The sequence below is a fragment of the Grampus griseus genome (assembly GCF_964374135.1).
Source record: "Grampus griseus genome assembly, chromosome: 5".
Classification (NCBI taxonomy): Eukaryota; Metazoa; Chordata; class Mammalia; order Artiodactyla; family Delphinidae; genus Grampus; species Grampus griseus.
The window spans coordinates 10,955,438-11,097,150 of NC_138998.1; the positions used below are offsets into that span (position 1 = coordinate 10,955,438).

Below are 141,713 nucleotides of genomic sequence, written 5' to 3' on the forward strand. Positions count from 1 at the left end.
GAGGCCAAGAAAAAATAGTTAGGATTAAACTCAATAATCCTAACTACTAAATCATTTTGTGGTTTCCTTAAATTTAGCAAATGCACCCACCTTTTCTTTAGTGGAAATGCTGGCCCTGCATCTTTAAAACTCCTGAAATATTAAAGATGACGTGTAGTGATTTGAGTTGACCATACCATAAGGTAAAGTCCCAGAAGTGGAATTGCTCCATCTAAGAATATATGCATTTATAATTTTGATAAATATTTCCAGATTGGTTTCTGTGAGGCTTATATCATGGAATATATATTTACCTTCCCACCAACAAAATATATGAGTTAGGCAGACAGTTCTTGAACACTGTCAGATGACAAATTCTCTGTGGACAGTATGTCTACATATTCTTTGACACATCTCCCATTGGGAAGTGGGGTCTGTGTCCCCTCCCTCTGAATATGGATGGGCTGTTGAAAGCATTGACAAATAGTTGTGTTAGAAGTGATACTATGATTTCTGAGGCTCTGTCATAAAAGGCCATGGAGCTTCTGCCTGTTCTATTGGGATGCTCTCTCTGTGGAAACCAGACACCATGGAAAAAATCTGATCACTCTGAGACCAAGTTGGAGAGGCCATGAATAGGCACTCTGATCAATAGCCCAGCAGAATGCCCAGCTACAGAAAGGACAAATTGCTGGCCAAGTGCATGAGGGCGGCACCTTGGACATCCAGAACAGTGGAGCCATTAGATGACCACAGCCCCAGCTGACGTCCAAGACTCCGACTACATCAGAGACCCCAGCTTCATCAGAGACCCCTGAGAGACAACCATCAACCAAGGCTGTCCTGAATTCCTGACCCACAAAATTGTGAGCAACCATGTAATCCTGCAATCCCTCTCCTGGGCATATATCTGGAGAAAGCCATAATTTGAAAAGATACATGCACCCCAGTGTTCATTGCAGCACTATTTACAATAGCCAAGACATGGAAGCAATGTAAATGTCCCTCAACAGATGAATGGATAAAGAAGATGTGGTACACACCTCACGCCAGTCAGAATGGCCATCATTAAAAAGTCTACGAATAACAAATGCTGGAGAGAGTGTGGAGAGAAGGGAACACACTTACACTGTCAGTGGGAATGTAAGTTGGTGCCACCACCGTGGAAAACAGTATGGAGGTTCCTCAGAAAACTAAAAATAGAATTACCATGTAATCCAGCAATCCCACTCCTGGCATATACCCAGACAAAACTATAATTCAGAAAAATACATGCACCCTATGTTCATAGCAGCACTATGCACAGTAGCCAAGACATGGAAACAACCTAAATATCCATCAACAGATGAATGGATAAAGAAGATGTGATGTATATATACAATGGAATACTATGCAGCCATAAAAGAGAATGAAATGATGCCATTTGCAATAACATGGATGACTTAGAGATTATCTTACTAAGTGAAGTAATTCAGAAAGAGAAAGACAAATACCCTATGATATCACTTATATGTGGACTCTAAAATATGACACAGATGAACGTATTTATAAAGCAGAAACAGACTTATAGACATAGAAAACAGACTTGTGGTTGCCAAGGGGGAAGGGGGTAGGGGAGGGATGGATTGGGAGTTTGGGGTTTAGCAGGTGCAAACTATTATATAGAGAATGGATAAACAACAAGGTCCTACTGTATAGCACATGGAACTATATTCAATATCCTGTGATAAACCATATTGGAGAGGAATATGAAAAAGAATGTGTATATATATATATATATATATATATATGCATAACTGAGTCACTTTGCTGTACAGCAATAGTTAACACAACATTGTAAAACAACGATAATTCAATAAAAAATAAATTAAAAAAAAGATGTGGTACATACATACAATGGAATACTACTCAGCCATAAAAAAGAATGAAATAATGTCATTTGCAGCAACATGGATGGACTTAGAGATATCGTACTAAGTGAAGTACGCCAGACAAAGACAAATATCATATGATATCACTTACATGTAGAAGTTAAAAGAAATAATACAAATAAACACCATCTCTATGCTAAAAAAGAAATTGTGAGCAAGCATAAAAGGATTGTTCTAAGCATTTAAGTATTGGGTAGTTTGCTATGTAGCAATATTAACTTGGACTCTCTCTACGGTGGTTCTTAAACTTTATTTTCAGCCTCCCCAGAAAACCTTTTATATTCCTGTCCCAGAGGTTGACCGGGGGTAGATGTAGTTTCTAGATCACTGGCTCAACTCCAGTCCTCTCCAGCCAAAGAAAACACAGGAGAAAGTGACTAAGAATGGTATCATTATAGACGCAAACGGAATGAACACTAAGTTAAATTTTTTTTTTTTCTTTTTTTGCAGTACGTGGGCCTCTCACTGTTGTGGCCTCTCCCGTTGCGGAGCACAGGCTCCAGACGCTCAGGCTCAGCGGCCATGGCTCACGGGCCCAGCCGCTCCGCGGCATGTGGGATCTTCCCGGACCGGGGCACGAATCCGAGTCCCCTGCATTGGCAGGCGGACTCCCAACCACTGTGCCACCAGGGAAGCCCCTAAGTTAAGTTTTAACAAGTTAGTTAGGTAGTTGCAATCCTCAGCTGTTATCGAGGAGGTAGTACAAGGATGCGTGAGAGATCTCGGTGTGAGAATTCAGGAAAGATGCTACTTCATCTCTCTGAGTCTCGATCTCTTTATCTGTATTGATAATACTTAGCTCATGGAGTTCTTGAAACAATAATAGTAATTTCCTACATTAAATAACATGAAGTGGGAAGAATGCATAGTACTGGTTGTCTCAACACACAGTAGTTAGTTGAGACAGGATGCAGAAGAGTTTTTTGTAAGTGCTGCGCGTCTGGGCTGTGTGTCCCTCCAGGCAGGGCAGCACCAGGTTTATTATGGGAGCCTCTCCCTGCAATAATACTTCTATAAAACCGATATTTATAGCCTCTTCAACGGTTACCCTGCTCCCATCTTTGCTCTGGAATAGTCTATTCCCCATCTCACAGAGTGATCTAAGTTACTTCTCTGCCCCTAATGGCGCCCGTTTCATCCAGGGTAATGAGAATTGCTGGTGTAGGAAATGGGTGAGAAGAGACTTTGTCTGTTCATTTGCTGCAGCATCTTCAGAATTTAGAACAGTACCTAAAATAAAGTAGTTGCTCAATAATACTGTTGAGTGAGTGCTGAATGAATTTATTGAGTGCTGCCTTTGAAGTGCTTTACAAGTATTAATTCATTTAATCCTCAATGAGTGCTGTGAATTGGGTACAATAATTATCCCATTTTACAGCTGAGGAACCTGAGACACAGAGAGTCAGGGTAACCAGCTGAAGGTCAAACAGCTGGGATGAGCCAGGAACCCAGAGCTCATGTGTTTAACCCAGGTTACATACACTGCCTCTTGACAGGACCAGAGGCCCCAGCAGAAGAGTCAGTGTGCTCCAGGCTGCCAGGTGGGGGAACTTTTTAGCAGAAAAGAACAGAGAGGAAGATCCCAGTTTTTTCCTACTGCGAGTGGGCTTGGGGACTGAAGGAAGAGTGGGTCAGGCAGCAGGAGACACAGGTTCATTGCTTTTCTCCCACTTCCAGGGGGTGCAAAATTGCAGCCGTTCAAACTCTCTAAGTCTCGATTGTTCTGTCTGTGAAATGGGCCTGAAGCCAGGCGTCTAGAAGTATGGAACCAGGTGGGGTGCAGCCAGCTCATTCTGTGCTGAGCAGGCACTGCTGGCCCCCAGGTCACGCACCCTTGGGCCACCTCTGACTTCAGTGGCAGCTGTGGTGGAGATTTCCGGAGAGCCTGGACCCACCACCCTAGCGACCTGCCCCTCAAGTGTGTATACCGTGTCTTCCCACGTTCTAACGCAGGGCTTTCTCTAATGCTAAAGGGAATCCTTCGGACCTTCTAGTAAGCTTGGCCTGAAGTTGATGCCTTGGGAGTCGCCCTCAACCAACAGGGAACAGGTAATTGTCCTGGCCTCTCATCTTTTAGGGGGACGATTCCAGGAGGCACACTTCTCCTGCTTCTTGGGAGGTTTCAGGGGGTCCAGCCCCCCTAGCTCACAGCAGCAGCGATGGATCTAATGACACAGACTCATACCCGGCTCTCCCCACTCCTTCCCTCCTGCTTCCTGGACTCATATTCCAAATTATCCCCTACCTTCAAGTGCTGGTGTCTAAGGCTTTAACTAAGAGATCTGCCTTTCTCCAAAGTAGAAATATGGAAACCGTTCAGGGAGAACACAGTCCCGGGGGCCAGGAGTGTGGCTGGATCAGTGTCCTTGGGCTGTAAATATGCCCGGCAGCCTGAATGCTGGTCCAAGCTCTGCTTGGATAGATGGGGAAGCAGAGATCTTCGTCTTTCATCCAGCAATCAGCTCATTCATTCCAGCTTTTGAATGAGCTTTGCAGAGGGGCTGACATCTCTAGGTTTTGTGGTTAGAATCTGGGACCAGAGGCTAAACTTTGCTCAAAGTACAGCTTTTAGCTTTTGGATTCAGAAAAGACCTGCCCAGAAAACCCTGCCTGTGACCTGCTCAATGTAGATCAGAGAGATGAGCTCAGCAAGTGGTGGGTCACGTGGCCACGACATTTCTTCATCTCTGCCCACTGGGCCCAGCTCTTCTTCTTTCTTGGCTGCACCCAGCTCATCTTCCACCATAGCCAAACACAGTAGAAGGAAAACAGCCTTCAAAGAGCAAACCAAGGTGCACCTTCCTTTTTAAAAGGGACCCCTGAAGTTATTTCCGGGTGGTGGATTGTAGTTATGGGTGATATTTCTTTTTTCTTTAGGTTTACATTTTTTTTTTTAGATTTTCTGTTAATACCTTAGAGCATGTTTGTGTGCATTTGTGTGTGTGTGTTGTGTGTGCAACATATAAGGTTAAAAAATAAATTCAGTGCACAGATAATTTGTGAAATAAAGAAATGAATCATCAAAACAGCTGAATATAGAGGGTATATATATCTATATCTATCTATCTATATATAAAATCATATTCTTATTTAATTCCTCAGTTCTTTTTTTTTTTGCGGTACACAGGCCTCTCACTGTTGTGGCCTCTCCCGTTGCAGAGCACAGGCTCCGGATGCGCAGGCTCAGCGGCCATGGCTCACGGGACTAGCCGCTCCGCGGCATGTGGGATCTTCCGGACCAGGGCACGAACCTGCGTCCCCTGCATCGGCAGGCAGACTCTCAACCACTGCGCCACCAGGGAAGACCCCTCAGTTCTTTTTTTAATAGTTCAAATTGTGATAGCTTTATTTCTTCCCAAGTCTTATAAGATTTATTTCTTTTTCTTATTAAATTGCCTCAAATATGACATCTATAATGGTGTTGAATACAAGCAGTAACAGCAGACAATCTTGTTTCATTCCTATTCTTAGGAGAAAACTTTCAAATTTTCTATAAATATGATATCATTCTTCAATTAAGTCAAATTCCTGCAAACTTTGTCCAAATCTCTCTCCCAACCTCAACCCTCACCCCCTCCCAGAGCAGCTTTATAAAATAAGATTTAATCTCAGAAACCCAACTTTCTGCTGAAGAACAAAGTTAGAAACAGTCAAAAGTGAAACACCTGTGCAAAGGGGTAAAAATTGTTCCCGAGAACGAAGTTCATCAGGGCGCCCTGTAAATGTGGCTGGTGTGACTTTTACTCCACAGTATTTGAGTTTTAGGATAATATGATAGAAACCTATGTAGCACTTATTATATGCCAGGCATCATTCTAATGCTTTGCCTGTGTTAACTCATTCAAACTTTTCCGTCATCCTAGAAGATCAGGGCTCTTACTATCCTCATCTTAGTGATAAGAAAACTGAGACACAGATAGATTAAGAAATTGGCCCAATATATCCAGACAAAACTATAATTCAAAAAGATACATGCACCTCAATGTTCATAGCAGCACTATTCACAAAAGCTAAGACTTGGAAGCAATGTAAATGTCCATCAAGAGATGAATGGATAAAGAAGATGTGGTATATACATACAATGGAATACTACTCAGCCGTAAAAAAGAATGAAATAATGCCATTGCAGCAACGTGGATGGACCTAGAGATTATCATACTAAGTGAAGTCGGAGAAAGACAAATATCATATGATATCACTTACATGTGGAATCTAAAGTACGATACAAATGAACTTATCTATGAAACAGAAAGACTCACAGACATAGAGAACAGACATGCTTGCCAAGGTGGAGGGAGTGTAGGGGAGGGATGGATTGGGAGTTTGGGATTAGCAGATGCAAACTACTATATTACATTTTACAGAAAAATCTGAATGAAATTTTTGGCCAACCCAATATATAAAATAGATAAACAACAAGGACCTACTGTAGAGCACAGGGAACTATATTCAATATCCTGTAATAAACCATAATGGAAAAGAATATGAAAAAGAATATATATGTATAACTGAATCATTTTGCTGTATGGCAGAAATTAACACAACATTGTAAATCAACTATACTTCAGTAGAATTAAAAAAAATAAAGAAATTGGCCCAGAGACATACAGTTAGTAAGAGGCAGGGCCAGGATTTAAACCAGAACTTTAGGCCCCAGAATCCCTGCTCTTGATGACTACACTAAATTTCTTCTCTGTGCCTTTTTCTCTCAGTGTGATGGGGTTTTCCAAGGATTTACCTTTACCTGCCTCTACCTGGCTGGTAGGAAATTCAACCTCAGACATTATTGGGATTCTCTTCTCATCTCCACAGGGTCAAATAAGAATCCTCAGCCTGGAGCAGGAGGGGGTCCTGAGTCCAAGGTACCTCCACTTGGGCCACGGCTCCCTGGTTCCATAGTGGTGGCCACCACACGGCTGGTTCTCCTACCTGCACCCAGCAAACCAGAGAAGCAGCCCTCTGGGCTGCCCTGGGCTGCAGATTTGCCCTGGTCAGGCCTCCACCACAGGCCGCCATCTCCTGGGGCTCAGGGGGCACACAGGGATAGGCTCAGGACATTTCTGCCCCCATTCTCAACCCAGGTAATGGCCTCTGCTGCCTCTTCCCCAGACACCTAGCTGAATCCTCCTCAGTTGTGTTGAAACAGAGGATTTTCATTTAGTTCATGAGGTTGACTGGGGGAGGGACAAAGAATCTTAGTGCTGATTCCTCCCACCAGCGTGGGAATTGGGGAAGGACAGACTGATAGCAAATCTATGTTTATAAATCTTTTTCATCTTGCAAATTCCCAGGAACAAACATGTGAAGTAAGTAAATCAGGAGATGGGGCAGATTATGGACCAGAAGGTAGAAAAGCAAGAATCCCTTGAGGATGACGGTTAAAGATATCTGAACCCCACTCCAAGTTCACGGAATCAGATTTCCCTAGAAGATTCTATGTATACCAAAGTTTGCGATCCTTGCTGTGTCTGGACAATTTTTGCTTCACCCATGAACTGGCATCCTACTGTTGACCAAAGAAAGTTAAGTAATATATAAGGGCAGCCAGGATGGCCAGCGCAAACCTCCTGAATATGCCCCAGTTGCAAGGGGTGGCAATGGTGTGTATGTGTGTGTCAGGGGGAGTTGTTTCTGTTCACAGCTGAGCAGTCAGAGAGAAAGCAGGTTACCTGTAGATTAAAGTTTAAAAAAAAGCTTTTCAGGAAAATTATCTAAAAGTTGGGAATAAAGTAAAAAGAGGATTACCTGACATTTTAATGCCACGTTAGGGCATTTTCTAATAAGGGTGCCTCAGGGTCATCTGAATCCCAGGGAATAGAACTTTGACTTGGTATTTGAAATTTAATTAGATCCCATTTGTTTTACAGCTCTGAAAAGTCAGAGATTAAGTTGTATTAAACTGAGAAAGGACTTTTTTTTTCTTGTCCAGTGGAGAAGATAATCCCAAAGATTAAGGTTTTATTGTCTCGTAAGATGTTAATCAGCCTTGTATCTGACTTAGCACTCCTATTTCAGCTTGCCTTTATTCCACGGACTGTACAAACCAAGTTTCTCAAAGCCTCTTGGGACTGGCTTTGTCTTCCTGCTCGTTTCTGCATTAATGAATTGAATAAAACTGTGAATGTGCTTACTAGCTATTCACAGGAGAATTATGATAACCTTCAAATTTGCTTTCGGCAAAGCATATCGGGCATTTTTAGGTCTGAGGGGGAAGCTGAGGCAGTAAACGGGAAACTAGTCAAAGGCATAAGAGAAACGTTGAGGTGAGCAGTTCAGGATAAAGGCCATAACACAACAAGGCTGCCAAGTGTAATTCTGTTTGGGTACATCCCCACTGGGGTGGACCAGGATTGTTTTAAAACACCATTCTAGACCAGCCACACAGTGCTTCCCTGTTTGGAAGCTCAGAGCCAAGTTCTATGCTTAACTGCTATTCCTTTACTCAGCCAGTGGTTTTTGATGTATTTTCCTCCTTTCTTGCTTTTTTGTCACTTGGTCTGTCTCTTTTTGTTCTGTGTTTATTATTTAAGGTACCTTCTTATTATAAGCTGTTTAAATTCCTATTATAACTAAGCACAGAAAAATCAATCCACAGAAAAAAGGTCGATGCCTCAGTACCACACCCTGACCTATGCTGATGTGGTTGTTCACAATTATTAGGCTCTTTGTTTTTATTTTATTTTAGCTTTTGGTTAATATCTGTAATGTCCAATCATTAAAAGCTAGAGCTACATATCTTGCCTCCTGCTTGTCAAGAGGAAGAAAGGGCTAGTTATTTGTCTCATAGAAACAAGACATTCTTTGCATGAAAGAATGACTCTCCAGAGGCCAATGTGACAGTGTTCTAGGGTCAGGCTTTGGCTCACTACTTAGGTGAGTGAGGGTATCAAGAATCCTTCCAAATCAGGGCTTGAACACAGAATCTTTGAGAAGCAAGACTCAGTGGAATATTCCCAAAGTACACTAGGCTTGTTAAATTCTTATACCCTGTTTGTACAGTAATGGGAGTGTTTCTAAAAGTGTTTCTGGCAAATCCACCCATCTAGAACATCATGGATTTCACCAGAGAAATTCCATTTCCAGTGGTACTTATGCTAATTAACAAAATACCTGCTGTTGGTTGAAGATAGAGACAGCTGAAGCACTGGCTGTAGCCATCTCTAGTGTGTAACCTTTTGATTAAATTCTACTTGACCATCACATTAGGGCAATCCACTGCTCCTAGGGTGCAGTTGAAAATTACAATCCACATGCTATAATGTGGGAAAGTGTTTTAAAGAATTTACCAACCACATCACATCCAGGATATGGGAAATCTCACCGTGCTCTATCTGACTGGTGTAGGAATTAATCAGCCTTGATTAAAATTAAGTTTAATAATTTCCATAGCAGTAAATTTGAAAGAATAGTAAGTCGTCAATGCAAGTGCTTTTGAGAAGGCAAAACACTGCTCTACATAGATTAGGAAGATTAGAAAATACTTATATGCCATTTGCAAAAAAATTGGGGTTAAACTTATTTATTATTTTATATTTTTATTTTTGGAGCAGGGGCAATTTCATCACATTTATTCCAGCTGGCTGTCTCTTTCTTTTACATACATACACACAGCTTGGTTATGTATACCCCAAACTGTCAAAGAATGTCAGGGGTTAAACTTATTTTTAATGTGTATCTTGTCAGAAAGTTGATTTTTGGGCTAAGTCAGTTTTCTACAAAGGCAGAGTTTCCTGTAATAGTCAAAAGTTTACTTAATATAAACCTTAGAAAGACTAGTAACTTTGAGACCATTAGTTTGTGTTATAAGGAACTACATTTGTTAGAATATTTATTACAGAGAGCAGTGTTTATCACTTAAAACTGTAAACTATGTTTGTCACAAGAGGATGAATTTATGGCCAACCTTGGGATCATTGATGCCCTGACTATGACCTCTTGATCTTGTAATCAACTAGTCATTACATGAGAATTGAGCAATTTTTTTTGGAGCAAGGAATGCTATTTTTCCTTCTACAAATTCTATCCAATTAAATGTTAAACATGTGATTTTCCAGGTGAAGACACAAAGCCAATTCTCTCTTCCACAATGGGTTTGGACCTGTTTCCCCGAAACTTGATAAAGTTGTGTAACAGCATTACTGAACATTCTAAGTATAGATGTGAAAATGATATCATACAAATGACCAAAAAGCCCCAGCTTTGGCTGTACAAAAGTGAGTTATTTTTTATTGTTGTTGTTGGTTTATGTTTGGTTTCTCAATCCCTTCTTGTCTGCTCTTTGTCATGGGTGCATCAATCTTGTCTTTCCAAGGAACACAGATTTTGGGATTAGTCTTGGATTCCAAGAGGCCAGGGGAATGCTGTTCCTACTGTGGATACTCAGCCAGCATTTGGTGGTGATGACTGGGGCTCTTCATCTCTGCAGGGATCCAGTTTGCGGGTGAGGATGGAGGGAGATAGTTTTCAAACCCTGATGCCTTCCTGTCTGGCCCCAAATGAGAGGCCTTTATGTCTCTGTTTACAGGGGCTGGGAAGTAAAGAGCAAGACTGTGGTCCTAAGTATCTCCTCCAGCTTCCAGATCAAGAGGTGTTTGAGAGGGAGATGAGTCTGATGTTACCAATGGAAGCTAGTTTGTCCACTAATAAGCACATGCTCTTCTGATGGAGTCTCATATCGGCTCATGGAGTTGACAGTGACCCCTCTTCTTCATTGCTGCTAGCATCTTATCTCCCAAAGATCCCACAAGGATATTCTGAATCACAGATTACATTTATTGCATAATTTTCCTTCTCATCATTTCTCACCCACGAAGGGTGTGTGAAGGGTGGCTTACATCTGAGAATCTTCTACAGCCTGATTTTTACACAGTTCTGATTGAATACACCAAGCTACACATTTGTGACCAGCATGGCTTCCTTCATTCTATTAAGCATGAGTAAATGTCTTTAAGTTTTTAGAGCACTGAAATGTTTTAGGAACTCCTGAGCATAGGACAAGTCAAAATCTTCTCTTGCCAATGTACAAGTCCTTCTCCCTGGCTCCTTCATAATCCCTTCCCTTCCTGAAATCATTGTGAACTCTGTCTCTTAAGTAAACTTCCAGGCTTTTGCAGTGTCTGAATAGTATTAATTCCTTGGTTAAATCCCATTATCTCTGCCCCTTTCCCTCCCTATTTTCCTGGGATCATCCCTCATTTTCTGCCATCTGCCCTCCCAACAGTGAAGATGAAAATGGAGACACTCTTACTGATGCAGTTTTCAAATAAAAGGTCAGGGAGAATATAGTGAGAGTAGGGTGGGAGATGTGATCAGTTACCCAAGAAAATGGCTATTAATTGCTTATGTCCCTTGGGCAAATTACATCACCTTTTTGGACCTCAAGTTTTCTTTGCAAAATAATAAGGTTTGACTAGATGATGCACAAGATCCTTTCCAAGGCTAAATTCTGTGAATGTACAAACATTTTCTGCAGCTGGATGTTGTATTTGGTTTTGGATTCCTGGTAGCAGAAGAAAATAGGAATAGATGTTGAATTATATGGTGTTCGTTGTCTGACAAAAAAGGTGCAGGCTTGCATCTGCAGAGATGGAATAAAGCTCAAGTAAGAAAGTATAACATAGGATCCTGGAAAAAGTTTTACATGGGGTCTAGGTGAAAGTCATAGGGATTATTCTGAGTTAAAAATGATCAAAATTCATAATTGAGCTAGCTTAAGAGAGGTAGGTAATGTACTGACTTGAAAGAAAGAAAGAAAGAAAGAAAGAAAGAAAGAAAGAAAGAAAGAAAGAAAGAAAGAAAGAAAGAAAGAAAGAAAGAAAAGAAAGAAAGAAAGAAAGAAAGAAAGAAAGAAAGAAAGAAAGAAAGAAAGAAAGAAAGAAAGAAAGAAAGAAAGAAAGAAAGAAGAAGGAAGGAAGGAGAGAAGAGAAAGTGGAAAGGGCAGGTCCTTGAACGTCCTCAGGATTTCATTTTTGCTTTCCTCTGTGTTTTGGGAGCTGACTGTCTCTCAAAACAGAAGCCATGGCAACAGGCAACTTCAGCATTATATCTTTAAAGCTTCATAACCAGAGATGTTAGGAAAAATACCCAAGGGAGGATTTTGATTGGCTAGGCTTGGGTCACATGCTGATTCCCTGGCCAATCATTGCATGAGGACTGTGTTCGGTGGTACAGCTCTCACTGGAGCTGAGGGTAGATGGAAGTTTCCTGTAAAGAGAGTGGTCACCATTCCAGGTAGGCAGCTGTTTCATGTTGTCATGGTTGCTCTGTTTCCCCTTCTCCTCTAGGTTAGGTCCACTACAAACTTACCCTTCTTAAAAGACCACTATACCCTTGAAGCCTGTAGGCCTTTTAAAAAATTGTGACTGAGGGATCCCCTGGTGATACAGTGGTTAAGAATCCACCACCAATGCAGGGGACACGGGTTCGAGCCCTAGTCCAAGAAGATCCCACATGCCACGGAGCAACTAAGCCCGTGCGCCACAACTATTGAGCCTGCCCTCTAGAGCCCCCGAGCCACAACTACTAAGTCCACATGCCTAGAGCCTGTGCTGCACAACAAGAGAAGCCACCACCATGAGAAACCGTGCATGTCAACGAAGAGTAGCCCCTGCTTGCCACAACTCGAGAAAGCCCGCACACAGCAACGAACACACAACACAGCCAAAAATAAACAAACAAACAAACAAATTAATTAATTAATTTAAAAAAATTGTGACTGAGCTCCTAACTGAAATTTACCTGCCCAGTCTTCTCTGTGTTGAACCCTAGGTACTTTTCATGGTACAGAACAGCAACCTTGATAAGTTAATCTGTGCTACAAGTGGTGTTGTGAAAGCTGGACAGCCACATGTAAATCAATGAAGTTAGAACACTCCCTCACACCATACACAAAAATAAACTCAAAATGGTTTAAAGACCTAAATATAAGACATGACACCATAAAACTCCTAGAAGAGAACACAGGCAAAACATTCTCTGACACAGATTGTAACAATATTTTCTTAGAACAGTCTCCCAAAGTAAAAGATATAAAATAAAAAATAAATGGGACCTAATCAAACTTAAAAGTTTTTGTACAGCAAAGGAAACCATAAACAAAATGAAAAGACAACCTACAAGCTGGGAGAAAATATTTTCAAATGATCTTACCAACAAGGGCTTAATTTCCCAAATATACCAACATCTCATACAACTCAATACCAACAAACAAACAACCCAATAAAAAAATGGGCAGAAGACCTAAATAGACATTTCTCCAAAGAAGACATACAGATGGCCAACAGGCACATGAAAAGATGCTCAACATCACTAATCATTGGAGAAATGCAAATCAAAACTACAATGAGGTATCACCTCATCCCAGTCAGAATGGCCATCATGAAAAAGTCTACAAACAACAAATGTGGGAGAGAGTGTGGAGGAAAAGGGACTCTCTTACACTGTTAGTGGGAATGTAAATTGGTGCAGCCACTGTGGAGAACAGTATGAAAGTTCCTCAAAAAACTAAAAATAAAACTAACATATGATCTAGCAACCCGACTCCTGGGTATGTATAAGGGAAATATAAAAACTCGAATTCAAAAAGTTACATGCACCCCAACGTTCATAGCAGCACTTTTTACAATAGCCAAGACATGGAAGCAACCTAAGTGTCCATTGACAGGTGAATAGATAAAGAAGATGTGATATATATACAATGAAATATTACTCAGTCATATAAAAGAATGAAATAATGCCATTTGCAGCAACACGGATGGACTTAGAGATTATCATACTGACTGAAATAAGTCAGACAGAGAAAGATAAATATTATATCACTTATATGTTGACTCTAAAAAGTGATACAAATGAATTTATTTACAAAACAGAAACAGGCTCACATATATAGAAAACAATCTTATGGTTATCAAATGGGAGAGCAGGGGGAGGGATAAATTAGGAGTTTGGGATTAACAGATACACATCACTATACACAAAATAGATAGCCAACAAGGACCTACTATATAGTACAGGGAACTATATTCAATATCTTGTAATGACCTCTAATGGAAAAGAATCTGAAAAAAATATGTGTGTAACTGAATCACTTTTCTATGCATCTGAAACTAACACAATATTGTAAATCAACTAGTCTTCAATTTAAAAAATCTATGCTACAAACAAATTGGCACAGGTGATAAAGTCCACTTGATAAAGACCACCAAGGACACAGGATACAAAGTTAGGTTAACTTGCTGAGCAAGGCGGGGGGGGGGGGTTGAGGAATGCTGGAGTGCCTCACCGGACAAAGGAAGACACAGGCTGGTTATAGTATTAGGGAGAGGGGTGGGATTCAGGTAAAATTTCAACAAAGCAGTGCTGTACTGGCTCAAAGCAAGGCAGGGCCATGTATAAAGAGGCTGACACCAGGCCTGGCCTGAGATGACAATCCAGGGTCCTGTTTCCTTGGGAATGATCAAGTTAAGATAAATGTGGAATGTTGTGTGCAAAACCATTATCTGAAGCTCTGCACCTGGGTTGAAAACTGAGGCTATTTTTCTGTATTAAAAGAACTTAGATCCTTCAGGCAAGAATGAGGTACACGATGAGCTCAGTAGTGGATTTTGGCATAAATGTTTGCAAGAGCAAAAGGGAAGTGTTGTGAACTTTGATTTGAGGAATTTGGTTCCACTCATGGTGAGAACAGTCAGTGGGAGGGGGAGTCTGAGGTTTTAAGTGAGGAGATTTTTCTTTGAAGAATCTGGGAAGACGCCGTTGATGCCGTGCCCCAGTCCCCTCCGTGCACCTATGAGCTCACCTGTGGCAGGTGGACAGTTCCTGAGCATGCCCACAGCCTCCCATTCCGCCAGAGGGCTTTCTCCCTCACTAGGGGGGCTTCCTCATCCTGCCACCAGGGGCAGTCCTCACCCACTGAAGGGCGACATTTGGTGACTAAGGCCTCTCCCTGGAGCTGTTCTGAGGGTCATTCTCAGTTTCTCAGAGGGTCTCCAGAAGGACTTAACCCCAGTTGCCTGCAGAGGTAGCCTTCATGAAGGCACACTTTTGGCTTTATTCCTCAGGTCTTACTTTCCATATCCCCACACTGTTTCCTTGGATCACTTTCCAAATAAATTGCCTACACCCAAGTCCTCGTCTCAGGGAACTAAGATGGAAAGCTTTCTCCCTGCGGGAGAAGTGGGAAGATGGCTTGAAGGTCAAGGAGAGGATCCAGAGCCAAGCAGAGTGGGAAGTACTCTGAAGTAGCAGAAGAAATAAGGATCTTACTACCTAACCAGGGTCAGTGCTGGAGGGAGTTCAAGACATTGAGCCTCAAGTCATCTTGGGGTCTAAGCTGCTGCCCTTCGGAGTGGAGGGGAGCTTACAGAAAGGGAATGCTGTTGGGAAGGTGAGTCAGAGGGGAGAATGTGTGAATGGCTTCTGAACAGAAGAGGAAACGGGAGACTGAAAGCACGGGTTGGCATTCGATATCCAAGTGTCATCGTTTTTGCTGAAGAATTTTACATATGAGAGCGTGATTATCTTCCTGAGGGAATCAGAACATTTAGTCAGCACCTGCTGCCTCTTAGCTACTTGCGAGGTGACCCTACTTCCAAGTCGAAGGTGACTTTGCCCCTGTTGTCCGCACATCATGAATGATTAAGGGACAGTTGGTGAAACGTGAACTAGCCTATTACGTTGGAGGTTATCCTCTGTGTAGAAGGCTCTCTAGGTTTTATGTCACATTTAACAATCCTGGAAAAATACAGAAGCTTGAATTCAACTCTGTTAATGATAGACTGTCCTCTGACAATTTTTTTTTTCCTTCAGAAAACCTCATTTGACTCCATTTCCTCAAATACTTATGCCAAAAACTAAACAACATTCGATTCCAAGTTGCGTCTTCAGATTTAGATAACAGTGATGAACATGTTTACAAATGTGATGTGAATGTTAGCTGACACTCCTCCCCCATCCATCCTTCTCCTCCTTCCACTGTAATGGAGTTGAGCTGGGCACACGGCTGCCTAGTTGAAAATCAAATCTCAAGCCCTCCCTGCTACAGGGTGTGGCTGTGAGACTCAGCTCTGCCCAGCAGAATGTGGGTGGAAGGCATGTGAACAACTTCTGCTTCACTTCGTTTAGGAGAAAGTCTCTGGGTTTAGCTTGTTCACGCTTCCTGCTTGCTACCCTGGTGCTACTTACAGAAGCCTCAGATGCCACATGTTGAATACAGCGTGTCTGCATTAGCCTGGGTCCCTGAATGACTGTGTGGAGGAAAGCTGCTTACTGACCTGGAATGCCCACCTTGGACTGAACTATCTCAGAGGGAAATGACCATCTTTGTTCTTAAACTCATATTATTGTTAGGTCTCATGCTATGGCAGCTTGATTCTTATGCTCTATCATGCATACACTTCTATAAATACTTCTATATTTCCTCTGACTCCATCCTGGTCTCTAATCTGGTTGGTGTGGGCTTGTTTAGAGCTTCCAAGATGATTACAGACACTTGAGTTTTACCCTGACTGAGTAAAGATTATCATTGTAGGGAGTGTTTGTCATTGTTCAGTTCATTAATTCATTCATCCATCCATCCAATCATTTCACATGCTGCTTTGAGACCTAATATGTATGACTCTTTGCTAGGGGATATGAATGACACAAAGATGAATGGTAAGCACACCCTGCTCTCAAGGAGCTTATAGTTTAGAGACTTTAGGTGGAGAGTAAATCAATGAAATAGGAATAATTATGATAAATTTTTCTTCTAGAAAATTCCAATTAAAATTAAAAAGGCTAGTTTCATTTATATTACTTTATTATTATTATTACTATTTTTTGAGAATGCTCTCCCTGGCTAGTTTTTGTATTCATTTTTGAGACCAGTGTTGACAGAATGAAGGACCATTTTTATCTAATGGCAAGAAAACATAAGGGGTGTGTCAGTCCCCATAAACACAGTGTTTGCTCCTCCCCTCAGCCCCCTTCATTTCCCCAAGAAGAGTATTAAACACTGGAAAGGCTGAAGTGTCATTGTGCCCTTGGGCCTTCCTGCACTCTAGGGAATTCATGAGGCTTAAGCAGCTTCTTAAGGAATGAAGGGAAGAAGGAGAAATTGAAAAGACCAGACCGAAAGTTTTGGCCAGGTAAGATGAAATTCCCCTTCCCGGGGATAGTTTTATATAAGTGGGAACTCTAGCTGGTTTCCATCTATTTTTGCAAATGCACTGCTTTTCTTTCATTTCCAGGCAGAGAGAGACAGAGATACATAGACAGACAGAGGAGAAACAGATAGAGACTGGGAGACCTCAGATAGCAAAGAGATGGAGAGAAATAGACATGGGGATAAAGACACAGAGAAAAAAACCCAAATAATATCTATTAGATATACAGAGAAAGAATAACCTCTAAAATGAAAACTATGTTAAAAAGGGGTCTGTAACTCTCTGAACTTTTATTGAGTAGGAAGATGTGAAATATTTTGAGATTGCACCTGGAATTTACCATCTCTGTGGACAGGGAAAGTGATTTATCGGGACTCACGTGAGTTCCATGAATTATTTCACCGGTGCAAATCTTTGAGAGACTTTTAAAATGAAGCTTAGCATTAGAATGGTAAGGCCAAAAGGAGAAGAAAACACTTAAAGAGTTAATGAACACACAAGTTTAGGAGAGATAGAAAACTCAGGTAAAAAATGACTCCCACCCAGAGCATTCCCAGGGGCAATAGGGGAATTTTGAATTAGAAACAGGAGTTGTTTTCTTCTGTCTAGCTTGCCAGGATTCATATAATTTGACTACCATTTTCCCTTTACATTTGACTACTATACACAATTTTGATAAATAAATGATTATTTAGATTTTTTAAAAAATTGAAGTATAGTTGATTTACAATGTCATGTTAGTTTCAGGTATACAGCACAGCCTGAAGACAAAATGACTCCTTTAAAAAAGATCACAGGGTGGATAAAGAAATAAATAAATATTCTTTTTCAGATTCTGTTCCCTTGTAGGTTATTACAAAATATTGTGCTAACAGTAGGTCCTGTTGTTTATCTATTTTACATAGAGTAGTGTGTATATGTTAATCCCAACGTCCTAATTTATCCCTCCCTCCCCCTTTCCCTTCAGTAACCATAAGTTTGTTTTCTTTGTCTGTGAGTCTCTTTTTGTTTTTATTTTTTTAAATTTTTTTTGGAAATTGTTTATTTTAAAATTACCTTCCCAAAAAACCATGAAACACGTGGATGTTATTTTATGGCTTTTCATTGAAAACACACTGCACTGTAAATGGAGTTTCAAAGTTAGAGAAAGAATTGATCAAAATCTAAGGACAATATTATGTAAGGAAAATGTTAAAAATGGATAAGAAAAAGTTTCATTTGGTGAGGTTAATCTAAAGGATGCATAACCATGTCATGCTAGACAGATAAAAAAAAGTAGTGATCTTGCGCTTTTACTCAACTAAGGTACTTACCAAAACCTTAGGTTTTATACAGGTGTCAAACTCCCACCTGGAAAGGGATAGTTTTCTATACTACACCTAATTTTACCTTAAATAACTGAAGCCCGAGGCAACAGTTGTTTAAAAGAACTAACAGGCAAATAATGACTACATAATTCAGTACATTAAAATAAAACTAGGACAGTAATAGTTGTATATTTTGTATATTCAAAAATATACAACTGGGGAAAATAACCACTGTACACAGTTTGGAGGTTGTTAAAGTGACCACTTAGAAGGTTGAACAGTGCAAGACATGCTTCTCCAGTTACAAGCTCAAAACAGGAGTGCAAACGAAATTAAAGCTTTTGTTTAAAGTTGCAGGATAAAGAAAGCTTGAAATTAATAATAAAATGCTTCCCTCGGGTCATCCCCCGGAAATGAAGTGATCAAAATGCTTTTTCATAGTGTAATTTTCTTCAGTGAACTTTCTTTCAATGGCAAAACTGCATCCCACAGGTTGGGTTTCCCACTCACACCACTGGTCATGACCACATTTGATCAATGAGCCTACACAGTGGTGAGTAAGGAAGAATACTAGTTGCCAGAAGTCTAACATCAATGTAAAGAATTTGGAGTTCTGCCTTAGCCAGTGTACCTGAACCCTGCAGAGAATAGATAAAGCAATGGGCTTTAATACTCTCTTATTCTTGTAAAACTGGAGGACAAATGGACATACAAATACCACCCCGCCCCCAGAGGCAAGCTGTTGTGGTGGAAGATGTTAAGCACTTAAATGAACTAAGATGCTGCTCTAAAAATTGGAGAAGTGTAGAGGTTCAAGATCAATACCAGTGCAAGAGCTTTTTAAGTGAGTTGACTAGGCAGTGCTTGCATCCATCCATGCAAATGTAGGACATGGCCCCAAAAGAGAACTGAAAAGATGTATATAACAACTGGGTAAGTCCCTTGCCAGTAGTTTATAAAAATATATAGTCAATACTGTAGAGGTCCCTTCTACAGCCAATACTATGGAAGTCCATTTTAGTTACCCATTACTTCAATACCAAAAAGCATTTACTACTTTTCAGACATTCCAGACAAAGGTCACTTATAACAAAAAGTCAACTTTTTTTAAAAAAACAAGATACTGTCCATTTAAAAAGTAGGTCTTTTCTTTCAAGTGAACAGGACATTTTATGTATTAAACTTAACTTCTAGTCTGTCAAGACTGGTTTAAGATCCTTATGTAATGTGCATATATGCAGAAACAAATAAACTTGCTTTAAACATTATCTGCACAGAAATAAAATTAACTTCTCAAAACCTGATAGGATAGGTCTGGTTAGTACAAATCTATTGCAAAATAAAAGGATTCTGTGCATCAGTTCAACCAGGAGAAGCAGGAAAAGACTGTCCCAACCATGAGAGTTCAAGTTTACGTTGTGTTCTGAAAGCCTAGAGCTAAGGGACACCATGTTGCTCACAGTGTCCTGATATGCAGAACTGCTCAAGCTACGAAGTCAGGGCTTCCTCTGGAGCTAGAAGCACATTCTGGTTTCTATTTCGGAGATGTTTAGATTTCCTAAGAAGAGTCTATGGCTTCTGTGGCCTTTTTTCATTTCCAAGGAGACTCTTCATTCTGCCCAGACCCTGAGGAGTCTCCTACTGCACTTTCCATTACTTCTCACAGTTTGCTTTCCAGCTCTGCCAACCGTGTGTTCTGTTCACCTATGATCTGGGTCTGCTCTACTGTTCACCTAAAATCTGGGTCTGCTCTAGCAGTTTCTGGTCCTGGTCTTGAAGCTGTTTCTGCTGTTCTTGCTCTTTGGTGCGAAGCTCAGAAATTTCACGCCTGAGAACAGTCACCCCAGCACCATTTGTCTTAACCTGCTGCTGGAGTTTGGTAACCTCTTGTCTTGAAGGGTTTTGCTTGGAGAAGAGTTGCATTGTTGTCAGGGCTACAGAAGGTCCTGGAACTGGAGGAGAGCCCATGAGCCTTCCAGATACATCTGATCCTGGTAATTTCCTCTTTAGAACTGGAACAATCTTTTCATCAAAGTATTCTGTTGCCATGGAGGAAATATCCCTTATCTCTTGAAGTACTTCATGAGCTCGCTGAGGGGCTCTGGTAGAATGGACATATCTCAACACATGATAAATCTCATCAATCACCTTTCCTGGGATGAAGCAACAGAGATTGGAGTCCACATGCTTCATGAAAGTCACATTTAAGAGAGACAGCTTTGTTTCAACGGCAGCGAGGATGTCTGCATGAGGAGCTAATGAACGGTTTCTCCTTTCTGACTCTCTCCTTGGGAGTTGTGCTTTAACTTGTTTCTGACATGGATTATGGTACCTCTCCACTTTTAGAAATCTCTGATTCAACATTCTCTGGCAGACCAAGTCCATTCTTTTACAAACCAGGTGGAGCTGGCTAATTTCATCCTGGGACATAAAGCTGGGGATGTTTTCGATGGCTACGATGGACAGCGCCATGAGCATGCTGTTTTGAGGCAGCTGGTCCGGAGCCAGCGCCGAGGCTGGGGGCGCCTGGGACCCCGGCTGCAGGGACTGGGGCGGGCGGGGTCGGTGAGGGCAGTCGCTGGGTAGAGCCGATGGCGCAAGGGGAGCTGCAGTCGCCGTGGCCACCGCCTCCTTCCTCAGCCATCCGCTCCTCCGATGCCGCCGCCATCTTGGGGGTTTGATTCCTTCCTCTCTGTTTTTAAATAAGTTCATTTGTATCTTTTTTTTTTTTTTAAGATTCCACATATAAGTGATATCATATGATATTTGTCTTTCCGTGTCTGACTTACTTCACTTAGTATGATCATCTCTAGGTCCATCCATGTTGCCGCAAATGGTGGTGTTTCATTCTTTTTTATGGTGATTATTTAGAGTTTTTATGAAAAATTTCAAACATATAGCAAAATTTTAAAAATTCAAACGCAAACACCATTTTTTCCTATTACACAGCAATATTGTTAGTTACAAATTAGCTGGGCTATTAGGACTGTCAGTTACCACGAAATTAAAAATGATTCTACATGTCAAACTCAAATAGAAAATGTCATGCAATATATAAATTACTAACAGGCCTCTGGTGCAGAGAATACATATATACTTATCACCGAGATTCACCATTAACATTTTAATATAGTTATTTAACCACATATCCATCCCTCTACCCACCCATTAATCTATCTTTTTATTTATTTATTTATTATTTTTATTATTATTTTTGCGGTATGCGGGCCTCTCACTGTTGTGGCCTCTCCCGTTGCGGAGCACAGGCTTTGGACGCGCAGGCTCAGGGGCCATGGCTCAAGGGCCCAGCCGCTCCGCGGCATGTGGGATCTTCCCAGACCGCTTCCCAGACCGGGGCACGAAGCCGTGTCCCCTGCATTGGCAGGCGGACTCTCAATCACTGCGCCACCAGGGAAGCTCTAACCCATCTTTTAAAAATTCATTTTAAAGTAAATTATAGACATCAGTACACTATTCCCTAAATACTTCAGTATGCATATAATTTAATAGAGTTCAAGAAAATGTTTATTTTTATAAAGCACTTCAAGAACAGTTCTTATTAAATTGATCGGGATTAGATTTTGTGTGCAATTTTTAGATAACTGGGGCTATGTCTACATTTAAATTCGCTGAATAAACATAGGGATGGTGAAGACTACTAGGTGTGGGGTGAAAAAATTAAATATTGGCTGAGAATTATTCCACAAGATCTACAGGGGAAAAATCGATCACATTTTTATTCTCTTTTATATGGATCTTCAGAGGCTAAGAAACAAGCCCGGGGTATACAAAATAGAGAAGGATTCTTTTTTTGTTTTGGCCCCTGAGTGTGTAGCCCCCAGGCCATCAGAGAACTCTGTCTGGTAGTTTCTGACTCATAAGAATGGACACTGAGGGGACTTACCTGGTGGTCCAGGGACTATGACTCTCCATGCTCCCAATGCAGGGGGCACGGGTTCGATCCCTGGTGAGAGAACTAGATCCCACGTGCTGCAACTAAGAGCTTGCTTTGCCGCAACGAAGATCCCACGTGCCGCAACTAAGAACTGGTGCAACCAAATAAATAAGTAAATAAATAAATATATATAAAAAAAAGAAAGAATGGATACTGAAAGGTCTATGGATGTGTTTATTCTGCCACTGGCCAAGAGTGATGAGGCCCTGTGTACATGTTCTGCAGAAACAGCAGGTATGGCATATTACAGAGTCATTAGGAAGTGAAATGATGAATATTGTCTACCTGATACATTGGCCTAAAATATCCTGAGCCTGAAGACACAATGACTCCTTAAAAAAGATCATGTTTTGTCCAAATACTCCAACCTAAACTTGTTCCTTATGTTTGAGCAACTCACGATCTAAATGAGTCTTTGTGGCTGTGCATTTTGAAAGATCCACCGTTCCCACCACCTCTGTCCCCACCTTGGTCATGGGTTGCATTCCCAGATCAGTTCAGTCACGAGTTCTCAGAGGTCTTACACCAAGACCCCTTCAAATACTGTGCCCATGATCTGGTTTTACTCATTCTACAAAATTTGCCAAATGTTTACTTTTATGCTGTTTGTTCTGATTATATTTTTAATACAAATGAGTTAAAAAATATAATTGTCACTAAAATGTAAAAGTGAACCCAGGTGGTTTGGTCCTCCATGTATCAAAAAATAATGGCCTTGGGCTTTCCTGGTGGTGCAGTGGTTGAGAGTCTGCCTGCCGATGCAGGGGACACGGGTTCGTGCCCCGGTCCGGGAAGATCCCACATGCCGCGGAGTGGCTGGGCCTGTGAGCCATGGCCGCTGAGCCCGCGCGTCCGGAGCCTGTGCTCCGCAACAGGAGAGGCCACAGCAGTGAGAGGCCCGTGTACCACACACACACACACACACACACACACACACACACACACACAAAAAGCCTAGGGGGCACCAATCTACCCAAGAGTGCCTCTGAATCTGTGTATAGAACATTCTCTCTGAGTGAAACAGGGAGCCATTGGAAGGATTTGAGCAGAGGTGACTTAGGTTTTCAAAGGATTTCCCTGGATATATGTTGAGATTTGACTTCAGGGAGAGAGGTTAAAAGTGACACCCATGAAGGTTGCAGTAATCCAGAAAGAAAGATGACAGAGGCTCAACCCAGACTGTTTGCAGTAGGGCTGGAGAGAGGATCAGTTTCTGAATATGCAGCTTTAGAGGCAGAGCTGAGAGGATTTCCTGACAGTTTGGATTTGGGGTGGGCATATGGGGGAGGAGTTAATGAGGACTCCATGGTTTGGGGCTATGTTCCCAGGCTACAGGTGCATGAACTGGGAGAAATGAAGGAAGGGAGGAAGAGGAAAGGAAGGGAGAAAAAAAGGAAAGAGGCAAGATGGGAACTGTTCTAGGTGCTGAGTGTGTATAAGTGATGAAGACACAGTCTTAACAAATCCCAGTTACTTATTGAAATAAATGGACAAAGTTCAGAGAGGGAGCACAGAAGAGGGAGCGATTTGCCAGCAGGTTGGAGTCAGGGAGGTGACATTTGAGCTGGGTTTTGAAAGATGAATAAGAGACTGCCAGGTGTGTGTGTTTGCGTGCATGTGTGTGCACGTGTGCACGTGTATTGGGGCTGAGGAATGGTGTGCAGATTTCTAGGAAGAGGGAAGGAGTAAGTGAATATTCTGAATCTGCAGATTGTAATTAAGTAATCTTTAGAAAGTTCTGTAGCCTAGCCAATGCATCCCACAATCCGTAAAGAAATAGCTTTATCTTTCTGAGGGCTGGATAGGTTAGTGTTGCTGCATTTAGTGGGTTTTTTTCAGTTTGTCTTAAAAAATTTATTATAAACTATTTAAGATATTTAGAAAAGATACAAAGAACAGTTTAATGGCACTTAGTGATTTTAAGCTGAAGTCCTGGGGGCAAAAGGAAAACATTTAGCTCAAAGAGCATAGACAGCTAGTTTAAAAGAGCTTTTCTCATCTAGAAAAGCTAGATGCCACACTGCCACAAACTTGCTGTCACACTTGGTGCCCCACTCCTTTGATTTAGGGAGTCTTCTCTCATTGCTGTAAAAGTCTGCTATAATCCAAAATCTCACTTTCGTCATAGCATGGTTATTTCCTAGGCTTAATGAAACAAATATGCAGTCACAGCCCCTTGATTGAAGCAAAGCACCTCTCCTGGAATAAAAAAAATGCTGAGGTTTGGTTCTGTAAATGAGAAAGGACTAAATTTAGGGGATTTTGTTCCATACATTATTGCTTGACAATGGTGATGGTAACCTCTTAAATATTATGGCTTTTTACAAAGTTCTTCCTTTCCCATTAGCTTATGCCGATCTCACCGTAGCTCTGCCAAGTGGTGATGGCAAGTGGTCTCTATTTTATGTTGAGAAGAACTGAGCCTTAGAGAGTTCAAAAGACTACAGGAAGCCATGAGACAAGAATGTAGCAGGGGGCCTTCCCTGGTGGCGCAGTGGTTGGGAGTCCGCCTGCTGATGCAGGGGACACGGGTTTGTGCCCCGGTCTGGGGGGATCCCACATGAATTGAATCATTTAGAAGTTTGTTCAATCTTTTATATAATGATCAAAAAAGGAAAAGATCTATTAGTTGGCTTCAATGTACCCAACACTACAAACATTTCCCAGACAGAAGCTCCACCTTCTGCGTGTTCAGAGCCCGGTGAGGGAAATAAACAATCAAGCGGATGACAAGCAATATGGTTAATGGCATAGTTGAGGTATGAACCAGGCTTTATGGGAAACTACTTGAAAACTTCCCAACAACTGAGATTTTGTTCAGTTCCAAAATTTTAAACACCTTCCAAATTAATTGTGTGCTAGTTTTCTAATTAGGCCGTGATGGGAGTATCACGGCCAACAGCCCCATTTATTGCATTGTACAGAGCTCTGCTGAACTCCGGTATTGTAATCCTTAACCCTCCCTGGAGGAATGCTGCGTGATTCTGCATCTTATTATTTTTTTTCCAAGGCTGATGACACATTAATTGCCATTGAAGTGTTTGTCACATCCTCCCTCAAATAGTCTACAACGAAGTTTTATATGTATATCCAAGCTGTCATAAGACTTGTGAATGGATACAGGAAGCAAATGTTAATGTTTATACAATAGGTTAAAGGCTAACCTTTAGTTTTATTTCAACTGTCAAACAGGCTGTGTGGATTCTACTGTGATGTGTACAGAAGAATCTGTTCATGTCCCCCAGTTGTTTGTCTTCTGGAGCTTCCTCTTGCCCAGATGTGATACACTGCAGGACTGTCTTGTGAGAAAGCCAAAAATACAGTGCTTAAAATAACCGTGCTTAAGTAACTGGAAAAAAAATTAAAAGGGAACATATCTCTGGACTTCAGAGGATAAAGTATATTAGAAATCAAAGTGAAAAAAATGCGTTAACTTAACCTTGCACATTAGCATTGGGTCTTTCATCCAAATATTTTGAAGCTTTTGCTTACCTCTCAGTCATGTATATACAAACAAAACATTCTTTAATTGGTCTTCTCTTCCCTTTCCCCATGTAGTTGATAGTAGACACTTGATTTTCTCCACCTGGAGCTAGAAATGCTGTTGAAGGTAAATGGAGCAGATGTCTACCTGAGTGGGAACCATTGCATGCTGAATGTATAGAGGATGGGTTTTATTTTTATTTTTTTAACATCTTTATTGGAGTATAATAGCTTTACAATGGTGTGTTAGTTTCTGCTTTATAACAAAGTGTATCAGCTATACATATACATATACCACCATATTTCTTCCCTCTTGCGTCTCCCTCCCACCCCTTCCTATCCCACCCCTCTGGGTGGTCACAAAGCACTGAGCTGATCTCCCTGTGCTATGCGGCTGCTTCCCACTAGCTATCTATTTTACATTTCGTAGTGTATATATGTCCATGCCACTCTCTCACTTTGTCTCAGCATACCCTTCCCCCTCCCCATGTCCTTAAGTCCATTCTCTACGTCTGCGTCTCTATTCCTCTCCTGACCCTAGGTTCTTCAGAACCTGTTTTATTTTTAGATTCCATATATATGAGTTAGCGTATGATATTTATTTTTCCCTTTCTGACTTCACTCTGTATGACAGACTCTAGGTCCATCAACCTCGCTACAAATAACTCAATTTCGTTTCTTTTTATGGCTGAGTGATATTCCATTGTATATGTGTGTCACATCTTCTTTATCCATTCATCTGTCAATGGACACTTAGGTTGCTTCCACATACTGGCTATTGTAAATAGAGCTGCAATGAACATTGTGGTATATGACTCTTTTTGAATTATGGTTTTCTCAGGGTATATGCCCAGTAGTGGGATTGCTGGGTCATATGGTAGTTCTATGTTTAGTTTTTTAAGGAACCTCCATACTGTTCTCCATAGTGGCTGTAATAATTTACATTTCCACCAACAGTGCTAGAGGGTTCCCTTTTCTCCACACTCTCTCCAGCATTTATTGTTTGTAGATTTTTTGATGATGACCATTTTGACTGGTGTGAGGTGATACCTCATTGCAGTTTTGATTTGCATTTCTGTAATGATTAGTGATGTTGAGCATTCTTTAATGTGTTTGTTGGCAATCTGTATATTTTCTCTGGAGAAATGTCTATTTCAGTCTTCTGTCCATGTTTGGATTGGGTGGTTTGTTGTTGTTGTTGGTTATTTTTGGCGGTATGCAGGCCTCTCACTGTTGTGGCCTCTCCCATTGCAGAGCACAGGCTCCGGTCGTGTAGGCTCAGTGGCCATGGCTCACCGGCCTAGCCGCTGTGGGGCATGAGGGATCTTCCCGGACCGGGGCACAAACCCGTGTCCCTTGCATCGGCAGGCAGACTCTCAACGACTGCGCCACCAGGGAAGCCTGGGTTGTTTGTTTTTTTTGATATTGAACTGCACGAGCTGCTTGTAAATTTTGGAAATTAATCCTTTGTCAGTTGCTTCATTTGAAATGTTTTCTCCCATTCTGAGGGTTGTCTTTTCGTCTTGTTTATGGTTTCCTTTGCTGTGCAAAAGCTTTTAAGTTTCATTAGGTCTCATTTGTTTATTTTTGTTTTTGTTTCCATTTCTCTAAGAGGTGGGTCAAAAAGGATCTTGCTGTAATTTACGTCATGGAGTGTTCTGCCTATGTTTTCCTCAAAGAGTTTTATAGTGCCTGGCCTTACATTTAGGTCTTTAATCCATTTTGAGTTTATTTTTGTGTATGATGTTAGGGAGTGTTCTAATTTCATTCTTTTACATATAGCTGTCCAGTTTTACCAGCACCACTTACTGAAGAGGCTGTCTTTTCTCCATTGTATATTCTTGCCTCCTTTATCAAAAATAAAGTGACCATATGCGCATGGGTTTATCTCTGGACTTTCTATCAGGTTCCATTGATCTATATTTCTGTTTTTGTGCCAGTACCATACTGTCTTGATTACTGTAGATTTGTAGTATAGTCTGAAGTCCAGGAGCCTGATTGCTCCCACTCCAGTTTTCTTTCTCAAGATTGCTTTTGTGTTTCCATACAAATTGTGAAATTTTTTGTTGTAGTCTGTGAAAAATGCCACTGGTAGTTTGATAGGGATTGCATTGAATCTGTAGATTGCTTTGGGTAGTATAGTCATTTTCACAATGTTGATTCTTCCAATCCAAGAACATGGTTTATCTCTCCCTCTGTTTGTATCATTCTTAATTTCTTTTATCAGTGTCATAGTTTTCTTCATACAGGTCTTTTGTCTCCTTAGGTAGGTTTATTGCTAGTTATTTTATCCTTTTTGTTACAATGGTAAATGGGAGTGTTTCCTTAATTTCTCTTTCAGATTTTTCATCATTAGTGTATAGGAATAAATGAGATTTCTGTGCATTAATTTGTATCTTGCTACTTTACCAAATTCATTGATTAGATCTAGTAGTGTTCTGGTAGCATCTTTAGGATTCTCTATGTATAGTACCATGTCATCTGCAAACAGTAGTGGTTTTACTTCTTTTCTGATTTGGATTTCTTTTCCTTCTCTGATTGCTGTGGCTAAAACTTCGAAGACTATGTTGAATAATAATGGTGAGAGTGCACAAGCTTGTCTTGTTCCTAATCTTAGAGGAAATGGTTTCAGTTGTTTACCATTGAGAATGATGTTGGCTGTGGGTGTGCCATAAATGGTCTTTATTATGTTGAGGTAAGTTCCCTCTATGCCTACTTTCTGAAGGGTTTTTATTTTTACCATAAATGGGTGTTGAATTTTGTCAATAGCTTTTTCTGCATCTATTGAGATTATCATATTGTTTTTCTCCTTCAATTTGGTAAAAAGGTGTATCACATTGATTCATTTGCATATATTGAAGAATCTTGGCATTCTTGGGATAAACCCCATGTGATCATGGTGTATGATGTTTTAATGTGCTGTTGTATTCTGTTTGCTAGTATTTTGTTGAGGATTTTTGCATGTATGTTCCTCAGTGATATTGGCCTGTAGTATACTTTCTTTGTGATATCTTTGTCTGCTTTTGTTATCAGGGTGATAGTGGCCTCGTAGAATGAGTTTGGGAGTGTTCCTCCCTGTGCTATATTTTGGAAGAGTTTGAGAAGGATAGGTGTTAGCTCTTTTGTAAATGTTTGGTAGAATTCGCCTATGAAGCAATCTGGCACTGGGCTTTTGTTTATTGGAAGATTTTTAATCACCGTCTCAATTTCAGTGCCTGTGATTGGTCTGTTTATATTTTCTGTTTCTTCCTGCTTCAGTCTCGGAAGGTTGTGCTTTTCTAAGAATTTGTCCATTTCTTCCAGATTGTCCATTTTATTGGCATATAGTTGTCTGTAGTAATCTCTTATGATCCTTTTTATTTCTGCATTGTCAGCTGTTACTTCTCCTTTTTCTTTCTAGTTCTATTGATTTGAGTCTTCTCCCTTTTTTTCTTGATGAGTCTGGCTAATGGTGTATCAATTTTGTTTACCTTCTCAAAGAAGCAGCTTTTGGTTTTATTTCTCTTTGCTATTGTTTCTTTCATTTCTTTTTCATTTATTTCTGATCTGATCTTTACGATTTCTTTCCTTCTGATAACTTTGGTTTTTTTTGTTCTTCTTTCTCTAATTGCTTTAGGTGTAAGGTTAGGTTGTTTATTTGAGATGTTTCTTGTTTCTTGAGGTTGGATTGTACTGCTATGAACTTCCCTCTTAGAACTGCTTTTGCTGCATCCCATAGGTTTTTAGTTGTCCTGTTTTCATTGTCATTTGTTTCTATGTATTTTTTGATTTCCTCTTTGATTTCTTCAGTGATCTCTTGGTTATTTAGTAGTGTATTGTTTAGCTTCCATGTGTTTGTATTTTTTACAGACTTTTCCTTTAACTGATATCTAGTCTCATAGCATTGTGGTCAGAAAAGATACTTGATACAATTTCAATTTTCTTAAATTTACCGAGGCTTGATTTGTGACCCAAGATATGATCTATCTTGGCCAATGTTCCGTGAGCACATGAGAAGTGTATTCTGTTGTTTTCAGCTGGAATGTCTTATAAATATCAATTGAGTCCATCTCATTTAATGTATCATTTAAAGCTTGTGTTTCCTTATTTATTTTCATTTTGGATTATCTGTCCATTGGTGCAAGGGGGTGTTAAAGTCCTCTACTATAATTGTGTTACTGTCAATTTCCCCTTTTATGGCTGCTAGCATTTGCCTTATGTATTGAGGTGCTCCTATGTTGGGTGCATAAATATTCACAATTGTTATATCTTCTTCTTGGATTGATCCCTTGATCATTATGTAGTGTCCTTCTTTGTCTCTTGTAATAGTCTTTATTTTAAAGTGTATTTTGTCTGATATGAGAATTGCTACTCTAGCTTTCTTTTGATTTCCATTTGCATGGAATATCTTTTTCCATCCCCTCAATTTCTGTCTGTATGTGTCCCTAAGTCTGAAGTGGGTCTCTTGTAGACAGCATATATAGTGGTCTTGTTTTTGTATTCGTTCAGCCAGTCTACGTCTTTTGATTGGATCATCTAACCCATTTACATTTAAGGTAGTTATCAATATGTATATTCCTATTACCATTTTCTTAATTGTTTTGAGTTTGTTATTGTAGGTCTTTTCCTTCTTTTGCGTTTCCTGCCTAGAGCAGTTCCTTTAGCAGTTGTTGTAAAGCTGGTTTGGTGGTGTCAAATTCTCCTAGCTTTTGCTTGTCTGTAAATGTTTTAATTTCTCTGTCAAATCTGAATGAGAGCCTTGCTGTGTAGACTAACTTAACTGTAGTTTTTTCCCTTTCATCACTTTAAATATGTCCTGCTACTCCCTTCTGGTTTGCAGAGTTTCTGCTGAAAGATCAGCTGTTAACCTTATGGGGATTCCCTTGTATGCTATTGGTTATTTTTCACTTGCTGCTTTTAATATTTTTTCTTTGTATTTAATTTTTGATAGTTTGATTAATATGTGTCTTGGCATGTTTCTCTATGGATTTATCCTGTATGGGACTCTCTGCACTTCGTGGACTTGATTGACTATTTCCTTTCCCATATTAGGGAAGTTTTCAATTATAGTCTCTTCAAATATTTTCTCAGTCCCTTTCTTTTTCTCTTCTTCTTCTTGGACCCCTATAATTCGAATGTTGGTATATTACTGTTGTTTCAGAGGTCTCTGAAGCTGTCCTCAATCTTTTACATTCCTTATTCTTTTTTCTGCTCTGCAGTAGTTATTTCCACTATTTTATCTTCCAGGTCACTTATGTGTTCTTCTGCCTCAGTTATTCTGCTATTGATTCCTTCTAGAGAATTTTTAATTTCATTATTGTGTTGTTCATTATTGTTTGTTTGCTCTTTAGTTCTTCTAGGTCCTTGTTCAATGTTGCTTTTATTTTCTGCATTCTATTTCCAAGGTTTTGGATCATGTTCACTATCAGTACTCTGAATTCTTTTCCAGGTAGACTGCCTATTTCCTCTTTATTTGTTTGTTCTGTTGGGCTTTTACCTTGCTCCTTCTTCTGCTGTGTGTTTCTCTGTCTTCTCATTTTGCTTTACTTACTGTGTTTGGGGTCTCCTTTTTGCAGGCTGCAGGTTTGTAGTTCCCATTGTTTTTGGTGATTGCCTCCAGTGGGTAAAGTTCATTCAGTCGGTTGTGTAGGATTCCTGGTGGAGGGGACTGGTGCCTGTGTTCTGGCTGATGAGGCTGGATCTTCTCTTTCCAGTAGACAGGACCATGTCTGGTGGTGTGTTTTGGGGTGTCTGTGACCTTATTTTGATTTTAGGCAGTCTCTGTACTAATGGGTTGGGTTTTATTCCTATCTTGCTAGTTGTTTGGCATACGGTGTCTAGCACTGTAGCTTGCTGCTCATTGAGTGGAGCTGGGTCTTAGCATTGAGATGGAGATATCTGGGAGATTTTCGCCGTTTGATATTATGTGGAGCTGGGAGGTCTCTGGTGGACCAATGTGCTGAACTCGGCTCTCCCACCTCAGAGGCACAGACCTGACACCTGGCCGAAGTACCAAGACCCTGTCTGCCACGTGGCTCAGAAGAAAGGGGAGAAAAAAGAAAGAAAGAAAGAAAAATCAATAAATTAATTAAAGTTATTAAAATAAAAAAATTAAAAAGCAATAAAAAAAGGGGAAAAAAAAGAAAGAAAGAAGAGAGCAATGAAACCATAAACAGATCCACCAATGCTAAGAAGCATTAAAAACTATTGTAAAAAACAAAACAAAAGAAAACAAAAAAGGAACAGACAGAACCCTAGGACAAATAGTAAAAGCAAAGCTATATAGACAAAATCACACAAAGAAGCATACACATGCACACTCACCAAAAGAGAAAAAGGAAAAAAAAATCTATATAAAAAAAACGAGAGAGAGCAACCAAATCAATAAACAAATCTACCAATGGCAATAAACTCTAAATACTAAAGTAAGATAAACATAAAGCCAGAAAAAAATTGGATGCAGAAAGCAAACCCCAAGTCTATAGTTGCTCCCAAAGTTCACTGCTTCAAGTTTGGGATGATTTGTTGTCTATTCAGGTATTCCGGAGATGCCGGGTACATCTCGTTGATTGTGGAGATTGAATCCTCTGCTTCTGTGGCTGCTGGGAGAAATTTCCCTTTCTCTTCTTTGTTTGCACAGCTCCTGGGGTTCAGCTTTGGATTTGGCCCTGCCTCTGAGTGTAGGTCTCCTGAGGGTGTCTGTTCTTCACCCAGACAGGACGGAGTTAAAGTAGCAGCTGATTAGGGGGCTTTGGCTCACTCAGGCCAGGGGGAGGGAAGGGTATGGAGTGTAGGCAAGGCTGTGGCAGCAGAGGCCAGTATGACGTTGCACCAGATTGAGGCGGGCATTGTGTTCTCTTGGGGAAGTTGTCCCTGAATCACGGGACCCTGGCTGTGGCAGGCTGCACAGGCTCCCGGGAGGGGAGGTGACGGGCTGCACAGGCTCCTGAGAGGGGACAGTGACCTGTGCTTGCACACAGGCTTCTTGGTGGCTGCAGCAGCAGCCTTAGTGTCTCATGCCCATCTCTGGTGTATGCAGTGATAGCCGCGACTCATGCCTGTCTCTGGAGCTCGTTTAGGTGGTGCTCTGAATCCCCTCTCCTCGCGCACTCCGAAACACTGGTCTCTTGCCTCTTTGGCAGGTCCAGACTTTTCCCCGGACTCCCTCTCGGTTAGCTGTGGTGCACTAGCCCCCTTCAGGCTGTGTTCACGCAGCCAACTCCAGTCCTCTCCCTGGGATCCGACCTCTGAAGCCCGAGCCTCAGCTCCCAGCCCCTGTCCGCCCTGGCGGGTGAGCAGACAAGCCTCTCGGGCTGGTGAGTTCCAGTCGGCACCGATCCTCTGTGCGGGAATCTCTCTGCTTTGCCCTCCGCACCCCTGTTGCTGCGCTCTGCTCCGTGGCTCAGAAGCTTCCCCACCGCCACCCTCCATCTCTGACAGTGAAGGGGCTTCCTAGTGTGTGGAAACCTTTCCTCCTTCACAGCTCCCTCCCAGAGGTGCAGGTCCCATCCCTATCCTTTTGTCTGTTTATTCTTTTGCCCTACCTAGGTACGTGGGGAGTTTCTTGCCTTTTGGGAGGTATGAGGTCTTCTGCCAGCATTCAGTAGGTGTTCTGCAGGAGTTGTTCTATATGTAGATGTATTTCTGATATATTTGTGGGGAGCAATGTGATCTTCACGTCTTACTCCTCCGTCATCTTGAAGGTCTCTCCAAAGAATGTTTTTTTTTAAAATTTTTTAAATTAATTAATTAATTTATGGCTGTGTTGTCGTTTCTGTGCGAGGGCTTTCTCTAGTTGTGGCAAGCGGGGTCCACTCTTCATTGCCATGTGTGGGCCTCTCACTATCGCTGCCTCTTTTGTTCTCTGTGGAGCACAGGCTCCAGACGCACAGGCTCAGTAATTGTGGCTCACGGGCCCAGTTGCTCCGCGGTATGTGGGATCTTCCCAGACCAGGGCTCGAACTCGTGTCCCCTGCATTGGCAGGCAGATTCTCAACCACTGCGCCACCAGGGAAGCCCCAAAGAATGTTTTTTAAAATGTGGTTCCTTGGATCAGCTCAGCAGGTAAATTCTCAGGTCCCACCCCAGACCTACTGAATCATAACCTCTGGAGGTGGGCTTCAGAAGCTGGGTTTTGACAGGTCTTCTGGGTGATTCTGATGCAATGCTCAAGTCTGAGAGCCCCAGCATAGAACATTAGTGATGGCATCTTTCCATTTTCTTGTTGAATGGTCCACAGAGGAAGAACAGAAACCTTGGACACTGGTATACAAAGCAATGTTGGTCAAATTAAATGGAGTTAAAGAGGTTTATGGTTGAAGATGGAGAAACTCTGCCCAGGTCCCCTTTTCTATCCCTCCCTCTTAGTTCAGGCATTTCAGAAAAGCAAGGTCGCCATTAGATTCATCATACCTTAAGAGCTCATACAGCTTGCCTTGTGAGCACCAAAGCAGGCTTAACCAAGTCCTCTGCATGCCAAATGTAGGCTCTTGAAGCCTTGGATGGATTCTATTTGGGGTGCCTAATACCTCTCCTGTGCCCTTGCACATGCTGTCATTCTGCCTGGAACCCCCTTTCTCCTCTTGCTCACTTACAAATTTCTCCTCATCCTTTGAGTCCCAACTCCAACGTCATCTGCTCTGTGAAGCCTTCAACCAAGTGCAGAGGGGTGCTCCCCATTGTGCTCCGCAGGACCTTGTGTAGATTTCAATATTATTTTGCTCACCCCATGATTATGCAGCATATCTATGTCTTTCTCTCCACGAGAGCTCCAAGTCCTCTGAGGAAAAGAAATATTTCATTAATCTGTTATTTCTAGTGCCCGACATATTGTCTGGCAAGCAGTAGACACCCGATAAAAAGTTGCAAGAGTATTGGAATGTTTTATTCCTCCCTTCTCTCTCTCTCTGAATTATTATAATTCTGCTGAATATTTGCAAGTTGCTGACCTCAAGACCCTCTGGCCCATAATGTATTGTGTGTATTTATTAATAACAATGACATTCTCTTATGTGACTATAATACAATGATTGAAATCAGGAAATTTAACATTGATACAGAGTAATTATATAATATTCAGCCCATATTAAAATTTTACCTATTGTCTTAATGTCTTTTATAACATTTTTTCCCAAGCCAAGATCATACACTGCCTTGAGCTGTCATGTCTTGTTAGAGTGTTTGTCTCAGTTCTTCAATTTTTCTTTGTTTTTCATGAAATTCATATTTTTGAGGAGCACAGGCCTGTTGTTTTTTAGACTGTCCCCAAGTTTTGGTTTATATGATTATTTCCTCATTATTAGATTTAGGTCATGGATTTTGGGGAGGACTACCATATAAGTGATGTTGAGTTTCCTCATGCATAACATCAGGAGGTATACGGTGTTAGTTTATCCTATTATTGTTGATATTAATTTTGATCACTTGATTAAGCTGTGTCCATCATTTCTCCATTGTACTTTTCTTGCCTTTTGTAATTTATAAGTAATTTTTGAGGATATATTTTTAAACTGTGTTAAAACCCTGTTTCCCAACACACTTTTACCCAATGGTGTTAAAATCTCTTGGTGATTCTTCCCTGAATCAATTGTTACTATGGTGGCTGCAAAGTAATTTAACTGAACGAATTAATCTTAAAAAAAAGATCTTTCAGATAACTATTTGAGCAACATAGTTTGAGAGAAGTCTCTCTCTACCCCAAACCCACTAGAATTATTTCTAATATTAGATAGTAAAGAATCGGTATCCTGGGACTTCCCTGGTGGTCCAGTGGTTAAGACTCTGGGCTTCCACTGCAGGGGCCGTGGTTTCAATCCCTGGTCAGGGAACTAAGATCCTGAATGCTGTGTAGTGTGGCCAAAACAATTTTTTTTAATTAAAAAAAAATCAGTATCCAATGTAATCCCTACCTATTTTACAATTCATTTAATAACTTCATTTTTTCCCCTCCACAATGAGCCCTATACATGTTTAAATTCAACCCCCCTTCTACAGCTTAAGTTAGATTTAAACATCCTTATGAAATAGTATATGTAATGTAGATACTAAGTCAATCTATAGACCTTTTTCTCTTCATTGATATAGCACACATATGCACAGCTGTAAAATGTTTATAAACTTTTGACTTTCCCACTAGATTTCCATAAACAGCTCTAGTGCTTTATTTACAACTAATTAAAAATACTTCTCATTTCTTTCTTTTTGTTTTAACATCTTTATTGGAGTATAATTGCTTTACAATGGTGTGTTAGTTTCTGATTTATAACAAAGTGAATCAGCTATACATATACATATGTTCCCATATCTCTTCCCTCTTGCATCTCCCTCCCTCCCACCCTCCCTATCCCACCCCTCTAGGTGGTCACAAAGCACTGAGCTGATCTCCCTGTGCTATGCGGCTACTTCCCACTAGCTATCTATTTTACATTTGGTAGTATATATAAGTCTATGCCACTCTCTCACTTCGTCCCAGCATACCCTTCCCCCTCCCCATGTCCTCAAGTCTATTCTGTAGTAGGTCTGCGACTTCTCATTTCTTATGACTAATTGCATTAATACTAATAATTAGGACATAATGGAATATGAAAATGTAGATATACTACTTGAAGGTTTTATATTTCATCTAACTTTATTACCTAAGAGTTTAAAAAATTGAAGTATGGTATCATTGTAATAATAGCAATTATAATCATTATGCATGAATTTATTTTGGATCATTATTTCTGGCTCTTTCAAACTCTCTCTCTTTTTTTTCAGATATAATTTTTCTTGCAACAAGATGTGAATATTTTAATTTAAAATTAATAAATCACAATTCTGTATTGCTTTTAAGATTAAGATTATTCAAAAATGACACATTTCAGGATTAACCAAAGTACATTTCTATTATAATTTAGTTTATCCAAGTAGGTAAAGAATAAACCACACTGTAGCTCCTTAACCTAGGAGTCAGGTTTTAATGACAAAGTCCGTTGCCAGCAATGGACATGCAGGTAACCAAAAGAAGTTGTAAATACAAATCCCAAACTGCTTCTATAAACTGAAAAGACCTTTGTTGAGTCACAGGCATAAAAATGGGGCATTGGCACTGCATTCAGTGAATATGGCCTTTATGACTTATGTATGGAAGTACCTTCTAGAGTGGTCATGAGGATCACAGTCTTATATCATGTAGTTGGTTTTCTATTTCATTGGTAGCATCTTCTTTATCATAATCCATCCAGACAACTATTTACAAAGAATGTTCAAATATGGAACTCAAGAGACACTGTAGCTTTCCACCAGGAACAAACCAGCTTATTTCTGTAAAGTAATTTAGTACTAGCTGTAGAAGGCCAATATAATCCAGAGAAAAATGAAATCAAGAATCAAATTGAAAACAGAGACCATTAAGTGCTCTAGATACAAGTTTCACTAATTATCTTATTTTTGTGAAAACCTTCCTGCCTTACCAATTTTAAAAAACCAAAAAACCCACCAGCCATTTCTGTCCTTATAACTGTATCTTGACACAGATATGATGGAAATGATAGGAAATAAAACTCTATTAAGTTCTCCTAATGTACTCCAAAACATCTAAATTATTTTTATTCATGATTTGTACTATTGCAGGATGGCAAGTCAATTAGGAGCCAATGGTGGGAATAAAAAGCCAGAACCAAAGCACAGAGTTTTCTCTTTCATGTGGCTCTTGGCATGTCAGAAGGGGCAGTACTGCCTCCAAAATCCAAACAATTAAAATGATGAGAGAAGGGGAGAGGAGGGGAAGGGAGAAAAGAGGGCACCCTAATAATTAATCCTACAGGTCACAGACCTTTTTAAAATCTTTAAAATGTAAAATGTATTGCTATCAACAAGCACGTTGCATTATTTTTTCTTTCTCCAGTTTTTTACATATTATTCACTTATGTGAAAAAAATCTAAAGTAACATCTCAAATGACCCATGAATTTACCAAGAAGTACTTTGTCACTTAAGTTCTCACAGACAGTAAAAATGTTGGTAACGGAGGAGAAAGGGTCCTTCCTTTCCGTTTGGCGGCAGCCATCAGGTGAGCCGAGATGGGCGCTTACAAGTACATCCAGGAGCTGTGGAGGAAGAAGCTGTCGGACGTGATGCGCTTTCTGCTCAGGGTGCGCTGCTGGCAGTACCGCCAGCTCTCGGCGCTGCACCGGGCTCCGCGCCCCACCCGGCCCGACAAGGCGCGCAGGCTGGGCTACAAGGCCAAGCAAGGTTATGTGATATATCGGGTTCGCGTGCGCCGCGGTGGCCGCAAACGCCCGGTCCCGAAGGGCGCCACCTACTGCAAGCCTGTCCACCATGGCGTCAACCAGCTCAAACTTGCCCGGGGCCTTCAGTCTGTTGCCGAGGAGCGAGCGGGACGCCACTGTGGGGCCCTGAGGGTCCTGAATTCTTACTGGGTGGGTGAAGATTCTACGTACAAATTTTTTGAGGTTATCCTCATTGATCCCTTCCATAAGGCTATCAGAAGAAACCCTGACACCCAGTGGATCACCAAACGAGTCCACAAGCACAGGGAGATGCGAGGGCTGACGTCTGCAGGCAGGGAGAACCGCGGCCTCGGCAAGGGCCACAAGTTCCACCACACGATCGGTGGTTCTCGCCGCGCAGCCCGGAGAAGGCGCAATACTCTCCAGCTCCACCGCTACCGCTAATATAAGTAATGTTTGTAAAAGTCTTACCTAATAAACAGTTTAGGACATCCACGTCTGCTTAAAAGTGTTTTTTAATCTGTCTGTTAAAACTAGTTGTCTGCAGGTTGCTTCACTGAATGCATTGTCAAATTCTGAAAGTTAAAGTGCAATAATGTTTGAAGATTTTAAGTGATGGTGTGTCTTGTTTCTAATAAGGGAAATGCCTTTGTTTTTGCTTTATTAGGCAGTTGATATGTCCGTGTGTAAAGTGCTGTCTGGTAACAATAGGTGTAAAATTCTGTAAAAGAGGAGCGCAGAAACTAGCCGTGTAGATTTGTTGGTGCATGTGATGAAACCTACAGCTTTATTGGGGTGAGGCAGTGCTCTGCTGGTTTACTCTAAAGTGGCTGTTTTATGGAGTTTGGCAAGGACAAACTTTAAATTGGGTTTTCCTTGGGAATGTGAAGGATGTCGTGATCGTTTATCATGGTCATTATGCCGAGAAGTAAAGTCGACTAGGGCCCACGTTTTTAGACTTAATCTGCTATTCCATATATGTAACTGCTGCTGCCAAAAGGCGGAAAGTAAAGGAATGCCACGATTTTTTAAGATAATTGAATAAACCTGTTGCCAGATGTTTCTCTTACAAATTGAAACAAATCCTGGTTAGCCTAAATTAAATTGCCTTGGCCTCCATGGTACCACTGAAGCTCACATAAAAGGTGGGAGCTCCTGGTTCAATCCCGTGGCTCTGATCTGTAGAACACTTAACTTCATGCAAAATAGTCATGGTATTTACACTAGTGTATATTGAAACTGATGGAAATTGAACATTAGGTAAATGAGAAGGGAGTTTTTAACCCTAAGGCTTGTAAGCTAGTGATGCTAGGATTGGGAAATTGGTGTTCATCAGGTCCCTTTCAAGTGTGGGAGGATAGAAGGGGCTTGGATCAAAAATTTAAATGTTTTATGTGTAGTATTAGTTTGTGACCCATTATGAAATCTAAGCCACCTTGGGGAAAATAAGGTTGGTTTTATTTAAAAGTAACATTGCTAAGTCCAATCAGTGTTATCTTGGCTCATCACTTTATCCATTCCCATAAGGCTACTAAGAAGAGTCGTGTAGTTGGTGTCAATACAAGTTCAATTGGTTTCCGATTTTATGTGTGGTCTACAGTTATTTTTCTCATCCCTGCTCAAACTACCCCCAAGAGCCTCACCATTCCACAAACGTGCCAGGCCACCCACCGGTTGTGGTCGGGCATACCACCACATTCTGCTTGCATCATGACTTCCCCTAGACTGAGCTTCTGTTTCCCAGGGTGGAGTTGAGTGCATAGGAAATATGGAAGAGGAGTTGCCCCAGTTCTTTCCAGTTCGTGGTTTGCTATCTTAATAGGTAGTTTAATTTTTAAATCTAATTGCTGGATTTTCCTTGTATTTTCTTCAAGGGTCTTTTAAAAGGCCCACTTAAATGATTTCCGGAAAACATGTAGCAGGCTCAAAAAACCTTTTGGGACCCAAATTCCTTCCCACTCAGAAAATCTTAAACCATATTACTTTGTGTGTAGAGGTGGTTCGGCTATATATAATGATAGACTAAATGTCTATTAAACTAAAAAAAAATGTTGCTAATGGGTTGGGAACAATGTTTATAACAAATCTCTACAGTTTACTGGTCAGAAGCTGCATCTCTAAGGAACTGACATTTCTCTTTCATGAATGTAATCTTATCTAATTATTTTAGAGCTCACCAAGGTTCAAGCCTCTCACTTTGTCTCTGCTAGTTTCAAATATTTTTTACCTTTAAATGGAAAAAAAAAGTTAACTTTTAAATTCTGAAAATTCAGTGGTTATTATATTATTTACCATGGGAAGGGGGTGAGGAGTAGGGTGAGAAAGGGTTAATTAAAAAACAAACAAACTAGCTAAAATTACAACATATACAGAAACTTACTTCCAAAATGAAGGGGAAAAAGGAGGGAAGGGGAAAGTAGCGGCACAAAGTCCTGAAGCCAAATCTGAAGAGGACATAGAAAGAAAAACGAAACTGTTAGAAAATATAGTCAATGGGACTCTTTTACTGTTTCAATGATTTAGTTATAAATATAGATTATTAGTCTTCTCTCTATACATGTAACAAATGCCAAACAACTCACTATTATGAAATTATAAAAATTGACTCTTTCACATTTGTTAGAAAGGGTAAAAATCACATACTTTTCTTCCCTTCCTTCAGTTCAAATTCTGAACTGAAATGTTACATGTAACAATAGCTGATTCTAACTTCTATACAAAGTTAAACCATATTGAACTCCTTTGCCAATATAAGGAGCTATGTCATTTCTATCACACTTGCCTCCAATTTAGGTATAAGAAACATTTCTTAAAGCAACTCAAAAGGAGCAAGTCAGGGGAAAGAAAGTTATGAAGAAGAGAGAAGAGAAGACTAGCAGATAAAACACATACTCAGAAAAACTCAGATCTGCCATTCAAGTACTGAAAATACCCCAAAAGGGACAATGAATGGGATCTATTATAATAAAGTCAGCAAAATAAAATGCAAATCTCAAGCATGATAAATGGCCCTGATGGGCTTTCTGCTGAAGGGCATAAGGCTATGATTCAGTCCACAATTCCTTTTGGACCCTAAAGAAGGAATTCAATAGAAAGTTGTCACTCTGTTTTGCAATTTTTTCTTGCTTGTCTTCAGGAAACAGTAGCTTGTTTCTTCCCTCCATGTTATGCAGACCATTTCTTTAAACCCCAAAAGAATAATAATTTTCATATAGTAAAAGACTTCTTTTAGAAAATGGAAAAAGGAATATGAGGCCACAGCAATGATGTTAATGGTTACTCTTCAATGCTTCTTTAGCTGCCATGATCAGTGGTGTCAAGCTGGACTGGTTTGGCCAACTGGTTTGGCCAGTTTCAGGAAGGGATGTTGTAACAATTCTCTGGCTGAACTCCTTTTCTCCACATCCATCTCCAAACATGGATTTAAGAAATCCCGAAATATTGGGGAAAGTTTCTCTGGGTTTTGAAGTTCTGGGGTTCCATTAGTTACTATCAGGTACAAGGCCCTCAAAGGATTTTCACTGAGGTATGGAGGCTCTCCTTCTACCATCTCAATGACCATAATACCCAGAGACCAGATGTCTACTTTAGGGCCATAAGCTTTCCGTGTAACCACCTCTGGTGCCATACAGTATGGCGTTCCAACCATAGTACTTCGCTTGCTCTACTCAGGAGTGATCTGGGCACAGAAGCCAAAGTCAGTAAGTTTAACAGATCCTTCCATGCCCAAAGGCACATTGTCACTTTTGATGTCTCTATGGATCACTTGATTAGCATGTAAAAACTCCAATGCCTGTGAACACTCTCTGCATACAGCAGCAATCTGTGCTGCATCCATGCAGGTCTCTGTTACAACATCAGTAAGTGATCCCCCAGCGAGGTACTCCGTTACCACAAACAATTCATCTCCCACCAGGTAACTGTCTAAGAAGTTAACTATGTTGAGATTGTTTAATTCTTTCATCACCAGAATCTCATTAATGATCAATTCCTTCTTTGGCTGTTTCTGTAAATTAATCTGCTTAATAGCAACCACTTGTCCCAATGCCACATCAGTAGCAGTGAAAATTGTGCCAGAAACCCCTTGCCCAATTTTTTCATATCTTGTATACTTTTTCTTAGGGTCACCTATGCTTACAATAGTTCTTAATTGCTCCATAATCTCTTCATCTGTCATTTTGGCCTTCTTTGTCTGTTTGTCTGAAGTCTTGGCACCACTGTCAACATTAGAATCACCAACTCGTGCAGGAATAGGATCAGTTACAGACCGTGTATAAATTGACTTTGTATGATCTGGTCATGGGGCAATAACAGGAGGAGGAGTCTCTTCATCATCATCATCATCTTCTATTACTACTGCTGTTTCTGAACGCTTGGTATTCAGTGCTGGTGTTCCAGACGGAAAGCCATCTTTCTCAAGAGGAGTAAAGCTCAGATATTTCTGCTTCACTGTGTTGGAGTCATAGAACTTTAAGACATCCAGCACAGCCCGAGGATTCTTCTTTTGCTCTAGTTTTGTGATATTGGAGGTCTATCGAGCCCACTGTTCTGGCATGCCAGTGAATTCTCTAGTAACAGCATCAAAACCAACATGGATGGTGTGCTCAAAATCATATGGAGGAGAAATTCCTGGCCTTTCCTTCTCTTTCTTCTTACTTCATTTCTTTGTGCTTGAGAATATAGAGACGATTTTATTCCTGGGGTTTTTTTCCCTCTGGAACAGAGGTCAAAGGTTTCAAACTGTGATTGGCTGACACAGGGTCTTTGCCTCCAGTGCTAAAAATGGTACTGCTCATTTGCACAGGGTGGGGGGTCCTGGAGGCTTGTCTTCCAGTTCTCTGTTATCAGACATGATTCAGAATTATGATATGGCCCCAGGCGAGGAAAGGTCCCTGCCCCAGTGGGGAGCCTCCAGCCGAGCTCCCTGCGGGCTCAGGAACCTCCCACAAACTCTCACTCTCTTTACCCTCACACTGTCCTTAATCCATTAGAACCATGTATTCTTTAAGATTCACACTTTCGTTTATTTGCCATTAGATGAAAGTTTGTTGGGGAATGGAAAACTTATTCTTAAAGTATCTTCTTTCAAATTACTTGCAAGCCTCCTTAAGGAGACATTAATGGGAGGTTGATGTAGAAACTGAGGAACAGAGAATCCAATTATATCACATCATTTATTGGAAAGTCGCTGGATTAATGCCCTGGGGAAGGTTTGTAATATAGTGGGCAATATCGTAGGTGTCCCAAATCAGTGCCAAGCTCCCTATCATCACATCAACCTTGAGAGTTGAACTGGCTTGCTCAAGTACATGGAGTCAAAAGTCAAGGTGAAACCAGAATCAAGGCTTCCTTTGGAGTCAAGACTTCTCCCAGTATTTTCTGTTGCTGTAAAATAATATAACAGATGTGGTTATCTCACACCCTGAGTCACTGCCAAGGAGAAAATGAAGCATGCACAGTAGAAACATGTCTTAGGGAAGCAAGGTGGCTACACTTACACCTTCTGCAGAGAGGACTCAGCTGTTGGGTGGCTGCTATTTCTGGGCATTGTGATATCATTTCTACACAATATTCTGCTTAAAGTGCCTGAGACCGCGAAGTGATTTAGACACTGTGAGATTCTTGCTTAAGCTCTTTGATGAGTTTAAAGAGGGCTTGAACTCACATTTTTACCCCAAGGCAAATTGCTCACAGGTCTTCATTTTACACGAAGCAGACTCTGGGGAGCTGAGTGACAGTCTGGCCTTGGAGATTTTCATTGAAAGGTTTGAAGCACATGTTTGAAGTACAGCCATGCGATGGACCTGGAATCAGGTTACCTGGGACAGAACTTGACTGCATGATTGTGTAGACCTGGGACACTGCTTAAACCATTCTGGGACCCGACCTTTTCATTTCCATCAACAAAATGAACAGAGTAAGGCCTGCTTAGCTGGCTTTTCCTAGATTTGAGGTGAGGAACATGGAGATTAGCACAGTTACTTACAAAGTAGCAATCAACTGAAAACTGAACCAATCAAATAAAAAATATAAAGTACAATATACACAACAAAATAACTGCTTTATTAATACACAGTGCAAAGTATTAGTGTTCCTCTATCTCCACAGATTCTGAGTTTCAAATTAGGGGGAATATGTTTTCACTTTTGCATAGTGAATTTCTAAGAAGACTTATTTAACAAGCACTTAAAGAGTGCTTTTAAGTGCCAGGCATGGGTAAACTGTTTTACAATAATGGACTCATTTGATCCTTATCACAAGACTATGAGGTAGATGCTATTATTGCTCCTATTTTACAAATGGGGAAACTGAGAAGAGAAGCAACTTGCCCAAGTACCTGATCTGAGATTCAAACCTAAGCTGTCTGTCTCCAAGAATCCTTGCTTTTAACCCCACCGCACTCTGCTGAGGATGGCTGTGAGGTTAGTTAGATAGAAGATAAAGATGAGGTGTTCCCTGTTCCAGTTGGAACAGCTCATTCAATGTGGTTGTCATGTTGTTCTTATTTTTAAATATATGGGGTTTCTTAGAGTCAAAAATTAGGAATAGAATTGGGAGTGGATGATTTCCACGGAGGCCTTTGGAACGAAATCCAAGTCTAGGAGAGGGAAGTCTGGTGTTCTGCTTCTTCTGGGAACTTGTAAAATATTCTCAGGCTGGCCTGATTTTATCAGGCAGATGTACTTCTAAGACACTTGAATATTTCCTCATCCCACAGTGTTTATCAGGTCAACCAATGCTTGTATAAAAATACAAGCAAAATCATCCAGAAATGTTTATGTTCCACCAAATGAATTCAGTGTGTGAAACGGTGGTTCTACCCCATGCCCTATATGATTTTTCCTTTTATAGCCATATCTGGACAACTTTAAACAGATGAAGTCTGAGGTATATACTTAGGGCGTTTACAAAATTCTTCCTGAGTTGGGTCAGCAAGACCATAGTTCTTGCACAATTGAAAAAATATGGCAACATGTCCTTCTTTAGTTTTATAATTGGTCTGGGGAAGGACATAGTTCTGTGTGTGTGTGTTTTTTTAAATCAACTGTATTCGGGTATAATGAATATACAATATGATGCACTCATTTTAACTGTATGAAGACATAATTTTAATTATGAGGTATCTTTCTCTCTCTAGGTACATATCTAAAATGGAGACATAGAAGACATTTTGGGGGATCATCTTCCTTGCAGCTGGTTTTGACTTCATCAAGTCACAGAGAATTGGTAACGCGTTGGGTTCTTTAAGCCAAAAATGATGACCTTGCCAGGAATAGAGTGGTAGTGACAATATTAAAAGAAAATATTACAGGAGTTTCATACTTAACAAATGGGAAATGATTCTTTGAAGGAGAATTTAGAATCTGAAAGCTTTTAGTTAATAGTGGGCCCTTGATATTTTTCAAAGCTTAACCTCAAATGATGAAAACTAGATATTAAAAGATGCTATCCTTCTGAATGTGTTACCAAGCTCTCAAATGCTTTTGTAAATGTGGGTCTATTCTATTGACTCTGCATTTTGCTTTGTCTTCTCTGGCTGTGCTCTTCCACAGGGCAATTGTCATCGCAAGGTGAATAGTTTCCCCGAGTGCTAAGGACACTTCTGCAATTTTTTTTGCAGTCATTTTAACTTTGGGGACTTTTCAAGATGAAATCATCAAAAGAAGATTGTATGAGTAGCCTGAAGCTCCCACTGAGACAATATTGAGTTTTAAATGTTCAGAAGTGTTTACGCAGGCTGTTATTTGTTGGGAAAAAACATGAAGTCTCTAAATTTCTCTTCGGCTCTGACTCCTCTCATGTGAACAGAAGCTGTGACAGTGAATCTTCTCCTGCTTCAAACACCTTCTAAAATGACAAAAATCTAGTCGTTCAGAAAGTAACAATGTATGAAAATGTAATATATCTCTCAAGTTGCATGTGATGAAACCATATCTTTGCCTGAAATACATTCTATAGCTGTGAGGTTTCTCCTGATTGGAAAGAACAGGGAAACACTTCCTGGTCTGTGTTTGATCTCTTCTGAAAGAGCTTTCAAGGGGACAAAGCAGGTGGCCATCCCTGGAGCACTCACTGGACCCTCTCCTCTCAAGAGGATTGCATTTGGAGGGCCAAAGGGAAGGGAAGCTTAAAGGGCCTCAAGCTCATTGATTATCATCCTTTTCAATAATCCTGACTTCACTTGGCTTTATGATTGAGATTAGGCAAACTTCTCAGAAGTGGGATTTAGAATCTAGAAGTGACTGTCCCTTCAGGATTTACTGTCCCTGAAGTACAACAACCTTCTCCAGCCCTTTTCCACCTAAACTCTCATGTGGTCTTTGCCTTTCTGTAACATGGGCTTTCAATTTAATCTTCTTTATGGCAGTCCAGGGTATGGGCTAGATGTCAAGGGACCTGGTTTCTAATGCTGGCTCTTCAAACAGATTTACACAGTTACTTTGCCTTTCTAGGTCTTATTTTCCTTATCTGTGAGATAGGTGAATCGAACTCATTCTATACTTGCACTGTTCAATACAGTGGGCACTAGACATGTGTGACTATTTAAATTAAAATACATGAAAATTCAGCAAAACTTAAAATTTCATTTCTCTCAGTCACACTAGCTACAGTTCAAGTGCTAAACAGCCTAGTGGCTGCAGTATTGCACTGCGTAGTCTTTTGTTTTTGTTTTTGTGGTACGCGGGCCTCTCACTGTTGTGGCCTCTCCCGTTGCAGAGCACAGGCTCTGGACGCGCAGGCTCAGCGGCCATGGCTCACGGTCCCAGCCGCTCTGCAGCATGTGGGATCTTCCCGGACTGGGGCACGAACCCATGTCCCCTGCATTGGCAGGTGGACTCTCAACCACTGAGCCACCAGGGAAGCCCTGAGCATCTGTTTTAATACAGACGTGACTGGAACAGAACAGGTATGAGTTTTGTGTCTCAGAACTGGCCTCTATGGGGAGAGACAGACATGAATGAAGTAATCATGGAAATAGATATAAGATTACTGCTGAGATAAGTACATGAAGGTGTGGTAAATGGTAGCACATTCTGATCCAGACTGTGCAGTCAAGAAGGCTTCATTGAGGGAGTAAAGATGGGATGAAATAAAGCACGAGTAACAACCAGATTGTGAGGGAGGTCGAAGCAGGAAGAGACCAGCCTTCTCTACTGAGGTCCTGTGGGCATTTTAGAATGTGCCGAGGGTGGACAGGACTTGGGCATTCCAGGGCACACAGGAAATCAAGACATTCTCTACACAGACCTCTGTGAGAGGCACGCACAAGGTATTCCAGGTTAAGAAAAAGGAAAGGCTTAGAGTTAGAAGAACTCAGAGCTGGTTTGGACAAACAAGGATTCCAATTTAACAGGAGTGGAGGGAGAGATAAAAAGTATAAAGAATGGGAGTGAAGTCTGGATGGACAAGTTGGAGTCAACTTAATGCCAAGTTTAAGGGTCTTGTTTTTTCCTACTGAGTAATCAGTTTGCCTAGAAAATACTGAAAGTTTCTAGGCAAGGAAGAACATGTTAAAGCTACAGGTTTGGAAGATTACTGTGGAAGCCAGTGTCTGGATCAGAAAAAGGAGGGACTAGATGTTGAACAAAACATAATAAGAACCATATGCCAGGCTTTGTACTCAGCATTTTAATTTATTATTCCATTGACTCCCTATGACAGCCTTATAAGATAAATATATCAGTTTCACAAATGAGAAAATTGTCTTAAAGAAGTCAAATAAATTTGCCTTGCTGGTAAATTAAGCAGCAGCATGGGAATTTGGAATTAATGAACTTCCTCTTACCACTATATCAGGCCAGGGAAGAGGTGAGGAGGGGTCTTCAGTAACATTTGGAAGTGGCTTCTTGTGGAGTCCAGAGATTTTCCCATTCCCTGTGTGTCTGAGACCCAGATCTCAGAGGTGGTCCCTACTTCACTGTTTTCAGAGTATGCTGTGTAACCACCAGAACCATGTACATAACATCCTCTGAGGAAGGTTCCTCTGGTGGGGGGCTCTCTCCAACTCTGTGGCTCTGTAGGATCTAGGACACAAAGATGGTACAATTAACAGCAGATTGTGAGAGAAGCAACCATTTGCTTATCATGTCATAGTCTCATGGCAAGTTGCTCCACCTCTCTGGTTCCCTGTCTACAGCAGTCAGGAGCCCTGCAAGTATTTTTCTCTTTTTTCTTCTCTTTTTTCATGAGATCTTGCTCTGCTAATGCTGTGCACATCTGTGATGAAGAAAGCCTTCTTCATTTTCTTACATGTGTTTTTGTGTGGGAGCATCAGGAAGTTGTGGAAAGATCCAGGGGTTTGGAGGTAGGGAGACGAGGTCCAACTTCCTCATACACAAATGGGTTAATTCTTGAGTTGTGAGTGTTAAATGAGGTAAGGCACATCTAGAGCCAAGCATATCACAGATTTCCAATAAAAGTATGTATTTTTCCATGTCTCATTCTCACCTCTTTGACAGCGAATGCTTTAAAGTTCAAGTACTAAATTGCTCTTTTAATTTGAGTCTCACTTCCCCTCTCCCTTTAGGCAATAGGTGATTTTAAAAAGTGACACTTTTTTTTTTTAATGTGATTTAAGGGCCTGAAGGGACCATCCAGAAAACCTGGAGAGCATGGAGAGCCGGGGCTGAGGGGAGATTCTGTGAGTGGCGGTTGAGGGATTTCTGCTGCTTTAATACAAGGATTGTGAACTGTTTGCATGGGCACAATGGCAGAGAACAACAAATTATTCATTAATGAGGCATCTGTTCAGCCTATCTAAGTATTGCTACAAATAAGAGATTTGAGAGGAAACCCATCTTATAGAACAATTGGGCTCTCAAAGAGTTTGGAATTTTAATTGCATTGGTTATCTGGGATTACTGAGCAGATCCAGAAAATGAAAAGTCACGACTTTGGTACCTTTCTTTTTTTAAAAAATATGACTTCCTATATTTTCTTTTCCTGTCTTTCCTGTCCATTTGAGCTAAGAAAACTTTTACTTTCTCAGGGGGATCCTGGAATTGATACTTTCATCCAAGGCCCTAAGGGAGAAAAAGGAAGGCATGGACACCAGGTAAGATGGTCTCTGTTTGCTTGGGGATACTGGTACCCACGGGAGCAGATGCTAGCTGGTGGAGGAGACTTGGGTATTCCAGTTGGATCAACATAGAAAAACAGAAAGCAAACCTGTGGGACTCCGATATCTATGGAAACAGGAACTCTGAATGCTAATCTCCACTTGTATCCTTGCCTAGCATCCATGTCTCTTAGTTTTTCTTTTTGTACAAATCTTATTTCCCACAACATTAGTAATATAAGTTACTTTACCTTGTTTGTCCTTGGTTTCTTCATCTCCAGAATGAAATTTTCAGACTCAATGATGCCTAAGATCTTTCCAGTATTAAAAGTCTCCAATTTTATTTTATTTTATTTATTTTTAACAACTTTATTGAAGTATAATTGCTTTACAATTGTGTGTTAGTTTCTGCTTTATAACAAAGTGAATCAGCTATACATATATCCCCATATCTCTTACCTCTTGCATCTCTCTCCCTCCCACCTTCCCTATCCCACCCCTCTAGGTGGTCACAAAGCACAGAGCTGACCTTCCTGTGCTATGTGGCTACTTCTCACTAGCTATCTATTTTACATTTGGTAGTGTATATATGTCCATGCCACTCTCTCACTTCTTCCCAGCTTACCCTTCCCCTTCCCATGTCCTCAGGTTCATTCTCTACGTCTGCATCTTTATTACTGTCCTGCCCCTAGGTTCTTCAGAACCTTCTTATTTTTTAGATTCCATATATATGTGTTAGTATACGGTATTTGTTTTTCTCTTTCTGACTTACTTCACTCTGTATGACAGACTCTAGGTCCATCTGGGTCCACTCACTACAAGTAACTCAATTTTGTTTCTTTTTCTCTAATGATTAGTGATGTTGAGCATCCTTTCATGTGTTTGTTGGCAACCTGTATATCTTCTTTGGAGAAATGTCTCTTTAGTTCATCTGTCCATTTTGGAATTCGGTTGTTTGTGTTTTTGGTACTGAGCTGCATGAGCTGCTTGTATATTTTGGAGATTAATCATTTGTCAGTTGCTTCATTTGCAAATATTTTCTCCCATTCTGAGGGTTGTCTTTGCAACTTGTTTATGTTTTCCTTTGCTGTGCAAAAGCTTTGAAGTTTCATTAGGTCTCATTTGTTTTTTTTGTTTGTTTGTCTGTTTTTATTTCCATTTCTCTAGGCAGTGGGTCAAAAACGATCTTGCTGTAATTTATGTCATAGAGTTTTCTGCCTATGTTTTCCTCTAAGAGTTTTATAGTGTCTGGCCTTACATTTAGGTCTTTAATCCATTTTGAGTTTATTTTTGTGTATGGTGTTAGGGAATGTTCTAATTTCATTCTTCTACATGTAGCCGTCCAGTTTTTCCAGCACCACTTATTGAAGAGGCTGTCTTTTCTCCATTGTATGTTCTGCCTGCTTTATCAAAAATAAGGTGACCATGTGTGCATGGGTTTATATGCCCAGTAGTGGGATTGCTTTATACTATCCTAGTTTCCTATCCTGTTCCATTGATCTATATTTCTGTTTTTGTGCCAGTACCATACTGTCTTGATTACTGTAGCTTTGTAATATAGTCGGAAGTCAGGGAGCCTGATTTCTCCAGCTCCGTTTTTCTTTCTCAAGATTGCTTTGGCTGTTCGGGGTCATTTGTGATTCCATACAAATTGTGAAAATTTTTGTTTTAGTTCTGTGAAAAATGCCATTGGTAGTTTGATAGGGATTGCATTGAATTTGTAGGGTGCTTTTGGTAGTATAGTCATTTTCACAATGTTGATTCTTCCAATCCAAGAACATGGTAAATCTCTGCATCTGTCTGTATCATCTTCAATTTCTTTCATCAATGTCTTATAGTTTTCTGCATACAGGTCTTTTGTCTCCTAGGTAGGTTTATTCCTAGGTATTTTATTCTTTTTGTTGCAGTGGTAAATGCGAGTGTTTCCTTAATTTCTCTTTTAGATTTTTCAGCATTAGTGTATACGAATGCAAGAGATTTCTGTGCATTAACTTTGTATCCTGCTACTTTACCAAATTCATTGATTAGTTCTAGTAGTTTTCTGGTGACATCTTTAGGATTCTCTATATAGTATCATGTCATCTGCAAAGAGTGATAGTTTTACTCCTTCTTTTCCAATTTGGATATCTTTATCTTCTGTGATTGCTGTGGCTAAGACTTCCAAAAGTATGTTGAATAATAGTCATGAGAGTGGACAACCTTGTCTTGTTCCTGATCTTAAGGGAAGTGGTTTCAGGTTTTCACCATTGAGAATGATGTTGGCTGTGGGTTTGTCATATATGGCCTTTATTATGTTGAGGCAACTTCCCTCCATGCCTACTTTCTGGAGGGTTTTTATCATACATGGGTGTTGAATTTTGTCAAAACCTTTTTCTGCATCTACGGAGATGATCATATGGTTTTTCTCCTTCTGTTTGTTAATATGGTGTATCACATTGATTGATTTGCATATATTGAAGAATCCTTGCATTCCTGGGTCAAAACCCACTTGATCGTAGTGTATGATCCTTTTAATGTGCTGTTGGACTCTGTTTGCTAGTATATTGTTGAGGATTTTTGCATCTCTATTCATCAGTGTTATTGACCTGTAGTTTTCTTTTTTTGTGACATCTTTGTCTGGTTCTGGTATCAGAGTGATGGTGGCATCATAGAATGAGTTTGGGAGTGTTCTTCCCTCTTGTATATTTTGGAATAGTTTGAGCAGGATAGGTGTTGTCTCTTCTCTAAATGTTTGATAGAATTGCCTGTGAAGCCATCTGGTCCTGGGCTTTTTTTTGCTGGAAGATTTTTAATCACCATCTCAATTTCAGTGCTTGTGATTGGTCTGTTTATATTTTCTATTTCTTCCTGGTTCAGTGTGGGAAGGTTGAGCTTTTCTACGAATTTGTCCATTTCTTCCAGGTTGTCCATTTTAGTGGCATATAGTTGCTTGTAGGATTCTCTCATGATCCTTTGGATTTCTGCAGTGTCAGTTGCTACTTTTCCCTTTTCATTTCTAATTCTATTGATTTTCATCTTCTCCCTTTTTTTCTTGATGAGTCTGACTAATGGTTTATCAATTTTGTTTATCTTCTCAAAGAACCAGCTTTTAGTTTTATTGATCTTTGCTATTGTTTCCTTCATTTCTTTTTCATTTATTCCTTATCTGATCTTTATGATTTCTTTCCTTCTTTTAACTTTGGGGTTTTTTGGTCCTCTTCGTCTAATTGCTTTAGATGTAATGTTAGGTTGCTTATTTGAGATGTTTCTTGTTTCTTGAGGTAGGATTTTATTGCTATAAACTTCACTCTTAGAACTGCTTTTGCTGCATCCCATAGGTTTGGATTCCTCGTGTTCTCATTGTCATTTGTTTCTAGGTGTTTTTTGATTTCCTCTTTAATTTCTTCAGTGATCTCTTTGTTATTTAGTAGCGTATTGTTTAGCCTCCATGTGTTTTTATTTTTTACAGATATTTTCCTGTAATTGATATCTAGTCTCCTAGCATTGTGGTCGGAAAAGATACTTGATATGATTTCAATTTTCTTAAATTTACCAGGGCTTGATTTGTGACCGAACATATGATCTATCCTGGAGAAAGTTCCATGAGCACTTGAGAAGAAAGTGTATTCTGTTGTTTGGGGATGGAATGTCCTATAAATATCAATTAAATCCATCTCATTTAATGTGTCATTTAAAGCTTGTGTTTCCTTATTTATTTTCATATTTGATGATCTGTCCGTTGGTGAAAGTGTGGTGTTAAAGTCCCCTACTATGATTGTGTTACTGTTGATTTCCCCTTTTATGGCTATTAGCATTTGCCTTATGTATTGAGTTGCTCCTGTGTTGGGTGCATAAATATTTACAATTGTTATATCTTTTCTGGTTGATCCCTTGATCATTATGTAGTGTCCTTCCTTGTCTCTTGTAACATTCTTTATTTTAAAGTGTATTTTGTCTGATATGAGAATTGCTACTCCAGTTTTCTTTTGATTTCCATTTGCATGGAATATCTTTTTCCATCCCCTCACTTTCAGTCTGTATGTTTCCCTAGATCTGAAAAGGGTCTCTTGTAGACAGCATATATACGGGTCTTGTTTTTGTATCCATGTAGCGAGCATGTGTCTTTTGGTTGGATCATTTAATCCATTTATATTTAAGATAGTTATCGATATGTATGTTCCTTATACCATTTTCTTAATTGTTTTCTTTTTTTTTTTTGGTAGGTCTTTTACTTCTTTTGTGTTTCCTGACTAGAGAAGTTCCTTTAGCATTTGTTGCAGAGCTGGTTTGGTGGTTCTGTACTCTCGTAGCTTTTGCTTGTTTGTAAAGTTTTTAATTTCTCCATCGAATGTGAATGAGATCCTTGCTGGGTAGAGTAATCTTGGTTGTAGGTTTTCCCCTTTCATCCCTTTAAATATGTCATGCCACTCCCTTCTGGCTTGTAGAGTTTCTGCTAAGAAATCAACTGTTAACCTTATGGAAGTTCCCTTGAATGTTATGTGTCGTTTTCCCCTTGTTACTTTCAATAATTTTTGTTTGTCTTTAATTTTTGCCCATTTGATTACTCTGTGTCTCAGTGTGTTTCTCCTTGGGTTTATCCTGTTTGGGACTCTCTGTGCTTCCTGGACTTAGGTGGCTATTTCCTTTCCCATTTTAGGGAAGTTTTGAACTATAATCTCTTCAAATATTTTCTTGGGTCCTTTCCCTCTCTCTTCTCCTTCTGGGATTCCTATAATGCGAATGTTGTTGTGTTTAATGTTGTCCCAGAGGTCTCTTAGTCTGTCTTCATTTCTTTTCATTCTTTTTTGTTTATTCTGTTCCACACCAGTGAATTCCACCATTCTGTCTTCCAGGTCACTTATTTGTTCTTCTGCCTCAGTTATTCTGCTATTGATTCCTCCTACAATAATTCCTTATTGTATTGTTCATCTCTGTTTGTTCTTTAATTCTTCTAGGTCTTTGTTAAACATGTCTTGCTTCTTCTCAATCTTTGCCTCCATTCTTTTTCTGAGGTCCTGGATCATCTTTACTATCATTATTCTCAATTCTTTTTCTGGAAGGTTGCCTATCTCCACTTCATTTATTTGTTTTTTTGGGTTTTATCTTGTTCCTTTATCTGGCACATAGCCTTCTGCCTTTTCATCTTGTCTACCTTTTTGTGAATGTGGTTTTTTTTTGTTCCACAGGCTGCAGGATTTTAGTTCTTCTTGCTTCTGCTGTCTGCCCTCTGGTGGATGAGTCTATCTAAGATGCTTGTGCAAGTTTCTTGATGGGAGGGACTGGTGGTGGGTAGAGCTGGTTGTTTCTCTGGTGGGGAGAGCTCAGTAAAACTTTAACCCGCTTGTCTGCTGCTGGGTGGGGCTGGGTTCTCTCCGTTTTGGCTGTTTGGCCTGAGGTGACCCAACACTGGAGCCTACCTGGGCTCTTTAGTGGGGCTAATGGCTGATTCTGGGAGGGCTCATGCCAAGGAGTACTTCCCAGGACTTTTGCTGTCAGTGTCCTTGTCCTCAGGGTGAGACACAGCCAACCCCTGTCTCTGCAGGGGACCCTCCAACACTAGCAGGTCAGTATGGTTCAGTCCCTCATGGGATCACTGCTCCTTCTCCTGGGTCCTGATGTGCACACTCCTTTGTGTGTGCCCTCCAAGAGTGGAGTCTGTGTTTCCCACAGTCCTGTTGAAGTCCTGCAATCAAATCCTGCTAGCCTTCAAAGTGTGACTCTCTAGGAATTTCTCCTCCCGTTGCCGGACCCCCTGGTTGGGAAGCCTGATGTGAGGCTCAGAACCTTCACTGCAGTGCGTGGAGATCTGTGGTATAAGTGTTCTTCAGTTTGTGATTCATCTACCCAGCAGTTATGGGATTTGATTTTATTGTGATTGTGCCTCTTACCATCTCATTGTGACCTCTCCTTTGTCTTTGGATGTGGGGTCTGTTTTTTGGTGAGTTCCAGTGTGTTCCTGTCAATGATTGTTCAGCAGTTAATTGTGATTCTGGTGCTCTCACAAGAGGGAGTGAGAACACATCCTTCTACTCGGCCATCTTGAACCAATCTCTGCTCCTAACTTGTTGATGCCAAAGTTCTTCTCCCTGAGAAAGTCAGATGAGGATCTCATGAGCTTATTAAAAAATGTCCAATATAGAAAACAATACAAAAAACAATATAGAAATGTGAGGAATCATCATTTTGTCTTTCTCCTTGTTTGGGATAACTTATTTTTTCACAAAATCTAGCATACTTGAAAAGAAAGACATGATAACACAATTTTTTTCTACCATATAAATTTTTGGTAAAAATAATTTCAATAAGTGTTTCTACCATAATTAAATAACACTTCCCTAGTATTGTGGAATATTCAAATTGCTTCAGAATTTTATCTATTATAAATAACAGTTGGAAGAACAGCTTTGTCCAAAATTTTTTTGTTTCTGTATTTCATATTCTTTCCCAATTTATGTATTCTTATTGAGTTAACATGTTACTTCACTGAATAGTTATCTAAAATATTCCTACTTGTCATCCAAGGGGGTTTTCCATTTCTCCTGAAACTTGGACTCATTTTTTCTCTGGACACCACTCGTTTTCTGACCCTAAGTAAGTGAGAGCTCTAGAGAGTTCCCTCATCTGACTGTGTATAGCATCCCCTGTGTACCCATTACTCCATGTGTGCAGAGACACACTCTTTTGCCTCCTGTTTTCATTTTCCAGCTGTACCCTACATGATGCAGATAGAGAGGGAAGTGCCAGCATTGTTCAAGCATTAAGCATGGCTTGTTGGAGAACACCTATGACTACTGTCCCAGCATGGGGAACCCTGAGGTGTTGTCAAACAATCTTTGGGTAAAGAATGCTTATGACATGGATATTTTAAAACACCAGAATTAAATCCATTTGCTTCTAGAGGAGTGCTGACCAATAGAAGTTTCTGAGATCATGGAAATTTTCTATATACGTGCTGCCCAATATGGTAGCCACAAGCCACATGTGTTTATTGAACACTTGAAATGTACCTACTGTAACTGAGGAAACTAAAATTTTAAATTTAATTTACTTTAGATTAATTTAAACATAGTAGTCACATGGGGTTAGTTAGTGGCTTTTGTATGGGGCAGCCCATGACTAGAGAGTCAACTCAGAAGTGTGTAGACATCTAAACTGGTCTTTCCCTTACCTCTTTCTTTCCAGGGAATTTCTAGTATCGATGGACCTCAGGGAGAAACGGGAAATGTTGGCCCTCAGGTAGGTATAGCCACTTGTGGGATGTATTTCATCTGCTTTTGTGGAGGATAGAGGTATGATGGGGTGAAAACTGGCTTGTTTCCTTCTGTAAGGTCTCTGCTTCCCTTCTCTCCTTAGGGTTCAAGAGGAAGATGAGGTCTGCCAGGGCTAAAGGTCAGTGCTTTCTGAGAAGAGTGGCTTCTTGTTCCACATATATGGCTACTTTATATAAGTTCTCTCATATAAAGGGGAGTGTTGGTTGGGTTGTTGGAGGCTGCATGATCCCTGGGAAATTTCTATGGAGACCTTTTCCATGAAGAAGGAGAAGTCTGTATGGTTCTTCTCTGCTCCCTCTCCAACCTGCTATAATATTTCATTTAGATGGAAAATAAGCTAACATCTTAAAGAATTGCTTTTACCTCTGAAATGATGATTTTTCCATTTAAAGAAGTGGGACTTCCTGTGGGTGCATAAGGGGATCTCATAGTCACTAAATAAAGGTAAAAAATTGAACTTTTACTATTTCCAAAGAAGGAATAGTGTGATTTCAGGGTAGAATGGGATATCTCTGTGGGGGAATCATATTTTACTGAGCATTTACCTAGCACCAGTCACTGCACTAGACCTTTATTTATATGACCTCATGTAAACCTTTCTGCAACCCCAGGAGTTATGAGCATCATTAGTTAATTTTTAGGGCTAAGAGAGGAAATAGAGGTTTAGCAAAGTGAAGTTAGTTGTTAGAGGCTACATAGCTTTGGATTCAAATCCAAAGATTAGGAAACTCTTCAAAATTTTTGTACAAAATGAGAGTTAAATTTGTTATGTAGATTCCTTTCTAACATATTCTGGTCGTGCTCTGCTGGTATTTTTTTCTAGCATTCTCATGATTTAGAGATGGAGGAAAAGTCAGAGACTGATTTATGTCATTTCTGAGCCTGCGAATGAGTGTGTGTGTATGTGGCTTCAAACCAAACATGTTGGAAAGCATAGCTATTGAGAAATCCCAAGTCTCACAAATCCAAACAAATTCTGTTGACACCAAGTAAAATCTTAATCTGTCTCATAAAATGTTAAGATTGAAATAAATTCTTAAATAGACCATTTCTTGTGCTTTGAATTCAGTTTTATAGCACTTGTGACATAAATAATGTCTTGAACTATCATTTTAGCCTATTGTTTTTAGCCCCCCGAAAGGCAGAAAGAAATAGCCTACGAGTTGACTAGGCTAAGTTTTAGGGAAATTCAGTGACTCTACGCAGTGGAAGGAATTTCCTACTCTTAAATTATTTAATACTTTTGCAATGCTATGTGCAGTTTATCTAAATAGCCATTGACAGTGGGTCCTCTGCTCACCTGGGTCTTGGTTACTTTTGGTTCCCTAAACTGAACTCCATCTCCTGTGTTTTTCCTTTTTATTTAATTGAAACCAGAGCTGAACCTGTGGTAAATTTAAAGTCAAATCGCACTTGCAAGCGTATAATGAAAAACGTTTCCCTGCCCATTTTTTCCCAGGTCTTCAGGCGCACTTATTTTCATCTCTTGGGGCTGTTCCTTCTGGTATTATTGCCATTTTTCTAAAGAACATACTTACTTGGCTATTTCTTGGTTTTCAGTTTTAGATGTTTTTCTATTGATTTCTTCCAGTGGGGGATAAAGATTTTTCTTAACCTGTCCATCTCCTCCATATGCTTCCCCCCAACTCATTCTTAAAATACACTTATTTTCTCCACTTTTGTTCAAATCAATTCATTATTCAGATGTTGACTGATAAATAGCAGTTACAGCTATCTAACTGTGATATTCCTTGAGTCACCCTCTCTCCCCATTTGTTTTGTGTTCTGTGTGCCTATTACTAGTTAATCATAAAGCTCTTTGACACAACTGATTACCTCCCAATATACTCAAACATGTGAGGTTTATTTTTCTTAGATTCCTCCTTCCTGGGCCATCTGTCCTCCTCCTCTCATCCAGGCTGATGTCTCTTTGGGCCTCTGCACTGTTGTCTTCTGGGGACAGCTTTGGGAACAGCAACCTCTCATTTTGGGAGCAAAGTGTGTGCACACTGCCATCTTTAATAGAAAGCCTCTCCCATTAATACCTTGTCATCTTGATGAATCCCTATAGTTTTGGCTCTTTTTCAACAATCCCTATAGTTCTTTACTCTTTTATCTATTCAAGCTTTGATTTTTTAGTAAGAGATAAAATTCATAACTATTTGCAGACTCCAGGGTGAACTGGGTTTATATAACAAGCCAATGGTTTGCTAGTTAACCCAGTGTTGGAGCAGTGATCATATAGACTGATTTATGTTTTGAGGCTATAACTTGCTAAAGAGCAGCCAATACTGTTGGAAGAATATAGCTTACAGAGGTGCTGAACTCCAAATTACAACATTCCTTTGACCTTGGGAAAATATGGCTTGTTATTGTCTATAGAATTAGATATGTTGGCTTTTGCAAGATGCATAATAAAATGAAATTCTAACTAATATTTTATTTATGGAAAAGATTGTACTATGGCAAATAAATCTATGCATAGATTGTTTTGTCAATAAGGGAAAATTTTAATTTGTTAATTATGATAAAGTTAAGTATATCATTACCTTTTAAAATGTCCACTAACTCACCACTGTCCTGCAATTATTTTTATGTTTGTGTGTTTCCTTTACTTGCATAGGTAATAAGGGGTTATTATAATGAATACACTATTTTATATCTGATTTTCTGTGTTTCCAAATCTTCCTATTATCACTTTAAAACATTATATCTTACTCTGCTGAAGAAAAATGACTTACTAAACTACTTTTATGTTGAACATTTAGGTATTTCTATTTTTTTAGATGTCATGGTCAGTGATGTAAAGAAAAGCTGTATTACAAGGTTTTTGTTTTGTTCTTGCTTTTGCTTCGCTGACAATTTTCTTAATATAAATGTATAGGCATGCATAAATTAGGAGTTTGGGATTAACATATACACACTACTATATATAAAATACATAACCAACAAGGACCTACTGTATAGCACAGAGAACTATATTTGATATCTTGTGATAACCTATAAAGGAAAAGAACATGAGAAAGAATATAAATATGTGTGTGTATATATATATATATATAAATATAAATGTATATACACCTGAAACTAACACAAGATTGTAAATTAACTATACTTCAATTTTAAAAAAGTTAAAAAAAATATATAGGCATGGAGTTACAATAAAAGAGTCTGACCTTTGCTGTATAGAGCCATATTGTTTTCCGAAGTGTTGCACCATGAATGTCACTAATGTGATATGCACATTAAACAACATTTCACAACCTGTTTCAAAATTTCTAGCTACATGCTTTTTAAGACTTGATTCACATTTATAAATCTAGATATCAACTCTTGAAGAACAGAATGATTTAACCATAATGATTAATAGAAGTGCTTCTTATTTATCTGAATGGTCTAAAAAACTTAAGAAGCACTAGTATTTGATCCACAAATTGACTCATTTTAGTTTAGGATTTCTTCTCCTTGCAAATCTATGAATAATCAGTAACCTAGTCAACATGTGAGCAACATGAGAAAGAAGGCAGCATCATTCACAGAGTGGGTATTACCCTCAATTTTAGAAAACACATCTCCTCTGTAGAAATGAAGATATTTGAGGGAGAAATTAAATCAGTTACCGGATGAATCAGTTTAACAGCTCACCCCTTGCCTAGAAAACTAGCTTAATGCTGTAAGAATCTGTAGGGTTTTAAAGCCAGTTTTCTGCTATTTCTTTGTGTGCTTTTTGTGCTTTTGTTCCAAAATGTCACACTTGTTGCTGTGCTCAACATTCTGAGTTTCCTCACATGGGATAAGCATCCTTAACACCAGCAAGCATTTAGCCCATGTCCCTTAAAAGGAGTGGATGCACTTTTAGGAACCAGTTATTATGTAAAATGGGAGTTTGGGTTGTTTAAACAAAGTATTTTTGCTTCCACCACTAGCTTAGATATTGGAAGGAGACTGGGAAAGACAGTAAAAATGTGGTTCTGCATTTTCCTTACCAAATAAGTGGGAACCACACCCCAACCCCCGCAATTTCCTTTCCAACTCTGATCCTAAGGGGACTGAACGCAGACACGCAGATCTTTTTTGCCTTTCTCTTATGGCTTTCAAGTGACACCTTGCAGGGAAGGTTGCCTTCAATAGGGACACTGAAGGTGCCTAGTGAACTCACTAAGTTTTATTCGTTTTGACAGGGTGTGCGTGGAGAATCTGGTGAACGGGGTTACGAAGGAGAACTTGGGTATCCAGGCTCACAGATTGTATCAGGGAACTTATTTTTAGTGCTGAAGACTACTTGTTTGAATTTTTAACTTAAATTCTTTGATAGGGATTTAACATGTATCAGAATGGTCTAGGATGCCTCCCTCCCAGGGCCTCCCAAAGAAAATTGTATAGTCTCTCTTCTGGGCAGGTTAAACCCTGGTAGCTAATATCTTTTGAGCAATTACTATGTCCTATGTATGACCCTTAGAGCTTGTATTAGCTCATTCAATCCTTCAATGGGGAGGTTTTATCATCCCCATTTTACAGGGGAGAAATGGAGTGGGGATGGAGAAGTTAGGTAAATTGGCCAAGCCCACATAGCTTTCTTTGTAGGTGATAGACATGGGATTCAAACTCAGGCAGTCTAGTTATAAAATCTATGCTCTTAACTACTGCCTCTGAAGCTGTGTATGCAAATTACTCAAATAGTGTTTAATTCATTAAAATTGTATTCAATTTGGCAGGAAAAATCAGCAAAGTGTTTATTGAGTGTCAGGTATACAGAGGGCACTTTGCAAATATGCCTGGGTCATTCAGACCATTAAGGCAAGCGTCTTGCGCTGAAGGAGTTCAGTCCAGTGGGGCATTGCAAGCTATTGATAATAACCAGAAATTAAACCTCCAACCAGTTCTTCTGTAATCTTCTAAGCATAACCCAAATATGTCATTCTGTAAACCCTTCTGGAACACTTTCTGCATCTTTATTTTGAAAGCCAAATTGTTTCCAAGGATCCTCAAAAGGAGAACTTTAAAACAAAAGATTTTACTAACACATTGAATCATTCTCCACAATTTTGAAATTCCTATGAGTGTCAGATTGTCATTGAGAAGGTTTCTGCTGTTTTTTCTACTTGACAAAAGTACTAAAGAACGAAGTGGGTTATCAAGTGTTATTAGAAATTGTACTTATTTTATGATAGAAGATAGTATCTGAATCTAGGGGGAAACAACTGAGAGATATTTTTGGCTTTCCTTTTGATCACTGGCTTAATTCAAATGTGGGCACCCCCCCTGCCCCCCACCGTTGTTGTGTCCTGGACTTCTTTAAGTTCACTTTATTATACAGCTCAATGTAAGGGGAGCAACCATGAGTAAGATAATCCATAAAAACTCCTCTTGATTCTCACCTTCCCACTTGGGTGTGGGTATGATGGTCTGTTTAAACAGATAATTACAATACCTCACCCAGGAGTATAGAAGCCAGGATCAATGCTTCTAATAGAAAGAATTTCTCAGAAAAGCTGGAGAAAAATTAAAGTGTCAAAAATCGATAAAGTCAAATAGATTGGGGAAAATGAACAGCTCCTCAGCAATGTACCCAGTGAGATTAGGCCACTTAGATGTGTTTGGGTTCTTGGTAATATCAGAATGCGAACGCTTGTCCTTAGTCCTTGTGTGGATAAGGGAAAGGTTGATTTTTCAAAGGAGATCAGTATCCCAGCAGCTCCTCTCATTTCCCTTTTAGGATGTAAAATTAGTTGGGTGAATTAAAATATAAAAGCAATTTTCAAACTTTAGTGTTCATCAGCTTCAACTGGAGAGGTGGTTAAAAATATAGATACATCCTGCTTCAGATGGAGGGAGTTTGGAGCGAGTGAGTTGGGGTGCTTCGGAGGGCAGAGGCTGCTTGATTCAAATGTGATACATGAGATAGTGATGGGCCAGAGTACCTTAATTTGTACTTCCATTAGCATCCAAGATAATTTTGTGGTTATGTGGAAAATAAATAGCTCTATAAAAATTGGTTGAATTTTAATTTCATCTGTGGACCAGAGACCAAGAGGAAGGCGAGGACCACCAGGAATTTCTGGAGAAAAAGGCTTACTGGGTGCTCAGGTAAGTTTGACAAAGTAACAGCTCAACACAGCTGCTCATTACCAATGCTCAGTTCATAGTCCTGCATGTCCCTGGACAAATAATGTAAAGCTACACTGTTTGTTCTAGGATCTGTGGGTATCAGGAATTTCTAGAAATAGCTAATTCGAGGCAGTAGACATTGATCACCAGCTATGTACCCCTTCTTCTCTAAGTATATTGTTGGAATATAGTGATGAATGAGATTGGTTTGAGCCACAGGGGTGTGTAACACATGCTCATACTTACTTATAGTGAAAGAAAAAAATAGTAGTACCGAAGGGCCATAAATGACTGATTTATTCCTTACAAACATATAAGGATGCATTGCTTAAAATTATCCCAGTTTTGTAGAGGAGAAAACTGAGGCTCAAAGGGATCAAATTACTTTTCATCTGGATAGTAGGTGGCTGAACTGGCCACCAGCTTGGGTCTTTCTAGTGCCTGTTTAGTGCCTCCCTCACTTGCTATCCCGTGGTTCATAGAAGGGTCAGATCAGGCTGAGGCAATCAGGTCAGATCAGGCAATCAGGAGTGGCTTCCTACAGAAGGAGCATTTGAGATAGCTTTAAAAACCCAAGCAGCATAATTTAAGCCAGGGATTAGTGTATCTGGAGATTCAGAATGGCCTAAGCCATCTCTCTCTTGGTTGGGAAAAGTCAAGCCCCATAACTGATCGTATCATTTTCATTCTCATTCGATCATATTTTCTATTTGGAGTGGGTAAAAGTCCAGGCTTTTGTCTTCCCAGTCTCTTAATCAGATGGTATTTTTCCCTCTAGTAGACAGGTAATTCCTCCAGTTCTTGGTATGTGGAGGACATGGCCTCTTGCTCAGAACACCTTACTGCCCTACCTCAAACGCCAGCTCAGAGGTTAAATGTGTCTATTATGCACTTTGGAGGATAAAATTAATTGTATCAAACATTAGAGATGATTTGGGTCATGGTCTTATTACAGGGGAATCCTGGGCCTCCAGGGCCAAATGGTTCAAAAGGAAAAGATGGACCAAGAGGAATGAAGGTAAATGTCAGAAAAAACACACTTCCTAGACTGCAACTTGGAATCTTTTATATGAATATCTCCTTATATGATCATTTCCAACATGAGTGTCTGATGTGCTTGGTAATGATATATGTATATATATATATATATATATATATATATATAAGTACTCTGTGATAATAGAGACTTGACATGGCTTTGGATATTCTTTTGGGGGGGGCTGCATTGGGTCTTTGTTGCTGCCCACGGGCTTTCTCTAGCCTGTGTGGGCTTCTCGTTGCAGTGGCTTCTCCTGTTGTGGAGCACGGGCTGTAGGCGCACGGGCTTCAGTAGTTGCAGCATGCGGGCTCAGTATTTGCGGTGCGTGGGCTCAGTATTCATGGCTGGGAGCTCTAGAGTGCAGGCTCGGTAGTTGTGGCACATGAGCTTAGTTGTTCCACGGCATGTGGGGCCTTCTAGGACCAGGGATCCAACCCGTGTCCCCCACACTGGCAGGTGGATTCTTAACCACTGTGCCACCAGGGAAGTCCCTTGGTGGTGATATTGACTGTCCATTATCTTGTAGCTGGATAGATGTATACAGAGAAGGAAAGATATTTAGACAGATATATAGAAAGATGGATGGTTAGATGGACACATATATTAGTAGACAAAGATACATCAATAGATAGATAAACATAGACTCAGCACAAATATAGTTTCATACACTTACACCTAGAAAAAGCCATAGTAATATAAAATTCTTTAACTCGTGCTGCATACCTGGTTTGTTAATTTTCAGTACCAAAATCTTCACTATATTTGTTAGTTACCTGTATTGAACAAAGTCTAGAGGAAGATATTGACCTTAGACTGTAGGATGATGCCAAGAGGACTTGAAAGGAGTATAAAACCTCTAAGGAAAATGACATAAAATTGCATGAACTCATAGCAGAAAATTAATTTAATTTTTACTTTTTATTTTAAAAGAGAGAGCTTGGTGATGCAGGAGAAAGAGGACCGCCGGGTCTACAAGGACCAAGGGGGAAACCTATAAGTCTACTTTCTCTGTTTTGGACTCCTGATCAAATTTCTTGTTATTTGTTTTTGTTCCACACAAAATTCTAACATTCTTGATGAATATTTGGGGTCACAAATATGACATGATCATCAGTAGAGCTGTTGTGAATCTACATAGTTCAAAGACTCCCAAACTCCTTATATCAATAAAGAATCCAAAGGTGTCTCAGGATTTATTTTGCCTTCTGACATGTTGTTGAAGAGGGAAGTTCCAAAGAGACTCTTCTGTTTGACAAAGATATTTCACAAGCATTTGAGTCTTTAGGAATACAGAGATGTTCAATGAAACTTTTTTTTTCCAAAAAAACAAGTAAGACAGCCAATCAGAGTTGCAAACATTTAAGGGTCTGTGTTTGATTATTCAGAGCACAACAATAATCTTTGGAGACCAGGGATGATCTGCAGGGCTGTGCATTTTTACCTTAGTCATCACTCTGAACATGAGAGCAAGTTAGTTATTTCATGACTATTTTCAATTCATTACCTCACTGGAATTAGCTTTATAATACAGAGTAATGCTGTCTTTCCAACTCATGTTTCTGAGATTTCTTTCATCAACAGCAGGAAGGACCTGCAGCTGTTTTGCACTCCGCACTGAACTTGCAGTTATTAGCAAGGAGAGGAAACAAAAACAGGACTAAGAAGCTTAAATGCGGAAAGGGAAAAAAAATAGGATTACTATCAAATGCATCTACACTCAAATCAGATGATGAAGTTAACACTGTTTAGCTTTAAAATATCTTGACTTAAAATAACGCAAAGCTTGTGCCTGCTGACCTCTCTCTGGGACAGAAAAAGCTGGGGAGCAATGCCTTTCTTGAAGGTATCACATCAGAGGGGGAATCTCCAAAATATACAGTTTGGGCCTCTGGAGTTGAAGATGCTGGAGGCCCTGCATGTCCTTAAGCAGAGAGAAGCTGGTGTAACAGCAATTGAACCTCATTTGCATCCTTTTTCCCCCTTAGTAATTTATTTCTAGCAATTTTTTTTTTACCTTCCTTTTTATTTTCTAATATTTCAAACTTTCCTCCTTAGGTCATAGCCATGATTCTTGTGGCTTAAAATTAAAAAAAAAAAAACAAACTTTTCCTCAGCTGATCTACTTGATTTAGGCACAGTCTTTGTCCATTCAGCAAAGAACAACTAAAAGGTTCTGAATTCACTCTTTATTACAGGATGCTCACTGTCTACATGTACAGATGCTATGATCCCAGTAGCATCGTCCACATTTTCATAGCGACCATCATCATCAACACCATGTCAAATTCCACCACCACCACCTCCAACAACATCACCATCACCATGACCACTACTACCATGAATCACCACCCCTCTACCACTACCGTCACCACCACCATTACACTCCTCTGCCAACATCACCAATACTCCAGCCACCACCAGCAGCAGAATAATGGCCACTTATCAAGTACTTTCTCTGTGCCTGGCATCATGCTAAGTGCTTTCCATGCACAATTCCACTTAATCTTTCCAAAAACCATGCTTTGTAGATGATATTATTATCCCCATTTAAAAGATGAGGAGGCTGAATCTTATAGAGGCTGAGTAACTTGGCCAAGGTCACTCATAGAACCAGTGGAAGTGGCATAAAAATTCAAGTCTGTCTGGTTTTATATCATATGCACGACATTGTCTCTATCCCAGTCTTTCCCCCCACCCCCCAGATTTCTCTTTATCCTTAGAGATTTAGCAATTCTGGAACTTCTTCCATTGTTATTTTATCCTACAAAGAAAGCAAGGTTAGCCCAGGGGGAACTTTGTACAGTGACTTGGCTTCCTACAACCAAGGTAGCATCTTGCTGAGGTCAGAATCTTGCTGAAAAGAGGGTTAAAAATTAACACACACACACACACACACACACACACACAAACTTATCTCATAGTCTTATAAAGTTTTATCTCATAGTCTTTTAAAATTTTAAACCCTTATCCGCTCCTTAGCCTATGAAGGTAGCCTAGTGTTTATCCTGTAAAAGTAGGGTAAACCTCCACCAAGCCCCTGCAACCCTCCACCAAGCTCCTTCTGCTTTCTCTACCTCCTTGCACCTGCTGATTTGTCCAAGAGTTCGGATAATATTTTTTTTTTTTTTTTTTTTGCGGTATGCGGGCGTCTCACTGTTGTGGCCTCTTCCGTTGTGGAGCACAGGCTCCGGACGCACAGGCTCAGCGGCCATGGCTCACGGGCCCAGCCGCTCCGCGGCATGTGGGATCTTCCCGGACCGGGGCATGAACCCGCGTCCCCTGAATCGGCAGGCGGACTCTCAACCACTGCGCCACCAGGGAAGCCCTAGTTTGGATAATATTATTGACCAAGTGTTGATGTGGATGACTCTACAATTCATTGTGTATCATTTTCTTAGGGTCTTTCTAGTCCAGATGGATATGGACGTCCAGGAAGAAAAGGAACAAAGGTGAGGGTTACCTTACAGATTTTTCTCAACTAAAGACTGTAGTTTTTATTTTATTTCACTAGAATAAGTGTTATTACCCAAGTGGTATGCCAGGAATGATTTCTACATGTTGTTTATGACATATTGTAGCTACCAGAATTCCAGCTTTAAAAAATAAAAGCTGGGTTTGTTACTCCCTTATTGAAAAACCAAATTCCTTACCTCATCATCCACCTGTGCCAGATGGCCCCACCCCAGCTCTAGGCATGCCAGACCCTGTCCCAACTCCTTGCCTTTGCGAACGCTCTTGCCTCTATTTGGGATGTTCTTCCCCATCTCCCTCTTTTGGACGATTTTTACTCCTTTTCTTAAACCAAGTCAAATATCAGCTTCTCCTTGTGGATGCCCTATTGGGCTTCCCCAGACAGAAATTGTTGTGCTATGCTCTGTGTTCCTAAAGCCCATTGTTCATATTTCTACAGTAGCCTTTCCCATCTAGGTTGTATTATAATTTATCCCTGTGTCTACTTCCAGTTTGTGAACTTGACAGCAGGCTTGCATATTATTCATTTAAAAATTTCTTAAGTATTTAATTAATTTATTTATTTAAATTAATTTATTTTTTTAAAATTGCCATTGTGTTAGTTTCAGGTATATAGCAAAATGAGATATATATATAAATCTTTTTCAGATTCTTTTCCATTATAGGTTATTACAAGTTTTGGAGTACAGTACACTGTGCTATACAGTAGGTCTTTTTTAGTTATCTATTTAATATAAAGTAGTGTGCATAGGTTACTCCCAAACTCCTAATTTATCCCTCCCAAACTTTCCCTTTTGGTAAGTTTGTTTTCTATGTCTGTGAGTCTATTTCTGTAAATAAGTTCATTTGTATCATTTTTCTAGACATTTTATTCATTTTTGTATTGCTGGAGTAAAACCTGGCAGAGAGTAGGTGTTCAATAAGTAGATTTGAATATTTCCACTCCTATAAGAAGCTGGTATTTTAACATGTAGTTCATGGGTCACTGACAGAGGTTTTGAAGCATGGAAGCCACGTGAAGCTTGCTGAATGAATCAGATGTCATTAGCTACAGTTATTCTTCAGTCTACGAGTTACATTTATTGCCTCACAAACTCGGAAATCACTGGAATGTGTAGTGATGCTCAGCTACTGAACAGGACTCTGTGCTGACTTGTCTCAATTCTCTTGTTTCCCTTATGGCTGCAGGATGGCACCACTGCCATTTTATCAAGCAGGAAAGGGCCCCAAACACAGTAAGCTCTTGGTAAATATCTGTGGAATGATGGGACAATGGGGTGATCATCTAGATCAGTGATCATCTAGCTTAGCCTTGTCTATTTACAGATAAGAACATGGAGACTCAGAGAAGTGAAGTAACCTGCCTATGGTCACACAGCTAGAGACAGAGCTGAGTGTAGAATCTAGCCACTGGAGCCCCATCCTGGCAAATTAAGCCTTTCTTCTTTAGGAGAGAGTTTGCATGGCGGGGAATTCTGGGTAGAATTCAAACGGGCACATTTTGAGCCACATGCCAGCTGTGAGCTAAGCACAAGGGCAGTCTGTGCTCACTGTGATAGAGTTAACACTGTGGAACACAGAGAGTCAGTCTACATTTGCATGATTTTTTTCCTGGCAACACATCATGGTCTCCCTCATGGCCCTACTGCTGCTTAGCCGACAACGTTTTCCTAGTCAGTTCACTCTTCTTCCCTCCAAGTTGACTATTTTATACCCTCTCCTCTCCCCTCAAACCTCCAAGACTTGCTTTCTCTTCTACATTTTCAGCAGACGACTGTGCTTCCTATTTCATTAATTAAATAGAATCATTGAGAAGAAAACTGCTACATACATCCACCACAATGGAGGCCACCTGCTTGCCTCTGTGATTACATGTCCTGCCTTCCTTCCACTGCACTGGATGAGAGTCAGTGCCCTTATGTGTCTGTATGCCTCATCTCTCCTCTTGTGGACTGGATTCCATTCTCTTTTTGCTTCCTTAAAGCTCTAGCTCTTGCAAGGGTCGCCTTTTTCTTCTGTATCATCAAATTTTCTTCCCTCACCATAGACCATTCCCAGCAGTATACAAAGAGGTGGGAATATCTTCCATCTGAAAACAAAACAAAACACCTCTCATTTAATTACATACTCCCATCACCCCATTTCTCTCTGATAAAACTCTTTGAAGGAGTAGACTGTACCAGTGGTTCTCAATAAGGGATGATTTTACCCTCCAGGGGACATTTGGCAGTATCTAGAGATGTGCTGTTTGTCACAACTGGGGCAAGAGGAGAGAGACCTTCAAGATGGCAGAAGAGTAAGACGTGGAGATCACCTTCCTCCCCACAAATACAACAGAAATACATATACATGTGGAACAACTCCTACAGAACACCTACTGAATGCTGGCAGAAGACCTGAGACTTCCCAAAAGGCAATAAACTCCCCACGTACCTGGGTAGGGCAAAAGAAAAAAGAAAAAATAGAGACAAAAGGATAGGGATGGGACCTACACCTCCGGGAGGGAGCTGTGAAGGAGGAAATGTTTCCACACACTAAGATGCCCTTTCACTGGCAGAGATGGGGGGTGGCGAGGGGAAGCTTTGGAGCCACAGAAGAGAGCACAGCAACAGGGGTGCAGAGGGCAAAGCAGAGAGATTCCCGCACAGAGGATCGGTTCTGACCAGCACTCACCAACCGGAGAGGCTTGTCTGCTCACCCGTCGGGGCGGGCGGGGGCTGGGAGCTGAGGCTCGGGCTTGAGAGATCAGAACCGAGGGAGAGGACTGGGGTTGGCTGCGCGGACACACCCTGAAGGGGGCTAGTGCGCCACAGCAAGCTGGGAGGGAGTCCGGAAAAAAGTCTGGAACTGCTGAAGAGGCAAGAGACCATTGTTTCAGGGTGAATGAGGAGAAGGGATTCAGAGAACCACCTAAACAAGCTCCACAGACAGGGGTGAGCCGCAGCTATCAGCGTGGACCACAGAGACGGGCATGAAACGCTAAGGTCAAGAAGCCTGTGTGCAAGCACAGGTCACTATCCACACCTCCTCTCCCAGGAACCTGTGCAGCCCGCCACTGCCAGGGTCCCGAGATCCAGGGACAACTTCCCCAAGAGAACACATGGTGTGCCTCAGGCTGTTGCAATGTCACGCCGGCCTCTGCCACTGCAGGCTCCCCCCGCATTCCATACCCTTCCCTCCCCCTGACCTGAGAGAGCCAGAGCCCCCTAATCAGCTGCTCCTTTAACCCCTTACTGTCTGAGCGAAGAACAGACGCCCTTAGGCAACCTAAACAAAGAGGCAGAGACAAATACAAAGCTGAACCCCAGGATCTGTGGGAACAAAGAAGAGAAAGAGAAATCTCTTCCAGCAGCCTCAGGAGCAGTGGATTAAATCTCCACAATCAACTTGATGTACCCTGCCTCTGTAGAATACCTGAAGAGACAATGAATCATCCCAAACTTGAGGCGGTGGACTTTGGGAGCAACAATATATTTTTTCCTTTTCTCTTTTTGTGAGTGTGTATGTGTATGCTTCTTTGTGTGGTTTTGTCTGTACAGCTTTTTTTACCATTCGTCCTAGGGTTCTGCCTGTCCATTTTTTTTTTTTAGTATATTTTTTAGCACTTATCATTGGTGGATTTATATTTTGGTTTGGTTGCTCTCTTCTTTCTTTCTTTTTTATTACTTTTTAAGTTTTTTATTTTTAAAAATTATTTTTTATTTGAATACCCTTTTTATTTTATTTTATTTTATTTTTCTGTGACTTTCTTTTTTCCTCCCTTTTCTTCTGAGCTGTGTGGCTCACAGGGTCTTGGGGCTCCAGCTGGCTGTCAGGCCTGTGCCTCTGAGGTGGAAGAGCTGAGTAAAGGGTATTGGTCCACCAGAGACCTCCAGGCTCCACATAATATCAAATAGTGAAAGTTCTCCCAAAGATCTCCATCTCAATGCTAAGACCCAGCTCCACTCAAAAACCAGCAAGCTACAGTGCTGGACACCCTATGCCAAACAACGAGGAAGACAGGAACACAACTACAATGATTAGCAGAGAGGATGCCTAAAATCATACTAAGGTCACAGACACCCCAAAACACACCACAGGATGTGGTCCTGCCCAACAGAAAGACAAGATCCAGCCTCATCCACCAGAACACAGGCACCAGTCCCCTCCACCAGGAAGACAACACAACCCACTGCAACAACCTTACCCACTGGAGGCAATCACCAAAAGCAATGGGAACTATGAACCTGCAGCCTGAGAAAAGGAGACCACAAACACAGTAAGTTAAGCAAAATGAGAAGACCGGGAAACACACAGCGAATGAAGGAGCAAGGTAAAAACACACTAGGTCAAGCAAATGAAGAGAAAATAGGCAGTCTACCTGAAAAACAATTCAGAGTAATGATAGTAAAGGTGATCCAAATTCTTAGAATGGAGAAAATACAAGATATGTTTAAGAAGAAACTAGAAGAAATAAAGAGCAAACAAACAATGATGAACAACAAAATAAATGAAATTTAAAATTCTCTAGAAGGAATCAATAGCAGAATAACTGAGTCAGAAGAATGGATAAGTGATCTGGAAGATAAAATATGGAAATAACGATAACAGAGCAGAATAAAGAAAAAAGAATGAAAAGAATTGAGGACAGTCTTAGAGACCTCTGGGACAACATTAAACACACCAACATTGGAATTATAGGAGTCCCAAAAGAAGAAGAGAAAAATAAAGGGACTGAGAAAATATTTTAAGAGATTATAGTGGGAAACTTCCCTAATATGGGAAAGGAAATAGTTAATCAAGTCCAGGAAGCACAGAGAGCCCCATACAGGATAAATCCAAGGAGACACACACCAAGACACATATTCATCAAACTATCAAAAATTAAATACAAATAAAAAATATTAAAACCATCAAGGGAAAAACAACAAATAACATACAAGGGAATCCCCATAAGATTAACAGCTGATCTTTCAGCAGAAACTCTGCAAGCCAGAAGGGACTGGCAGGACATATTTAAAGTGATGAAAGGGAAAAACCTACAATGAAGATTACTCTACACAGCAAGGCGCTCATTCAGATTCGGTGGAGAAATTAAAACCTTAACAGAAAAGCAAAAGCTAAGAGAATTCAGAACTATCAAACCAGCTTTACAACAAATGCTAAAGGAACTTCTCTAGGCAGGAAACACAAGAGAAGGAAAACACCTACAATAACAAACCCAAAACAATTAAGAAAATGGTAATAGGAACATACATATCGATAATTACCTTAAATATAAATGGATTAATGCTCCAACCAAAAGACATACACTGGCTGAATGGACACCATAACAAGACCCATATATATGCTGTCTACAAGAGATCCACTTCAGACCTACAGACATGTACACACTGCAAGTGAGCGGATGGAAAAAGATATTCCATACAAATGTAAATCAGAAGAAAGCTGGAGTAGCTATTCTCATATCAAACAAAATAGACTTTAAAATAAAGACTATTACCAGAGACAAAGAAGGACACTACATAATGATCAAGGGATCAATGCAAGAAGAAGATCTAACAATTGTAAATATTTATGCACCCAACATAGGAGCACCTCAATACATAAGGCAAATGCTAACAGCCATAAAAGGGGAAATCGACAGTAACATAATCATAGTAGGGGACTTTAACAACCCACTTTCACCAACGGACAGATCGTCCAAATTGAAAATAAATAAGAAACACAAGCTTTAAATGATATGTTAAATAAGATGGACTTAATTGATATTTATAGGACATTCCATCCCCAAACAACAGAATACACTTTCTTTTCAAGTGCTCATGGAACATTCTCCAGGGCAGATCATATCTTGTGTCACAAATCAAACCCTGATAAATTTAAGAAAATTGAAATCATATCTAGGAGATTAGGAGACTAGATATCAATGCTAGGAGACTAGATATCAATTACAGGAAAAAATCTGTAAAAAATACAAACACATGGAGACTAAACAATATGCTCCTAAATAACGAAGAGATCACTGAAGAAATCAAAGAGGAAATAAAAAAATACCTAGAAACAAATGACACTGAAAACACGACTACCCAAAACCTATGGGATGCAGCAAAAACAGTTCTAAGAGGGAAGTATATAGCAATACAATCCTACCTCAAGAAACAAGAAACATCTAAAATAAACAACCTAACCTTACCTAAAGCAATTAGAGAAAGAAGGACAAAAAACCCCCAAAGTTAGCAGAAGGAAAGAAATCATAAAGATCAAAGCAGAAATAAATGAAAAAGAAATGAAGGAAACAATAGCAAAGATCAATAAAACTAAAAGCTGATTCTTTGAGAGATAAATAAAATTGACAAACCGTTAGCCAGGCTCAACAAGAAACAAAGAGACAAGACTCAAATCAATAGAATTAGAAATGAAAAAAGAAGTAACAACGGACCTGCAGAAATCCAAAGGATCATGAGAGATTACTACAAGCAACTCTATGCCAATAAGGTGGATGCCTTGGAAGAAATGGACAAATGCTTAGAAAAGCACAACCTTCCCAGACTGAACCAGGAAGAAATAGAAAATATAAACAGACAAATCACAAGCACTGAAATTTAAACTGTGATTAAAAATCTTCCAACAAACAACAGCCCAGGACCAGATGGCTTCACAGGCAAATTCTATCAATATTTAGAGAGAGCTAAGACCTATCCTTCTCGAATTCTTCCAAAATAGAGCAGAGGGAGGAACACTCCCAAACTCATTCTACGAGGCCACCATCACCCTAATAACAAAACCACACAAAGATGTCACAAAGAAAAAAAACTACAGGCCAATATCACTGATGAACATAGATGCAAAAATCCTTCAACAAAATACTAGCAAATAGAATCCAACAGCACATTAAAAGGATCATACACCATGATCAAGTGGGATTTATCCCAGGAATGCAAGGATTCTTCAATATATGCAAATCAATCAATGTGATACACCGTATTAACAATTTGAAGTATAAAAACCATGTGATCATCTCAATAGATGCAGAAAAAGATTTTCTCAAAATTTAAACACGTTTATGATAAAAACCCTCTAGAAATTATGCATAGAGGGAACTTGCCTCAACATAATAAAGGTCTTATATGGCAAACCCACAGCCAACATGGTTCTCAATGGTGAAAAAGTGAAAACATTTCTTCTAAGATCAGGAACAAGACAAGGTTGCCCTCTCACCACTATTATTCAATGTAGTTATGGAAGTTTTAGCCACAGCAATCAGAGAAGAAAGGGAAATAAAAGGAATCCAAATCGGATTGGATGACATACTATACATAGATGACATACTATACATAGAAAATCCTCAAGACTCTACCAGAAAAGTACTAGAGCCAATCAATGAATTTGGTAATGTAGCAGGACACAAAATTAATGCACAGAACTCTCTTGCATTCGTATACATTAATGCTGAAAAATCTGAAAGAGAAATTAAGGAAACACTCCCATTTACCATTGCAACAAAAAGAATAAAATACCTAGGAATAAACCTACCTAGGAGACAAAAGACCTGTATGCAGAAAACTATAAGACACTGATGAAAGAAATTAAAGATGATACAAATAGATGGAGAGATATACCATGTTCTTGGATTGGAAGAATCAACATTGTGAAAATGACTCTACTACCAAAAGCAATCTACAGATTCAGTGCAATCCCTATCAAAGTACCAATGGCATTTTTCACAGAATTAGAACAAAAAATTTCACAATTTGTACGGAAACACAAAAGACCCCAAATAGCCAAAGCAACCTTGAGAAAGAAAAATGGAGCTGAAGGAATCAAGCTCCCTATCTTCAGACTCTACTGCAAAGCTACATAAACAAGACAGTATGGTACTGGCACAAAAGCAGAAATATAGATCAGTGGAGCAGGATAGAAAGCCCAGAGATAAACCCATGCACATATGGTCACATTATTGATAAAGGAGGTAAGAATATACAATGGAGAAAAGATAGCCTCTTAAATAAGTGGTGCTGGGAAAACTGGACAGCTACATGTAAAAGAATAAAATTGGAACACTCCCAAACACCATACACAAACTCAAAATGGATTAAAGACCTAAATGTAAAGCTGGACACTGTAAAACTCTTAGAGGAAATGATAGGCAGAACACTCTATGACATAAATCACAGAAAGCTCCTTTTTGACCTACCTCCTAGAGAAATGGAAATAATAACAAAAATAAACAAATGGGACCTAATGAAACTTAAAAGCTTTTGCACAGCAAAGGAAACCATAAACAAGATGAAAAGACAACCCTCAGAATGGTAGAAAATATTTGCAAATGAAGCAACTGACAAAGAATTAATTTCCAAAATTTACAAGCAGCTCATGCAGCTCAATATCAAAAAAAACAGACCACCCAGTGCAAAAATGGGCAGAAGACATAAATAGACATTTCTACTAAGAAGATATACAGATTGCCAACAAACATGAAAGAATGCTCAACATCGCTAATCATTAGAGAAATGCAAATCAAAAGTGCATTGAGGTCAATGCACCAGTGACCTCACTGGTGAGGTCAACTCACACCAGTCAGAATGGCCATGATAAAACATCTAAAAACCATAAATGCTGAAGAGGGTGTGGGGAAAATGGAACGCTCTTGCACTGTTGGTGGGAATATAAATTGATAGAGCCACTATGGAGAACATTATGGAGGTTCCTTAAAAAATTAAAAATAGAACTACCATATGACCCAGCAATCTGACTCCTGGGCATATATCCTGAGAAAACCATAATTCAAAAAACGTCATGTACCACAATGTTCATTGCAGCTCTATCTACAATAGCCAGGACATGGAAGCAACCTAAGTGTCCATCGACAGATTATGGATAAAGAACATGTGGCACATATATAGAATGGAATATTACTCAGCCATAGAAAGAAGTGAAATTGAGTTATTTGTAGTGTGGTGGATGGACTTAGAGTCTGTCATACAGAGTGAAGTAAGTCAGAAAGAGGAAAACAAATACCATATGCTAACATATATATATGGAATCTAAAAAAAAAAAAGTTATGAAGAACCTAGGGGCAGGACAGGAATAGAGATGCAGATGTCGAGCATGGACTTGAGGACAGGGGGAGGGGGAAGGTAAACTGAGATGAAGTGAGAGAGTGACATGGACTTATATATACTGCCAAATGTAAAATAGATAGCTAGTGGGAAGCAGCCCCATAGCACAGGGAGATCAGCTCGGTGCTTGTGACCACCTAGAGGGGTGGGATGAGGAGGATGGCAGGGAGATGCAACAGGGAGGAGATATGGGGATATATGTATATGTGTAGCTGATTCACTTTGTTATAAAGGAGAAATTAACACACCATTGTAAAGCAATTATACTCCAATAAAGTTGTAAAAAAAAAAAAAAGAACTGTGGCAAGAGATGCTACTGGCATCTAGTATGTAGAGATCAGAGGTGTTTTCATCCTGTGATACACAGGATAGCCCTTCACAGCAAAGAACCATGAGGTCCAAAATGTCAGTAATGTCAAGGTTTAGAAACACCACTTTCTTTCCTCTTGTTCTCTGTAACTGATGATTGTTGAGCCTTCACCCTTTGACCCTCCCTGCTCAACCATATCTGCTTTAGTCCAGGTAAAAGTGCTCCATGTTGCCGCAAATGACATCGTTTCATTATTTTTAAAGTCTGAGTAAGGTTCCATTGTATATATGAACCACAGCTTCTTATCCATTCATCTGTCAATGCACATTAGGTTGCTTCCATGTCTCGGCTATTGTAAACAGTGCTGCAGTGAACACTAGGGTGCCTGTATCCTTTCGAACCATGTTTTTCTCCAGATATATGCCCAGCAGTAGGATTGCAGGATTATATGGTAGCTCTATTTTTAGTTTTTTAAGGAACCTCCATACTGTCCTCCGTAGTGGCTGTAGCAATTTACATTCCCACCAACAGTGTAGGTGGGTTCCCTTTTCTCCGTAGCCTCTCCAGCATTTATTGTTTGTAGATTTTTGATGATGGCCATTCTGACTGGTGTGAGGTGATATCTCATTGTAGTTTTGATTTGTATTTTTCTAAAAATTAGTGGTGTTGAGCATCTTTTCATGTGCCTCTTGGCCATCTGTATGTCATGGATGGACCTGGAGATTATCATACTAAGTGAAGTAAGTAAGACAGAGAAAGACAAATATCATTTATTGCTTATATGAAGAATCAAAAAAATGATACAGGGCTTCCCTGGTGGCGCAATGGTTGAGAGTCCGCCTGCCGATGCAGGGGACATGGGTTCGTGCCCCGGTCTGGGAAGATCCCACATGCCATGGAGCGGCTGGGCCCGTGAGCCATGGCCGCTGAGCCTGCACGTCCGGAGCCTGTGCTCCGCAACGGGAGAGGCCACAACAGTGAGAGGCCCGCGTACCGAAAAAAAAAAAAAGATACAAATGAACTTATTTACAAAACAGAAACATACTCAGACTTAGAGAAGAAACTTACGTTTCCTGGTGTGGAGGGCGGGAAAGGGGGGGGAGGGATTGATTGGGAAGTTGGGATTGACATGTACACCCTACAATATTTAAAATAGGTAACCAACAAGGACCTACTGTATAGCACAGGGAACTCTGCTCAATATTCTGTAATAACCTAAATGGACAAATAATTTGAAAAAGAATACATACATGTATATATATAAATGAATCACTTTGCTGTACACCTGAAACGAACACAACACTGCTAATCAACTATGCTCCAATATAAAATAAAAATTAGAAGAAAAAAACCCAGGGGCTTCCCTGGTGGCACAGTGGTTAAGAATCTGTGTGCCAAGGCAGGGTACAGGGGCTCGAGCTTTGGTCTGGGAAGACCCCACATGCCACATAGCAACTAAGCCCGTGCACCACAACTACTAAGCCTGCGCTCTAGAGCCCATGAGCCACAACTACTGAGCCCTCGTGCCACAGCTACTGAAGCCCATGCACCTAGATAGAGCCCATGCTCCACAACAAGAGAAGCCAACGCAATGGGAAGCCCGTGCACCACAACGAAGAGTAGCCCCCACTCACTGCAACTAGAGAAAGCCCGTGTGCAGCAATGAAGACACAACACAGCTGAAAATAAACAAATAAAAACATACAATAAATTAGATCAAAATATTTTTTAAAAAAACAAAAAACAGAAAAACCCATTGTGCTAAGTCCAGTGGTCAGTTATCTGCCCTCATTGTGTTCCGTGTCTCAGCAGCATTTGACAGAGATGATAATGGGCTTGTTGTTTAAACCTTTGCTCACTCAACTTCCAGCACATACCACTTCCCTGGTTTTCCCTGGCTGCTCTTGGCTGGATCTTCTGAATGTTCTTGAGCTCTAAATGTTGAAGACTCAAGACTCTATCCTCATATTTCTCTCCCTCATTACTCACTCCTCAGGTGACCTTATCCAGTCTCATGGCATGAAGTGCCATCTGTCCTCTGATCTCAGTTTACTTCTCTAGCTTGGACCAATCTCTTAAGCTCCAAATATGTTTCTACTTGCTTATCTCATAGGCACCTGAAAGTTGGCATGTCCCCAAGCAACTTTTTTCTTCTTCTTTTGTTTTCTAATCTTTTATTATGGAAAAATTCAAACATATATACAAGTGGAGAGACTAATATGATACCTCCTCCTGTGTACATATTACCTAGCTCAAACAATGAAAAACGCTTGGCCAATTTAGTTTTGTTTTATTTATAGTCCCACTCACGTTTTCCCACTCCCTCCACAAATTATTTTGAAGCAAATGCCAGATATCATATATTTCATGCATAAATATTTCAGCTTGCATCTCTAAAAGATTCTTTTTTTTTTGGCGGTACGCGGGCCTCTCACTGTTGCGGCCTCTCCTGCTGCCGAGCACAGGCTCCAGACGCGCAGGCTCAGCGGCCATGGCTCACGGGCCCAGCCGCTCCGCGGCATATGGGATCTTCCCAGACCGGGGCACGAACCCGTGTCCCCTGCATCAGCAGGCGGGCTCTCAACCACTGCGCCACCGGGGAAGCCCTTAAAATAAAGATTTTTTTTTTCTTTTTTGCGGTATGCGGGCCTCTCACTGTTGTGGTCTCTTCCGTTGTGGAGCGCAGGCTCCGGACGCACAGGCTCAGCGGCCATGGCTCACGGGCCCAGCCGCTCCGCGGCATGTGGGATCTTCCCGGACAGGGGCACGAACCCGTGTCCCCTGCACTGGCAGACGGACTCTCAACCACTGCGCCACCGGGGAAGCCCCTCTAAAAGATTCTTTAAAAATATAACCACAATACCATCATCACACCTAAGAATGAGCAATGATCCTTTAATATCATCAAACATCCAGTCAGCCCAAACTGATTCACCTGCCCTTCCTCCTGCCTTCCCCATTTTGGGAATCGGAGACTCCATCCCACCAGTTACTTAAAACAGATGCTTGTTTCATCTTTAATAAGTCTCTTTCTCTGACCCCTTACATTTAATCCATCAACACTTAAGGGTGAGTCTATCTTCAGAATATATCCAGCATGTCATTCTGTCTCACCACCACCACTGCTGCACTCTGGGCAAGCCAACATGATTTAGCACCTGGATTAGTGTCAGAGCCACCTAACTGTTCCCCCTGCTTCTGTCCTTCTAGTTAGCTTTCTTTGAAGGAGCCAGAGCCATCTTGTAAATACAGAGGCAGGTCATGTCACTTCTTTACTCAAAACCCAGCCATGGCTCCCGATGGCATTCAGAGTTAACCCCACTGTTATGTGGCCCACAAGATTTTACATAATCTGCCCCTCTCCATCCCATTATTCTGCTTCATTGTTGGTCAAACACAGCACACATTCATACCCTTGTTTATGGTTTTCACATACTCTTTCCTCTGCCTGGGATGCTCTACTTCCACACATCTGCTTGCCTTGCTTCCTGAATTCATGCTGGTCTTTACCCAAATGCTACCTTTACAAAACGGTTTTGCCTGACCCCCTTATATAAAATAGCTAACCCCTCACCCTTACATTCTTTATTTCTTAATCCTTTTTCTGGCATAGCATTGATCTCACCCTGGCAGGTTTTACGTCTCTTTCTCACTAGCAGGTAAGTTCCTTGATGGCAGGGTCTTTGTTCTGTTCACCATGGAATTCCCAACACCTAGAGACATGCCTGGCACACAGTAGGTGCTAAATAAATACTTCTTGAATGAATACTTGCTTGGTAGTATGTCTTTGGTCTGGCAATGATCATCTGCTTCCCAGCAGTCAATTTGGTGGCCCTTCCCTTGGTTTCAATTGGATCATATCTCTGGTTATTTAAACTGATAGATAAATAAAAATGTACAAGAAGAAAGTTTTATTACACAATATATCAAGAAAGGAGGAAGAATTTGTAAAAATCACTTGCATGTTGCTTTGCATTGAATTATAGAAATAAAATACGGCCACTTGGGAGTAGCTTAAGATAACAGCCTTTGCGATAGTTGTTTTTTCTGGCACCTGTTTTGAGTTTGTTTTCTCAAAATTATAGTATCTTCTTTTTCCCCCAAGGAATGCCAAAGAAAGACTTAATCACATGACACTAAACAAGACCTTATCTCATTTCTGACACTAGAGGGAACCTGGATTTCCTGGCTACCCTGGTACACAAGTAATCTTTTGGGGCCTGACATCTGGTATGCAGCATGTGTCATTTATTTGTACTTATTTTTCTTTATACTCATGGTTCTACTTTTGATTCTATTAAGGGAGAAGATGGTGACCTGGGCCACCAAGGAGAGAAGGGGGCAAAGGGAATCAGAGGGAAGAGGGTAAGAACCAAAGGAATTTCCCCAGATCTATAGAGGCCCATATCATGACAGTCTACTCAAAGGACTATACTTCCACTGGGTTAATGGACTTCTTAGCAGGAAGCCCATGTCCTCGTCAGAATATTCTACACCTTCCTGGTCACTCCCCACTTAGTCCCATTATCATTTATCTTCTGAATGCAAATGCAGCTCACCAAACCATAACAACAGAAAATTCAAGTTGGGAGTTTCAGTTATGTAGTATCAACCTTTCAAAGAACAAGTTTGGAGACACCTCTGTCTTTGGTAAATCTAGACATCATTTGAAAAAATATTGGTCTAGCTGCAGGGCAAATATTACTGTTTCTTTAAGATTCTTCCAAGCCTTTACTTTCTCTTAGCTATTCTGAGACTAAACTCTCAAGAATGTGGCTGCCATCCTGGTGGACTTGGAGTCATGTTTTTCTCTGTGCTTTATAGAGTCTACCAATAAAACCCATTCCTTCAGGTTCGGAAGATTCAGTATTGAAGAGCCACAATCACTACCATCTCTTTTTGGAAAGAGTAACCCTGTGGATACCTAACAACTTGGTAGTGTTTAGCTAATATACATTAGAGAGCAAGGCCTTCTGGGAAAAGAACATGGACTAGTGTTCAACGTAGGAGAGAGGAACAGAAAGAGAATGTATATTGTCTGGGCACCCAATAACTGGTATTTTCATAAACTGGCAAGGACATAAAGGAAAATTTGAACTATGCCTAACTTGGCTTGCTACTGGCTAATATTACCCTGCTCAGCTAAACTTCTCTCTCTTGTTTTAAAATTAAAAAAGATAAAGCATCAATTATACGCAGATAATGCTGTGTCAGTTCAAATCCCTGTCAGATAAGCAGTGAGTCCATGGTCAGCATAGACCTTTTCTGAGACACTGAAGACCAGAAGATAATAGGAACTTTTCCTTTCTCCTGATGCCTGGCCTTCAATACACATTTCCTGCATTCATTTAATTATATGACCTGGAGCCTCAGCTGAATATCGAGACATACTTTAAGGCTCTGTTTGGAAGTGTTTGTGTGAATTTACACATGTTGGCTGGGGTTAGGTATGTATGGGGGGGACTTAGATGGTTCCCACAAAGACCTCCCCATCCCCCCCACCACCCAGTCTCCATGTCTCACTCTACTGAAGACGGTTCATGAACTAACTGGTCCATAGCAGACTCATTAGACTCAGATATAATGACAACTTGGAATCTCAAGGTGGGTCTATTGGTTTTAATCAAGTCGTGTTCAAGGGGGAAGCTTATCCCTTTGGTTTGGTCATTTTTAGGGTAATGCTGGACTTCCTGGATTCGTTGGAACTCCAGGTGACCCAGGCCCTCCAGGACCAGTGGTAACATGGATTTCTCCTTTCTTTTATTTTCAACCTTTGTGTAAAATTGAATAAGGATTTGATGAGACATCTCTAAGAAGAAATAAACATTTAAAATGCACAGGAGGAGCTAAATAGGGAATGTGCCAAATTTACTTTAGAGGGCATTAGCTTCAAGTTCTTACACAGTATAGTATTTATTAAATATAGATATTTTGACTTGAACATGGGAAAGATGTGGAGTGGCTGGAGATTCATGGATCTGTCTAAGTACATAAAACAATACACAAAGCTCACTGGAGAGTGCGTTTATCAGTGTAAACAAGATGAGCGGCAACATTTATGCAAAAACCAGAAAGAAATCCTAACAAAATATGACATTTATATAATCTTATCCTCACTGACAATGTTGCAAGCCCACAGATATTTGTAAAATTCCCTGGAAGGTCATTTGGTATGAAAGGAAAGACTAGAGGTGGTTGTCGTTTTGCCCTATGCCTGTCCTAAGAGACAAGGCCATCATCCGTGAAGGAAGGTACAGTGAGTTGGCTGCGGGTTGAACCAGGTAGTTTCACTGCAGTTTAGGGTTTGCTGGAGAGGTGCACAAGAATCTTAAAAGAAGAAGGACCACCATGCCCATTTTACAGATAAAGAAACAAAGGCTGAGGAGATTATAGTGAGCTGCAGGAAGTCACAAATGACTACCTCGTAGAGTACAAATAAGCACAAAGATCTCCAGACTCCCAGAGTGGCTGGAGTCAGGCGGATCTGTTGTGAAGGGCTCCAGGGAAGACTTGTGTAATGCTAGGGAATAGATAGGGTGGTGGTGGGTGGCCTGAGGAGAAGAGGTAGGGGAGGACAGGGGTCCACTTTAGAACTGCCTATAAGTGGTCCTGGGATCTTGAATGGCCTTTTCCTGAATTTGATCCTAAACTGTGGATTGGGGCTTCCCTGGTGGCGCAGTGGTTGAGAATCCGCCTGCCAATTCAGGGTACATGGATTCGAGCCCTGGTCCAGGAAGATCTCACATGCTGTGGAGCAACTAAGCCCGTGTGCCACAACTACTGAGCCTGCACTCTAGAGCTCACGAGCCACAACTACTGAAGCCTGTGCACCTAGAGTCTGTGCTCCACAACAAGAGAAGCCACCACAATGAGAAACCCCGGCACCACAGCGAAGAGTAGCCCCCTCTCGTTGCAACTAGAGAAAGCCTGTGTGCAGCAATGAAGACCCAATGCAGCCAAAAATAAAAAATAAATAAGATAAATAAATTTTTAAAAAAAGTTCACACACAACTATAAAAAAAATAAAAAGAATTCGCCTGCCAATGCAGGGGACACTGGTTTGAGTCCTGGTCCAGGAAGATCCCACATGCCGCAGAGCAACTAAGCCCATGTGCCACAACTACTGAGCTTGCGCTCTAGAGCCTGCAAGCCACAACTACTGAAGTCCATGCACCTAGAGTCTGTGCTCCGCAACAAGAGAAGCCACCGCAATGAGAAGCCTGTGCAGTGCAATGAAGATTATCTCCCGCTTGCTGCAACTAGAGAAAGCCTGTGTGCAGCAACGAAGACCCAATACAGCCAAAAATAAAATAAAAAAACAAATTAATTAAAAAAACCCAAAAAACAAAAAACCAAAAAAATCTGTTGCTTAGTCTCAAAATAACCTGGTCTCCTAAGAGTCTTTCTGTAGCATCTCCCTGGGCACCCTGGACTCTGGGGTCTGGGATACATCTCCTAGACACTCTGACCTCCTTCCTTAAGGAGTCAGACAGAACTTCAGGCCCAGGAGCAAGGCAGAAGGAGGTCTCTGTAGCGTGGTGAGCTTTCTCAAACTCTCTTGCCAACTCTTCAGAATAATGTGTTGGACTTCCAGAATCTTGCATTTGAAACCCATTTCTATTCTTTCCAGGGCATCAAGGGCCCCAAAGGTGTGATAGATATGATGGTAGGTGAAGATTTTTTTTTAATATTTTCAAGGATATCTTTTATTTCTTCAGACATACAAAATGTAGTTATTTTATATTTTCTATCTGATTATTCCAATATCTGAAATAGTTACAGAATTTGTTGTTTCTGCTGGTGTGAAGATTTTAATTGTAAATTTTAAAACACAAAACTTTCCACTTTCACAAAATAGAAATCTGTAAAGATTCTTTAGTTTCTCCTCTTGTAAGTTCTCTTAGTACTTTAAGTTTATAGACTTTACTCTGGTAGGTTGTAACCAAATCAAATAAAAGGAGTAGAATAATATTTTAAATATTTAAACAATATTTTAAATATTTTCAAGAGTAGAATAATATTTTAAATCTGGATATTTTTGAGAAATACCAGTTGGCATGAAAGGAAAGACTTTGAGGTTACTACCCCAGTGGGGGTGGGGGGGAAAGGCTTTTTGTAATGTTCAAAAATTGCTTGTAAAGTATTCATAAGCCAAAACATAGTATAATACAGGCCACTGTGTCTTATGGCACACCTGAAAATGATCTCAGTCTTATGATGATTTTTCATCACCCAAGTACAAAAATACTATTGAGGGGAGGGGAGGGAAGGACGTGGGGCAACTGAGGAGCAGGAAGTGATGGGGTCAAGGGGAGAACAGAACAGAGAGGAAGGGATCAAAGGAATGAAACAATTCTAGGAGAGGTGTTGAGGGTAGAATATCTTGCCTGTCATTCTAAAGAAATGTTACAGAAATCGCTAAGGTAGAGATCCAAGAATTTTAGGCATTTTTCTTCCTTCTGTGTTGACATTCCTGGAATTAAACTTCTTCAAAATCAGATTTGATTCCATTCCTTTGTGAGGCAGATTTTTTTAAAAAAAGAAGGGCTCCCCTTATCTATCTATCTCTAATAGTATGGGCAGTATATTGTATATAAAATAGTTTAAAAATATCCACTGGATCCAGAAATATAACTTCTGGAAAGTTCCATCTGTTGTAACAACTTTGGGGTTTTCTGTTGTGGATTAAAAAGCTTCAGATAGGCTGAGATAACATCCATACGACATTTCTAAGTCATGACGGTGAGGAGGAATATGCTTCAAATTAAGTACTCTTTCCTTTCTTTCACCATCTTTCTAACAGCCTTGTGAAATCATCAATTTTGGTCGCGAAAATTGCCGTAAGTTGTTGGGAAAAGCTAGAAAGGAGCCAGGGGTGTGAAGTGGGAATGGATCATGCACTGAGAACATAAGTCACCTGGGGTTGGGAGGTGCCATGGTCCATCATGGGAAGCTCTTATAATTTAACATATACGGCTCAGTCCCCACTTGGATAAGTAATCTTCCCCAACGTGGTCTCAGAAGTGAAGTGGATGATATGGAGAACAGTATGGAGGTTCCTCAAAAAACTAAAAACAGAGCTACCATACAATCCTGCAATCCCTCTCCTGGGCATACATCTGGAGAAAACCATTATTTAAAAAGATACATGCACCACAATGTTCATTGCAGCACTATTTACAATAGCCAAGACCTGGAAGCAAACTAAGTGTCCATCAACAGATGAATGGACAAAGATGTGGTACATATACACAATGGGATACTAGTCAGTCATTAAAAAAAAATGAAATAATGCCATTTGAAGCAACATGGATGGACCTAGAGATTATCATACTAAGTAAGTCAGATAGAGAAAGACAAATCTCATATGATATCACTTGTATGTGGAATCTAAAAAAAGTTACAAATGAACTCATTTACAAAATAGAAATAGACCCACAGACATAGAAGACAAACTTATGGTTACCAAAGGGGAAAGGGGGGAGGAACAAATTAGGAGTTTGGGATTAACATATACACACTACTATACATAAAATAGATAACCAACAAGGACCTACTGTATAGCACAGGGAACTATACTCAATATTTTGTAATAACCTATAAGGGAAAAAAATCTGTAAAAGAATATATAATACATATATGTGTATAACTAATCAGTTTGCTGTACATGTGAAACTAATATGATATTATAAATCAACCGTACTTCAGTAAAATAAAATTAAATTAAAAGTAATGAAGTGGATGAAAGGCATGCCATCTCACCAGTGAAGAAACATTCCTCTACAATTGGCACCTCATGCAATGCAATGATAATTGCACACCTGCACATCTTGGTGCTTCTTATCACAAAACAGGCAAAGAGAAGCTCTGTTCTTTTATTTCATCCATTTAAGCAAGAGGGATCAACAGTGAGCCTTCAGTAAGAAATGGGTCTTTTTAAATTAACATTTGTGTTTTAAAAATGGAACTGTGAATCATCAAATCTTAAGTAATGCTTTGTCACATTCCCAGATTGTAATTCTTTGTCTTCAATGTACTCCAGGATATTTGCATCCTATAATATATACATTTCTCCACTTACTGGCAATAGGCAGTGAACATTGACTTGGCAAATTGCTTAGTTTGGGTTTTCTCCACAATCATCCCACCCCTATTATGCTGACTCTCCCATATTCTGTCCATTCCCATCCAGTTGCTGTTCAGGGAGATTCTGGAATTTTTTTTCCTAAAAATCATAAAGAATAATACCATCACCTTGACCACAAAGGAAAAGTTTCAGAGTTAAAGGTTAAAACTCTTTTACTTTCAGGAGCACTGTAAAGTCAAAAACAAACAGAAAAATGGGGAAAATATATGCAATATAAGCAGTGAACCCAGGGAAAGGCCCTAACTTCTTTACTCTATCATGTTGAAATATATAAAATCACTGCTACTCAATCATTTTCATCTACAAACACAGATATTTCATATTTGCTAAACCTAAGTGTAAAAAACTCTTTTAGATTGAAAACGGGCCAAAAACATGAATGGAGGATTCAGAAAAGAAAAAAATACAATAAACCTGTAAAAATGTTTGACCTTACAAGAAGTCAAAGAATACAAATTAGAATAAGATTTTTTTTTGTTTCAAATTGGAAATTTTTTTAAGATGAGGAAAAAAATCCCTATCCAGAGTTGAGAAATGTAGGTATGTCAATTGGCACAATTTTTCTGAAGAGCCATTGGACAATGCATATCAAAAGCCATAATTGTAGACCTATTTGGAGCTGTAATTGGACAGAAATGAACAGATACAAGTTCAAGTATTCTCATCACAAAGGGATGTTGACAGAAGAAATCATGAGACATCATAGGAGACCAGATGATACTGCTCTAAATTTATTGATGGAAGGAATACCATAAAGTGAAAAAGGATTCAGAATAGAGCATAGCCTAAGCTCCAAGTCTTATAAAATGAAATAAAACAAGTGATAGATATACATATATACACATATATATGATAAATTAAGGGTAATTTTAATATATTGTTTTCTAGTATTTTCCATGAAAATATATTGCTTGTGTATACACGCTTATACATAATATATGCAATATACAATTAATATTATTACTAACATTAATAAACAATATATTAATAACCAACAATACAATAATTAATATTAATAATTACTAATATTACTATATTTTATTATATAGAATTTAAGATATGTGTGTATGCATATGTGTGTGTATATATAGTTTCTGAGTAGCTAAGTGTATTAGATTTAAGTTCAGTACAGTGTGACTCAGTGCTCAAACGCAGGAACACCAACATAGTCCTCAAATCAGCCTGGAGGTAGCCAGTCCCGGGATGATGGAGCGCCATGGTGCCTAGGGATGGGTGCCCAGGGATGCAGCCTCTTTATATTTTCCTGCACTGCCACTGGGGTGGGGATGCTGTTTCCGAAATCACCTCATGGTCCAAGATGTCTATCAAGCTTCAGCCAGCAGGTAAAGGAAAGGAGGATACTTTTTCAAGGTTGTACCTCCCATGGTTCTAATTCTGTTATCCAGAGCTTAGTAAGATGCCACCCCACTGGGAAATGTACCCTTTGTTCCAGGCAGCCATATACCCAGCCAGAGACTGGGTTTCTGTTACCATGGAAAAAAGGGAGAGCAGATATTGGGGAGCAAGGTGAGGTCTCTCTGCCACACTCAGGCAGAACTCGGAGAGGCTTGAATTTCTCAGAGGAGATGGTTTTCATACTGAAGCTGGCAAACGTGGCTTCGCCTATGTCAACTAACAACGTCTTTTCTCTCCAAAATCGTTTCCCTTCTAGCCTGTTCAGGTAAATAACATTTCTTCTTATTCACTCCAACCTTCATCCGTTTACAGACATTACAGGCAATCCTAAATCTGTGTATCCACGTGTCTAGGTGTTTCCGAATGCCCAGTGTTACCGACCGAGGTGGTCTTCGCCTTGGAAGTGTCAAATGACGTCTCCCAGTTGGATTTCGAGAGGATGAGAGGCATTTTACTATCTCTGTTGATGAAGACGGAAATCAGTGGGAGTAACTGCCCCACGGGTGCCCGGGTGGCCATCGTCTCCTACGACAGCAAAACAGATTACGTGGTTCGCTTCTCCGACCATAAGGGGAGGCCCGCGCTCCTGCAGGAGGTCAGGGGACTCGCCCTGGCAGGGTCCTTTAGCAGCAGGAACCTTGGGGACTCCATGAGGTTTGTGGTGAGACATGTATTCAAGCGCGTGCGCGCGGGCCGCCTCCTGAGGAAGGTGGCCGTGTTCTTCCAGGCAGGCTGGATCCAGGATGCAGGTTCCATCAGCACAGCCACGCCGGAGCTCAGTGCGCTGGACATCACCTCTGCGGTCATCACCTTCACAGAGGACCACAACCTCCCAGAGGCCCTACTGGTAAGTGGGGGACCGCGGCTGCGCCGGGTTCTGGGGGTTAGTGCCTGGTTCCTGCTCCTCCACCAAGGAGCACATGAGGAGTGAGAGCTGGTCAGGGGAAGAATTCTCCAGAAACTGAAATATATGCGTGGGAGGGGGCAGGTGCGGGGTTGGGGGGTTGTCTCATTACAGACTCTGCTACCAGTGCTACTGCTGGTACCTACTGGCCATCCTTGAGCCTCTGTGCCATGTGCCTTTTAAACACTGTCTTATTGAATTATCCCCCAAACTGTATAAGGTAAATGTCATTGTGATCTCCATTTCAGAGATAAGAATACTGAGGCTTAGAGAGAGGTTAAGTATATCATCAAAGATCAAATATCTGTTGGGGGCAGACCGATTTTATCTGCCTTCACAGCCTGTGCTTAACCACTCTAGGCTAACCTGTATCATGGGGGTCCACAGACTGTAATTTTCTCTCCTCTTTTTTATTTGGGGTATAAAATCCACATCCATATACAAAGTGGGTAAGAGGCACTGATTTTAAGGATACAGCTAGATGGATTTTTGTATATGTTTAAAGTGCTGTGACCTAGACATGGTTCGAGATATTGAATACTTTTGGCATTCTATAAGTTTTCTAGTATGACCTTTCCGGCTTCTGTCACCTGTTCTGAGCCTTGGTGCAATGTGAATCCTACAGAATGTACTCTTTATATCTGGCTTCTTTCACTCAGTGTCTGTTCTTTTGTTCATCCATGTTGTTTATATGAGTAAATTTTTTAACTGCTTTTCTGAAGTATTCTAGTGTGTGTATATACCATAATTTATTTTTATTTTTTAAAATTGAAGTATAGTTGATTTACAATTTTGTGTTAGTTTCAGGTATACAGCACAGTGATTCATATATATATATATATATATATATATATATATATATATATATATATATATATATACTCTTTTTCAGATTCTTTTCCATTATAGGTTATTACAAGATATTGAATATAGTTCCCTGTGTTATACAGTAGATCTTTGTTGGTTACCTATTTTATATATAGCAGTATGTATCTGTTAATCCCAAACTCCTAATTTATCCCTCTCTCCTTTTCCCTTTGGTAACCATAAGTTTGTTTTCTTTGTGTACCACAATGTATTTATTGATTTATTCTCTAGACTTTACTTTTCTAACTGAAACCCATGTAACACATTCTCATGGAACATATGGGATGATTTATCAGAATGAAAGGCGATTTCCTTTTTAAGTGATTTCAGGATGCTGATGAATATCAGACTGAGCTACATTCCATTGCCAATATTCAACCGTTTCTGATCTGCGAAAACGGAAGTGTCATATGGTTCAACCTAAGAGCTAAGGAATTCAGCTGTGTTAGACCATTTAATTTTCTCTGAAGGTTGGGTGTGTAGTGCGAGTGTTAGGTGAGAGATTTTGTTGACACAGCTGTGAATATGCTTCTAAGATCAATAGGTAAGATCATGACAGCTTGCGAACTGTTGGGAAGGATGGACAAAATATCTTGAGTTTTCAGAAATAAAGTTAAGATGCAGAGGGTGAGCCCCTTGTTCCCTGTTAATCCCTCTTGCCTCCCAGGGTGTCTGGACAGGGACGGGTTGGGGGATGGTGGCAACTCTCAGTGGATTAGTAAAGGTAGGGTGAAACAAGTCACATTTTATTTTTTTTTATTTTTATTGAAGTATAATTGACTTATAATATTTTATTAGTTTCAGGTGTGTACAACATAGTGATTTGATATTTTTATACATACAAAATGGTCACCATAATAAGTCTAGTTATGCTATGTCACTGTACAAAGATATTACATAGTTATTGACTATATTCCCCACACTGTACATTTTATAGCTGTGACTCATATTTTGTAACAGGAATTTTGTACCTCTATTTTTATTTTTATAAATTTATTTATTTTATTTATTTATTTTTGGCTGCATTGGGTCTTCTTTGCTGTGCATGGACTTTCTCTAGTAGTGGTGAGTGGGGGCTACTCTTCGTTGTGGTGCACGGGCTTCTCATTGCAGTGGCTTCTCTTGTTGTGGAACATGGGCTCTAGGCGTGCGGGCTTCAGTAGTTGTGGCTTGCAGGCTCTAGAGCACAGGCTCAGTAGTTGTGGCGCAGGAACTTAGTTGCTCTGCAGCATGTGGGATCTTCCCGGACCACGCCTCGAACCCATGTACCCTGTATTGGCTGGCGGATCCTTAACCACTGCACCACCAGGGAAGTCCGCAATTTTGTACCTCTTAACCTCCCTCACCTATTTCTCTCATCCACCCACCCTCCTCCCTCTGGCAACCACCAGTTTGTTCTCTTTATCTATGAGTCTGTTTCTGTTTTATGTTTGTTCATTTTTTTTTTGTTTCTTAGATTCCACACATGAGTGAAATCATATGGTAGTTTTCTTTCTCCATTCTGACTTATTTCACTTAGCATAATACCCTTTAGGTCCACCCATGTTGTCACAAATGGCAAGACTTCATTCTCTTTGTGGCTAAGTAATATTCCATTGTGTGTGTGTGTATACACATCTCTATATATGTATATATTTATGTGTGTGTGTATATATATATATATATATATATATATATAATCTTCTTTATCCATTGATCTATTGAAGGACACTTAGGTTGCTTCCATTTTGTAGCTGTTGTAAATAATCCTGCCATGAACATAAGTGTGCATATATCTTTTTGAATCTGTGTTTTGCTTTCTTTGGGTAAATACCCAGAAGTGAAATTGCTGGATTATATGGTAGTTCTATAATTTTTGAGGAACTGCTATACAGTTTTCCACAGTGGCTGCACCAATTTACACTCCCACCAACAGTGCATGAGGGTTCCCTTTTCTCCACATTCTCACAAACACTTGTTATTTGTTCTCTCTCTTTTTTTTTAAATATCAAAAATTCTTTATTTTGAAAAACAATTTGACATAATTTATATATTGAACCTGTGGTACACACACACAATGAAATTAATTTAAAAAATGTTTTGCATTTAAAAAATATTTTCAAGGGTAGTTGATTTACAATGTTGTGGGGTTTTTTTTTACATCTTTATTGGAGTATAATTGCTTTACAATGGTGTGTTAGTTTCTGCTTTATAACAAAGTGAATCAGTTATACATATACATATGTTCCCATATCTATTTGTTCTCTTTTTGATGATAGACATTCTGAGTATGTCTCAAGATGTCTATCATCAAAGGTTATATGAGGTTATATGAGGTATGAGGTCATATCTCATTGTGGTTTTGATTTCCTTGATGGTTAGTGATGTTGAGCATCTTTTCATGTATACAATGTCATCTGTATGTCTTTGGAAAAATATTCAGCTCCTCTGCCCATTTTGTAATTGGGTTGTTTGTTTGCTTTTTGATGTTGAGTTGTATGAGTTCTTTCTATACTTACTGGATATACGGTTTGCAAATATCTTCTCCCATTCAGTAGGCTGCCTTTTCTTTTTGTTGATGGTTTCTTTCCTTCACTGTGCAAACCTTTTTAGTTTAATGTAGTCCCATTTGTTTATTTTTGCTTTTGTTTCAAATACATAACAGTTTAAATTAGAGATGGAACTTTTGTCTTTGGCTCTTTCCTCAATAACAAGGTGCTGTAGAAAAAGTCTCTTTGTCTTTCTGAGTTTCATTTTGCTCAGCTCTAAAATGGAGAGAGTGTCACAACTTGATGTTATTTAAGGCTCCTATCCAGGTGTAATTATCTACTTTTTAAAAGGCATTTCCCTAACATTTGGAGAGTGATACTCAGGGTACAATTACGATTAACCCCACCCCATTGTTCATCAGTGCTGCTCTCTGAGAGGGGATCCTGGGTAGACAGCATCTGGATGGTCCTTTGTCAAGATGTTCTGGCCCTCTCAGCTGCTTTAGGTGCGAGTGAAAGAATGACATAGTGTGTGAGAAGAAACTGCCAGCTTAAAGGTACTTGCATCTCAGTTCTGTCCTTTCTGTCTACTCTTCTCTTAATTTCTTATACATATTCTTGCCCCAGGATGCTGGGGGATGAGTCTGTTCCTTCAATTTAACAATTTAGAAAGTTGTTATATGGTACTTGCCAGCTCAGATGTAATGAATGACCTCAGTTCTGGTGACATTGGCAAGGAGAGAAACCATAAAAATGACAACCCCATCCTCAGCGACTTTCAACAAATCCTCATTTCTTCACAACTGGGCGTATTGCATCTCATAACCTTCCCTACTCTGTGCTTTATCCTTAGTGGAATCCAGTTAGGAGAGTGGGAATGTCCTGTAATTTTCTTTCTGAATTATCCGCTTGAGGGCTCCCTTTGACAACCTGTGGGGCTTTTGTCTTTCACCTCTATGTTATTTTATTTTTCAGAACAACACCCCCATACTTCTAGAAAAATGATGGTTGTTCAATTTGAAATGATTGTATAAAGAGATGCCTAATTTCTCGTCCATTTAAACATGCTTGGAAGTTATGGGGCATATTGGAAAGATTTCTTAAACCATCCATTGAATCAACCTCAGTCCTAAATAAAGCAATATTATAGCATTTGGACGATTCTTGCCTAATCCCATTAAGAACTGTCTAATTGCCTTATGTCTCAAAACATAAGACTCAATGTGCCCCTCTTTTTTAAAGTCAAAAAGTGGAGGATTACAGGGAAAATGCAATTTGTTTGCCTCATTTTGAATTTCATTTTTCTTTATAAAAAATCTAGCACTTTTTCCTTTGAAACAATAGCTAGGAAAATAGCTCACATTTATTGATCCAGGTGCTATTCTGAGATCTTCCCAATTATTGATTCATTTAATCCTTACAACAACTCAAACAGATAACTATTATTATGGGCCCATTTTTCAGATGATGAAACTGAGACCCAGAGAAGTTAAATAACTTGCTCAAGGTCTGGAATCCCCATTCACAATGAGATTTTAATTCAAAGTCAAAAACAGGAAAAGAAGATAGTTGAGAAGTTCTAAGCTTTTTCCACGTATTAATTAATTTTATCTATACAAGAACACTATGAGAGAGATTTATGAACTGGCCCTATTTCTATTTCCGTGTACTGCTCTTAAAAAAAAAAAAATCCCAAGAATGGAATACTGGCTATCATGCAGAAAAAAACAATTAGCTTTAGCAGATGAAAATATTAAGAGGAAGGCCAAAGGGACTTGGGGAGGAGTAATTTTTAAAAATTTGGTATAATTTTAGAATTCAGAAAAGTTGCAGGAGGACATTCATTTTTTTTTTTGAAGGAAGTGTTGGGTTGTCCAGACACCCCTTTCAGAGGCCATGGATGACTCGCTGCTGAGGCCTTGTGGGCTGCTGTTTTCGATTAGATTGTTACCACCCTGGAGTGAGGATTAGTAGCTGAGGGAAGGAATTAGGCAATGAGACTTCAAACTCTGGCTTTGTCCATTGTGTAATCTGGACATGTCATTTGGCACTGGTGCCTCAATTTAGTCACCTGTAAAATGGGGATAAACTCACAGGTTTGCTGTGAGAGCTGTAGGAAGTAGTGTCCACAGGGACGTCTGACACTTTCTGTGTATACGCAATGCAGGCCATGGTTATTGCCATCTCCTCAAGGTCATCAGGAATGTGCATTTTCCCAGTAACTGTATATTAAATCAGAAAGCTTCCATTTATTTACAGCGCCTATGAAGTTCCTGCCACCATGCTATGTCCTTTTCATGCCTTGTCATCTTCACCTCTCACTCCTCAAAATGTGGTCCTGGGACCAGCAGCATATCAGCCTCACCCAGGTTTGTGAGAAATGCCAAATCTGAAGCTTTCTCCCTGATCTAATCTATCAGGCTCTGCATTTTTAATAAGATCCCCAGAAGGTTTCCATGAATGTTAAAGTCTGAGGAATTTGGGGCTGATCCTCATACTAATCCTACAAGTTAACAACAATAATACATTTCCCAGACAAAGTGAGGGAAGCTCTGAGGTGAAGTGACTTGTTATAAATGACACAGTCCTGAATCAGCACTCCCGTGTGTCTGGTTCCCTGGTCCCTTCATTGTCGACCCCCAGTGTTCACTGGGGAGTCCAGGAAGAGTCAGCAGCTTCATGGAGTTCCTGATGGGGCCATGCCACCTGGCAGGAGCCGAAACTGGACACCAGATGGTATCTAACTCTCCCTCTTTAGGGTCCGGTCAGCCCTTCCTCGGTCCAAGGCAAATCCTCCTTCTCAGCACTTGCCTCCTTCCCCTCTCCCCCATTTGCCTGAGCCAAGAGCCTCCTCAGTGCAGTCCTAGGAATGAGCATTGTTCCCTGGCCTCTGGCAGCTCAGCCCAGAAGCAGTCAAGCATTGACTTGAACCCTGTGGGCTTCTTCAGCTCAGGACCCACAGGGCGTTCTTTAATATTGGGGGCTGTGGTTTGAGTGTTGTCTGTATCCTTTGAGAACATACCTTTCTATTAAACAAAAGAGGATGTTCATGCAAATCCCTGTGCTGTATCCTCTCCCGCCCCTTCCCCATACACTCTTGTCCTTAGTGCCCAACTAGTCTCATCAGAGCACAACTGGATATTCAGAAGCAAAGTTGGTTGAGGGAATCATGAAAAATGCTCATTCAAACTATAATAAAGCTTTGAGCCTCAAGCAGATCACTTGGCTTGTGTTTCAGGTACTCTGTGAGATTTCCTTCGCTGGTGCAGTAGGGATCATAGAGCCAGCTTATTCTTCTCATGCTGGGGTCCCTTACCACATGAACTCTCAACTAAAGCCTTCTCCAGAATCATTTTAGCAACTTTATCAGTGACTAGGACTGTGCTGGCAAGTCCAAAGTCAAAGTAATGAAATGTTAATTAATAACAGCTCGGTACAGATAAGTTTAAACTGAATCACAGTTCCCCATGGACTTCCATTGTGTCTTTGTGTACTGGTTCTCACAGTTTTATTTTTGCAAGAGTGGTAAAAAATTTAAGCATTATCATAAAAGTATTCTTCCTCAGAAGAGTTTAAAAAAAGATGCAAGAGAGGACTTTCAAGATGGCGGTGGAGTAAGACATGGAGATCACCTTCCTCCCCACAATTACATCAAAAATACTTCTACATGTGGAACAACTCCTACAGAACACCTACTGAATGCTGGCAGAAGACCTGAGACTTCCCAAAAGGCAAGAAACTCCCCACGTACCTGGGTAGGACAAAAGAAAAAAGAAAAAACAGAGACAAAACAATAGGGACGGGACCTGCATCAGTGGGAGGGAGCTGTGAAGGAGGAAAAGTTTCCACACACTAGGAAGCCCCTTCGCGGGCGGAGACTGCGGGTGGCAGAGGGGGGAAGCTTCGGAGCCACAGAGGACAGCGCAGCAACAGGGGTGCGGAGGGCAAAGCGGAGAGATTCCCTCACAGAGGATCGGTGCCGACCAGCACTCACCAGCCTGAGAGGCTTGTCTGCTCACTTGCTGGGGCGGGCGGGGGCTGGGAGCTGAGGCTCGGGCTTCAGCGGTCAGATCCTAGGGAGAGGACTGGGGTTGGCTGCGTGAACACAGCCTGAAGGGGGCTAGTGCACCACAGCTAGCCAGGAGGGAGTCTGGGAAAAAGTCTGGAGCTGCCGAAGAGGCAAGAGACCATTGTTTCAGGGAGCGTGAGGAGAGGGGTTTTAAAGCACCATCTAAATGAGCCCCAGAGACGGGTAAGAGCCGCGACTACCAGCACAGACACCAGAGACGGGCATGAAACGCTACGGCTGCTGCTGCCTCCACCAAGAATCCTGTGTGCGAGCACAAGTCACTATCCACACCTCCCCTGCTGGGAGACTGTGCAGCCCGTCACTGCCAGGGTCCCATGATCCAGGGACAACTTCCCCAGGAGAACACATGGTACACCTCAGGCAGTTGCAACATCATGCTAGCCTCTGCAGCTAGAGGCTAACCCCACCTTCCATACCCCTCCCTCCCCGCGGCCTCAGTGAGCCAGAGCCCCGTAATCAGCTGCTCCTTTAACTCCCTCCTGTCTGGGCAAAGAACAGATGCCACAGGATGACCTACACACAGAGGCGGGGCCAAATCCAAAGCTGAACCCCAGGAGCTGTGCAAACAAAGAAGAGAAAGGGAAATTTCTACTGCAGCCTCAGGAGCAGTGGATTAAATCTCCACAATCAACTTGATGTACCCTGCCTCTGTGGAGTACCTGAAGAGACAATTAATCATCCCAAAATTGAAGCAGTGGACTTTGGGAGCACTATAGACTTGGGGTTTGCTGTAAGTGATTGACAAGTTCTGATTTTTATGTTTATCTTACTTTAATTTTTAGCACTTGTTATCATCGGTGGATTTGTTTATTGGTTTGGTTGCTCTCTTCCTTTTTTTTCCTCTTCTTTTATTTTTTTACTTTTAATAATTAAAAATTATTTTTATAACATTATTTCATTTTATTTTACTTTCTTTATTTCTTTCTTTTTCTCTCCCTTTTCTTCTGAGCTGTGTGGCTCACAGGGTCTTGGTGCTCCAGCCGGCTGTCAGGCCTGAGCCTCTGAGGTGGGAGAGCTGAGTTCAGAACATTGGACCACCAGAGACCTCGAAGCCCCAAGTAATATAAATTAGTGAGAGCTCTCCCAGATATCTGTGGCTCAACAATAAGACCCAGCTCTACTCAACAACCACCAGGCTCCACTGTTGGACACCCCATGCCAAACAACTAGCAAGACATGAACACAAACCCACGCATTAGCATAGAGGCTGCCTAAAATAATAATAAGGTCACAGACACCCCAAAACACACCACCAGATATGGTCCTGCCCACCAGAAAGACAAAATCCAGCCTCATACTCCAGAACACAGGCACCAGTCCCCTCCACCAGGAAGACTACACAACCCACTGCAACAACCTTACCTACTGGAGGCAATCACCAAAAACAACTGGAACTATGAACCTGCAGCCTGTGAAAAGGAGACCCCAAACACAGTAAGTTAAGCAAAATGAGAAGACAGAGAAATATGCAGAACATGAAGGAACAAGGTAAAAACCCACAAGACCAAACAAATGAAGAGGCAATAGGCAGTCAGCCTGAAAAAGAAGTCAGAGTAATGATAGTAGAGATGATCCAAAATCTTGTAAATAGAATGGAGAAAATACAAGAAACTTTTAACAACGACCTAGAAGAACTAAAGAGCAAACAAACAATGATGAATGACACAATAAATGAAATTAAAATTTCTCTAGAAGGAATCAATAGCAGAATAACTGAGCCAGAAGAACAGATAAGTGACCTGGAAGATAAAAGAGTGGAAAACATTTCCTCAGAACAGAATAAAGAAAAAAGAATGAAAAGAATTGAGGACAGTCTCAGAGACCTCTGGAACAACAATAAATGCACCAACATGGAAACTATAGGAGTCCCAAAAGAAGAAGAGAAAAAGAAAGGGACTGAGAAAATATTTGAAGAGATTATAGTGGAAAACTTCCCTAATATGGGAAAGGAAATAGTCAATAAAATCCAGGAGCACAGAGAGTCCCAAACAGTATAAATCCAAGGAGAAACACGCCAAGACACATATTAAACAAACTATCAAAAATTAAATACAAAGAAAATATATTAAAAGCATCAACGGAAAAACAACAAATAACATAATACAAGGGAATCCCCATAAGGTTAAACCTGATATTTCAGCAGAAACTCTGCAAGGCAGAAGGGAGTGGCAGGACATATTTAAAGTGATGAAAGGGAAAAACCTACAACCAAGATTACTCTACCCAGGAAGGATCTCATTCAGATTCAACACAGATTTTAAAACGTTTACATATAAGCAAAACTAAGAGAATTCAGCACCACCAAACCAGCTTTACAACAAATGCTAAAGGAACTTCCTAGGCAGGAAACACAAGAGAAGGAAAAGACCTACAATAACAAATCCAAAACAATTAAGAAAATGGTAATAGGCGCATACATATCGATAACTACCTTAAAAGTAAATGGATTAAATGATCCAACCAAAAGACATAGACTGGGCTTCCCTGGTGGCACAGTGGTTGAGAGTCCACCTACCGATGCAGGGGACACGGGTTCGTGCCCTGGTCCAGGAAGATCCCACATGCTGCGGAGTGGCTGGACCCATGAGCCATGGCTACTGAGCTTGCGCGTCCAGAGCCTGTGCTCCGCAATGGGAGATGCCACAACAGTGAGAGGCCTGCGTACCGCAAAAAAAATAAGTCATCATTAAAAAAAAGTTTTCTTTTAAAAAAAGACATTGAATGGATACCAAATCAAGACCTGTATATATGCTGTCTACAAGAGACCCAATTTAGACCTAGGGACACATACAGACTGAAAAGTGAGAGGATGGAAAAAGATATTCCATGCAAATGGAAACCAAAAGAAAGCTGGAGTAGCAATTCTCATATCAGACAAAACACACTTTAAAACAAAGACTATTACAAGAGACAAAGAAGAACACTACATAATGATCAAGGGATCAATCCAAGAAGAAGATCTAACAGTTGCAAATATTTATGCACTCAACATAGGAGCACCTCAATACATAAGGCAAATGCTAGTAGCCATAAAAGTGGAAATTGACGGTAACACAATAATAGTAAGGGACTTTAACACCCCACTTACACCAATGGACAGATCATCCAAAATGAAAAAAAGACGGGAAACACAGGCTTTAAATGATACATTAAACAAGATGTATTTAATTGATATTTATAGGACATTCCATCCAAAAACAACAAAATACACTTTCTTCTCAAGTACTCATGGAACATTCTCCAGGATAGATCATATCTTGGGTCACAAATCAAGCCTTGGTAAATTTAAGAAAATTGAATTTGTATCAAGTATCTTTTCTGACTACCGTGTTATGAGACTAGATATCAATTACAGGAAAAAAAACTGTAAAAAATACGAACACATGGAGGCTAAACAATACGCTACTAAATAGCCAAGAGATCACTTAAGAAATCAGAGAGGATATCAAAAAATACCTAGAGACTAAGGACAATGAAAACACAATGACGCAAAACCTAGGGGATGCAGCAAAAGCAGTTCTAAGATGGAAGTTTATCTCAATACAATGCTACCTCAAGAAACAAGAAAAATCTGAATTAAACAACCGAACTTTAGCAATTAGAGAAAGAAGGATAAAAAAATCCCAAAGTTAGCAGAAGTAAAGATATCATAAAGATCAGATCAGAAATACATAAGAAAGAAATGAAGCAAGTGATAGCAAAGATCAATAGAACTAAAAACTGGTTCTTTGAGAAGATAAACAAAATTGATAAACTGTTAGCCAGACTCATCAAGAAAAAAAGGGAGAAGACTCAACTCAACAGAATTAGAAATGAAAAAGGAGAAGTAACAACTGACACTGTAGAAATACAAAGGATCATGAGAGATTACTACAAGCAACTATATGCCAATAAAATGGACAACCTGGAAGAAATGGAAAAATTCTTAGAAAAGCACAACCCTCCAAGACTGAACCAGGAAGAAAGAGAAAACATGAACAGACCAATCACAAGCACTGAAATTGAAATTGTGATTAAAAATCTTCCAACCAACAAAAGCCCAGGACCAGATGGCTTCACAGGTGAATTCTACCAAACAATTACAGAAGATCTAACACCTATCCTTCTCAAACTCTCCCAAAATACAGCAGAGGGAAGAACACTCCCAATCTCATTCTATGAGGCCACCATCACCCTGATACCAAAACCAGACAAAGACGTCACAAAAAAAGAAAACTACAGGTCAATATCACTGATGAACATAGATGCAAAAATCCTCCACAAAATACTAGCAAACAGAATCCAACAGCACAGTAAAAGGATCATGCACCACGATCAAGTGGGGTTTATGGCAGGGATGCAAGTATTCTTCAATATAGGCAAAACAATCAATGTGATACACCATATTAACAAATTGAAGGTTAAAAACCATATGATAATCTCAATAAATGCAGAAAAAGCTTTTGACAAAATTCAACACCCTTTATGATAAAAACTTTCCAGAAAATAGGCATAGAGGTAATTACCTCAACATAATAAAGGCCATATATGACAATCCCAAAGCCAATGTGATTCTCAGTGGTGAAAAACTGAAAAACATTTCCACTAAGATGAGGAAGAAGACAAGTTTGCCCACTCTCACGACTATTATTCAACATAGTTTTGGAAGTTTTAACCACATCAATCAGAGAAGAAAAAGGAATCCAAATCAGAAAAGAAGAAGTAAAACTGTTTCTCTTGGCAGATGACATGATACTATATATAGAGATTCCTAAAGATGCTACCAGAAAACTACTAGAGGTAATCAATGTATTTGGTAAAGTAGCAGGATACAAAATTAATGCACAGAAATCTCTTGAATTCCCATACACTGATGATGAACAATCCGAAAGAGAAATTAAGGAAACACTCCCATTTACCATTGCAACAAAAAGAATAAAATATCTAGGAATAAACCTACCTAAGTAGACAAAACACCTGTGGGCAGAAAACTATAAGACCATAATGAAAGAAATTAAAGATGATACAAATAGATGGAGAGATATACCATGTTCTTGGACTGGAAAAATCAACATTGTGAAAATGACTATACTACCCAAAGCACTCTACAAATTCAGTGCAATCCCTATCCAACTACCAATGGCATTTTTCACAGAACTAGAACAAAATATTGCACAATTTGTATGGAATCACAAAAGACCCCAAATAACCAAAGCAATCTTGAGAATGAAAAATGGAGGTGGAAGAATCAGGCTCTCAGACTTCAGACTATACTACAAAGCTACAGTAATCAAGACAGTATGGTACTGGTATAAAAACAGAAATATATATTGATGGAACAGGATAGAAAGCTCAGAGATAAACCCACACACATATGGTCACCTTATCTTTGATAAAGGTGGCAAGAACATACAGTGGAGAGAAGACAGCCTCTTCATAAGTGGTGCTGGGAAAACTGGACAGCTGCATGTAAAAGAATGAAAGTAGAACACTCCTTAACACCATACACAAAAATAAGCTCAAAGTGAATTAAAGACCTAAATATAAGGCCAAACACTATCAAACTCTAAGAGGAAAACATAGGCAGAACACTCTATGACATAAATCACAGCAAGGTCGTTTTGTACCCACCTTCTAGAGGAATGTAAATAAAAACAAAAATATACAAATGGGACCTAGTGAAACTTAAAAGCTTTTGCATAACAAAGGAAACCATAAACCAGACAAAAAAAGACAACCCTCAGAATGGGAGAAAATATTTGCAAATGAAGCAACTGACAAAGGATTAATCTCCAATTTATACATGGAGCTCATGCAGCTCAATATCAAATAAACAAACAACACAATCCAAAAATGGGCAGAAGACCTAAATAGACATTTCTCCAAAGAAGATATGCAGATTGTCAACAAACATATGAAAGGATGCTCAACATGACTAATTATTAGAGAAATGCAAGTCAAAACTACAATGAGGTATCACCTCACACCAGTCAGAATAGCCATCATCAAAAAATCTACAAACAGTAAATGCTGGAGAGAGTGAGGGGAAAAGGGAACCCTCTTGCACTGTTGGTGGGAATGTAAATTGATACAGCTACTATGTAGAACAGTATGGAAGTTCCTTAAAAAACTGGAAATAGAACTACCATATGACCCAGCAATCCCACTACTGGGCATATACCCTGAGAAAACCATAATTCAAAAAGAGTCATGTACCACAATGTTCACTGCAGCTCTATTTACAATAGCCAGGACATGGAAGCAACCTAAGTGTCCAACGACAGATGAATGGATAAAGAAGATGTGGCACATATATACAATGGAATATTACTCAGGCATAAAAAGAAACAAAATTGAGTTATTTGTAGTGAGGTGGATGGACCTAGAGACTGTCATACAGAGTGAAGTAAGTCAGAAAAACAAATACCGTATGCTAATATATATATATATATATATATATATATATAATCAAAAAAATAGAAATAGTGGTTCTGAAGAACCTAGGCACAGGATAGGAATAAAGACACAAACGTAGAGAATGGACTTGAGGACATGCGGAGGGGGAAGGGTAAGCTGGGGCAAAGTGAGAGTTGCATGGACATGTATACATTACCAAATGTAAAATAATAGCCAGTGGGAAGCAGCTGCATAACACAGGGAGATCAGCTTGGTGCTCTGTGACCACATAGAGGGGTGGGATATGGAGAGTGGAGGGAGACACAAGAGGGAGGAGATATGGGGATATATGTATCCGTATATCTGATTCACTTTGTTATATAGCAGAAACTAACACAATAATGTAAAGCAATTATACTCCAATAAAGATGTTAAAAAGTAGATGCCAGTTTTGTAGCTATTTCAATTCAGTTGAATTAGGTTGTTTTCCAACCAGCCGAACAGCAGATTGAAGAGCTGAGCTGAGTAGAAAAGTCAACATAGTGTCCTGAACACGAGGCAAATACAGAGGACAGTAACGGGGGACCAGGCTGTGTTGAAATAGGAAGAAAGCTCAGCAGCATTGACTCCTACCCTAAACTCTGTTGTTGAGGAAATAGGCCAGAGGCTTGTCCAAGGCCACACAGCCAATTCTGGCAGGCCAAGGACTAGGACCCGAGTTCCCGACACCTAGTCTATTAGTGCTGCATAGAATTTTTCGTGTGAACCAATTCTTTGTACAAACTTGAGGGTATGTTTGAATTTATTTGAAGTATTTCATATTACCTTTAAAATTCTCATCAATTCTTCTTTAGATAACACACCTCAGCCATGCTTCCTGTGGTTTAAAAATAATGTACACCAGCTTAGCGTCTCCCCACAACTCTTGGAGTTAAGTCGATGTTCCTGTGTTACTCCAGTCTTCTCCAGTCTCCTGGAGCACTGCTATGGATCCTGGTTTCAGAAGCCTTCCAGATTGCCTCATGTGATTTACAGTAAAGCTCTTAATGTGTCATATCCATGCTAACATTGTTCTCTCTAATCCTCGGCGATTTGTTAGGTCCATTTTGTTTGGTCTATGACCATGTGAAGTGGATCTGAATGTTGGATGTTGGCAACTCTCCACTCACTGTTCTTGTCAGCCTCCTCCCTCTGTCAGGGAGTTCCAGGGTTTCAGATGCGTTTTCTCAAGTGTCTGGCGGGTAGGGGTGTTTAGAAGAATTCATAAATAACCACTGCCTACCTCTGGGCATTTATCTTGCTGTTCCTCCACACCGTAATGCTTTCCCCTGCTTCTTTGCCAGGTAAGGATCCTACTCATTCTCTCAAAAGTGCCAGATGCCATTATCTTCATCAGGTTGCTTTTATTCATTCCTTTTGAAATGAATCTCCTCTTCCTGTGTTCCCCAAATATATTACTGGTCTCTTTCTTTCTTGAACATTATTTGTCTATCCTTCCACTTAGGTTTTTAAGCTCTTTGAAGGTGTGGCTGTGTCATTTTTGCGTCTCCAAATGGCTTAAGAATTTTACCTAGTAGTCATTTCATCAGTCTTTGTTGATTTGAATTTCTAAGTCAGAAAAAAACCTAAATTTAGATGGCTTTTGGCATGGAAGGATTAGGAACGTTCCCATGTTTGTTTCCTGTTACATTAGCATAAGTGAAAGTTCCACTCTTTATATATCTTTCCCCACACGTGTTTTTCCATCAAGGAGGCTCAGGTGAGGGACCATGTTTGGGATGTGCCGCAATCCTAAACAGGAAGCATGAGTGATCTGTAAGGAGTGTATGTTACAGAATGTTCTTTTCCAGAGTAGACCCTGCCCGTTCTCTATTTCCAAGGGTGGGCACGACATCTGCATATCTTGAGCACCTTGCTACCAGAGGAGGGTCCAGGTCGGCTTGGCCCTGGCCACAGCAATGCAGGAGGTGGGGCTGACCCTCAGGGAGGCGCTGTCCTACATGCTTTGATAGAGTGGACAACGAGATGGCCATGACTAAGCTTAGATATCCAGCTCTTTGCAAACCACACCTCAACTCCTGAGAGAAATCATCTGAAAACTTTCCTAATTTCATTATGAGGTGGAAACCTTGCAAGTAGTCTGCATTAGCCAGGGCAGGTTGACTGTGAAACCATTCATGCCCAAGTCTCAGGGGCTTAACACCAGAAAGTGTTATTTCTGCATCTGTCACCAGCGATGTGGGTCCTTGGGTGTGTGGGTGAAGGAAAGGGGTGCTTTGCTGCATTTAGGACCTGAGCTCCTTCTGTCAATGGCCCCAACATGACTGAGGGCCTCAAGACCTTTTCTGGATCCTCTACATCTGGCTGGCAGAGGAGGCAGTGGAGCTTAGTGCATGCCCTGGAAATGGCATTCATCACTTCCACCTACACGCTGTTGGCTAGATCCTGGTCATATGGTCCAACTAACTGCAAGGGATGGTGGGAACTGTAGTCTAGTTGTGACCCTCAGAAGAAGAGAGAATGGGTTTGTTGATTATCTAGCCAGTTACCGCATGGATCTTGTTGGATTTATTACTGTTAATATTATTTGTCTTTTAAACCTGATATCAGTTATTAAATTAATCATAATTGGAAAGGTTTGGTGAAGGAGATAAACAGATTTGCCATCCCTACAAAGCCTTCCCTGATTCCCCCTCACTCTTCCCAGCTCTGACCACCAGGAATACTCTAGAGAGGCCTCCCTGGTGGTCTCTGCCTCTCTTCATCCTCATGATTTAGGGCCTAGATCTATGACTGTGTTCTTGAAGGGTCTGCATGTTCATGGTTAATAACTCCCATCACATGGCATCACGTACCATGGACAATCACTAAAGATTTACAGAATTTATAAATGACTGAAGCCTCAACTCCTTTACCCTCATTCCAACACAACCTGATGTTTGTTGAGTTTTACACACATTGGGAGTCTGAAGATCCACAACTCCTGTGCCCACACCAGTGGTAGTCCAGCCACCAGGTTAGGACTAGAGAACTAAGTGACTATAATAACTGGAATAGAAGTCCCAAATTATTTAGACATAGAGAATTATATGTGTTCTTTAAAAATAGCATATTAATATTTTTCTCATCTGAATTGGGAGATGCATGAAAAACATGGCCTGAGATTTAGTTCAGCTAACAATAACTTTGTGTATGTGTTGGCACTAGATGGATGGAACCAACAAATTTCATCTGTATATCTGGGAGACAGAGAACCAGCAGGACGTGGAGAACATGGCCCACTGCACTCTCTGCTATGGTAAGCCTGGATGGCATTGCTGATCAGACTGATGTCTTCAGAACAGGATGAATTAACTGGTGACCACAGGCCATTTCTGCTGCTCACATGTGTATTTGCTTGGTATGTGAAGAACTTTAGAACTGGGGAATTTCCTATTAAGTCTGAATTTCTAGTTTTTCTTAGGAAGTCAGAATAATCTGGAGAATCCCAGACACTGCATTCCCTTGTGGCCACAGTCAGCCAGAGATGAGTGGTGCCAGCCCTCTTTGGAGGGGCGGGTGTCTGCTAGTGCCCCACCCTCCCCTCCCTGCCCCTTCCCTATCTTCTCAGCCCTGGCCTGCTCTGCTTACTTACCTGTACTGTCAGGTTCCTGTGGATGGCTGGGCTTGTGTTCCTTCCTCAGTGGCACCTTAGTGTAAAGGGAAGACCACTGAGCTAAGGTCAAGAGTCCTGGTTTTTGGCCTGCAACTGCCTTTGGCCATCATCAGGGTATTGGCAAGTTGTTCCCTGTCTCAGAGTCCCCGCTTCCATCACTGTATCCCACACTGGCCTGGGCCAGAAAGAACATGATGCTGAAACCCACACATGCCCACGTGTGAAGAGCTCTCATCCACACCCACGTCACCCGGGGCCAGAGTGAGTCCTGTAGGTGAAAGCAAAAGGGGACTTAATAGTTCCCTTTACTGGATCCACACTAAGTCCTAACACTGCCATGAGAGATTTGGCTCTGAAAACTTGGTTGGGTCAAATACAGGAACTGCCATTTGTAGAGTATATTACAGCCAATGAACTGCTTTCCCATCCATCGTCTTATTTGACATGTGGTTTCTCTGGGCCTCCAACCCCCTCCTGCAGAAGCAAAAATCTAGCTGGTGTTTATTGAGCCTGAGCTTTTGCTACACACCAGGAGTTGTTCTGAGCCCTTACATATATTAACTCATTTTAAAGTTACACATCACAAACAACCTCATAAGGGAGGTACTATTATTATTATTATCATTATCGCCATCTGACATGAGGAAACTGAGGCTGTGGGAAAGCTGAGTAATCTGCCCCAGGTCACACACCCCCATAAGAGGTCGGGCCTGATTGAACCAGGCAGGAGTCTGTGAATCTAGTGATTGGGAAGCTGTATGGCCTAGTGGTTAGAAACATTAACCGAGGAATCAGATACTCTCAACTTTTCCTTCTGGGAAACAGGCACATTTATTGACAGTGCCCATCTACTAGCAGAGTCAACCCCATGCAGGCAGCCCTCAGCAGCAGCTTTCCCTACTGAGCACCTGGAATTGTGTGTCCATGGGAAGGGAAGGGACTTGTGGTAACCCCGCCTCTCCCCGCCTCTCCTCTGCAGATCAGTGCATCCCGGCCCCGAAGTGCGGGCTGGGCGTGCCCAGGCCGCTGGCAGTGGACGCGGACGTGGCCTTCGTGGTGGACAGCTCCGTCGGCATGGGCACCGACCTCTACCGCACAGCCTTGACTCTGGTGGACACCATGCTCGACAACCTTGAGGTGGCTGCGCAGCCGAGCATGTCCCCACGCGGGGCCCCCACAGCCCTGGTGACACACACGACCCCCCACTTCTGGCCGGGCACGGGGCGGCCACCTGTGCGCGAGGGCTTCCACCTGACCTCGTATGGCCGCCGGATGCAGATGCAGAGGCATGTCCGCGAGGCCATGGACCACCCCCTGCGGGGAGCCCCGGCCCTGGGCCACGCCTTGGAGTGGACGCTGGAGAAGCTGCTCCTGGTGGCCCTGCTGCCCAGGAAAGTGCAGGTCCTCTTTACCATCGTGGCCAGTGAGACCAGCAGCTGGGACCGGGAGAAGTTAAGGACTCTGTCCCTGGAGGCCAAGTGCAAGGGCATCACTCTGTTTGTGCTGGCCTTGGGCCTGGGCGTGGGGACCCGCGTGGCCAGCAGCCCCTCCAAACAGCACCTGCTGCACCTTGAGGGGCTCTCGGACGCGGAGGTGGCCTATGCCCGGGGCTTCACGCAGGCCTTCCTGAACCTCCTAAAAGGTGAGCAGTTGGGGAGCCCTGGGGATGCTGGGTGGGGAGAGGAACATACAGAGCCTGGCATATGGGTGAATGGGTGCCCATTGCACCTTCAATCTTGCTGAGGTGTAGGCAGCCCCGAATTCTCTGAGGGAGCCCCCAGGGAGCACACCACTTCCTGAAAACCCTGAGCTATGTTGCCCTGACACTGTGCCAAGCCTAGCGTTGGTTTCTTGTCTGGTGGCTGGGAGGCCTCAGGTTTCCACCGAACCTTTTGATTTTCTCATTTACCAGAATGAGGATTACAGTCTCTTCTCTATTTGTGAAGCCTACGTTCAAATACCTGCATGAAAGCACCACTGCTGTATACACATAAGACATTGTTACTGTTATTGCTGTATCTAGTGATTCAGAATCTAGTGCTATAGAACAGTGTTTCTCAGATTTTAACATGCACATGCATTTCCTGGGGATCTAGTTAAAATTTGGATTCTGACTCAATGGGTCTGAGCTGGGGCCTGAGAGTCTGCATTTAAAAAAATTTTATTGAAGTGCAGTTGATTTACGATGTTGTGTTTAATTTCTGCTGCAGCAAAGTGGTGAGTCTGCATTTTTAACAGGCTCCTGGTTGATGCTGATTACCACACTTGGGTAGCAAGGGTCTTCAGGGACTTGCCAGGAAGTGAGGGAGACAGGACAGAAGTCCGGGGTCTCCCACCTCAGGTTGGCTAGATGAAGCCACCAGTGAAGGGCACGGTGACAGTGAAGCTTGGCCAAAATTCTTCCCTGCATCCTGTTCTAGTAGCCTCACTTCCAGCTGAACCAAGTTCATGGGCAACTGGTGCCAAATCTGTATCCCTAGCATGATGATGGAGATGGTTAGGATTGGGGGTGGGTATTATCCTGGTCATATTTACAGGAGTTTGTCTTGGGCTTTATCCAGCTGTGCATAGTCCACAGCAACTCATGTGCGGGGTGCCTCCTTGTGACATGGGAGGCCTACTTGCCCTCCTTGCTGGGACACATTAGTTTCTCAGTTTGTAAGCGGGTGTGACAACCCTGTTGGGATCCTTGAGGAACATTTGTCCATTTGTCAGTGAAGGAATAAAGGGAGTCTGATGGACATCTTAGAAGTAGAGACATAGCATTTGTGCTTCTGTAATTTGAGAGGTATGGACGTTAATGAATTGGTTCTAGTCCAAGCTTTGCCACGAATGAGCTGTGTGAATCTAGAAAGGTCAGTGGACCACCCTGAAATTTAGATTCCTTACCTTTGCAAAAGATGGAGGGGAGAATTGTAATAGATGGCTGACGGCCTAGTGCTTCTTTGAGGGAGATGGTGGCTAAAGGATTAGTTTTTTAGTCTGTTTTAATTTCACTTTATTTTTTATGTTTTATTACATTAGGTTGTATTTCACATTGTTCTAGTCTTTTATGTTATTTTATTTTATATTGATTATACAATAGGATGCATTTTATTCTCTTATTTTGCTTGTATTTTATTTGCTTTTGTTTTTATTTTATGCTGTTTGATTTTACATCTTTTTGATTTTATGTCAATGGATTATTTTTGATTTTGTATTTTATCTTGTTACTCTTTATTTTGTTTTATTGTGTATTTTACTTTATTTTATGCTTTACTTGATTTTATTTTGTGTCTTAAGTTTTACGTCTTAATGGTCTTTATGCTTTATTTTACTTCATTTTTTCACTTCATTTTACTGTTGAGTTTCATATTATTTTACACTTTATTTGATTTGATTTGATATTTTATTTTATTTTTAGGTGGATCAAACCAGTATCCACCCCCAGAGCTCATTGAAGAGTGTGGAGGCCCGAGCCGAGGGGACACCTTGCTGCAACCCATCCTGTCTGTCAAGAGGTAGGCTGAGGGCAGGGCTGGGCTCTGTCCCCTGCAGGGAACTGTCTCCCTTAGGTCACAGGCAAGCCAATCCTTGACTTGACTCCAACCATTGGGACCCAGATGCTCCTGTGTTCGACAACTCTGATATGGTTTTGTTTTTCTTTTCTTATTTTTCAATATTAAGAGTAATACAAGGCCAATAAAAAAATTCAAAGATCACGTAAGTGTATAAGAGCAAACAGTAACTATTTTCGATTCCACTGCATTACCTATCCTCTAAACCCATATCCCAGCAGTAAAGTTGATAATGCTAAACATATTATTCTGATACCTGTCCCAACACCTCTGCAAACCTAGGAAAACAGCTAGGTGATGTGGTAATGAAGTCATCAGGAAATACCCAAGCCTGAAGCTCCCGTGCCCAGTGGCACCAGGTAGGACTCGCCCCCTCATTCTCATGTTTTTTTGTTTCCATGCAGGTTGCCCAAGCGCCAGTTTGGCAAATGTGTCCTTGCTGATGATTTGGAAACACTCGAAGCAACAGGCTCTTTTCTAGAGGAGAATAGAAAAGCCACGATGACATCTTTCACTCAGCAAGAAGCACTCAAAAACTATGAAAAGAGTGGCTATGATGCTGAAGAAAATGAACAAGAAAAGCACACAAAACCAAAAGAAACAGGAAAAGAAAGAAATTTAGGCACTGCCTTTGGTAAAAACCCAACTACTCCTTGCTTCTTGGGTTGTATTTACTTTTTAAAATCTTTAGCATAAAAAAAAATTCCTGTGCATTGTGTTAGCATGCAGACTTTGGCTTTTTACAAGCTTTCCTTGCAAATGCAGATTCATGTATGCTGCTAAAGAAACTAGTTTAAGGAAACATACAAAGACTGACTTTTATCTGAGTGTAAAACTGGAGCTAATGGAAGCTGTCTCAGGGAGTGTTACAGAGTCTCACCCCATGCAGTGTCTGTACTTCCTTGTGGAGAAGCAATGCCCTATTGTAGAAGTGGTGAACGCACTTCTGACCTTGAGGGAAAATGCTCTAGCTTGTAGAAGGCTCCTTCATCTGTGAGTGGCCACGCGTGTTCTGACCAAGTTTAAGGAACATTTTGGATCCATCTAAAACAACTGTAGCATAGATTTTGGATTACAGCCAATGCCATTGCCACCTCTTATGTGTGATCAGCAAATTAAGCCAAACAGTAAACACATTAGAAAGAGATATGGTGGCATTTGATGCTGAAGTTTCTAAAAGGTAGGGAAAAGATAGTTGAGAAACTTTCTAGTGAGTGGCGTGGTCAGTCCTGCTTAGATTAAATGGGAGGTCACCACCCAGAGGTTTTTGGATGTGCTTATATGGTTCTCTCTCTCGTGCTCTTATCTAGGTGGCTATGGAACAGCAATTTTAATCTCTCTGTGGCTCAGTTTTCTGATCTGTAAAGTGGGGATTATGTGACTGCCTACCTCATGGGGTTGTTTTGAGAATAAAACTTGATAATTCTTATGCTTGCCACACAGTAAACATACAAGTTAGCTGTTAAGATGCTGATATGTCCTATCTCTTAGATTCCAAAGCAACCACATATCTGAAGGAAAGAAAAAAAACCAGACAGACACAGGAATAGGCACTCCCAGCAGGGACAGTAACATTTCACTTCCTTAGGCTAAACATTAAACACAGAAAAACTTGTCTTGTTGACTGTTATGTTTTTGGTATATAATGTATGCCAAGTATACTAAGGATTACTTTGGCTGTAAATTAGAATCATCTGGGAATCTTTAAACATTCTCAATGCCCAGATCTCATCCCAGACCAATTCAATCAGAATCTCCGAGTGTGGGACTGACTGACCCAGTGATTCCACTGAGCAACGGAGAGTGAGAAGCACGGCCTGAAGGAATCTTTTCCCTCCAAATCAAGGCCAGTGGGATGGAAGAGAGCTTCCAGGTGGTCGAATCCAATCATACTCAAGGGGGCTTGAAGGTTTCCAGCATTTCCCATGTGCTCTGCTCCTTGGTTCTGGCCGGCTCCCTCTCTGGTTGCATCCCGAAGCCATCCTCAGCCTTCACCACCTCCTCACGTCTCCTCCTCTAGCACTTTGTTTTTCACAAATAAAGGTAGCCAAGGGCAAGCTCCTGCAACTCCCTGTGTTGCCCACAGCCTTCCTCCCTGCCCTCCAGTCAGAGGAAGGAGCTGTCTCTTGTCTTCAAGGGTGTACTGAATGCCAAGAAGGACCACAGAGCTCTGTCAGACCTCGCTGACTGGAGTGCCTCGGCCCTGGGCCACTGTTGCCCACGGCCTTCCTCTTCAAGCTCCCTTCTATCTCGGCTTCAGAGACAACATCCTTTTTAAAATTTATTTTTTATTTATTTTATTGAAGTATAGTTGATTTACAATGTTCTGTTAATTTCTGCTGTACAGCAATGTGACTCAGTTATATGTATATATATATAGGGTTGGCTAAAAAGTTCATTCGGGTTTTCCAAAACAGCTTATGGAAAACCTGAACGAACTTTCTGGCCAACCCAATACACACACACACACACACACACACACACACACACACACACACACACTTATACATACACAAAGAATGTGTATATATACACACCATGATGGAAAACAATATGAAAAACAATGTGTATATATATATACAATGTGTATATATATATATTCTTTTTCATATTCTTTTCCATTATGATTTATCACAGGATATTGAATATAGTTCCCTGTGCTATACAGTAGGATCTTGTTGTTTATCCATTCTATATATAATAGTTTGCATCTACTAACCCCAAGCTCACAATCCATCCTTCTCCCACACCCCACACCCAGCCTTGGCAACCACAAGTCTGTTCTGTACGTCTGTGAGTCTGTTTCTCTTTTGTAGATAAGTTCATTTGTGTCATATTTTAGATTCCACATATAAGTGATATCATGTGGTATTTGTCTTTGTCTGACTGACTTCACTTAGCATGATAATCTCTAGGTCCATCCACATTGCTGCAAATGGCATTATTTCATTCTTTTTTTTGGCTGGGTAGCATTCCATTGTATATATGTACCACATCTTCTTTATCCATTCATCTGTTGATGGACATTTAGGTTGCTTCCATGTCTTGGCTATTCTGAATAGTGCTGCTATGAACATTGGGGTGCATGTATCTCTTTGAATTATATTTTTGCCCAGATATATGCCCAGGAGTGGGATTGCAGAATCAAATGGCAACTCTATTTTTAGTTTTTTGGGGAACCTCCATACTGTTCTCCATAGTGGCTGCATCAATTTCCATTCCCATTAACAGTGTAGGAGGGTTCCCTTTTCTCCACACCCTCTCCAGGATTTGTTATTTGTAGACTTTTTAATGATGGCCATTCTGACCAGTGTGAGGTGGTACCTCACTGTAGTTTCAACTTGCATTTCAGAGACAACATCATTATCTTTTCTTCCACTTCTGACCAGCCCATCTTTGTGAGCTCCTCTCCCCAGGTCCATCCTCATAGGGGGATCTAGCTTTTATGGAGCCTGAAGTTTATACAACTTAGGGGGCCCTCTGTAAGAAAAAGAATACAAAATCATTGAAATTAAGGATGAAAGTAAATATTTATTTAGAAGAGGTATATGCACATAAGGGGCCCTGAAGCTTAGGCTTCATTAATTTCATGGTAAATCCGTAATGCCTTCCCTAGGTCCTGTCTCAAAGCCGTCTACACACACTACCAGACAACTTTTCCTACTGTGACTTCAACTATCCCCTCTGTATAAACAACTCGAAATCCATGTCTTCCACCTTTAACTCTCTCCAGAGCTGCAGACCAGAATGTTCAACTATCCTCCAGACTACATCATTGGACATGCCCACTGTCATCTCAAACCCAATTAAGCAGACTGGCCTTGACTTTCCCATGGAAACTTCTCTCCTTTTATTCCTTTACTGGAAGGAACCACACTGGCCCAGAAATGGAAAGCCAAGCCCACACATCACTAGTTGTTCTCTGCTCCCCACCTGCACCCCCAACTGCGAACAAGATCTTGGCGTGGCGCCCTCCTCAGCATCCCTCGGACCCATCCCCTTCTCCACATCTTCCCTCTTCATACCCTGCCATCCACCTCAAATGTAATTGCAGTGCCTTCTAACTGGTCTTGTTTCTTCCAGTTTGTCCTTTTCCCAATTGCATTCTGAAGACCATATTATTTTTTCTAAAATTCAGATCTGGCCATGTGATTTCTCTTCTTCTGTGGTTCCCCCATTGTCATGAGATCATGGTTGGGTGCCTGGGTAGAGCATGAGGGCTTCTGCGTGGTCCTGAGGGTCTCACTGGCCGCCACTGACCTGCATACACTTTTCATGCTATTGCAGTAGCCTTTCTACCCTGGTATTTACCCCATGTCCCCATGCCATCGTTCCCCTCACCAGCCTGTCTCTGCATCCTCTCCACAGTGCCCATCTGGACCATATCTGCTCATCTTTTACTGCTCAGGCCAGTGTTACCCAGACTGGGAGCCCTCTCTGGCCCCAAGTAGTGTTGAGCTCCCACAGCCACCCCGTGCCCTTGCATCTCAGGCCAAGTTCTGCTGGAGCTCTGGCACATTTTGCTGCATCTGTTAGTGAAGAATTAAATGAATGTCCTCTCTCTTTCCAGCAGCCAGGCTGATCTTGATAAATTTTCAATTTCAGTGTAATTTCCAGAGTGCACAGATCTATTTTGTGGTTTTCTCCTCCCGATAGGGTTATGTTATAAGACGTACATCAGGAGAGAGAAGTGGCCTCGGTAAAACAGCAGTTTCCCTGTCGCTGCTCTCCATACCTTTCCAGCTCTCTTCTCTCTCTCTCCCCTTTTCTTTCCTTCCTTCCTGGATTCCGTGGACTTGTTTCAGTAAAACTGACCCTGCTTCAGCGTTCTTCTGAAAAGGCAAAAGTTACTACTCATGGTAAAAATAACACCAAATGTAAAATTGGAAGCTATCAGTAACTGTGTGGGTGAAATGTCCCCTGATACCATATCATACTGATAAAAAAATTGAGTCTGAGGCTTCCTGAGTGTTAGGTTACAAAGAACACCTTAGAGATAATTAGTTCAAAGCAGTAAGGATTTACTCACCTATAGCTGCACCACACTGGCTATTTCCATTTCAATAATTTGAAATGGTATCAAATGAAAAATTTAGTTCCTTGGCTGCAGTAGCCACATTTCAAATGCCCAGCAGCCACATGAGCAGTGGCTACTGTATTGGACAGGGCAGATATAGAACATTTCCCTCATGGCAGTAAGTTCTACTGGACAGTGCGGCCCTAAGAAGTATAATCTAGAAGAAGCAACCCCTGTTTGATTATCTCCCAGACTAAAGGCAAGGGTGGGGCTTCTAAAGACCAAAGCCATAAAGTGTCACTAGGAAAAGTGAGTGCTTTGTTTAAACTAGTCCTTGGCTTGTCCATTTGGAATCAGTTTGTAATGGTAGAGGTTGGTGCCAGCTGATTGCTGAGCCCTAAATCCATTTGTTGAACATACAGAGTAGAGTCAAAAGGTCACCACTGAAGTGTTTTTCTGTTGACACCCCCCTACTCCCACCAAGGTTTTGGAGAAGCGTTTGCTCTGGCTTCTTCTCCTGGGCTCTCACTGCTTGCTGTCTTACACCCTCCATGGAGTCATGAAACAGGCCAGTTCTGATGTGCTTGTTCAAGGCAGAAGACAATTCCCATGAATGTATCTCATTCTCTGAGGTCTAGCACATCTGGTCAACCCTTCAAGAAAACTGGTCTGTGCTGATTATACTAATGGGATATGGGTAGGCAACTTCCTGCGAATGGACCATGAATTGCTTTCTGAAGACAATATCCTCTTTATTTGGGAGTGCTTAGAAGGCCCAGGGGAAACTATTTGGAAGATATCATCATTCTGTGCTGTAGGGCCGACCCAAGACAAGAATATTTTTCTCCGATATAGAGTGTGCCCAAGGAAATCTGTTCTCCACAGAAGGCAGAGGTTATAGACCTGGGTAAATTCATGTCTGATTTACAATTTAAAATAGGCATTCCAGATCTTGCTCTTGTTGTAACTTGTTTATTCAATGCTATTTTCCAGGAACATCATGCTTTTCTTTTAATAGATAGCTTAACTTCTTGGGCTAGTGTCAGGGTACAGTAATAAATTAGCTGGATTTGCTTAGACCTTTAGAAGGCTGGAACATTTGGGGATTAGGCAAGGGATTGAGACAGTTTGAAAAAAGAGGAAATTAGCATAATAAGCAAGTGAGTAGTTCTCTGGAATTTTGTCAAATGCCTTTTCTTCATCTATTGAGATGATCATATGATTTTTATCCTTCATTCTGTTAATGTGGTGATCATGTTTATTGATTTGTGTATGTTGAACCGTCCTTGTATCCCAGGGAGAAATCCCACTTGATCATGGTATATGGTGATTTTAATGTGCTGTTTTGGTTTTTGCTAGCATTTTATTGAGGAAAGCTTTATTGTTTCATTCATTCATTCATTACACATTGTCTGGTGTATGTGCCATATACTAGACACTGTGCAAAATAATAGCTCTAACTGTATTGCCCCTTTCATGTGTGTTTTGTGACACCTTACAACAAACTTGTGATGTAGCTTTTTTTTTTTAATATTGCTTTTATGATGGAGGAAATTGAGGCTCAGAGAGGGTAAGTTACTTGCTGAAGGTCACAGAGTCAGTTTTTGGTGAGGTTAGGATTCATTTTTAGGTCTGGAACGCCAAACCATTGCTTCTTTTCTGTCATGCTCATGCAGGAAATTCAGCTCTCTCTGCATTCATTTTCTTGCAGGTCCTTGTTCCCTGGATCCAATGGAAAGTGAGTGCCAGGATTATGTCCTGAAATGGTCCTATAATGAAAAGGGACAGGCTTGCCGACAGTTCTGGTATAGCGGCTGCAGGGGCAATGCCAACCGATTCGAGAGCAAGGGAGAATGTGAGGCTCGGTGTGTTCCAACTCCCCTATACAGGCAGGCAGAGTGTCAGTGCTTCTGCCTCTGTTTTAATAATTCATGAAATGGAGATTAACTTTCCTGAGACAGTGCCACTCAACTCATAAGCAATGAAGCCCATGCCACAACCTCAGAAGTAGGATTCCTCACCCTGTGAAGTTTTTCCTGCCAGCGAGAGCTTGGCCAGATGACTTGTAAAATACTGCATTCTAGTAGTTTCGAAAATGAACCAAAACTTTCCTGGAAGTTATTTCAATGATTTAAAACTGAATGAAAAAGAAACTTGAACTTGACCTTACCTAAAAATTTTCTTGGCATTATAGCAAAAAGGAAATTTTCTTGACATTGTAAGTAAAACCTAATTTGGAAATGAGTTGAAACTTGATTTCCTTTTTTATCATTAAGAGAACATGGAAGGGCTTCCCTGATGGCACAGTGGTTGAGAGTCCGCTTGCTGATGCAGGGGACACGGGTTCGTGCCCCAGTCCGGGAAGATCCCACATGCCATGGAGCGGCTGGGCCCATGAGCCATGGCCACTGAGCCCGCGCGTCTGGAGCCTGTGCTCCACAATGGGAGAGGCCACAACAGTAAGAGGCCCACATACTGCAAAAAAAAAAAGAAAAAAAGAAAGAGAACATGGAAGCATTAGTCAAGTAGGGGTCTAAAAAAGGGGACATCTAATGTGAAGTTCATCCTTACTACCTAGTGTAAAAATAAAGGCATTCTAGATTAAATCACTTGGTGTGAGACCATGTATGATACCACTCACTGTGATTTGTGTTATACTTTGTGAAGTAACAGTTGATGGAGAGGAAACAGCAGTGAGTTTGCTATGGGATGGATCCTTTGACATCAACTACAATGACTCTTATCCTCCAAGACTTGGTGATTCAACAATTCAGGCTGATCTTGTCAATACATATATGGAACTAAGGGTCTAGGTTCACCCTGGATAAAATATTTTGCAATATCGCCTTGGCCAAAAAATTCGTTTGGGTTTTTCCATAACATCGTCTGGAAAAGCCTGAACGAACTTCTTGGCCAACCCAATAGATAGTGAGGATGATTGTAATTTTGCAAGAGCTTCTGGCTCACAGTTCAGTTCTCCAGGCCTCTGAACTTGGATTCAGCTTCAGGGCAGAACTGAACTACATTGAATTCTAGAGCTACCAGGTGTTGAGGGTGCCTTGTGCGGGGCCTCTGGAGCATTCATGTATTAGCTCAGGCTGCTATGACATCCTTGGCTGCAGACAACTGCCTTCTCACTATGTCCTCAAATAGCCTTTCCTGTGTGGAGAGAGAAACAGAGACACAGATAGAAGTCATTGTCTGTTGACTCTTCTTATAAGGAGACTAATCCTATAGGATTAGGGCCCTACCATTATGGCCTCATTTAACCTTAATTACCTCCTAAAGACCATACCTCCAAGTACAAATACAGTCACATTGGAGGTTAGGGCTTCAACATACAAATTTTGGGGGGACACAAACATCTGGTCCATGACAGATCACCAGCAGCTTGTGGTTGCCCCTAGGTATCCAGAGTGGAGCTTGCTTTCTGGCAAGTTCCTGGTTTAGTAATGAAAGCTGTGATTTCTAGAATTTCTTTGTTCCTCCTTTAAGCCCATTGACACTACAAATGGAGTAGGAACAAGCTTGATCATAGAAACATGAGAATTTTAATCTATTGTTATGACAATTATTTTATCTGATCACAAAAGGGTAACTGTGTGTTTATGGTAATAAATTCATAAAACACAGAAATGTACATGGAAGAAATAACTATCACCTATCATCTTTTCTCCCAAAGGTAACCATTTTGGTATAACCCAGGTTTTTTCTAATGCCTAGGATACTGTTTTTTTTTCTTCCTTAACATACTACATGGTAACCAATTTTGGCTAAAACATCTATGTGATGGGAAAGAAACAGCAGGTGTTCCCTTTAGCCCAGCAGAGCTGCTCTTCTGCCGAGGTGTGTATGCATTTCTGTTTTAAGCATGGCCTCAGCTGCCTGGGCATAAAGGGACCAAGCTTATCCATCCTGAGGATGGGATGTAATTTGAGCTGGGATCTATTTTCCACTTCTCACTTCTACCCTGTCCTTCCTGTGTCCTGGGGTTGGGGATGCAAAGGCAAAACTTCAATAGTAAGAGGACACGTTCAAGGATATTGGTTGTTCCCATCCTTGGCGTGCTTACAGGGGCCACTGCAGTTCTCCCATCGTTGACAAGGCGGTGGTATACCCTTCCATGGAGCTCCTCTGACCCCCGCAGAAAGTTTACCTGAAAAACCCTGAGGCACAGACACAATCTGACCAAGGGAAAGAAACAATTATCAGATGTTTTAGATAGTTTTCATTGAAATGATGAATATACAGTTTATGAAGCACTTTCCCATATTATCTCATGAATTTACTCACTTCCATCACTAAATCTCGGATGTTTGTCTTATTCTTCCCAATTTTTCCTCTTGTTCTTCCCATTCTCAGAGGGGTGAAGTGGCTTGACCCAGACCTATAATAGGATCCGGTCTTGAACTCCTTTTGACCCCAACACTAGGGCTCCTTTTGCTTTACTCCATTCGTTCCCAAACATTAGCTTCCACAAGATAATCCTGAAAGGTCAGAGCCACAGGGAAGGAGTGTGGGCTGAGACAGAAGGATGGAATTTCCTTCCTTGCCTCAGATGCTCCCCCACGCCCACCCCTGGGGATTCTTGTCTGGCCCTAAGGCTGGGAGAGAAACAGGGAAATTGGGCTGTGATGCAGGACAATCCTCATGACAGCCTGGCCAACTCCACAGAGAGCAGTTGCCCCAAGGTGGAATGGTTGGGCCTGTATCCCCTGCCCCCATGACCATTGGATATGGGCTGCCCCAGGAAGGGCATGCTCATGGGTGAGGCAGCTCTGCAGCTGTGGCAGACACTGCAGGGGCCCAGCTGAAGGCTGTCTGCCAACAGCACTCCCAGTGTTGCAGGAAAGAGAGTGGGGCGCCAGAAGATAGTCATGTCCTGGGCCTCAGGTGAGTCCCTGGGACAGCTGTGAAGTGTGGGTTCTTGGCTTTCTGCAGGAAAGAATCCAAGAGTGAGCCATAGTAAAGTGAAAGATTTATTCAGGGAGATACACAACCCACAGACAGAGTGTGGGCCATCTCAGGAGGTGAGAGGCGTCAGGTTATGGGGTTTTCAGTTTTTATGGGGGTGGGTAATTTCATAGGCTAATGAGTGGGAGGAGTATTCCAGCTATTTTGGGGAAAGGGTGGGGATTTCCAGGAATTGGGCCACCATCCACTTTTTGACCTTTTATGGTCAGCCTTGGAACTGTCATGGCGCCTTTGGATGTGTCATGTAGTGTGTTGATGTGTTACCATGAGCGTATACTGAGGCTCAAAGTCTGGCAGAAGTCACTCATCTGCCATCTTGGACCTAGTTGGTTCTAACCAGTTTATGTTGTATCCTCAACGGCTATCATTCTTTTAAAGGTTGTGCCCTGCCCCCTTCCTCTGTCACCAGCAGCTGGTACAATGAGCCCTTCATTGAAGAGGGATCTGGGTGGTGCATCTCTATGCCCATCACAGTGCCTCCACCTGAAATGTCCTTTTGCATTCAGTTTCCAGATTTCCACAGCCGACCAAATCCAACAGGACACACTCAAAAAACTTGAGTATGTCATGAAAGCCCTCAGAGATCTGGGCTTTGCATCCATCTCCAGCCTCACCAATGATAGAAGTTGTTCTTTCCCTCCAGATTTTCACTTGAGCAATAATACTAAATAAATCACTTGTAGTTTCCTGGAAATTCCATATTCCATCCATCCATGCTCTTGCCCTTGGTGGTATTCCTGTGGGTAATGGCTTTAATTCATTTATTTGAAAAATATTTAATAGGCATCTACTATGTACCAGGTCCATTATCTGTGTCAAAGTCTAGCTCAGCACTCATTGCCTCTGTGAAAACTTCTCTGATTATCCCTCCAAGAAATAATTAGTCATTGTATCCTATAGGCTTCCTGTACACACTTTTTGCCCCTTTCCCATCATTTTTATAATATCTGCTCATTCATCTCCTTAGACCATAAGGCTTTTCACCCTGGAATTCCCTGCCATGTACAGGGCTGACACATTTCCTTTTGGTTTTTGTATGATCAGGCCACTCAAGATGGCTGTTCTCTTGCTCTCTGTACATCCCCTGCTCGACCAGTGCCTGCTTCACCTACACCTACTCACATGACTGACCTTCTTACATACTTGCCCCTGCCCCAGCTAGTGATGGATCTAATCTTTAGACCAGAACATCTCCACTATGATAGCTTATCAAAGGAGTGGTGAGAGGCATGCCCCTCTGCTAGTTTCCCTGGTAACTGATGAGCCAACCTGATGTCAACTCCCCCTATAACTGGCAACCTCCCCCTCCCCCAGGGAGTGAAGACTGCAGCCATGTCCTGCTCACCTTCAGCGCACAAGGTGGGGATGTTGCTCCAGGACCTTGGAGCATCAGACATGTAAGCTCCCCCATCCATGAAACCATTGATGTCTCTGTTGTTGACTCTGGGCTCTTTCTTAAGTCTCAAGGCTGGGCAAGTACAGGACTTGTAGGCCTGTGAGGTAGAGCCCAACAGTTCTGATTTTTTAACTCTCTGCCTGTCTTCAAAGAGTGTTAGAAATGCTCCCCCAACAATACTTGACATTTTCTTCCCTTCCGTATCTCTTGCTCTAGAAAAACTCTCTGCTTTTTAGATGTTTATTTCAGACACCAGGGCAACAGTAACCCATCAGCCAAGTGGAAGAAGTTTCACGTGTTTTAAATTTCTCTCTTAGATCTGTCAGTTCATTAATTATCATCACGCATTGCTTCGGGGTTATTCATTTTTCTGATGAAGGGTATTGAGACAGAAAGGTCAAGTGACATCAAATCTCATGCAATGAATCACTTCGTGGCCTAAAACTAGAATTAAAATGTGTTTGGAAGTGATTTGGCATCTGCTTGGCTCACTCTGCTGTTTAAGGGTTTAATCATTGTGTGAATTGACTGCTTTGTAGTTGTTTTTAAAATTGGGGTATAGTTGTTTTACAATGTTGTGTTAGTTTCTACTGTACAGTGAAGTGGAGTTCCCTGTGCTTTACAGCAGGTTTTATTAGTTATCTATTTTATACATATCAGTGTATACATGTCAATCCCAACCTTCCAGTTCATCCCAACCCCCCACCACCCACGCCCCACTTTCCCCCCTTGGTGTCCATACATTTGTTCTCTACATCTGTGTCTCTATTTCTGCCTTGCAAACTGGTTCATCCATATCATTTTTCTAGATTCCACATATATACGTTAATATACGATATTAGTTTTTCTCTTTCTGACTTACTTCACTCTGTATGACAGTCTCTAGGTCCATCCACATCTCTAACAATGACCCAGTTTCATTCCTGTATATGGCAGTGTAATATTCCATTGTATATATGTACCACATCTTCTTTATCCATACATCTGTTGATGGACATTCAGGTTGCTTCCATGTCTTGGCTATTGTAAACAGTGCTGCAATGAACATTGAGGTGCATGTGTCTTTTGGAATTATGGCTTTCTCTGGGTATATGCCTAGTAGTGGGATTGCTGGGTCATATGGTAATTCTATTTTAGTTTTTTAAGGAACCTCCATACTGTTCTCCATAGTGGCTGTATCAATTTACATTCCCACCAACAGTGCAAGAGGGTTCCCTTTTCTCCACATCCTCTCCAGCATTTATTGTTTGCAGATTTTCTGATGATGCCCATTCTAACTGGTGTGAAGTGATGTCTCATTGTAATTTTGATTTGCATTTCTCTAACAGTGATGTTGAGTAACTTTTCATGTGCCTGTTGGCCATTTCTATGTCTTCTTTGGAGAAATGTCTATTTAGGTCTGTCCATTTTTGGATTGGGTTGTTTGTTTTTTTTGATATTGAGTGGCATGAGCTGTTTATATATTTTGGAGATAAATCCTTTGTCCATTGATTAGTTTGCAAATATTTTCTCCCATTCTGAGGGTTGTCTTTTCATCTTATTTATGGTTTCCTTTCCTGTGCAAAAGCTTTTAAGTTTCATTAGGTCCCATTTGTTTATTTTTGTTTTCATTTCCGTTTCTCTAGGAGGTGGGTCAAAAAGGATCTTGCTGTGATTTATGTCATAGAGTGCTCTGCCTGTGTTTTCCTCAAGAGTTTTATAGTGTCTGGCCTTAAATTTAGGTCTTTAATCCATTTTGAGTTTATTTTTATGTATGGTGTTAGGGAGTGTTCCAATTTCATTCTTTTACATGTAGCTGTCCAGTTATCCCAGCACCACTTATTGAAGACACTGTCTTTTCTCCATTGTATATTCTTGCCTCCTTTATCAAAGATAAGGTGGCCATATGTGTGTGGGTTTATCTCTCGGCTTTCTATCCTGTTCCATTGATGTATATTTGGGTTTTTGTGCCAGCAACATACTGTCTTTTTTTTTTTTTTAATTTGGTAGCATTTATTGTGCCACAAAGCCCTCATGATGGAAGCTGTGCCACTTATATAGTCTTGATTACTGTAGTTTTGTAGTATAGTCTGAAGTCAGGGAGCCTGATTCCTCCAGCTTTGTTTTTTCTTAAGATTGCTTTGGCTATTTGGGGTCTTTTGTGTCTCCATACAAATTTTTTTTTTTTTTTTGTGGTACGTGGGCCTCTCACTGTTGTGGCCTCTCCCGTTGTGGAGCACAGGCTCCGGACACACAGGCTCAGCGGCCATGGCTCATGGGCCCAGCCGTTCCGCGGCATGCGGGATCTTCCCGGACCGGGGCACGAACCCATGTCCCTTGTATCGGCAGGCGGACTCTCAACCACTGCACCACCAGGGGAGCCCTCCATACAAATTTTAAGATTTTTTTATTCTAGTTCTGTAAAAATTGCCATTGGTAATTTGATAGGGATTGCATTGAATCTGTAGATTGCTTTGGGTAGTATAGTCATTTTCACAATATTGATTCTTCCAATCAAAGAACATGGTATATCTCTCCATCTGTTTGTGTCATCTTTGATTTCTTTCATCAGTGTCTTATAGTTTTCTGAGTACAGGTCTTTTACCTCCTTAGGTAGGTTTATTCCTAGGTACTTTATTCCCTTTGTTGCAATGGTGAATGAGTTTGTTTCCTTAATTTCCCTTTCTGATCTTTAGTTGTTAGTGTATAGGAATGCAAGAAATTTCTGTGCAACAATTTTGTATCCTGCAAGTTTACCAAATTCATTGATTAGCTCTAATAGTTTTCTGGTGGCATTTTTAGGATTCTCTATGTATAGTACCATGTCATCTGCAAGCAGTGACAGTTTTACTTCTTCTTTTCCAATTTGTATTCCTTTTATTTCCTTTTCTTCTCTGATTGCCATGGCTGGGACTTCCAAATCTATGTTGAATAATAGTGGCGAGAGTGGACATCCTTGTCTTGTTCCTGATCTAAGAGAAAATGCTGTCAGTTTTTCACTATTGAGAATGATGTTTACTGTGGGTTTGTCATAGATGACCTTTATTATGTTGAGGTACTTTCCCTCTATGCCCACTTTCTGGAGAGTTTTTTTTTTTTAATCATAAATGAGTGTTGAATTTTGTCAAAAGCATTTTCTGCATCTATTGAGATGATCATATGGTTTTTATTCTTCAATTTGTTAATATGGTGTATCACGTTGACTGATTTGCATACATTGACGAATCCTTGCATTCCTGGGATAAACCCCACTTGATCATGGTGTATGATCCTTTTAATGTGTTGTTGGATTCTGTTTGCTAGTATTTTGTGGAGGATTTTTGCATTTATGTTCATCAATGATATTGTCCTGTAGTTTTCTTTCTTTGTGACATCTTTGTCTGGTTTTGGTGTCAGGGTGATTTTGGCTGTGTAGAATGAGTTTGGGAGTCTTCCTTCCTCTGCAAATTTTTGGAGGAGTTTGAGAAGGATGGGTGTTAGCTCTTCTAAATGTTTGGTAGAATTTACCTGTGAAGCCATCTGGACCAGGGCTTTTGTTTTGTTGGAAGATTTTAAATCACAGTTTCAATTTCATTACTTGTGATTGGTCTGTTCATATTTTCTATTTCTTCCTGTTTCAGTCTTGGAAGCTTGTACCTTTCTAAGAATTTGTCCATTTCTTCCAGGTTGTCCATTTTTTGGTCATAGAGTTGCTTGTAGTAGTCTCTTATGATGCTTTGTATTTCTGCGGTGTCTGTTGTAACTACTTCTTTTTCATTTCTAATTTTATTGATTTGATTCCTCTCCCTCTCTTTCCTGATGAGCCTGGCTAAAGGTTGTTGATCTTCTCAAAGAACCAGCTTTTAGTTTTATTGATCTTTGCTACTGTTTTCTTTGTTTGTATTTCATTTATTTCTGCTCTGATCTTCATGATTTCTTTCCTTCTCCTGACTTTGTGTTTTCTTTGTTCTTTTTCTCTAGTTGCTTTAGGTATAGGGTTAGATTGTTTATTTGAAATTTTTCTTGTTCCTTGAGCTAGGATTTTATTGCTATAAACTTCCCTCTTAGAACTGCTTTTGCTACATCCCATAGGTTTTGGATCATCGCGTTTTCATCGTCATTTGTTTCTAGGTATTTTTTTTATTTCTTCAGTGATCTCTGGTTATTTAGTAGCGTATCATTTAGCCTCCATATATTTGTGTTTTTTACAGTTTTCTCCCTGTAATTCATATCTAGTCTCATAGCACTGTGGTTCGAAAAGATGCTTAATACAATTTCAGTTTTCTTAAATTTACCGAGGCTTGATTTGTGACACAACATGTGATCTATCCTGGAGAATGTTCCATGTGCACTTGAGAAGAAAGTATAATCTGCTGTTTTTGGATGGAATGTCCTATAAATATCAATTAAATCTCTCTGGTCTATTGTGTCATTTAAAGCTTGTGTTTCCTTATTAATTTTCTGTCTAGATGATCTGTCCATTGGTGTAGTGAGGTGTTAAATTCCCCCATCATTATTGTGTTACTGTCAATTTCCCCTTAATACTTGTACTTTTAATCATATAAGGGATTTTGCTGATCCTAGAAAATTGGTGGGTTTAGGATTGTAGGCTCAGAGCTCAGTTCCCAGCCATCTATCAAAGTGTATAGTGGAGTCCAAGGATTTTTACCAAGCACTCTGGAGTGGAGGTCATGCTGACTGAGCACTTTCCCAATGTTTCTCCTTTGTTTGGTTTTTGCCATCTTGTGATCTCATGATGAATTATTCCTTTAATTTTGAACAATCCCAAAGGTATATTTTTAATACATCTTGGGGTTCCCTTCTGGCATTATGGTGTTATGGGAATTCCAAGCCTGAAGCACTTGAATTCAGCACCAGGCTCTCTCCCCAGCCTCCCTGGTGACCTTACACAAGTGATTCCATTTTTATGAGCCTCAGTCTTTTCTGGCTGAGGAAATTGAGATGAGAGAAACACCTTTTGCTCCTCTAAATTCTCTCTAAATTTTGCATGCAAATTAAACCTTTTTTTTAAAAAAAAAATCCCATCTCTTATCTTTAGCAGCTAAAAGAAACAAGGTCAGCTGAGGACAAAAGAACCCACCCAAATGAGCCCAACACGCATCAATGAGTTATATAAATGGTTGTTGTTTTAACAGATCCCTTAAGTTCGAGGTGATTATTATTTGAAAAAATTTGTTGCCTAGTTTGCTCATTTGTCCACCAGCAGCTGCCAGTGTGGGGCAGGTGGCTGACCTTGGGTTGCTTCTTAAAGATGAAAAAGTTCTATATTTGTATGCATCTAATAATATTGCCTCAAGATATATAAAAGACCAATGCAGTTAGATTAGAGAAAACATCTAGAAGCAGAATAATTGGAAAGGAAGAAATAATATAATCTCTATTTGTAGATGACATCAATATATATCTAGAAAAGTAAAAAGTTATATGACATAGCGATGTTACAGTTAGAGCTTGCACCATCAGCCAGATTTCTGCCATGATCATGCAACAGCTTTCTGTGATGGACATGAAACATGCTTGAGAAAAATACCTTTGTTGTTTTATGCCACTGAGATTTGGGTGTTACTGCAGCATTACCAAGCCCATTCTCCATGATACAGAGAAATGGCAATGGGGACTCTCAGATGTGGCTGCTGGCAGTGAAAACAAGAAAGAATTTTGGCATTTTCTAGTAACATTGAAACAAAAATATGCTGAACCATTAATCTTACTCCTAAGTATATTCCTTGGAAGTTCAAGTGTGTGATCACTGGGATACATACACATTCAGGATCAATGTTCAGAGCAGCATAATTTAAAACCCCAAAGTCATGAACAATCCACATGTCTGTTAATAGTAGAATGGGTGAATATGCTGTGGTACATTAAAACAAGGTGTACAACAAAGCAAATGAACGAATTAAGCTGAATTAAGATTCAGTAACATGGCTGAGTCTTAAAACAATATTTTTGAGAGAAAGAGAAAGATACAAAAACATGCATGCAGTATGGTTCCATTTATCTAAGCTTCAAAAATTCAAAAAGATAAACACACCCCTTTGTTCATAGCAGCACTACTTACAATAGCCACTTATTTACAAGATGTGGAAACAACCTAAATGTTCATCAACAGATGAATGGGTAAAGAGGATGTGTTATACATACATGTAATGGAATATTACTCAGCCACAAAAAAGAATGAAATAATGCCATTTGCAGCAACATGGATGTACATAGAGATTATCATACTAAGTGAAGTCAACACAGAAAAACAAATATCATGTGATATCACTTGTATGTGGAATATAAAATATGACACAAATGAACTCAGTTACAAAACAGAAACAGACTCACAGATTTAGAGAACAAACTTATGGTTACGATGGGGGAAGGGTGAGAAGGAGGGATAGATTGGGAGTTTGGGATTGACATGTACACACTGCTATATTTAAAATAGATAACCAACAAGGGCCTACTGTATTAAAAAATACAAAAAATAAAAAATTTTATAAAGAAATTTGGAAGCTTATTTTCTTTCTCTGGGGCTGAAGCAATTTAAATAGTATCAACTCTTTGTACTTTACTTCTATTGAAAAATTGACTAAGATATCTGAACCTTTTGTTGTTTTGTGTTTTTTTCTTGTTTGTTTGTTTGGGAGAGTGTAAAGAGAGAATTTCTCTGGAAACTTTGTCAACATCCTTCACGGATTTAATTCATTTTTTCCTATCTCTTCTTGAGACAGTTTAAATAACTTAAATTCCAGGAAACAATTCTTTCAATCCAGATGGGAGTGACGATCTCAATTAGTATTATTGAAAATAACTCCTTCACAGAGTTTTAAATTTCACTGACATTTAGATATAGATGTACTATACATGTATTTTTCAAAGTTGCTTTATCATTTGTGATGCTATCTTGTTTCTATCTCATGTTGTCAGTCTTTCTTTTTTCTAATTTTTAAAAATTTAAAATTTTTTATTGAAGTATAATTAATTTACAATGTGTTAGTTTCTGGTGTATAGCAAAGTGATTGTTTTACATATATTTATATTCTTTTTCTGTCATTCTTTTAACTAATTAATAATTTCAAGTATACTTAGTATTTTGCTTATAATTCCATTAACTGAAGTTTTGAGACTCTAATTTTAGTATATGTTGCTTCTGAAGGGTCTTGTTCACAGTAGATTGATATTTGTTTCCTGTCTTGTCGCTTTATACTTTATTTTCTACTTTTGTTTTGGGCTATGTTAAGGCAGAAATTTATCCATCAGAATCCTGTGAGCCCTGGGTTAAGGATACAGCTCTCCAAAGAGGATTTGTGTTGGCTTTTGCCAGGAATCCCAGGGTTGTTTTTAATCCAACACTTTTTATGATAATTTCTTAACTTGGGGATCCAAGTTCATGCATAGTACATTTGAACCCCTGTCCTGTGTGAGAGTGGACTTTTACCTATAAATTATCAGGTGACACAGTTCTTCCACTCAGGGCCCAGGGCAAGGAGGATAAGCTCCTTGTCATCTTCCTCTTTTCTGACACCCTCTTTCAACAAGAGAGTATCTCTTTGAGAGTCTTGGTTTTACGTAGGGGTCTCATTCCAACCCCTTATATAGATGCAATGCTTTGTCCTGTCCCTGAGGGGTCATTAAATTTTAAGTCTCTTGGTTTCTGTAATTGGCAAATTATGCCATGATGCTTTCAGTTTCTTTTTGGTTTTATTGGGGGGAGGAATTTCCTCTCACTTTCTTTAAACTCAGGTATAGAATTAAAATGTTAGTGTATTCCACCAATATTTCTAGTTGTTTTTAAGTGAGAGGTTCCCCCCACATCTGTATATAGCACATAATATTAATGGAATTGGAAATCTGTCACACAGTATTTATTTATTCCTTTGCTTAAAATTTAACTTTAATTTTTAATAAGATTTTATTTGTACATAGATTAAGAAATCAATGTGTTCTACTAAGGTAACTACAGAGGATAGAATTTTCTTTCCCCTTACTTCCTCAATTCAAGCTCTCCAAAGACAATCATATTCAATACTTTGTTCTTTTGTTTAATATTCTTACACAAGTCTTCCTTGATTTTTGAGTTTTAGATATTCTTTATTGAATTTTACTACAGGTTTTCTTAATCACATCTGTTTCCCTTCTCCACATCTTCCAAATAATTATATTTATTTAAATGAGATCAATGTTCAGTGTTTCTATTGATATGATTATATAAATATTATTCCCAGCACAGCCATGTCTTGTACATTTCATGCAACTTTGGGAGTAATAGTCACTCTTTTTATTGTTTGTTTTGTCTGAAAATCATTTCTATGTGCATCACTATTTCATTGCCAAATGCTGTGAGAAGTGTAACTCCCTCCCAATCTCCTCAAAAACAGTTATTTTATCTATTTTTACCTCTTTGCATCTCTCCTGGAGCCCCGGGCCCTTTTGCTCTAGTTAGGACTAGCTGCTCTTTGCTGCAAAGCTGTCACCCTGGGAATTGTAGGGGAGAAACTGGAGGGTGGTGATTGCCAAGAGTGGGAATAGTGATGGGTGTTTGGATTACAGAGGTGTATGCACTTATCAAAACTCAGCAAAGGCACACTACATTTGTGTATTTAATTGTATGCAAATTTTATGTCAAAAGAAGAGAAGCATAAGCAAATATTAAACTTTACTTAATGGTACATTGGTTGAAGTATTTAGGGGAAGTGTACTGATGTCTGCAACTTTGAAATGCATTAAAAAAAACATGAATGGCTAAAATGATGGCTAATTCTGTATTAAAACAAGTAGAGTAAAATGTTAATGGTAGAATCCAGGTAGAGGGTATACTGTAAAATTCTTCCAACTTTATTGTATATTTGAACATTTTTAAAATAAAATATTGGAGGAGAAAGAATAGAGATAGTAAAATGAGTTGGTCTGTCTGTGTAAGGATCTAAACAGGAGCTCAAGATAAATGTATCAACCGAAGGAGCGTTGGTGAGGAAATGAGAAAGAGTAGATGAAAAATAGTGTTAAAAGGTGAACTCAACTCCCTGCCTTTAGAGTGTAATTTTTCAGTATTCTGTCTTAAATATGATCCAAATCAAAGGAACTGATAAGCTTCTCTGTCTCTCTTTCCAGGGAGAGTCAATAGAGCTATATGGGAAGAAGAAAATAGAAATCCTATGGAACCTAAAAAAAATGATACAAGTGAACTTATTTCCAAAATAGAAATAGACTCACTGAGGTAGAAAAAAACTTATGGTTAGCAAAAGGGTATAGTGTGTGGGGAGACATAAATTAGGAGTTTGGGATTAACAGATACACACTACTATATATAAAATAGGTAGGCAACAAGGGCCTACTATATAGCACAGGGAACTATTTTCAATATCTTGTAATAACATATAGTGGAAAAGACTCTGAAAAAGAATAGATAGATAGATAGATGTATAACTGAATCACTTTGCTGTACACCTGAAACTAACACAACATTGTAAATTGACTCTACTTCAACAGGAAAAAAAAAAAAGTAGGTATCCTAGGGACAGGAACTCCTCATAGCCACCAAAGGGCCCACATAAAACATTTCTGTTCTAAGTATCAGCTCTCACAGAGAATCAGAGCTTTTATCCAACCTCAGGGTGGAAGATTCTTTGACTTAGAAAAGTTGTCACACTGACAGCTTTATTTCTTACCAATGACTTCGATAGTCATCAACATAAGCATACCAAATAAGCAGTGTATTCAGAAGATAATTACAGAGGACCCTGGGTACTATGGTGACAGACCAGCCAGCCAGACCTGATATTTCTCCTTCCAACTTCTTATTAAAATAGGCTTAAAAAAAACAGAAAAAGAAAGAAACTGGCAAGCACACTGGAAAATGAAGATAAGAGATGTTAGACTTGGAGTGGAATTTCTCCTGAACACATAGTTTTAGGATGATCAAGGAGCACAGTCTGAGCTCATTCACCTCCTTGTCCACCTTTTCTAATAGAGAGTTCAGAGCTCCTCAAAGAACTAAGGAAGGCTTTGAGTGATGCATTCCTAAATAGGGGATACAGGGGTCCACTGACTGAAAAACTGAATCTCACTCCAAACCCTAGCCTCCTGCCCTCCCCTTGCCCCATTAACACCTGTTTTTCTATATTAACTCAGAAATTAATACTCCTAACAAAAAACATGTCAGGAATAGAAGAAGAGCAGAGGTTCATTGTGTCCTAGGGTTCTTTGTCGTTGAAGAAACCCACCAAACAGTTGCAGAGATAGGAAGAGTTCTAGGAGCAGTGCTTACTGAGCATTTAATCTCCATGTAACGTCGTTCACTGGAACAAAAGTGGTGAACATCTGACTTAGAGATCTCCCACTCTCAGATCAAGAGAGCACCCACTCTCAGGCTCCCTAAATGAACACAGTTAGACTTCACTAATTAAATTAGTGGCTGTCCAGGCTTACCTGACATTCACATCTAGGTCTGAGATGAGGAGACTGCCAGCATCTGAGAGAACAGTAAAAGGAGCTAAGGACATTCCACACTGTCTAATTCCAGGCAGAATTCTCTCATTTCAAAGTATGTAAATGGAAAACCTCCATGGGTACTCTAGAAGGATAATGCAACATAGGGGAAAGGAAAAGCTTTCTTTAAGACTCTGAAAAGTGGAAATATTTGAAAATAATATATATATATTTTACAAAAAACAGAACTTTTATTTATTTATTTTTTGTGTGTGTGTTACGCGGGCCTCTCACTGCTGCGGCCTCTCCCGTTGTGGAGCACAGGCTCTGGACGCGCAGGCTCAGCGGCCACAGCTCATGGGCCCAGCCACTCCGTGGCATGTGGGATCCTCCTGGACCAGGGCACGAACCCGTGTCCCCTGCATCGGCAGGCGGACTCCCAACAACTGTGCCACCAGGGAAGCCCAGAACAACTTCTTAAAAGATAGTTGTTGGTTTTCTTCCTAAAAGATGAAAAATATAAAACCTCTACAACACAAAAGTGAATATATGAGGAAACAAGTTAAAGTGAAGGCAGAGATGCAAAGTGTGCTGGCTCATATAAGGAAATAAAATAAGGAAACCCAAAACATGATAGAATACTTTTACAGCAGTGATAGTCAAAGACAGAAAACTCTGTCATGATACAGAGAACAAATGTGGAACAATTCCAGAATACACAGGGGGAAAATGAAGAGAAGAAGACGATCAGGAAGTTGATGGATATAGGAAAGAGACAGTAGAGATTTTGTTTCAATACATTAAATAAGAAAAATAAGGACATGGCATTGACTGACAGTGAGGAAAAACCACCCAGAGCTAAATAAACTTTGATTTTAAAATTTGAAAATGCTCTGTTTTGTCTTTGGCAAAATTAACAAAATAGACAACACTTGGGACTGTCCTGGCAAAAAAAAAGTTTTTTTTTAAGGCAATGTCTGACTTCTGGACAGTCTCAGTCTTTTTTTCTTTCTTTTCTTTCTTTCTTCCTTTCTTCCTTCCTTCCTTCCTTCCTTCCTTCCTTCCTTCCTTCCTTCCTTCCTTCCTTCCTTCCTTCCTTCCTTCCTTCCTTCCTTCCTTTCTTTCTTTCTTTCTTTCTTTCTTTCTTTCTTTCTCTCTTTATGGCTGCTTTGGATCTTCATTGCTGCGTGCAGGCTTTCTCTAGTTGCGGTGAGCAGGGGCTACTCTTCATTGCCATGTGCAGGCTTCTCATTGTAGTGGCTTCTCTTGTTGCAGAGCATGGGCTCTAGGTGCATGGGCTTCAGTAGTTGTGGCACGCGGGCTCAGTAGTTGTGGCGCACGGGCTTCATTGCTTCGCGGTATCTTCCTGGACCAGGGCTCGAACCCGTGTCCCCTGCATTGGCAGGTGGATTGTTAACCATTGAACCACCAGCGAAGCCCCTGGCAAAATTTTTAATATTAAAAGAGAAAGAAAAAAATTCACATTGGAAAGGAAAGTTACATGTAAAAATGAAACTATTAGGCGGGCCTCAGATTATCTCCCCACCCTCAAAATATTTAATACCAGAAAACAGTGGAGTAAGATCAACAATATTTTAAGAGAGAAAAAATTACCCCCAAATTCTATACTTTATTAAATGTTATGAGTGTCCAAAAGTCAGAGGCATCTGAGATATGCAAGAACTCAGAAAAGTAATAATTATTCTTTCCTTCTTAAGAAAATTTCTCAATTACATATTCCAGTTAATTGAATGAATCAAAAACTAAAGAAAGCATTCTGATTCTGCTCTGGAAACTTCCTATAACCCATTCCTCTCATTAATTACAAGGAAACAATATGGACAAAATTCAAAATAATAGCTCTTTGAGATCTGAAAGTTAAACCAAAGGATGCAGGTTTTGGAGGGACTTAAAACTTGAAGACATGACCACATAGTGTCACACTTGTTGTTGTTTTTGTATTTACTTTTTTTTTCTTTTTATGAGTTTCTTTATGAAGGCTTTGTTTAAGGGAAGGTCCCCCTTCATGGAAAGGCAAAATAGTTACAATAGCACTGGTGGCTGTATATTTGATAGAAACCTTGTCTTTCTGGCCAGGAACCAGAAAAAGTAGACCCTGTGATCCAGATAATATGGGGAGAATTTCAGAGACAGGTTAGGTCTGTATTTAGTAATTTCTTGACAAACTACCTAGAAAAAGAAATACAGCCAAAATCCAATAGATAAATTAAAATGAAGTACTAAATTCATATAATTAAAGAGAAAGCAAGAAAGTGGGAGGGAAACAGTGTAAAAAAATAGGACCAAGAAAAACTAATAATATAATGGTAGACTAAATCCAAACATATTAATAATTATATTAAATGTTAATGGTATAATCACTACAATTAAAAGGCAGATAATTAACATAGTGGATGAAAAACCAAGACATTACTTCAATCTTTCTAGGAGACACAATTTGAATATAAAGACACAGAATGATTAAAAGTTAATGAAAACAAAAAAGATACCATGCAAACTGTAAGCATAAGAAGAATGAAATTATTATTTTAAGTATTATATAGAATAGACTTCAAGACAAGAATATTACCAGAAACAAACAGGGATATGTCATAAGGATAAATGGCACAGTTCATCAGAAAGACATAAGCATTATAAATATGTATGCCTTTAATAACAGAACCTCAAACTACATGTAGAAAAAATTGATAGAATAAAAGGAAGAAATAGATAATTCCACAATTATAGTATTGTACACATAATACTCCTCTTCCAGCAATTCATAGAACAACTAGACAAAAAAATTCAGCAAAGCCACAGAATATCTGAATAACACTTTGATGTAATTGACATTTATAGAACAATATACACAACAAGTGTAGAGTATACATTCTTTACTAGTACACACAGTATATTCACCAAGATAGATCACATGCTGGGCCATAAAACAAGCCTCAGTAAATTTAATAGGATTTAAATCATACAGAGTATATTCTCTGACCACAATAGAATTAAATTAGGAATCAATAAGATATATAGGAAAACCACGAATACCTGGAAATGAAAAAGCTCATTTCGCTTTTTTTTTTTGCCATGCCACATGGCTTGCAGGATTTTAGTTCCCCAAACAGGGATTGAACTTGGGCCATCGCAGTGAAAGCACTGAGTCCTAACCACTGGACCACAAGGGAGTTCCCTGAAATAGCACATTTCTAAATGATTCATGGACCAAACACAAAATCACAATGGAAATTAAAAAGTATTTTGAACTGAGACACAATAAGTACAATGTATAAAAGCTTATTGGGTGCAGAGAAAGCAGTCAGAGGGAATCTATAGATTTATATGCTTATATTAGAAAAAGAGAAAGGTTTAAAATCAAGGACTAAGATCCTCCATTAAGAATCTGGGGGCTTCCCTGGTGGCGCAGTGATTGGGAGTCTGCCTGCCGATGCAGGGGACGCGGGTTCATGCCCCGGTCCGGGAGGATCCCACGTGCCGCGGAGCGGTTGGGCCCGTGAGCCATGGCCGCTGAGCCTGCGCGTCTGGAGCCTGTGCTCCGCAACGGGAGAGGCCACAGCAGTGAGAGGCCCGCGTACCGCAAAAAAAAAAAAAAAAAAAAAAAAAAAAAAGAATCTGGGAAAAGATAAAAGAAAACACAAAGTAAGTAGAAAGGACATTATAGAGTAAAGAAAATAAGTCATTGAAAGAGATAAGACAAGAAGGAAAATTTAACAAAGCTAAGAGTTGGTTCTTTGAAGAGATCAACAAAATTGACAAAATTTAGCTAGACTGATGAATTAAAAACAGAAGAGACTGCAAATCACCAGTATCAGGAATGAAGGTGGGGTTATCAACTACAGATCTTTAAAAAATAAAAGGATAATAAGAAAACAGCACATTCAAAAAACTTAGACAAAACTGACAAATTTTTTGGAAAATACAACTTACTAACATAGACTTACAAAAAAGCCCAGAAAATATGAATCATCCTATTATATTTATTAAAGAAATTAAATTTATTATAGGAAACTATCCCACTGAAAAAACTCTGGTCCCAGTGATTTCAATGGTGAAGTCTATAAAAGTTTAATGAAGAAGACAATACAAACTTTTCAGTAAATAGAAGGGATCATTGCCCAACTAATTGGGCAAGATGGCAAGCATTACCTTGATTTCAAACATTCAAAGACATTACAAGAATAGAAAAATATAGATCAATATCCCTCATAATTATAGATACAAAAATCATTAACAAAATAATAGCAAATGGGCAAAGTGCGTGAAGGGGGTCAAAAGGTATTAACTTCCAGTTATAAAATAAATAAGTCATGGGGCTGTAATGTATGGTGACTATAGTTAATAATACTGTACTGCATATTTGAAAGTTGCTAAGCTATAAATCTAAAAACTCCTCATCAAAAGAAAAACATTTTTTTTTTGTTGTATGGTGATGGATGTTAACTAGACTTATTGTGGTGATTATGTTGTAACATATACAAATATCAAATCATTATATTGTACACCTGAAACTAATACAGTGTTGTATGCCAATTATACCTCAATAAAAATCATTAGCAAAAGGAATCCAACAATATGTAAAAAGGAAGATACATCATGGCCAATGGAGTTTATCCTAGGAATGCAAATTTGGTTTAACATTTGAAATGAATCAATGTAAATCACCATATTAACAGAATACACTAGAAAAAACATGATCTTTTTAATAGATGATAAAGAAGCATTTGACAGAATTCAACATTCCTTGATGATATAAACTTTCAGTAAACTAGAAATAATAGGGAACTTCCTCAGATTGATAAAAGGTATCTACAAAAAACCTACAGCTGACATCATGCTTAAAGAAGGACTAATTTGTTTCCTCCTGAGGTTGGGAACAAGGCAAGAATGTGTGCTTTCACCACTTGCTATAATACAAAGAATGTGGTGGTCAGAACTCAACAGAACTGCATTCATAGACTTACTTTGCTGCTTCAAGCCAAATAAGCTTGAGCAGTTTATTTAAACTTCCTGAGTCTCAATTTGTGCATCTATGAAATGAGTATAACAATGCTTACTTTGGTAGTTGGGTAAGTGCCTGACACAATGTCTGATGTAGAAAAGAGGCTTAATTAATGATATAAGTATTAGATTTGTACCTATACAATAGACTTATAAACTCTCTGAATACAGAAACCATTTCTCTTTTATTTACATCCATATGTTCAGTGCTTAGCTTAGTACCTGGCACATGGTAGGCTTTGTGTAAAAGTTTGTTGACTAAATTATTCAGATTAGAACATTGATAAAAAGGATCTTAGAGATTGTTTAGCTTTTGTTTTGATCAGATTTTTTAAAAAATTGAATTATAGTTGATTTATAACATTACATTAGTTTCAGGTGTACAACATAGTCATTTGATATTTTTATAGATTATACTCCATTTAAAAGTATTGTAAAATGTTGTCTATGTTCCCTGTGTTGTACATTACATATTCGTATCTTATACCTAGTAATTTGTACCTCTTAATCCGCCTCACCTCTTTTGCCCCACCCTCAACCCTTCTCCCAACTGGTAAACACAAATTTGTTCTCTGTATCTGTGAGCCTGTTTCTGTCTTGTTGTATTCTTATTCATTTTTTTTATATTTTAGATTCCACAGGTAAGTGAAAACATGAAGTATTTCTTTCTCTCTCTGACTTACTTCACTAAGCATAATACACTCCCCATCCATGTTGTTACAAATGGTAAAATTTCATTCTTTTGTATGGCTGAGTAATATTCCAGTGGTGTGTGTGTGTGTGTGTGTGTGTGTATGTGTGTGTGTGTGTGTGTGTTTGTATCACATCTTTCTTACCCATTTTTATTTAAAAATTTTTTTTATTTTTGACTACACTGTGCATCTTGTAGTATCTTAGTTCCACAACCAGGGACAGAACCCCAGCCCCTGCATTGAAAGTGCCAAGTCCTAACTATTGGACAACCAGAGAATTCCCTTTTTTTCCCCATTTAAAAATTTTAATTTAATTTAATTTATTATTTTTTTCATCTTTAGATGGTCACTTAAGTTGCTTCCATATCTTGGCTATTATAAATAAAGCTACTATGAAAATTGGGGTGCACTTATCTTTTAGAAGTGTTTTCATTTTCTTTAGATATATATCCAGTAGTAGAATTGCTGGATCATATGGTAGTACTATTGGGTTGGCCAAAAAGTTCATTTGGTTAATGAACATGTTGTTCAATAAAGTCTTGGTGAAAATGAAAGATGTGTCTTTTATTTTTTCTTAAAACTGAACATACTTTATGTCCAACCCAATATTTTAGTTGTTTAAGGAAGATCCATACTATTTTCCCTAGTGGATGTACCAACTTACAGTCCCACCAATAGTGTAGTAGGATTCTCTTTTCTCCACATCATCACCAACATTTATTATGTATTGTCATTTTGACACTAGCCATTCTGACATGTAAGGTGATATCTCATCATGGTTTTGACTTGCATTTCCCTGTTGATTAGTGATGTTGAGCATCTTTTCCTGTGCCTTTTGGCTATCTGTATGTCTTCCTCAGAAAAATGTCTATTCAGGTCTTCTGCCCACTTTTTAATCAGGTTGTTTGTTGTTTTGAGTTGTATGAGCTCTTTATATATTTTGAATATTAACCCCTTATCAGACATATCACTTGCAAATATCTTCTCCCATTCAGTAGGTTGCCTTTTCATTTTGTTGATGATTTCCTTCACTATGAAAAAGATTTTAAGTTTAATTAAGTCTCATTTGTTTATCTTTGCTTTTGTTTCCCTTTCCTGAGGAGACAGATCCAAAAAAATATTGCTAATATTTATGTCAAAGACTGTTATTACTATGATTTTCTCTAGGAGTTTTACAATATTCCATCTTACATTTAGGTCTTTAATCCATTTGAGTTTATTTTTTTATATAGTGTGAAAAAATGTTCTTCTTTCAGTTGTTTATAGGTAGCTGTCCTGTTTTCATATCACAACTTTTTGAAGAGACTGACCTTTCCCCCATTGCATAATTTTGCCTCATTTATTGTAGATTTATTGACCATATGTGTGTGTTTATTTGTGGCTCTCTATTCTGTTCCATTGATCTACCTGTCTATTTTGTGCCAGTACTGTGCTGTTTTGATTACTGTAGCTCTGTAGTATAGTCTGAAGTCAGGGAGCATGATGCCTCCAGCGTTGTTCTTTTCCTCACTATTTCCTTGGCTATTCAGAATGGGTTTTTTGTGGTACCATACAAATTTTAGAATTCTTTGTTCTAGTTCTGTGAAAAATGTCATGGATTTTTCATAGAGATTGCGTTAAGTCTGTAGATTACTTTAGGTTGTATATACATTTTAACAATATTAACTCTACCAATCCATGAACATGGGATCTCTTTCATTTATTCATATTGTCTTCAATTTCCTTTTTCAATGTCTTGTAGTTTTGAGAGTAGAGGTTTTTTACCTCCTTGGTTAAGTTTATTCCTAGGTATCAATATTTTATTCTTTTGTATACAATTGTAAATGGGATTGTTTTCTTGTTTTCTCTTTCTGATAGTTTATTATTAGTGTATAAAAAATCAACAGATTTCTGTATGTCATTATGCATCCTGCAACTTTACTGAATCCATTTATTATTTCTAATGTTTTTCAGTGGAGACTTTAGGGTTTTCTATATAAATTATCATGTCATCTGCAAATGGTGACACCTTTACTTCTTTCCTTCCAATTTGGATGTCTTTTCTTTTTTTTCTTGTCTTGTTACTGTGGCTAGGGCTTCCAATACTATGTTAAATATAAATGATGAGAGTGGGCTTCCTTGTCTTATTCCTGATTTTAGAGGAAAAGTTTTTAGTTTTTCACCATTGAGTGTGATGTTAGTTGTGGGCTTGTCACAAATGACCTTCATTACACTGAATATGTTACCTGTATACCACCTTTGCTAGGAGTTTTATTTTTTTATCATGAATAGGTGTTGAATTTTGTCAAATGCTTTTTCTGCGTCTATTGAGATGATCATGTGAGTTTTATCATTCACTTTGTTAACGTGGTGAATCACATTGATTTATTTGTGGATATTGAGTCATCCTTGCATACCTGGAATAAATCCCACTTTATCATGGTGTATGATCCTTTTTATATATTGATGAATTAGGTTTGCTAATATTTTGTTGAGGATTTTAGCATTTATATTCATCAGAAATGTTGGCCTGTAATTTTCTTTCTTTTAGTGTCTTTATCTAATCTTGGTATCAGGGTAATGGTGACCTCATAGAATGAATTTGGGAGTGTTCCATCCTCTTTATTCTTTTTGGAATAGTTTGAGAAAGATAGGTGTTAACTCTTCTTTATATGCTTGATAGAATTTCCCTGTGAAGTCATCCAGTTCTGGACTTTTGTTTGTTGGGAGTTCTTTAAAATATTGATTCAATTTCAATACTACTAATTGGTCTGTCCATATGATCTATTTCTTTCTGAGCCTTGGAGAACTGTATGTTTCTAGGAATTTATCCATTTCTTCTAGTTTGTCCAATATGTTGGCATATAACTGTTCATAGTATTCTCTTATGATTGTTTGTATTTCTGTCCTATCAGTTGTAATTTCACCTTCTTCATTTTTCCATTTCATTTCTCTCCTTTTTTCTTAATGAGCCTAGCCAAAGCCTTATGAATTTTGTTTATCTTTTCAAAACCAGCTGTTGGTTTCATTGATCTTTTCATTTTTTATCTCTATTTTGTTTATTTTTGTTCTGATATTTATTATTCCCATCCTTGTGTTGATTTTGGCTTTATTCTTCTTTTACTAATAACTTTAGATGGTAAGTTATGTTGTTTATTTGAGAATTTTCTTGTTTCTAGAGGGAGGACAGTACTGCTATGAACTTCCCTCTTAGAATAGCTTTGCAATGGCTCATCGATTATGGAAAGTGGTGTTTTCAATTTCTTTTGTCTTAAGGTATTTTCTGATTTTCTCTTTGTTTTATTCAGTGAGCCATTGGTTCTTTTTTATTAAACTCCTTTACTCTTTGTTTTTTTTAAGCTCCCTTTACTCTTTCTTTTTAACATCTTTATTGGAATATAGGGGATTTACAATATTGTGTTTGTTTCTGCTGTATAACAAATTGAATCATCCATATGTAAACATATATCCCCATATCCCCTCCCTCTTGCATCTCCCTCTCACCCTTCCTACACACCGCTCTAAGTGGTCACAGAGCACCGGGATGATCGCCCTGTGCTATGCGGCTGCTTCCCTCTAACTATCTATTTTATATTTGGTAGTGTATATATGTCAATGCTACACTCTCACTTCCTCCCAGCTTACCCTTCCTCCTCCCCATGTCCTCAAGTCTATTCCCTATGTCTGTGTCTTTATTCCTGTCCTTCCCCTATTAAAAAAACAGAACTTATATATATTTTTAGATTCCATATATTTGTGTTACCCTATGGTATTTGTTTTACTCTTTCTGACTTACTTCACACTGTATGACAGACTCTAGGTCCATCTACCTCACAACAAATAATTCAATTTCGTTTCTTTCTATGGCTGAGCAATATTCCATTGTATATATGTGTCATATCTTCTTTAGCCACTCATCTGTTGATGGACACTTAGGTTGTTTCCATATCCTGGCTATTGTAAATAGAGCTGCAATGAACGTTGTGGTACATGACTCTTTTTGAATTATGGTTTTCTCAGGGTATAGGCCAGTAGTGGGATTGCTGGGTCATATGGTAGTCCTATCTGTACTTTTGAAGGAACCTCCGTACTGTTCTCCATAGTGGCTGTATCAATTTACACTCCCACCTTCTCCAAACCCTCTCCAGCATTTATTGTTTGTAAATTTTTTGATTATGGTCATTCTGACTGGTGTGAGGTGATACCTCGTTGTAGTTTTGACTTGCATTTCTCTAATGATTAGTGATGTTGAGCATCCTTTCATGTTTTTCTTGGAAATCTGTATATCTTCTTTGGAGAAATGTCTATTTAGGTCTTCGGCCCATTTTTGGATTGGGTTGTTCGTTTTTTTTGATATTGAGCTGCATGAGCTGCTTGTACATTTTGGAGATTAATCCTTTGTCAGTTGCTTA

General features: G+C 40.1%; 3 protein-coding genes and 1 pseudogene across 4 annotated transcripts; 2 read left to right on the forward strand and 2 right to left on the reverse strand.

Moving 5' to 3' along the window:
* Window positions 1–20,082: 20,082 nt before the first annotated feature.
* Window positions 20,083–21,028, reverse strand: LOC309822679 (F-box only protein 28-like; the record flags this gene model as incomplete). Its single annotated transcript, XM_082654639.1, is given in 2 exon segments — window positions 20,083–20,914; window positions 20,916–21,028. Coding segments are annotated over 2 exon segments (945 nt in total).
* Window positions 21,029–37,808: 16,780 nt separating this feature from the next.
* Window positions 37,809–39,429, forward strand: LOC309823002 (large ribosomal subunit protein eL15-like). The gene has a single exon (XM_082655118.1). The coding sequence runs from the start codon at window positions 37,836–37,838 to the stop codon at window positions 38,448–38,450; it is 615 nt and encodes a 204-aa protein (XP_082511244.1). The 5' UTR covers window positions 37,809–37,835; the 3' UTR covers window positions 38,451–39,429.
* A 1,846-nt stretch (window positions 39,430–41,275) lies between these two features.
* LOC309823392 (serine/threonine-protein kinase PAK 2-like) lies at window positions 41,276–42,858 on the reverse strand (annotated as a pseudogene). Its single transcript has one exon. The product of its transcript is annotated as a serine/threonine-protein kinase PAK 2-like (transcript).
* Window positions 42,859–48,428: 5,570 nt separating this feature from the next.
* On the forward strand, window positions 48,429–120,374 carry LOC309822680 (collagen alpha-4(VI) chain-like; the record flags this gene model as incomplete). The annotated part of the gene is given in 21 exon segments (XM_082654640.1): window positions 48,429–48,485; window positions 48,586–48,648; window positions 48,997–49,062; window positions 56,227–56,280; window positions 56,398–56,412; window positions 56,416–56,433; window positions 60,497–60,562; window positions 62,340–62,402; window positions 63,379–63,441; window positions 66,861–66,911; window positions 80,514–80,549; window positions 80,647–80,709; window positions 82,019–82,081; window positions 85,148–85,184; window positions 88,261–88,754; window positions 105,819–105,909; window positions 107,246–107,908; window positions 109,670–109,766; window positions 110,228–110,370; window positions 116,552–116,695; window positions 120,193–120,374. Coding segments are annotated over 21 exon segments (2,529 nt in total).
* Between the last annotated feature and the right edge of the window lie 21,339 nt (window positions 120,375–141,713).

Excerpts from the sequence above, each read along its gene's own strand:
- LOC309823002 (XM_082655118.1), top strand. The coding sequence starts at position 37,836 with ATGGGCGCTTACAAGTACATCCAGGAGCTGTGGAGGAAGAAGCTGTCG.